This window comes from Lygodium microphyllum, chromosome 17, assembly GCF_053477565.2.
Source record: "Lygodium microphyllum isolate KBCC chromosome 17, Lygodium_microphyllum_v1.1.10, whole genome shotgun sequence".
Lineage (NCBI taxonomy): Eukaryota > Viridiplantae > Streptophyta > Polypodiopsida > Schizaeales > Lygodiaceae > Lygodium > Lygodium microphyllum.
The window spans coordinates 117366138-117510316 of record NC_141151.1 but is presented as its reverse complement, the minus strand read 5'-3'; the positions used below and the strand labels follow the sequence as shown (position 1 = coordinate 117510316).

Below are 144179 nucleotides of genomic sequence, written 5' to 3'. Positions count from 1 at the left end.
GGATTCTCGATCACCCAACTACGTTTTAGAGTCTTCTCCTACATGTGGGCCCATTCTAATTGTTAAGTCTATGTGAGTTCCTTTTTATTACAAATAGTCATCAATTAGACTCACTCGGTGTGTGTGTGTGTGTGTGTGTGTGTGTGTGTGTGTGTGTGTGTGTGTGTGTGTGTGTGTGTGTGTGTGTGTGTGTGTGTGTGTGTGTGTGTGTGTGTGTGTGTGTGTGTGTGTGTGTGTGTGTGTGTGTGTGTGTGTGTGTGTGTGTGTGTGTGTGTGTGTGTGTGTGTGTGTGCTCTCTTCTATGTAGCATGAGAAATCAGGCTTTCAGCTTTTCTTAAGTGCACTTTAAGTGTTAGAAAACAATGTGGATGCGAATACAAGTGATGATTGCAGCTCTCGCACTCTCGCCTACGTACTCAACCTAATGAGGCTCTAAACTCAATTACTGGCTGTTTGCTCTGGTCCCTAGGATCTACGCTACACATCGTTTAGCCTCCTCAGGGTCAAATGGGATTTGTTGGTTAGCCTATGGCTCCAAGTGTATTGAGTATGCTGATATGAGTGTTAGCATTGTGCATGGCCGTTCGGCTGCGATTTCTTGGGTTAAATGCAAGGCTTCTAGTCAATTCTCCTCTTGTGGGTTGTACTCTCTATCATCCTGGACGCGCTAATTTTGTCAATTTTGATGTGTCAAAACCTAGTTTGATTCTGCAATATCGAATCGCAGGAATCAGACGTTTGATTTGACATGTGTCCAATTCTAAGATGTTTGATCATGTATGGTCCAATTATGGGATGTCCGATTCTAGAAATCCAACAGGGTGCATCTAATTGGATAGGTAAGGCTAGTCCGATTTGCGTATGTCTGATTTTAGGAATCGGACAGAGTGGTCTGAGTCTCTAATTTTCCAAAATTAGACAAGGTCACGTCCGAGTGTCTGATCCTCAGGATCAAACGTGTGGCAGTGGTCTGATTGCTAAGGTATCCAATTTTGCTTGGTCCAATCAACCAATCGAATGGTCCGAAGCCGAGTCTAAGTAGTCCAAGCATCCGATTCTACCGGCATGTAAATTGCAAGAATGAAAATCGCTTCGTGCCACCAATTTCTGGCCACGCGCACTAGCAAGATTCATCAGGATCAAAGGTTAGATGCACAGAAAGGTTTCTACACACATGATCCAAGCAATAAACTCATGTGACCTTCAATCAATTCATTGGAAGAACCAAGTCCTCCACAAGCTCTCTCTCTCTCTCTCTCTCTCTCTCTCTCTCTCTCTCTCTCTCTCTCTCTCTCTCTCTCTCTCTCTCTCTCTCTCTCTCTCTCTCTCTCTCTCTCTCTCTCTCTCTCGGGTGACTCAACCTTAATCTACATGATCACTCCTCATGCGATTCTAACACCTCCAAGTATTCTCTCTTCCCATTTTTCTCCCTGTTTGTGCCCTGTTTGGGCTTGTTTAATAGTAGAAACCCTAAAGCTTTTTCCTTTGATTTCTTGGTCTAATCTACTCTAAATGCAACAAAAATCAAAAATAGAAAACCGAAATGCTTCCTCCTACTTGCTTAATCATAAAAAAACCAAAATACTTATTGCAACGATTCCAAACCCAAAACCTCCTACCTATCTTAAGCTCCGATTTGGGGATGAAACCCTCACTTCGTTGCTCAGTTTGAGGCACACGTGCTCAAGCTTGAATCCTTGGTCCCGACAATAGGACCAAAATGTAGTGGCAAGCTCACACTCAACCGCTAAGACCCATGGACCGCTTATTGTTCAATCGTTTCAAGCAAACACCTATGGCTATCTCTCACCTAGCCAACGCACCTTCCATCCTATCGAGGTGTAGCGAGCTTACCTTGATGCCTAAATGAGTTGCTTTCCCCCTCAAGCACACCTGTAGCTCCACAACTTGTGATGCAAGCTCAAGCAACCTCAAGTCTCCACCTTCAAGCTCCATCCTCCACAGCCGCACATAAGAGAAAAAAGAGAAGAGAAAAGAAGAGGAGAGGAGAGGAGAGGAGATGATGGAGAGCTTATTCTTCTTAATCCCTCACTCTCACACACTCGCACTCTCGCACTCCCTCTCTCAAGCACACACAAGCAAACAAGAAGGAGAGAAGAAAAGAAGAAGATAAGTCCAACCTTGCCACACACCAAAGAATGAGCTCCTCATTCACTTTTCAACTTTATATACAAAACCCTAAATCCTTTCTAGTTGGTCATCCCCTTGTCCCCTTTTTTACATGACCTAGGCCCTTTTTCCCATTCTCATCCTATCTTCCTAGCTTCCTTCCTATTGCCCATCTACTTTTACAATTTGCGCAGGAGGGAGCCTGGCGCTCTTTTACAAGAAGTTTTGGGGGCACCTTGCATTTAGAAGTGCGCTTTTGCCTTTGCCTTAGCTTTTGAGACTGCCCTTGCGCTTTCGGCCATTTCCCTTCCTACTTCTTCTATTGTGTCTAATTTCCTTCTAGGCCGTCTCTTTTAGGTCCTGACTTGCGCTTTTTCGACTTTTTCTTGTGCTGTAGTTAACAATATCATAGAAGAGTTCCACTCCATTATCCATGATCTCATCATTATCAAGAGTAGCACAAATATTGCGAGGCAGGCAAGATGCTTGATTGATAGCTTCTTCCTACCCTTGGTATTTGATGTTGGGGTAAAAGGCCCTTGGGCGTGCTCATGTACAATGATCGCCCATATTCTTTATTTATATATGTATAAAAGTACAATAAGGTTGTCATAACATTGTTGACAGTACCTACATTGTGTGTGCTCTTCTCTCCAGTGTCTCCTGCATCCCTTTCAACTGGTATCAAAGCCTCTCCTTCGCGAGCTCTTCCCAGCATCTACATGAGGTATGAGATCTTGTTCTCTCTTATTTATTTCAGTCCACATAGGTATAGTAGGGTTTACAAGTTGGGGCAGTCATTGACGACCTTCCCTCGTGAAGCTTAAAGCTTCCCTCCTTGAACTTGGCTTGTTGAGCCTTGGTTTGGAGGCTTCTATTGGCTTCCTTGAGCCCCATTGTGACTCCCTTGAGCCCCCCCTTCATCAAAAACGTGATCAGCCCCCTCCTTACAGTTTGTGCCAACTTTTGGCACTTGAAAGAAGCTCGTGATACTCTTCCTTTAGCTCCCTTCCTTGTTGCCACTCTTAAAAATGGCTTCATGAGAGCCCCCGACACTTGGCATTTGACTTGGCATTGATTTGTGGGCTGACTTACTTCAAAACAGGACTGTTCACAGATAGTTTACAGCAGTGCCACATTAGCATTTTATGTTTGGGCCACATTGGCATTGACATTGGTTGCCCGATTGGTTTCGAATGCTCCTTGAATGATGTGGGAATGTATGTCTATCATGTGAGATGGTTTTGGAGCTGATCTTGATTAGCCATTGACTACTTTACATAGTCCATAGGTAGCCCAAAACAAGGTATCCCCTTGTAATTACATTTTATGCTCATGCTACATGGTCATTTGATGCCCGATTATGCCCGATTGGTGCCTATATGTCTAAGAATGTATGCCTATGAGTTGGACTTGATTTGAGCTTGGTTTAAGCATTATTTTACTCACTTTTTAACTGTTATTTGCTGCTGGAAACTTCAGGACTAAAGCTTTTTATGCTACAGTTGGGTTATGCCTATTGGTCTCACAGGGTGCTCCCAGCTACTCGGTATGATGTCATGATGTATTTGGACTATGCCACATGTCTTGTTTATGATTTGGAATGCTTTTGAGCTGAGATTAGACCTAAATTTGGGTTTGATTGTCACTTCTTTGCAGCTGGCATTTCATCTATGACATGGTTTATGCCTAGGCTACCCAGTACAGGTTATGATGTCTTGGTGAATGCTTTATGCTTTGGCTGTGGATGGCAGTTGTTTGAGCTCGTCTCGACATTCATTTGAGTATTCCCTTGAGCAGTTGGACATTGACTTGGCTTTTTCTATTACGACCTTCGATGCTATATGGGATTTGATGCTCTGATTATGGATCTTGGCTATTACTTGGATGCACTTACAGGTATTGAGCAGTGAACTACTCCCCTGTTTTGGCAGTTGCCTATTGAGCTGTGATTGCTTATTTGCATTTGATATGTGGGATACTTACTAATTAGTGGACTTGGATAGTGCTTGGGATTTACAGTTATGGTCGTCCTGCTTCTGTGTTGTATGGCATCTATGCTATTTGGGCTACTATTGCCCGTATATGTCAGGGAGCAGACCACTCTTGATAGTGGTATGGTGCATGCAATTACCCATGATGATGCAGCTGAGCCTAGACTCCTAGTATCGTGTTACCCTGCAAATTACTTACTCAGTGATATGGCTTATACCTTTGATTGGCTTTTGGATAGTATGGCATCTTGTCATGTTACTCCGCATAGAGCTTGGTTCTCTTCTTACAGGGAGGTTGACGGATGTATTTCTTTGGGCCTTGAGCAAGATTGCCATGTTATTAGTACAGGGGATATACACTTGGCTTTGCCAAATGGGTCTTCTCTTATGCTTTGTGATGTCTTGCATATACCGATGCTCAGTAAGAGCCTGATCTTTGTTAGTCAGTTGCATGGTGCAAGATATTATGTCTCTGTTGGGGATACTTCATGGAAAATCCGTCGTGGTTGCTTGGTATTGGCCAAAGGTGCTAGATATGGCAGTGATTATGTAGTGCACGTCTCTCATGTGGGGGATTCTATGGTTGCAGTTATGCAGATACCACATGCATTGTTATGGCATTGTCGCCTAGGCCATGTACGACACAGTAAGATGGATGCTTTATGTGATATGGGCTTATTGCCTGCTCTTCCCCATGCTACTTGCACTCATTGTACTCATGGTCCATGCAGAGCCTCTTTGGCTTATGGTGATCATGTGAGGCATGCTCCTCTAGATCTAGTTCATGTTGCAGTATATGGACATATGCCTTCCCAGTCACTTGGTGGAGCATCATATTTTGTGACCTTCATGGATCATGCTACCCACCGTGTTTGGGCTTACCCTTTGGTACGGATTGAGGATGTTGTTACTATGCTTGACATGTTTATGGATTCTGTTGGTAGCAGGCCTAGATGCTTGTAGATGGATTATGAGAATCATGCTATCTCTCCCAGCTTACGGATCTCTTGTCAACAATATGGCATTGATTTATTATGCCCATGGTATTATGGGATTGCTTATGGCATGTGCTTGACTTTACAGGCAAAGGTTGCTTCTATGCTTACCACAACTAGATTGTCTTATGGCTTTTGGGTTGAGGCCCTTATGACGGAAATCTACTTGGTTAATCGGGCGTCGTGTTTCTCTTTGGATATTATTACTCTGCATGAAACATGGAGTGGCATGAGACCCTCCTATGATCACTTGAGGATGTTTGGCTGCCACGCATCTGTCAGTATGCCACATGAGCCTATGTCACGCAGATGCATACTCCTTGGTTATGGAGATGGTGACTTTACAGCTTACAGGTTTTGGGATTTAGATGCCCAGCAGCTTCTACGCAACTGTCATGTTGTCTTTTATGAGATGTAGACACCTCTCAGGCCTCTTGATGCACGTTCAGTGTGCTTTACGGCTGATTCTATAGCCATATGGCTTCTCCATTCTTGCCCACCTTGGTTAGCACACAATCCTATTCAAACCCGTTGTGTTGCCTTTTGGAGAAGGAAGGCTACATAAGGGGAGACTTGCCACATGGTAGGCCCCTTGGCATGTGTAGTTAATGCCATAATGGAACTTAATGCCTATTAAAGCTCGACTACACGTCTCAATCCTCTCGTCCCTTCCTACACACACATCTTCCACCAAAATTGTCCACTTCCATAACCACTACATTTTTAAAAAACCCTCCATGGACACTTAAAGTACATACTCATGTGCCAATAATAATAAGTCATTAGACATCTGTTGTCCATGATCATATTAACTAAATTGTTTCCTTAAATTTAACCTTTGCTTTACATTTAAACTTTTGGAGAAATCTTGGTTGATTTAGCTGCAAAGTTGAAGGAACTTTAAAATCTATTAAGAAAACCAAAACTTACAAAAAAATTAACAGTCATGGATTATATATGTTAAGAACACAACTGAAGAAAATGGAAATTTCCAACCATATAGCATTAACTTGTTTAACATCTTTAAGATCTTGCTTTAACAATTATACCACATTGAACAATTTTCAACACGCATATTGCTTTGCTTGAGCATGCATTACATTGTAACATAAAATTACACTCAATTATGTAGATATCTCCTTAATTTACTCTCTACAACAGATTAATAATGTGGTAAGTATTTCAAGCAAGTCACATTACAAACCAGCTTGTATCAAACTCTATACATGCATGTTGCCCTCGTAACTTGTCTTGTATCCAAACATCATAATCTCCTTGATCACTCCTATATGCACCCTATATATCATTTTCCACCACATAGAGTAACTCCCATGAAAATCCCACCACATGATGTTATTTTGAAAGCTAAGCTCAAAACATATACCTTAAGAAGTATTTCTAATTATCCCATTAAGGCAGTGTAAATGAAGTAAGCTTGGCCCCCTTGTACATGCTCATACCATCTCTCTCTCTCTCTCTCTCTCTCTCTCTCTCTCTCTCTCTCTCTCTCTCTCTCTCTCTCTCTCTCTCTCTCTCTCTCTCTCTCTCTCTCTCTCTCTCTCTCTCTCTCTCTCTCTCTCTCTCTCTCTCTCTCTCTCTCTCTCTCTCTCTCTCTCTCTCTCTCTCTCGTTTGATGACAACATTAGCCATGGCATGAATGCATGCATCTAACATAAGATCACATTTGTTCTTATGTCTAGCTAATATTTGAGATCGATGCCCGCTTCTTGTAAGAATTATAAGCCTAATTTAACATACTCTTTTTCTATTGAGACTTTGCCATCATTCTTGCAATGAGATGACACCATCATTACTTTCTAATTATGCTACCCTCCTGTTGAGACTTTTCAGGTTCCTCCTCCACCTCTAGTACTACTACTTTTTGTAACACCTAGTCATTGAATGATTTGGTTCTAAGACACAATCTTTCTAAGTGCATACCTAAAGAAGTATCAATATTATTTGGAACAATGTAGTGTTTTAAAAGGGCATGCATGCATAAACATGTGATGTGTTCATTTTATGGTTTTTGTGTGATTTATGGTGAATATAGTGCTCTCTACATGTGTGGGAAATTTTGAATGTATCCATAGGCTTGAGTTACATGTATTGGTATGTGGACAATAATTGTGTGTTTCTGATAATTTGACTAATTGCATTGTTAAGAGATCCTATTTGCTAGTATCTAGAAGCATTAACTTGAGTGCATAAGCATTGTGGCACTTCCTTACAATCTCCCTCTATCATGTATTTTATGCTCGTTGTTGCCATTCTCCATCCATCTACCATACATAGAACCACAACCAACACATGCTCTCCTTCCTCACTCAAAATTAGGGCAAGCACTTGCTTCACATGCATGTCACCCAAGGAATTTGCATTGACGATCCTACCAACTAAGGTGTCCATGCTGACTAACCAGTATGCTACGGAGGTTAAATAGACAATCGAATGGCACCCTTGGCCACAAAGCATTGAGCTTATAATGCCACATGTTATTTGGCATCAATGAGGTTAGTGCATCTAATGGAAGAAGCTTGATAAGAGCATCTTCTCCTATAGTGATCCTCGCCATGAGCTTAGAGCTAGAAGTTGTGGCAAAGATTCGAAACTTGAAGGCTGAGTATAATGATCATAATTAAACATTGACACGTGTAGATAACGTCTTTGTCACTCCATGCAATCTAAGGGAAGGGGTGCTATGCAAGGAGAGGAAGGCAGGCGCCAGCTACTACGCATCGACTGTAATCATTATTTCTGGCCACTGAACCGCATTCTATGGATGCAAGGTGACCCATTCCAAGACAATGGCATTTATCATCGATGGAGGCGTCACTTGCAAGGATGGTGATCTGGACGTTGCGCAGAGCAGTAGTTATTGTCTTGATTGTAAGCTTTGATTGTACTACCAGCGCAGCCCTGATGAGGTTGTGCTGCTCAGCTGCAGCCTGTCAATATTGCAAGGTTTGCGGGGCAGGAGCACTCCCTCCATGGATGCCGATCACAGGCCTATACAGGCTACAATTATATGAGAAATACAAGTTGAGCCTTCCGATAATCGGCTCCCTGCCGCTGCTTGCAAGCTCCCTGCCACCATCAAATACTTGGCCACTAAGATGGCACAATTATCAACTATGGACAATAATTGCAAAATGTGTGCGAGAGAGAGAGAACCCTCTTGTAAGGACTTCTTCACCAAAAACATGAGCATCGCGTGGGAGAAGGAAGTAGAAATTTAATGGAGGCTCTCAGGCTTTATTCATGGCTTCCAATTGGCCATTTGCTTGGCGATAGTAGGGGGAGGACTTTTGCTAAATGACTATGAACGTGGACAATAAGTATGCGATCGCTTCATTAATAAAGTGTGTACCATAGTCACAATCTTGAAGGTATAGTCAAATCCAAAGATTACCTACGCCTATAAAAACTTCACAATTGTCCTAGCTTCATTCTTACGACATTATCCTAACCATCTTGGCCTAGTTGGTATAATTGCCTAGTCATTAGCTAACAGGGTTGTGCTTTGAGTGTGCCTTGTTTCAAGAATGGGGAGCTCTTCACGCAACTATGATAGGGGTTCTTTTGTTGGGGGGGGGGAGGAGGTCAGGGCCAATTTATCCAAAAAGTTGGAAACCCCCCAATGTCACATGGAGGGTCTTTAGTTTGGATGGAAAACCCCCAATCCCTTGGAGAAACCATATCTATCAGTTTCTTCACTAGAAACTACATGCCTTTTTTGGACTTTAAAGGAGTCTATCCAACCATCTCTCTCCCAAATTTGGCCTCTTACAAGTGTTGAAAGATCAGCACTATTTACTATGTGCCTCTATTGCTAGTAGTTGAACTCCGTGCTAAAAAATGGAGAGGACTTGCTCTAGCATGCATCCACAACATATATAAATGTAAGAAGCTTCATCTACATAACAAAGTAGAGAGTCCTAGCTCAATGTATTTTTTTGCATTGTTTAGTGCCCCTCTAGTGTTTGATGCACAAATAGCAATTTGCAGAATCATAGAACAAAACAAATGAGTCTAAAATTGAAAACAAAAATCAAGACATCACTACATACTACCAATACACAAGCACAGTTCCTTTTCTATAGCTTTTAGGTTCCCTTTCCCTGTCCACCCTGTTAATGAAATAATATTCTATGTATAACTCATTTAAATGTCATTTGCATTGCATGACTAATTGCAGTTACCATATTGCACTACATGAGCATGAAAGTGGGACTGCATATGAGCCACTTGCAATGCATAAGCATAAGTAATAATGGAAAGAAAAAAAATCCAAAGTAGCTTCTACATGTTGCACCTTCACATACATCTTAGAGGCAGGATGAAGAGTCACTGATGTTATAGAGGAAGGATGGCATTTCATGCTTGTTAGGAATTTATGTTTTCTCCACCTCGTAGACATGTTGTAAATAAACCATACATGAAAAGTGTGCAACCAACAGTTGTATATCATGTTTCTCATTACGTAGTACTCTTAGCTTTTTAGAGCCAACCAAGCATGGCTACATGTGAGATCTAGGTGTGAAGCTAGCCTCTTCCATTTGCTTGTCTATTTCCTGCATGTAGCCTCATATTGACCCAAATCTTTTGTCAACTTGTTCCATAATTCAACTTCAAAAAAAAGGTGATGTGCTAAAGAGTTCCCATCCTTTAGTCACGTAGCCACATTCCCCACTATCCACCAAGAAATGGATCTCTTTCCAATCATGATGTCCTAATCTCGACATATTCTTCTCAAATTATTTCAAAGGGCCCTCATGTCAACTGCTTTCAATTAGACTATGGTACTCCAAGCTTTTAAGCTATACATGAATGTGGCCACATTGAACTTGCAACATATGCCTTGACCTTCGTTGCTAGTAAACATTGTAGCACATAGTTCTTCAACAATATCAAGTCACCATCTTTTTGTGATACTACTATCATGTGTTATTGTTGAGGTCTCACATGTCCTTTGGATATTCATTTTGGAGTGATACTGTTTTTTTGGATATATATATCAATTTTGATTATCTGGAGAAGAGTACATTTCAATAAATGTATGATTGCAAGATCACCATTATAAACTGGTTAGTTCTCCCCCAAAGCATCATAAGAATAGACAATGAAGGCATGCTCTAAATACCTTCATAGGATAGAAAGTTTGCCACCTCTATTCCACAACAGTGATATCAACATTCTAGCTATCTTCCTCCATTCTCAAATTATACATGCTTATAAGAACATTGACCAGAATTCTTGGTGAGGAATATGATTCTGTAAACCATAACTTATCTAGAGAACTTATCCTCATGTCATAATCTAAAAGTTGCCACTAAAACAATTTGTATCCTCATTAACTTTCCATTAATTGTTTTGAGAGGTATACAAATGTATATAGGATATATTTTCAAGGTTGGTCCCAAAGCAATGACTTGGATGGATTAAACAATAATTTCATGCTACCTTCTCAACTCCAACATGACATGAACACTTTCGTATATAGAGGCAGTCCACTGTGTCAAAACATTCAGCAACTAGTATGTGCACAGCATGGTACCATTTCTTTCTCCTCCTTTTTGTGTGAGAACTCCAACTTCAAAACTGCCACCACCGTGGGAGAGGGATTGAATATCCATATCCCCCAACAAACCAACCTTTCAATTCCAAAATATGAGTCCTACTAGTGCCCAGCATTGACAATCAATTCAAGGGACAATGCAGCTTTCTTTCCCATCTTTGCAACACCATGGACCACTGAAGTATCTAAGCAAGGCCTATCGAATCATACACTTCCTCACAATACTAAATCATTAACACCATAGATATGTGTGGATCCTCCAACACCTTTTTCCATAGTTCATAGACCTTCTACAAGGCAGCTCAGGATGCTTGCAAGGCTTTAGATGTCTTGTGAACATACTTCTCCTCGTGCTTTACAAAAATTGGGATAGAACCATAAGATTCCATGCCTCTGGCACAAAATGAGGAGCAACATCCTCACCTTTAATACCACGCCTCAACATTGTAGCACTACAAAAACCCCACCATCTAGTAAGGCTAACATGGAAAACTATCCTCCAATAGATGACTATCAAGCTTCCAACACTTATCCTTGAGATACTCGAGAGACTATGGCCTTGTTGTTGCTGAATTGGACCTAGATAAAAATGATCATGGTAGCCTTCTCCCACACATCAAATATATTGGACACATGTGGAAATACATTGCAAAGCAATGTGCAAAGTCAAATGTCCATAGGACGACTAGGTAATGCAAAGCATGCTAGAATTGAATAAATCGAGTGAAAAACAATTCATAATTATGAGCAATATATCCCACTTGGTCATCCATCTTACTAGCAAATCATGGCATCAAGAGAGAAGGCCAAGAAACAATCAGTTTCATTTGACTTGGTTATCTGTGAGGCCATAAAGAGCCATACAGGTGGCCAACAACGTGTAATCAATCCAAGCGATGACATTCTCAACACTTCTACGAATGCTCTCGTACTCTAAATTAGTTTGATGTGTTTATACATTACCTTATTTTGATTTTTAACAACTACTTGCCAACACATTCTACATAGCAAGAAGATGCAAACATGATTGCTAGTGATGTGTCCCACCCTTTTAAAAAAAGGCAATAATGTCGTGGAGAATTAAGCTCCAACAAGACAACTCTATTACTAATGGCTATCACTTTCTCTCACAAAAGAACCACTCCATAAGATTCATACTGCTTATCACAATTCATCTTCATCTTCATGATACATTATGTAACAATTGTCTACACCCCACCCTTATTGAATATTGTAATTCATGGTACATTCAACTCACCCTCCATGCCAAGCAATCTATCCACGCAATCCACATTGCTGCATTTGTTCCACAATATTTTCTCAACCTATTTTACCTGAGCAGTTGGCTAATGTCAACCCTAGATGATCTATTTTTTTACATGATGAACCTGCATGCTAGCTAACATCATGAGATTAGCAATGACGATCACCTATCCAAGCTATAGGGGGGCTACTTTTTGAAGCTGTAGAAGTGGAACCTGCATCTTCTTCTTCTTGAGCTTGTTACCCTCAATTTCCAAGTTGCCCCCATTGCCTGTTGAGGATGGGTTTTCATGTGTGGTCTTCTTTATCACATGTTAATAATATAGCACTTGTCACTTTGCGAGTTTTCTGTGCTTTTCTTTCACCCTCTTTGTCAAGGAATAGAGGCATGGATATTTATCTTTTCATTGTTGAATATTCCACACATGCATCTTAAACATTTCAAGTCTCCTACAAGATGCCATTCAACTAGGTATTCATAATGCCATTTAACTAGGTATTCACCAAACCCTTTAACCAAGAGCATCTCCCCATATTGCCAACAATCGATGATGTTTGGAATACGTATGTGCACAAAGAAGAGATGGTAGTATCTCAAATATGTCCTTAAGAACTTTAAATTCAGCAAGCCACCATCATGGCTTTCTAATTAAACACTAAAGTTCATTGGGTTGTTCTTGATGAATTGTAAGGTTTTATTCAACAAAGTTACACAAACTCTTTCGAGCTTTATTTCCTTGACAACCTTACTTTCATCCAATTTGAAGACAAAGTGCAATTTACCACTACAAGTATAAAGTGAAAAAGATCAATCAAGAGCTTAAAAGTAGAGCTCTTGAAATAATAAGAGTTTTGTCCAAGTCTATTCCATATAGCTCAATAAAAGTTTTGGTTGAGAAAACAAGGTTGCAAATCAAATATCTGAGGTCAAGTGGAGGAAAAGGATACCGTTAGGAAAAATTGACTTATTTCTGGGCTCTCTAAAAAATGCAAAGTAATTGTCCTATTAAAAAAATGACCCACTGATACCTATATCAATTGTACCTCAAAACTATATCATGTAGCATATCATGGGAAAGATCATAATAATTAGAGGGTTTTAATACAACATTCTCTAGCGAATCTTGAGTTGGTATACTCAAATTAGAGCCTCCCAACTAAAAAGTAACCCTGCAAAGTTCGAACCATCATGGAAGCATGACCCTTGTTCTTATGGGATATTCCTTGGAATCTCAAAGGCTTAAAATGCCCAAAAGTAAGTACAAGTTTTTCTTAATATTCTTCAATAAGACTATTTTTTTGGCTTTAAAATGATATACAAATATAATTTACATGTAGATATTACTCTTCAAATAATAAAGTTGTTGACAAAAGAAAAACAAACATATTGTAGAGATGGATCATGCAAAGAAGTTCAAAGATACTTACGTAATTCTTATTTGGGTAAGGCAAGTGGTATTATTACATGCATATTCCTAATGTAGTTGGATGTCTCATCTTCATGTAATTGGATGTATATGTGCATATTCCTCATGAGTCGTAGCAAATTAGATCCCAATGCTTAAAAATATATGTTTGTGGATTATTCTCTTGGGAGGAAGAGATGTACATGCTACAACCCTATTACGTGTAAGTTAAGAGTCACTAAGGATATTTTTTAATCTTTAAAGAGGTTAACAGTTTGTATGGTAATTTGGAGGATACAATTGTGATCGATATACAAGAGTAAATGGATGTGTGGAAAACATGTCAACACTCATTAACTTGGAGTAGACTGTGAGTGTCTCATAGTCACGAGTCTTTTGATAGACCTTGGAATGGTAGATTATAGTCTTCATCAAGTATATCATAGATGAAGGAAATATATGAAAAAGATTGACAACTCACTCATTAGACTAATATATTCTCCAATTTTTGTCATACTGATACAAATTCAAGTGGCTCTTAGCAAAGCTTTGATAAGGCGTTTGAGATTCCAATCGTTAAGCAACATGGTGTGAGGAAGACACAAGAGGTTACTAAGGCGCTTTGCAATGATGTAGGTCCATGTACAAGTCCCTAAAGACCAACCAACATTAAAAAGACAATGTGGCAAGTGATATATAATCACTATATACTCATGATTATGTATACATGGCTAAGTGATACATGTTATGGATGAAGAAATGGCTTAGCTTTAGGCAAATATGGCACATGGAATTTGATACATTTACGTTAAGGCAAGAAGTTGGCTACACATGAATATTAAAAGAAAAATTGTAAATGTGAGTAGATATATTGAGCTCATGGCACAATTGATTACCAAATGACATGCATAAACTCACAACATTGATTGATATTTCCTTAAGTAGCTAAAATGACTTTTATGAGGTATGTTATGGTAATGGCTACACTTACAAGCCACATTACCCATCATATTGATGTTTAAAAACCTTCTTACATGGGGAGTTACAAGACGAATTTTATTTGGAGCTACCACCTAATTGTGAGATTATGACTAATTCCAATTTTGAAGATAGAGGATGAGTCACACATCCCAAGCAGCAAGGCATGATAGGATTGTGGGACAACCTTGTTAAGGTGTTCATTGTATTATCATATTGTAGACTATTATTTTAATACGAAATGAGAAATAAGAGGCTGATATAAGAAATAAGAAGATTTCATTTCAACCTTACTTCTCTACACGCTAATGTGTTCATTGTATTTGTCCGTGCCCTCATGGTTCCTTCACCTCTCTTTATAGCTAAAATATTCTCTCTTTATAGCTAAAATATTCAAGTATTTTACAATGAAGAATGAGAGGCGTTTTCCAAAAAAGTCGAAATGTGCATGAATTTTCAATAGTTTGACACTTGGTACCTTTACATTAGCGTTTTATCATATTATACTCTCGTCACTTCGCAGAAAGTTTAAGCACAATCGCATAGAATATACATTATCAAAAAATATTCTTGATTCCCCAAGAATTTATAGCTATGAAGATCGCAAGGACTAGTAGCTCACTTTGTGATAATGCAAATTTTTCATCAATGAAGAATGTGAGATATTTTCCAAAAAATTTCAAGCACAATTGTATAGGTTACTCTCAATTTTCAAAAGAATATTCTCAATTTCAAAAGAATTCAAAATTAGGAAGATTGCAAGAAATAATAGCGCACTTCGGAGTGTGAAGATTGCAAGGATAATAGCTCACTTCGGGACAATAGTATGCAAAAAGCCAACATGTTTGCAATAGAATAAGAAATAGCACTCAAATGTTGTTACAGACTAGGGAGATTTTTAGATATCCTATAAACAAACATGAGATAATAAACAGTATAATTAAAAGTCTCTTGGATTGAGGAAAAAGTCGTCTCTTTCCAAAATTTGGAAGCACCTAAAGCATGAGTAACATCAAGAATGCCATCGGGAAGTTTCGGAAAGAAACTTAAGCAGAGATTCAAAACAATGAAGAACCGTGAATGGTGATAAAAAATAGCAATGCGATACAGCTAACCGTGAAGGCGCCAGAAATGAATGCAACAAAGCCACTGCAGCAAAATCATCCATGATTGTATATCTTTCCAGCAGGCTAGCAACTTTCCTGCTATGAATTTCATATAGCCATTTCTGTTCTGTTTAAGTCTCGAAATCGCTGTGCGAACTCCTGAGCAAAACCAAACCCTGGCCTTGCAAGCCACATCCGAGATTTGAAACTTTGAAGGGATCGTTTTTCTGTCACACAGGCAGGTACCAAACAGAATCGACTTGGCTAGCTATATTTTTCACAAACGACATCGTCTCGCTGCTGTGGTTGTAATGGTTAACATTTTGCAGATCAGGTCTGACCCCAGCTTCTGTATAAGAGGAGAAAGGCTTCTATATACTCGACACTCTTTCTGCATGTTCTCACCCAAGCTACACTTATGCGGACCGGTGAATGCCACCTACTCGCCCGACCTCCTTTCAGAATCAAAAACCATCGCCATGGAACCTCATTCAAAGATATTGTACAATGTTCTGGCGTGCCCACCACCCATTTAATATGACCTTCGAACGTTTGACCATCTTCAGCAATTCGCCCGGGCGCTTAGACAGCCAGCGTCGCCCTGCATTTCGGACCAACCATCAGGACGACATGCGCGAGCATGGCATGTATAGAACAAACCCGGCTGCCACAGGGAGGCCTCACCATACAAATGTTGGGAGAGCAGAAAATCATGCTTGCAAACAGAAGCTACGGCATACTACACCAGGCCAGGGCAAATAGCTAGCCGATAGGGCTTGAGCTAAGCCGCAGATAGTTTCGCCATATCTTCGAGCCACAGTCAATCCAAGATGCCCCTTTGCCATGTCGAACATACCACGGTTCTTCCAGTTCAGAACTACCTCCGATGGCTTGCATTCTGGAATCGGTGCACAACTTAGCCCATTTATCCACACTACCTATGCATCAGATTTCAGATGCAGGAGGTAGCATGGGAGACCTTATCTCAATGAAAAGATTTGGACAATATCTCGTTAGTGCCCCAAACTTCGCAAGTTTGCGCCCCAAATCCTCAGGAAACAACTGCAATACGACTTCACTTCTCCTGAACAAGCTTGAACAAGCAAAACACAAGTCGGCAGATGCAAGAGGGAAGATGCGTTTCACCACAAGAGCACATGCACAGCACAAGCATTTTTCCACATGGAGCACATACAGATTTCAAAACCAAGCTCAAGAGTTCAGAGCGGCCCCTTCAGTTCAGGTCTCCAATTATATCTTCCGCATCAACTGTCTTCTCGGAAGAACGAAAGTTTTAATGAACAGTCATCATAAGGGCCGCCACAGCAAACAGGAAACAGACAGGAGTATGTGGCGAGGTTGTTTCACCAGCGGTGCCAAGCTGGAGATACAGAAGGCACAGCCGGCTGATTTACCACGCCATTATAATCTCAGAATTAGTCTAGCCAATGTTCTCATGGCAGCATCGAGAACATGGAATTCCGTTCAATTCTGGCAGGACCTTCTGTTCCTTTCTCTGCGCAGTTGCTCACAACCTGGGAAGAGCTCTTCTACGCGGAGCCCATGTAGAAGCTCGTTTCCCACACCAGACGCTGTAAGTTCTCGAGCTCCTCTTCTGCAATAAGTATTGCATGAAACCCTAGCTTCATCAGACAGCAATAAACCCTAATTTTATCACACAGCCTAAACCCTAGAGTCCCTTCACACCAAATGTTTCTACGTCTTCGCTGGTTAACGCTAAGCCTCTTATCAACTACACTCGTTAAGTTCGATGACTTAAGAGTCATCGGTCGAAAATGTTTCTCATGGGTGCTACCACACGGCAACTTCGCTCAATAATCCATTTCTCATCTTTCTCTTTTCTCTTTTTCCTCTCTCTCTCTCTCTCTCTCTGTGTCTCTCTCTCTCTCTCTCTTCCATTTTTTTCTTCTTCTCTCTCTCTCTCTCTCTCTTCATTCTCTTTTTAAATTTTTTTATTCTCTCTCTCTCCTTTTATTCTCTTTGCATTTTTCTTCTATCTCTCCTCTCTTTTCCTTCTTTCTTTCTCCTCTATTTTATATTATATATATATATATATATATATATATATATATATATATATATATATATCTCCTTGCTCCATCCATCCCGCCCCACCCCCTCTTCTTTCACTTTCTTCCCCCCCCTCTGTCTCTCTTAAAATATGTAAATTTTATCTTTTTCCTATATATGATTCTGTCTTTATGTTATATTCTCTCTCTTCTCCTCTCTCTCTCTCTCTCTCCATCCCCTTTTCTTCTCCCTTTTCTCTTAATTTTCCGTTTTTTCTTCTCTCTCTCTCTCTCTTCCCCCTTCTCTCCTTTTTTCTCCCTTCCTCTCTTTCTCAAAAAATATTTAAATTTTAAAAAGAATTTTCTAGGGTTTTTTTCCCCCATCTCTCTTTCTCTTTTTTCTTCTTATTCTTCTTCTCTCTCTTTGGAGTATGCATTAGAAGAGATTAGAAAAGAAGTGGAGAATCACTAGTACCAAATCAACGTAATTTAACTTAAAATCAAAAATAAAGTAGGGAAGAGTTTAAAACCTATTGTAGTTAGTAGAAATAAGCTATACGTACTATTCAGAATGTAATAGGAATCACCCATCAAGTAGAGGAGACACGCTGTGGAGTGGCAATTATTCATTGCCTTGTAGAACTGCTAAACCCTTGGAGCAAGATTTCAGATTTAAAGACGCAAGTAGTTTTGATCACAATACCCAAATTCGAATCAAAATTTGCATTGCACTCTCTCTCTCTCTCTTTTTTTCTCTTTAAATTTTTCTTTCTTTCTTTTAAATTTTATATTTTCTCTCTCTATAATTCTCTCTGTGTTCGAATTCTCTCTCTTCTTATTTTCTCTCTCATTTTCTTCCCTAGGTCTCTCTCCCCCCTCTCTCCTCTCTTTTTCTCTCTCCCTCTCTCTTAAATTTTATATTTCCTCTCTCTATAATTCTCTTTCTCTATGTTCCCCCTCTCTCTCCCTCCTTCTCCTCTTTTTTCTTTTTTGCTCTTTATATATATATATATACATATATATATATATATATACATATATATATATATATATATATAAGTTTTCTTTTTTTCTTTTTCTTTTTTTCTTTAAATTTTATCTTTTTCTCATTCTTTTAAATTTTATCTTTCCTCTCTATAATTCTCTCTCTGTATTCAAATTGTTTCTCTTCTTTTTTCTCTCTTATTTTCTTCTCTCTAACTCTCTCCCCCCTTCTCTACTCTCTTTTCCTCTCCCTCTTAAATTTATATTTCATCTCTCTATAATTCTCTTTCTTGCTTTTAGATTTTATATTTTCTCTCTCTATAATTCTCTCACTGTGTTCAAATTCTCTTCTTCTTCTTATTTTCTCTCTCTCATTTTCTTCTCTCCCCCCTCTCTCCTCTCTTTTTCTTTTTTCTTTTCCTCTCTCTCTCTCTCTTAAATTTTATATTTCCTCTCTCTATTTCCCCTATCTCTTCCTCTCTCCATATTCTCTTCTTTCTTTGTTGCTCTTTGTGTGTGTGTATATATATATATATATGTATATATCTTAGATTAAACTTTTAAATGTAAACTTTTTGTTTAATTAAAATTAAATTTTATATTTCATCTCTCTATAATTCTCTTTCTTTGTTTTAAATTTTATCTTTCCTCTCTCTACGATTCTCTCACAATGTTCAAATTCTTTCTCTTCTTGTTATTCTCTCTCTCTCTCTCTCTCTCTCTCTCTCTCTCTCTCTCTCTCTCTCTCTCTCGTTTTTTTCTCTTTGTCTCTCTCCCTCCTCTCTCCTCTCTTTTTCTTTTTTCTTTTCCTCTCTCTCTCTTAAAATTTATATTTTCTCTCTCTATAATTCTTTTTCTCTCTGTTCCCCCTCTCTCTCTCTCCCTCCCTCTTCTCTTCTTTCTTTTTTGCTCCTTGTATCTCTCTCTCTCTCTCTCTCTCTCTCTCTCTCTCTCTCTCTCTCTCTCTCTCTCTCTCTCTCACATAAAACTTTTAAATGTAAACTTTTTGTTTAATTAAAATAAGGAGAGAGAGATTAAACTTTTAAGTGTTAACTTTTTGTTTAATTAAAATAAGGAAAGAGAGAGAGAGAGAGAGAGAGAGAGAGAGAACCTAGGCCCTACATATGAGAGAGAGAGGGGAGAGGCGGGAGGAATTTAATTAAAAGTGAAAGAGAGGGGAGGGGGTTTTAATTTAAAAAAGGGAGGTGAGGGGGGAGGGAGAGAGGGGAGGCTTTAATGAAAAAAGGGAGGGGGAAGAGAAAATGAGATATTACACATGAGAAAGAGGGGAGGTGAAGGGGAGGGAGGTTTGGAAAAGGGGGTAGGTTCGGGAAGCCCTCTGGAGGTTCGGGCCTTTCCGAACCTATAGCTAAAATAATATAGTAGTAAGATGTGTATGAACATGTTTAATTATAAGTGATAATAAGTTCTATTGTGAGCTTCATGCACCAAATAATCATACATGGCTTAATGAGCTAACAACATTCTCATAAAAACCTTTCAAATATGTTGAAGTTATGGAGTGGCATTGTATTGAGATCCAAAAACCCTTGATATGTGCTACCTACGTTATAATGTTTTATAGATAAAGATTGTGTCACCTATTAGGTTTTGTAGCAACAAGAGCCAATGATTGGTTGCACAATGAGACAAGGAACAAAAAGCAAGCTAGTGCCATGTATGTAAGAATCATGATCCTTTGCAATATATCATTCAAAACATGTGTAAGAAGGAATATCTAGAAATCCATGTGAAGGTAGGGAAACTAGCCAAAAGCATGAGATGAAAAATGAGTTGCAAGAATACAATTTGCAAACTCCACATAAGGACCATTGTTGGATATATCTCTAAATGCAAGATGATCAAACAAATGGTCCATTTAGAAATATACATGCATTGTTGGATTTTGGCATGGAATACATATTGTGAAGTCCAAACCCCCCCCCCAAAACCAAAACCCCACTTTATGCTACAATCACCCCTCCAACTCCCTGTCATATGCATGTGCCCTCCTCTCCTTAGTGATCTTGTCATATGGAGGCTTATCAATTGCACCATCACTTCCCTTTTTTCTCAATCACCTTCTTGTTCTAGGTTTGATGGTGAGATGTTGTCACATTGATAGAGTATTCAATATGTTTTTGATAGTCCTTTGTGCAATATTGAGGATTTTAATAATTAAAAAAACATGCTGAAAGATCTGCATTGACACCATAAATTGACAATTGCATCATTACCAAGAGAATTTGAACAATTGTCCTAATTACCATAAGTATGGCTATCCATAAACATACACCTTGCATTTTGGAAAACAGTCCTCGTGAGGATTTTTATTAAAGTAATTTCTATCCCGTGATTTTGGAAAATCTATGCTCCAAAGCTAAAGTACCAATGCATCATCAACCTTTTCTTTGTTTTTAATGGCAATTATGTCTTTTGTAAGCTCAATACATTGATTATCATGTTGATTTTGTTTCTTATGTATGCTAAGTTGATGTCAATGAGTTGTTGTATTAATAGGTGAGGGTATAAAGTTAGATATAGTATCAAGCTCTCCTTGCCCATAAAAGCATTCATACTTTTCTTTGATGGAAAAGGATGACATGTTCTTCGCAATGTGAACTAGAAATTGGATGTGAAAACTCCCAAATTCAACTTAGACCTCTTGATATTAAGCTAGTATTATGGCTTGCTAAAAACTACATGAAATATGGACAACTGTGCCTATAGTAATTGGACCTAAGTGTACATCCATTAGATGAGGATGGCACCTCTTAAAATGTTGTACCACGCATCAAGTTATGCCATCCTACCAAATGGATTGTTTAGATCAACTTTAATCCAACTATATGAATGCAATGTTTAGATTGTAGTTTGGCAATTATATGATACTCATGTCAATTAATAGTGGATATAGAAGAAAGGATTGTAGAAGTGAAGAATTCTTACAGTAGCCTAGCTTAGATTTCTCCTAGGCTCCTTCCAATATTGTTCACAAAGTGGATCGAGTGATTCTCCTTTAGTTTGATTATTAGTTGATAGAACCAACCAATTCGGTGTTCTCTTTTCATATTAGATCTGATCATGTTTATTATGTTCACTCAATGTTAACTTAGCACTTGGTTGCTATCACTCAATTTCTTACATGGTTGTTGTGATCACATACATATTCTACCTTGTGTAGGATTTTGCTTGGGGTTATTGCATACATAATGGGTGTATTCCTTATCTTTGCTACATGATCTATGATAATAAAAGCTCCTATGGTGCTTGCGGGCATTGCATACATGTTGGGTGTATTCCTTTTCTTTGCTGCATGATCTATGATAATAAAAGCTCCTATGATGCAATGAAGTCGATTTAAGGAGCCAATTTCTTAGTCATATAGGTCCCTTTGTTTGTGATATTGGTACTAATGTTAGCTAGCCTTTTTGCAACAAAGACTAATGTTGTGTCTTTAATGGGTCTCTTCTTCACGCATTTTATATTTTCAACTAGTTGTTTAACTACTACAGCTTGACCTTCTAGGAAATCCATAATATCCCGAGGTAGACTATGTCTAATGGATGGTATGCCCTCATGCACATTCTCCTTCTCCTTTCTTGCACTTGTGGCCACTTGTTCCTAGGCCTTTTGTTATTTTTCTTTATACCTTTACTCTCCAAGGAGGCTTTTTCTTGTCAACTATAATAAGCTTTGCTAGTGCTTTGTCGCAGATTATTCATGAGGCTTTCAAAGATCCTTAAGCCACATCTCTAATACAAAATGTCTCAGCTTTTGTAAAGAAGTAAAAAAGTACCTCTTCAATGAACTCAAAATAGATAGAAGGGATGAGCTGGTAAGGATACGAATGGAGGATGAACAAAAGAAGAAAGTAACTAAGGCCAAGAAAACAAAGGAACGTAAGAAGAAAGAGCTGTTGGGGTAAAAGGCCATTGAGCCTGTCCATGTATAGTGATCGCCCATATTCTTTATTTATATATATATATATATATATATATGAAAGTGCAATAAGGCTGTCATAACATTGTTGACAGCACCTACATTATGTGTGCTCTTCTCTCCCGCATCTCCTGCATTCCTTTCAACTGGTATCAGAGCCACTCCTTCATGAGCTCTTCTCGGCATCTACACGAGGTATGAGATCTTTTTCTCTCTCATTCTTTAGTCCACACAGGTACAACAAGGTTTACAGGTTGGGGCAGCCATTGATGAGCTTCCCCCTTGAAGCTTGAAGCTTCCCGTCTTGCTTGGCTTGTTGAGGCTTTGTTTGGGCCTTCATTGGCACCTCTTGAGCCCCCCCTTCATCAAAAACGTGATCAGCCCCCTTCATGATAGTTTGCGCCATTTTTTGACAGGCCCTGGACAGCACGTGATCATTCTCCAGCTTCCCCACCCACTTGGCTACTCATTGGCACTTGATCTTGGTCCATTGGACCCCCCGACACTTGGCATTTGACTTGGCATTGATTTGTGGGCTGATTTACTTCAGCCCAGGACTGCTCACAGATAGATTACATCAGTGCTACATTAGCATTTTATGTTTGGGCCACATTGGCATTGACATTGGTCGCCCAGTTGGTCCTGAATGATGTGGGAATGTATGCCTATCATGTGAGATGATTTTGGAGCTGATCTTGCTCAGCCATTGACTGTTTTACATAGTCCAAAGGCAGCCCAAAATAGAGCAACCCCTGTCATTACATTTCATGCTCATGCTACATGGTCATTTGATGCCCGATTATGCCCGGTTGGTGTCTACATGTCTGGGAATGTATGCCTATGAGTTGGCACTTGATTTGAGCTTGGTTTGAGCATTATTTTACTTAGTTTTGGACTGTTATTTATTGTTGGAAACTTCAAGGCTGAAGCTATCTATGCTACTGTTGGGTTATGCCTATTGGTTACAGGGTGCTCCTGGTTACTCGGTATGATGTATTTGGACTATACCACATGTCTTGTTTATGCTCCAGAATGCTTTTGAGCTGAGATTAGAGCTCGATTTGGGTTTGACTGTCACTTCTTTGCAGCTGGTATTTCATCTATGACATGGTTTATGCCTAGGCTACCCAGTACAGGTTATGATGTCTTGGTGAATGTTTTATGCTTTGGCTGTGGATGGCAGTTGTTTGAGCTCATCTCTACATTCATTTGAGTATTCCCTTGAGCAGTTGGACTTGGCTTTTTCCGTTATGACCTTGGATGCTATATGGGATTTGATGCTCTGATTATGGATCTTGGCTATTACTTGGATGCACTTACAGGTATTGAGCAGTGAACTGCTCCCTTGTTTTGGTAGTTGCCTATTGAGCTTTGATTGCTCATTTGCATTTGATATGCGGGATACTTACTGATTAGTGGACTTGGATGGTGCTTGGGATTTACAGTTATGGCCATCCTGCTTCTCTGTTGTATGGCATTTAGCTATTGCTCGTGTATGTTAGGGAGCAGTTGATCTTTATGGCCACCCGTGTATGCACATGGTTTGCTGCTATGTATTTTACAGAGCCTCTTAGCTGGATGCTTTTACATAGATATTTGGGCTTTTATTGGAGCTTGATTCTTGCATGTTTATTTGCCACCTGCCATTGGACATGTATGTCAATATATCGTATGAGTCACTGCAAAGTTATGTATTCTCCTATGTTTCTAGGATGCTTCTATATTTATAGCTCCGAGGCATGCTTATGCTTTTATGCCTACGAGCTACAATGGTTAGATATGTCATGCTTTTGTCTGCTAGGCTTGTTAATGTGTGGGAGTTTTTGCATCCGTGGTTGATGGCTTTGTGTTCTCCCCTTCTAGTTTGGATGAGTCCCCTTTGTAGTATGCTATGACTACTTCTAGCTCTTCTAGTCATGCAAACAGTCCTCTTGATGAGCCTGTTCTGACTTATGAGAGTTCCCCTGATTATTTGAGCTCCTTGGATGTATTGGATAGCCCTACGCATGCTATTACAAAGCAGGATTGCGCCGCACTAGACATGAGAGCAAAGTCAGTGATACAGTAGGTGAGACCACTCTTAATAGTGGTATGGTGCATATAGTTACCCATGATGATGCAGCTGAGCCTAGACTCCTGGCATCGTGTTACCCTATAGATTACTTGCTCAATGATACGGCTTATACCTTTGATTAGCTTTTAGATAGTATGGCATCTTGCTTAGGTTGGGATTCGTAGCCTTTCACCATATGGGGTACCTCCTCAACCTTGTTTTTCCACTAATCTAGGGATTGTGTTCCCCAAGCTATTGGATTTTTCTCTCTTTCAATGAGTCATCTTTCACCAAGCCTTTTTCCCATGGTGATTACCTCAGTTACCGCTTCGTTGGGGATAGTTCGTTGCTCAAACCTGCTGGGTATTGAAAGGTAAAGTCGAAGGGTTGGCGATGATTTTCCCATTGCTCCCACACCGATAGCTCTATATTCTAGTTCATGGGTAAGCAGTCCCTTTCTAGTGGGATGGGCAGTTGTGGAACTACAAGTGGTTGTGCTAAAGCTCGTTTATGTGCCTGATCTAACATTCTGGCCCTCTTCTTTTTTGCTTCTGCCTTCCTTTCCACGGTGACATCTTGTTCTTGGGGAGCCTTAGTTGTGGTGAGGGGGGTGGTGGGATCCACTCCTCATCTTGTTGCTTTCCTTCATGGCTTTTGACCCTACCCCTGCCTCTTAGGGTTGTCGTTCTTGAAGTTCCAGGGTGTCAATCTCCTCTGGTGTCAAGTCTGCTCCTAACCGTTTCCCTTGTTGATCTTGACTGATCGGGTTGAGGCTTGCATCTTGGACCTGGGAGCACAGTCCTTTTTTGATTGCCTTTCGGGCTATTTCTAGTTTCCTTTTAAGCACATCAAGTGCCTCCTCCTCCACAGAGAGTGTGACATCTAATATTGTGCTAACGAAGGTACGTTGTTGGGTTTTGAGGCTAGCTTGAGTGGCGCCTGCCCTGCCTTCTATTAATATTCGGCCTCTCTTTGCAAGGGCCAAGCGGCCCGCTAGATCCTTCACTTGCTTCTCACTCTTGGCTTCCCATTCCCTTGCCTTCTTTTTCATTTCTTCCAGGCCCTCGCTTTGCCTTTGTGATAGTGCCACTATCACCGACTTGCCTTTTCCATTTTAGTATAAGGTCCTTTTTTTCTTCTGTTAGGGGCCCAATCTTCTCCTCTAGTGTTGCTTGTTCTTCACTTTGTCGTTGCGTCCCACGTTCTACTTCTTCTCTCTCTTTTTCCCATTCTTCTTGCTCTCGTGCTCTCTCTGCTTCGAGTGCAGTGAACTCTTCCATGCCCTCTTGAATTTTTATCACCTGTGCTTCGAGCTACGCTTGTTGTAGAACCAGGAGCTTGTATTCCCTTTGCATTGTGACCAACTCCTAGTTCTCTTCCTCTAATCTTTTTCGCCATTCTTCTTCGTTGTCTTTCTTGGCCCCTAGCTTTGCTTTCAGTGCATGGATTTCTTTATGTTGCAAGGCCACTTGGCGGGTCTTTTCTAATTGGGAGGCATTTTCCATTTCCCTTTCCATTTCCAGCATCGCCACTACCTCTCTCTTCTCCTCTTTTCCCCTTTCCAAGTAAGTGTAGAGCTCCCTGACATGCTCATTCTGGTCTGCAGCCTGCAGCTCCGTGGTTATAGCATCTACCTTGGGTCGCTTGGGTCCCTATTGAGATTCAACATCTGCAGTAGCCGATCTTTTCACTCTTGTAGTTGGGGTTTCCGCACTAGAGGTGGGCATTGGGGTATGTGCCTTATTAACTAAGAACTACACCCATGCCATGAGGTTGTTCATTGCTGTTAGTTCTTCATGCATGCACTGTTGTTCAATAGACATGTGTATAGCTTGTGCCAAGTCCTCCTCTTCTTTCCTTCTCAACTCATCTTCTTGTTACGCAGCTCTTTTTGACTCAGTCTTGGCTTTAAGTAGGTCCGTCTCCTCTTTTCTCTTCCTCTCTTCCTTATGCTTCTTCTTCGTTGCCTTCTTTCTAGGCGTCTTCACCTTCCATTTGCTGGATTGAGCTTCTTGCTCTCCCTCTTCTTCACTAATCATCCTCTCACTTGATAGTTCTTTGTCATGACGAGGAGGTGACTTCTCAAGCATTGCACCTCATTCCTCTTCTCTGTCTTGTGCCTCTTTTATAGCCTCTTGGATGAGGGCAGTCAAAACTCCTCCATACCCTATGAATGCGGCCTTGGCTGAGGGCTTCTTCCTGTCAGTTCCCTTTGATGCTGGGGATTCTCCACCCACGAGTCTACTTCCAAGGTCGAGTGTCTTGGATGATTGATCTATGGTTTTCCTAACATAGCTGTTCCAATCCACTTCATGCAGCAAATGAGCCGCCACGCTCTCCAGCACGGGCATGCTGATTCTATACATGAACGAATTGTACCTTAGGTTGGAGAAAAGGGTGTGGATCACTTTTGCTTGCAATTTGATCTCCACATCAGGGATGTTCTGGATGCTTATGCCATCATTTGTTAAGACACCTTCCTTCTTTATCCCCCGCATGGCATAGACGTCTCTTTTGTGCCTCTTTTCCACATTCGGTTCCAATCCCAATGCCTTTTCCACTAAGGTCTTGTTGAACGGGACCTGCACATGCTTGGTTCCTTGCCTACTTGCCAAGGACATTGTCTCACTCTCGTCGGATCATACGTCCTCACAAATTCCACACACCTAGTGTGGTCAATCTGAACTTTTCGATATACGTGGCGAGGTTTCACTAATCCACAATATTCCTAATAGCTTCTTTGTTGGTCACCACCCCTTTGATATTATGGATGCTCCATAACATGAGTTGGTTGTACACTTCATTTTCAAGGGATAGACCGTACTTTGCTCTTTCCTCTTCCGTGAAAGGTAGGCGGTGGGCTCGGTCTTGTTGCGACATCCTCAGCTCTTGTCGTAAGCCATGGTTTGCCATTAGTGCTCCTAAGACATTTTCTTGCTAAAAGATAAACAGGAATTGATCATGCTTTTATGGCAAGAAGAACATGCTTTAAGCAATAAAAAGAATTTTCCCTTGAGCAATTCTATTCATTTCCAAGATCTTATGACACTTTTCCTTGATTTCACATGTCTTCACCTTTACCCCCTCCCCCCTTGAGAATGAGAAGAATCCTTTCTAGGAGTGGACATGGGAGAGGCAAGATATTTGAGCACCGTAGGATGCTATTTACTTGGGCATCAGCCATTTATAGAAATCAGGGTTGTATTCCAATTGGGCATGACGATCGAGATTACGAGGGCTAATGCATACTTGGGTAATGTAAGTCAGGACATCGGTTAGAAAGTCACCCGAGTAGATGCGGCTAGCCACATGTAGCTCTTCTTCCATAAGGATACGATCGATGTAAGGATGGGCCAAGACCTAGTCGTCTAGGTGTTTGGAGCGAGTGGTGGACAAGACCCTAAACGAGGTTGGTGCTATGTAAGTTGGGTCATACTCAGTTGTCATGATGGCACGTCATTGCTCAGCATTAGTCATTATTTGGCAACCCTGCTTTTCCCATTGGAGACTTAGGTTACCTCATTTTTGTAGCAACGAGAAGTTAGAGTCAGCAAGGTGAGTAAGTTCCTCAATCTCAATGGCTGACGCAGGTCTTTGGGACTTGCGGTAGGATGTTATTAATCGTTTGATGAATGCATACTCTTTTGAGATTTCACCATTATCGATAAACTCCTTTGAGACTTTGGGGGATGTTACGGTTAGAAACTCGTATTCTTCCCAAGTGTAGGATAAGGAACGAACCTCAGAGGCAAGGGGTTCATCAAGCAAGTCGAGGTCAAGTCTTTCAGAGCTCCTAAACGAACGTGGTAAAGGTGTTATCCAAGAGCTTGATGCAAGTCACCAAGTCATCTCTCATATTCTCAGCAAGGTCCTTGTTGGCGACCGATAGAAATGAATGTCACTCGTAAGAAGGCCTAAGACTTGTTGGTGGTTGGGGTGGAATTGAGCTAGACAATAATGGTTTGAGGGGTGGCAGACTAGGCAGTGCTGGATCTAAGGATAACTCTGTAGTCTGATCCGTGTGTCCAACGTTGCTTTGGGGTACTAAGGGTGGCTCCAGTGGCATGGACGGTGCATTGCTTCCCTCTTGTACAACTAGATGATTCTAGGATACCAAGATGTTGTTTGGTCTATATATTGGTTGGGGTTTTTTTACGCAACCATCACAGGTTCTGTGGGCTTTGTAGCTCAGGTTTCGTGGGTGCTCCTTGCCTTAGCAGGAGTGGAGCTTTCTGGAGATGGAGTAGTAGTTGATGGTCGTGGTTGGGCAAAGCTTATGGGATCGCTTGTCTTGGGCACCCATATCCACGTGTTGCCTTGGTAGTATCCTTGGGCTTGCAACAGATCTTTGGGAATCCATCGCGGCTTGATTGTGCATCTATGTCAATAGCATTCGATTGGTTGCTCAGGTTTTGAATGATAGCTATTGGCCCTACGGGGCCGTGTTTGCTTTTGCTATGTAGCTGTTTTTTGGTGCCTTGGCACCCATTTGAGCGTGGGCTTTGCAGCCTTGGGGGTGACCTTAGTTGGCTATGGTTTTGTGGTCTGGGTGGGTTGTGATAACTCACGATCCCCCTCCTTAGGCTTGGTCCTAGGTGGCTCTATTAGAGGTATAGTAGGCTTTGGTGGAGCCTTGCTGCCCTTGTTGTGAAAGCTGTCATGATTCGAACGTTACCAATGGAAAGGTGAATCAAATGTAGATTATAGTCCACATTGCAATGTGCTCACTTCTTGAAAGTGCATCCTAATAGTGTTTCTTGACCTGCATCCTTCGTATTTGGCAATACATAGAAGGTGACCGGTAGGCTCTTAGACTCGATAGAGACTATGATCTTGTATTTACCTAGGAGTGCATATGACTTGCCCCCGAATGGGCTAAGTTTAGCGTTGGTGGGTTGTAGCCGTGGCTCACCAATGAGGGTCCAATGAGTGTAGGTCAAGACATTGAAGTCATCTCCCTCGTCAATCAAGACATCAAAAGCATGTGTGTTGTCAGCGATGGCCGTGATGCGTAGGTATGCTGGTGCTACTACCTCTTTATCCTCGTCCTCTAGTTCGCTGATGGTGGCTACACGGACGTTGACAGGGGCTTCCAGCACAGGGAGCTCATGTAGTGGGTGTGTGGGAGGATGTTACTTCTTTCTGCAGAGTTGCCATTGAAGAAGATTATGCCCTTGCCCTCTAGGGTTTCAAGTTCTACATTGCCAATTCGGGTGATGGTTCGAACCTTGAAAGGTCCTAGCCCCCAGAATTTCAGTTTTTGCTTGTGTCCTTTGATTGAATACACCAGTATTGAGTCACCTTGGTCGAAGTTGTGCTGCTTGACATGCGTGTCGAACCAACTTTTGCTTCTTGCCTTCTCGCTTATGAGAGCATGGGTGGTTAGAAGTCGGGTTTCCGTTAAGCATTCGAGTTCAATCAAGCATTTTGTCCATGCCCCCTTCCCATCCCATATTTCTTGGAGGGTGATCCTAAGGCTTGGCACGAAGAATTCCAAGGGAAGGATTGCATATGTGCCATATGTCAACCTAAATGGGGTCTATCCTAGTGCGGTAGGCCCATAAGGTGGCCATCAACTTGTTATCCCAATCATTGCATGAAGCAGAGACGACCTTAGTCAGGATGTTTATTAGGATTTTATTTGTTGATTCGGCTTGACCATTTGCCTATGGGTAATAAGGCGATGATTTTTTATGGATAATTAGGAAGGAGCACAATAGGTGAGCTATCACTTCATTGATGAAGTGGGTGCCTTGGTTGCTAACTAGTTCGATGGGGAAACCAAATCGTGAGATCACTTGCTCCCATAAGAACTTAGCGGTGGTCCGAGCATCATTCTTTCATGTAGCTCCTGCTTCTGCCCATTTTGCCAGATAATCAGTATAGCCACAATAATGCATTTGGCTTGTGAAGACTATGCTGCAGGACTAATGGGTCCGTTGAAGTCAATCCCCCATTTCTTGAAGGGTTGTCGTGTGATAATTGAGGTTAGCTCCATGTGATCCTTACGAATCGGGACTTTGTTCCTTTGGCACTCGTCACAGTGTTTCATGAAGCATGCATCATCTCAAAAAAGGGTAGGCCATCACAGTTGGGACTACAGTTCTTTGCGAGCTGTTGCATCTTCACTGAAATGTCCTCCGACGATTCCACCATGTGCCTCTGTTAGCACATCATGCATTTCATGTTCACACACACATTTGCACAAAGTAACCCTTCTTGTCCCAGCCTATAAAGTTTGCCAGCTATCAATTGATAGGGTTGGATTTTCAGGATAAGACGCCTAAGGCAAGCCTTTTCTATCGATCGTTCCAGTAGTTCGTGTTCAAGCACTTGAACTATATCATTTGCCCAATAAGGTGTCATGTCAACTCTAAACAAATCATTTTTGTGGGACAAGTAAAATAGGTGTATATTTGGCAGTTCATCCACAATGCCTTGCCTAGCCGCTTCTTCCGTAGGGATACGAAACAGACGATCAGCCATGTAATGCTGCTTCCATTTACACACCGCCACAAAGAAGTCAAATTCCAAAAGTAGAAGCAACCATCTAGCAATGCGTCCTATGTATCGCACGGTTTATTAACTAGATATAGCAAGGCTTGATGGTCAACAAAGAAAGTAAAAGGCATAGCCAAAAGATAGTGTTGAAATTTCTTTACAGCAAACACCATGGCCAAGCCCTCTCTCTGTGTTGTCAAGTAATTCATTTTAGTCTCAGTGAGTTGTTTGCTAGAAAGTTCACTGGATAATCGAGGTTGTGCTCACCAGGTTGGCACAATACAGCTCCTACAGTGAATTACGATACATCGATGCGAAGCGGTGGTCAAAGCCGTTTTTAGTTCCTCATATGCGTGTTGGCACTCTGCGGTCCATTTGAATGCACTCAAGAGCTTGTATAGGGGTCTAGCAATCAATGTGTAGTTTAACACAAAGCGTCGATAATACCCGATGTGTCCTAAGAAGCACTGAACACCCTTGTAATCAATTGGGGGTGGAAGATCAACAATGACGTTGATCTTCAAAAAATTTATGGAAATGCCATTCTTTGACACCACGTGTCCTAGGATGTATCCATGCTTCACCCAGAACTGGCATTTCAAGGCATTCAATGAGAGGTGGTATACCCGACATCATTCAAAGACTGCTTCGAGCTTGTCTAAGTGTTCTTGCCAAACAGAGTGAATGCACAAGTTGTCCACAAAGACTTCTAACTCCTTCCTCTGCATGTCTTTGAATATTGTACACATCAATCATTGGAAAGTGGCTGGTGTGTTAGTCAACCCAAAAGGCAAAACTATGTAGGTAAAGACTCCCCATTCAGTGGCGAATGCTGTCTTATGCCTATCGTTAGGATGCACTTGCACCTGATTGTATCCCGAGAAGCCGTCCAGGAAACTGTAGGCCTCTTTGGTAGCCACTCTCTCTAACATGTGCTCGGTGTATGGCATTGGATAATTATCTCTTTCTGTAGCTGCATTTACCTTCTTGTAATTGACACACACTCAAATCTTTCCATTTTTCTTTAGGATGATGACTATAGGCGAGACCTAGTCAGTGTGTTCAATTTCATATGTGAATCCTGCTCTTGTTCGCTTGTCGATTTCTTCCTTGACAACATGGGCATGCTTTGGACTCATGGGATATGGTCGTTGCTTGGCAGTCATTGCATCAGGCGTCATGGGTATGTTGTGACTCACCACACTCGGGTCTACTAGTTTGAGCTCTTCTAGGGACCAAGCAAAGACGTCGATATACTCTCGCAAGAGAGTAACGAGACTTGCTTTATCTTGCTTCGCGCCAAGTCATCTACTATAAAGACAAGTTGTGGGGTCTCCCCTTTCCTAGCTAAATTGACCTTCTTGACCTTGGCGGGTCCCTCGATTGGTTCAATTGCCTGCCCTTCTCGTTTGGCTCCTAGCAAGATCACCACCTTATCTCTCTTTTTGAACTTTGTGAATCATTTTGGCAAGTCTTGCGATTTTTGTTGTTCGTCCGTCCGCATTTCTTGGTTTTGCACATGTCGTTCCTCCTTTAATCATCTGCGTCATAGATGGATGGGTACGTCCCCTTTAGTGCGTCTAGTCTCGGGAGGTCGAGGTATTTCGGGGTCACTATCTAAGCTGACCTCTGATTCAAAATGAAACTCTCCATCATCGCTAGAAGAAGGGCTCTCTCTTGGTGGTTGTAGCTTAGAACATGAGTCCATTTGTAGCAGTGGTGCGTCGCTTGGTTGGGCTAGGCCTACTCGCTCATAGTCGATTACGTCTGTGTGCTCCAACCAAGCTTGATTGCAGTCCTTGCGTCTAACTCCCTCCCCTACTCTAAGTGCACTCTGCTTACGTGGTCTAAGGTTAACTTATATTTTTTCGATCATATGCCCCCCAATGTTGTACTCTAAGGTATCGACTTCCTTTTCACTCTCATTACTGAAGGAACAACAGTCCTCATATTCATCATCGGAGGTGTCTTTGTCCAATTACTCCTAATTCTCCTGGTTCTGACTATTCCCTTCTTGTTGGTCGAGAATTCGAGCTCGTTAACTTGTCGGTCAAGTACCCTAGGATCTCCGAGAGCTCTCGTCTATTGTTCCGGATTTGGAATGCAACATGGTCGATTTTTCGCATAGGCTTCCAATCACCATGCAAACCCGCACCGAAGATGTGTCCTTGAGTTTGTGAGTTTCCTTGATGTCTTGTTCGTACTCTTTCGTATTTGAGAACAGCAGGTCGATGGTAGGTAGAACGTGCATCTAGTCTCGTTCATCCTCACGACATGAGATATACTTGTTAAGAGCTCCATAGGATCCCTCACTCTGTCCATCGCCCTTTAGCATGGTGGAGATGGAGTCTAGGTTGACTGGTGTAGTCTTCCAAGTGTCCATCTCCACTCTCACAGCTTCTGTTCAATTGCCTAAGAAGATAAGACCATTGCCCCACTCTTCTACGACTCTCGCATTGCGCATCCAGGGTCGGCCTAACAGGATATCGTAGTCCACTCCCTTCATGACTTTGAAGTCAACAGAGAATTGGACTCCCTACGATCTTTATCGGGCAATTTTTTAACACTCCGAATGGCTTCACCTTCATTCCATTTGCCAGTGTGATGTTAAATCTAGCAATTTCGACCTGTGGGTTGCCCCAAGTTTGGAGTACCACATGGCTTAGCACACTCACTCCTACCCTTGTGTCCAAGATCCCCTTTTTGGTGATATCCCCTAGTGCTAAGACCAATATGACTGCATGCATTTCTGTGCCTTTCCAAAACGTGTTGATGTGTAGGGATTTGGACATGGAGTACAGCGTTAGACTCGATATTTGAGTTTTTGCATCATGCTCAAGCAAATCTATGGCAACTGGCTCATTTGGTTCCTCAACCCACTATTTCAGATCTAGCCATAGCGTTGGGTGTTGCCTAAGCAGGTCACCTAAGCTTAGAGTTACAGGGGTGTCCACCAGTGTATTGAGAAGGTTGTTAGTCACTCGCCTCTCTCCCAAGTCTACGATTCTTGGCCAATGGCCTTAACTAGCTTGCTGGCTCGGAGCATTTAGACTTTGTCTAGGCTGCCTAGTTTGGGGTGCCATCGCGTCCCTTGATATTGGTAATGGGGGAAAAATTGGCGTACTTATGCTCGAGAGATCATCGATCTCGTCCTTTAATATAGGTTTAGCATCCTTTAAGTGCTCCTAGGCCTCCCTTACCCATTCCTTCACCTTCTTGATGGCTTCGAGTTGGCGCTTTGGGTTGGGATACTCCCAACCTTAGCACTTCCCTTTTTAGCCATTTGATGCGCCGACGTCTCTTTTTTTGCATCACTGACTTTCCCTCCAACCAATAGAGTCGTGACACTTTCGGTTTTGAGGGTGACCTTAGCGTTTGGTCTCTTCTTCCTTCATCTCCGACTCCTTTTTTCCAATTGAGGTTGCATCAATGTTGCTATGCCCTGGTAATGATATGCTAGCCTACTTCGTTTGTGCATGGGTCATGACATGCAACGGGATAGCTGTGGTCTCCTCGTTGAGTGTCTCGACACTAAACAACCCTAATGGAACCAATGGCCCATTTGTTGAACTAGAGGATAGTCTCCGCCTAGGGAAGTCGACAAAGAGATGAGTGATTCCACACACAATGCATCTTAGATCAGGGCTATCTCTATTCGCTTGCTCTCTCTCAGGGCAGCGCGAAGAAATATGTCTTGGGTGCTTGCAAGTCCAACATATAATCGGTTCTTGGGCTTGCCCTCCTAGGCCTCTGCCTCTCCCTCTATCTAATGCCATGAGGATAGCATTGCCCTCCTCGTCGTACAATATGTACGGGTTTACATAAGGCTCATTGTTGCTAGGCTCGTCCACATAGTGGACTGGGGTGCCGCTCATCAATGGATGGATCACATAGAGTCCAAGTGGTCTAGGGATGCTTGTAGGATTTATTTCCATCCTAAGGATGGTCGGTTTAGCATCATTTGGTGCCATAAGAGCCAATGGGTCTCCCCCTTCCAAAGAAGTTCGGTGGCTTGTTCACAAGGTGGGGTTGACCATAGGACTATGGGTATGGGAGCCTCTGAGGTAATCGACAATGCATGGTGTCATGGCCGAACCTACCACAATTAGCACAAAGTCATGACCTAGGGTCCTGGCACTCAGCTGGCAAGTGGTTTCTACCACAATGCACATATTGGATGTGTGGGCGCATTGGCCATCTCATCATTTCCTAGAGCTTGGCTATGTCCATCCTAATCTTAGCTAGCTCTTGTTCTGCCCACTCATTGCTCTTCCCTTTGTCCCGAGTGCTTGAGTATGCTCTCTCACTCAGTGGTAAGGCTCTCTCGGAGCTCCTGGCACTAGACTCTTCTTGATTCAAACCTCTGGAGCTTCTTTCCTTGAGATGGTCATCCACTCTAATAGCTTCTTTAAAGACCCTTATCAGTGCGTCTCACTGCAAGCTTGAGTTGCTAGCCAAGGCTTTGTAGAGCTCCTCACTTCATATTTTGTTGACGAATATAGTGGATACCGCCCTTTGATTGGTCTCTCACCCATGGGATTCTCTTGAAGAGGCTCCTCACGTGGGTCACGTAATCTCGAATATTCTATTTCTCTTTCTACTTGACATTCATAAGTCGCACTAGCACATTATCAGAGTATCCATGTTCGGAAAATATCTTAATGAAGAGATTTTTCAAGCCATTGAAATCGGCACGCTCTGTAGTGTCTAGACTCGTATACTAGGTCCGACCCTTGTTGCCTAATCACAGTTCGAAGGCTTGGGAGCGTTGAGTAGGATGAGTGAGACCGTTGGTCTCGCACACCTACTCGAACTATTCCATGAAGCTGTATGAGTCATCAGTGGCTTTATATTTGTCCAGCTGTTTCGCTACCACAGGGATTTTCGATTGGCTCTTAGAGCCTTGGTTAACTCCTAACCCTATCAATAGCGATGTTGCAGTGCTTCGTTCTGCGGTCGTGTTATCTAATAACCGCTTTGTTAGGAGCTCACTTAGTGTGAGATCTTCTTCTAACACTCTCTCGCTCTCTAACCGATTTCTGTCTGCTAGGGTTGGCACTCTCTAGATCTCTCGTATTTTTAAACTCTGGCATAAGCTCCTAGTTTGCTAATCTTGATTGTATGCGGCTAGGCCTTGTAGAGCCCTACAGGCCAGCTTCCTTTCCTCCTCTAGGTTTGATATGATATCTTTTGCCGGTCTACCACGGTGTTCTAGCCGGATTTGAGCATCGTATTGGTTCACTAACTGTTGAACAACCTCAGGAAAGTGTCCCAAGTTAAGCTCCTCGTCGCTTCTACGGCCTGAGCTGCCCCCTTCCATGTCTAGGACTTCCTGTTCTGCCAAGTTGTCAATCAATTTGATAAGGCTGGATAGATCCACTTCTGTGATATTGCATGCCCTTGTTGCGTTCGGATTTTAGGTTGTGTCCCTTGTATGTCCTTAGGTCTTCTCTTACTCGTGGGTTCCTTCGAGTGTTTAAGTCTGGGTGTGTTCCTTGTTACTTACAACCGGTCCTCAATTTACCCTCACTTGGTGCGTGTATGCGCGTGTGTTCTCTTTTATGTGCACTGTGTGAAATCATGCTTTTATCTTTTCTCCATCGTGCTTTGTGGGCTGGAATTCAAAGTGAGTGAGAAGATAAGTGCCTAAACAACTCTATCACTCTTGTCATGGGTTTAGCCTGATAAGCTTATATGCCGCCGATTTTTGGCCGTCCCTGTTGATTTGCAGGGTTCGTTGCTAGTCTCTCTGCCCAGTCATGATTCAGTAGTGCTATGAGACTCCACTCTATGCTGCTATCAAGCAGAATCACAAGATGGTCGGCTAATATTGCCTCTATGCTCGAGTCTCACTGATCCCCTTGCTCCTTGTGCTAGAAAGGCTTCTCTAGCGTCTGTATGGTCTTCGGATGTCTGGACAGCTGGTGCCTAGGTGGTCTGGTCCAATGTTGATTTTTTTTTAAAAAAATAGACTCGGTCCAACAGGTCCGAGTTGCAGGGACCGAATGCCCGATTCGGCCTATCCGAATGGCCGAGGGCTGAAAGGGCCGAATGCAATTGGTCTGAGTGTCAAATCGACGGATTCAAGCTTAAACCCTAAACCCTAAACGGAACCAAAATGTAGAGGCAAGCACGAGCTCAACCGCCAAGACTCACGGACCGCTTATTATTTCAAGCGTTCTAAGCTAGCACTAATGACTACCTCTCACATAGCTGATGCGCTATCCCTCTCTACGAGTGTAGTGACCTTACCTTGATGCCCAATTAAGTTGCTTCCTCTCTCAAGCACTCCGATAGCTCCACAATTCGTGAAGCGAACTCAAGAATTCTCAAGCCTCCTCCTCCAAGCTCCATTCTCCATAGCCACGCACGAGAGAAAAGAGAAGAGAATAGAAGAAGAAAAGAAAAAGAAGAGAGGAGAAGGTGGAGAGCTTCACCTCCAAGATCCCTCACTCTCACAAGCTCACTCCCTCACTCAAGCACTCACAAGCAAGTAAGAGAAGAGAAGGAGAGAAAAAGAAGAGTCTACTTTGCCACACACCAAATAATGAGCTCTCATTCACTTTTTGAACTTTATATACAAAGCCCTCAATCCCTTTTGGGCGGTCATGCCCTTATCTCCTTTTTTACATGACCCCTAGGTCCTTTTTTTCATTATTCTCCTATCTTCCTAGCTTTTTTCCTACCGGCCATCTATATTCACAATTTGCACAGGTCAAAGCTCGGCACTTTAAAATAAATCACGATGTGTCTTGCTCTCTTTTGCAAAAGTATTGACTTATGCTTTTTTCTTAAGCGCCTCTCCTTGATTTGGGACTTCTTGACACTTCTTGTGTTTCTCAATTTTTCTTGACATGCCTTCATTCTCCATTCCGCTTTTGCCTTGGCTTTATCTTCTGCTTTAGATTTTCTGGGTTTTCCACCTTGTTTGTTTGAGAGTTAACAAACATTTGAGTGGAACACGATTTGTTCTTCCAATACACACACGAGATAGATAGAAAACATAGAGAGCAAATGTTTCGCATAATCTTCCATGATTTTAAGCTAGATAACGATATAGAGTCACTGAAGTCAACAAAGTTGGTAACATGGAGGCTTCTATACAGGTAGGTCACAATATTCATATTTAATAGCATGTTGTGGTGCTATCTTACCAATCCATTCTTCAAACATAACGGTGGCTTTGCAAGCCAAGTTCATGTATGGGAAAATAGAGAGGAGGGCTACACAAACTCTGCCAAGAGAATGTGAGTACTGGGCAGACCTACAGGATGATCAATGCATGTATAAGGATTTCGAGATATAGCAAGAGTGGGATGAGGAGGTACATCGAAGATGCCTTGTTTTCCTCAACTATCCAAAATGTGAATACCCCTCTAATGAGAAGAGTTTGTACAAAAAATACACAAGGAAAAAACAAACACAAGAGACACAAGGATCTAGAGGCATGGTAAGTAAAATGAGTTGCATTCTTAGGAGTATATTGGGCTTCATTGTCTCCTAATAAAGAGGCTATCATGAGTTCACAAGAAACTGATATTAGTAGTGTGGTTGTTGAAAAAAAAAAACAGAAGAGCAAGCACACATCTAATATCATTGAAGAAAGGCCATGCCCTCACCACCAATTAATTTGGTTTCTCCACATCCAAAAGATTTGATGTTTTGAAGTATTGCAAGCAAGGCATCCCTCCCTTATGTCCCTATAGTGAAAATATTTCACTAAATATAAATCGTAACCACCAAATCATATAGGCCCTTTGATTGATACCATTGAAGAGCATATCGCAATCCCAACAATGCACTCAAGCAGATGTAAGACAACTAAAAGTTGCAAGTTTTCCATTTATAGCATGTTCATCCATATTGTTTCAAAGAAATTGTATTGTTCCATCCCTTTACATATTTCCAATGGACACTTTGTAGTGGAAGGCACCACTGAGAAGGTCCGTGTCATTATCACGAATAGAAGGATAGAGCAAGTTTTTCCATATCTTGTGGTGGAAAGTGTTACCTTATACACTGCTACAGAGAGATGCATGACAACGACAAGGAGAGGTGAGGCAATAACCAAGGACATGGCATCACATCAATTTGATACACCTATTATAGAGCACCGAGATGGTAAGCTTACTTGTGAAGACATGTAAATCTTGTTCATTGCCAAAGGAACAACAATAATATTTTTTACTATGCAGAGGGTGGAAGAACTAAAGGTCTTGGATTTGAGGTGACAACGGATGTGGCTCATGTGTAGAGAGGTAAAGAAATGATGCTCATGAATTTCACGCATGTCGCGATTGGATGAGGTTAGAACTTTAAAACATTCTGTGATTATATGATGTTAACAATGATGCATGTCTCTGTGTAGGGAAGGAAAGAATGAAAAAACATGCATTAGTTGTACAAGGGGACGTGGCATCTATTGATAATTTCCACAATACAATGTCAATAAGAATGGTGTGTATTTTTGCAGAGGGGGATATAACTTTTTATTACAAACCTATAATGCTAGAGGATGTGCCAACCACAAAAAGGTGGTGAACTAACGTGCCTCAAGAATACTATCTATAGTAACATTTTGAAGGAAGAATGTGTTGTTAATTGTGAATTCATGATGCAAAGGGACATACTAAAAGTCACGTGGAAGTCCCCTTGCAAGACATCATTTCCCCCACAAAGCTGCAATGGTGCAAGATATGCCAACCACACATAGAGGTAAATAGGCATGTATCGAGAATATTATCTATAATAACATTTAGTAAGAAGAATATGCTGTTAATCAATAGTTAATGTGCAAAGATTCACACTAAAAGCTACATGGAAGACCCCTTGCAAGTTGTTGTCTCCCATGCCGCTACGATGGTAAAGGTGGAGTGGCATACTGTTCTGTGTGACCCATTCGAGACAAGAAACGCATTACAATGTGATTAGCAAAGCAAGGCATTCTCCCAATTGGTAGAGGAATTCGAGGATGTCAACCAACACAGGATGGTCAAGGTTAACAAAGAAACCACAAACACAACATGCAATATCATGGTGGTTAGTCTCCCTAAAGATAGTGTTATGCATGGATTGGGGGATGGAATTCCATCATGGAACTCCCATACTACAAAGGTAGAGTCAATCGATGCCATGCATATGGCTGATCGTATTCTCAAGGACACAAGGATGTTACTTTTCCTTACCACAACACACTCCATGGCAGATCTCGTCAAGCAAGTTGTGGAGGATGGAGACCGATGGATGGAGTCAGAGCATAAGTATTGGGCCTTACATACAACACATGTCATTCATTCTTAGACACATGGTAGATCTCTCTAGCAAGTTGTGGAGGATGGAGACCGACGGATGGAGTCAGAGCAGAAGTATTGGGCCTTACGTATGGCATAGGTCATTCATTGCAAGACACCTATGTGTGTCATTGGAGGTAGAGAGCTAAGAGTTTTAAAGTCATAATATGGTCATACTGACTTCATTCAATGACAAGTGTAATGACTAAAATTAGTATTTCATGCTTTAAATGCAAGTACATATGATATATATTCTAGCATACATACGTTTAGATGTCGCTTACAATGGAATCATCCCTTTGAAGTTCACAAAAGACGACATTACTATGAATGAATGGGTGTGAGATAGATCAAGATCCCCATTGAGAGGTCAATATGAGATCCAATGTTGTTAAACTACTGTAGAGATGTTTTGTAGACATTTAGTGGATTCCTAATCTGTTCTATGAATACCATATACTGAAGGTGGCATACAACGTGGTGAGGCTTTTTGGAGCTCATTCTTGCAAACATACACAAAAGAAGGGGACACCATTTTATATTGCAATGCAGGATGTGGTAACCTTGCATCAGTAGCGCTAAATTTCAATAGACAAATTGCATGTATGTACCACATTGTTGAATATGGAAGATATCTAAGAGCAAAGGTAACGTGTTACATAAACTTGTACAATATTTGATTGTAATGTGGTGCTCTTTTTCGTCATACCGATACATGGGTGCTCACCCCTCCATACGTGCATGTACAGCTACCTCCCACATCTCAAAAATTAATTGTATGTGATATAAATGGGGTGCTTCTACATAGGCATCCAAAATAGAAGGGATCTTTACTGATGAAGACCCTGGAAGTGGGCAGGTATTGGGTGATGGTGCTCTTTTTCGTCATACCAATACATGGGTGCTCAAACTTCCATATGCGCATGTACAGCTACCTCCCACATCTCAAAAATTAATTGTATGTGATATGAATGGGGTGCTTCTATATAGGCATCCAAAGCAGAAGGGATCGTTACTGATGAAGTGGGCAGGTATTAGGTGATTTTGCGGCCAAGGCTCACAAGGTTTTTGAAGGAAATATCTACATTGTTTTGCATTGCCATCTGGAACTCCACGAAGGAAGACAACTTAAGTGAGCTACTCCAATTCGTTAGAAGTGAATATGTGAAGTTGTCAAAGCAAGCACCAACCTTTGTATTTCAATATGGATAAGACAAGTATAGAGCAACTCCCACAACCACTTCTTTTGGAAGGAGTTACACAAAGCCCCTTTTCCTAAAATGTTTTGATGACATTGATTGGCCATACTTCAGCCCAAGAATGACACTATTTGTGGATGATAGCATGGAGAAGATGTAGATGAACCCACCTAATGCCTTTACATGCCCACCACCATTTGAGGGAAACCCCATGGACACAATCCTCCCGGAGCACATGCTTTTCTACTTGACTGAGCTAGCATGCTTCCATGGTTCAGTGCTAGACTTTGTTAGGGATCACCAATTCCAACCTCCAACAATGGAACTCAATTGATACTTGATGTGCATTATGAATATGTACATTCAAATTTATTTGATTGTGTTTATTTACAAGTACAATGTAATGAGGATGATAGGGAAGAGGAGAAAAAGAGAGGAATGTGCAAGTGAAGGAGATTGTGTATAGGTATTCGCTCAAGCGCAATACTACAAGATGTGTAAATAAAGCACATGCAAAATATCTAGGGAAGGGTGGAGTGTAGATACATGCACGCATGTGAATGTGTATGTGCACAATGGATTGAGTAACAACAAGGCAATATTGTTGTCCCAATATTAACTATTCAAACAATGTGAAAAAAAATAGATATCACATGTTATTGCCGTAAGTGTAACAAAATCTTTGATATCTTATCTTGTTGTAGTAATTCCACACAATAATGCTCAATTGAAAGTAGTGAGAACATGTGCGATGTAGTTTCGCTTATATGTGCACAATGGAAATGGTATATCACGATGTAATATCAAATCATGCACACAAAAGTGAGAGGCATGTGAAAGTTTATATGCATGTGGGAGTAACAATGTGATGTTCTTTTCGTCCTGATATTAACAACTAAAAGTGTCTAAGACAATGGACCTCATGCAAACCCTTGAACCTTGAAAAAATAAGAGGGTTGTGAAAAATGGATGGATAACCCTTGCAAAATTAAGAAGGGGAGGAGAGAGAGAAGCTAATTTAGAGAGAGTGTGCATGAGAGAGAGAGAGAGAGAGAGAGTGTGTGTGTGTGTGTGTGTGTAAAAGGGGGAGAAAGAGAGGAGTTACTATTTGAGAGAGAGAGAGAGAGGAGGAAAGGAGAGAAGGAGAGAGTATGTGTGTATATGTATTTGTGAGTGACACAAGAAGAGAGAGAGAGCAAGTGAGAGAGAAGGTGAGTGTAAGAGAGGGAGAAAGTGAGAAGTTGCTAATTGAGAGAGAGAGAGAGAGAGAGAGAGAGAGAGAGAGAGAGAGAGAGAGAGAGAGAGAGAGAGACTTATACTTGAGGTAATTAGCATGGGGGGAGAAACATGGGAGGGGATGATGGTGGTGGAAGCGGTGGAGGTTGTAGTGACAATGGCGATGGAGTCAGCGGTAGAGGTGGTGGTGGTAGTGGGGTGTAGTAGTGGTGCTTGATTTGTGCCCAAGAGAAGAGGAGGAATAAATAGACTATGTAGAACAAGAAATGAAGGTTACCCAAAAAAGCTCGCTTTCGCACGTACTCCAAAGCTAAATGACTGATGATGGAGTGGAACTCATTCAAGTGTGCAGACATGAAAGTCCCTTCCTTCATGCGAAGGTTCATCAACTCTTTCAATCAATACATTTGAAATGCAAGACTCTGCTTGTCATAAAAAAATTTAATCTATGTCTGAAGCTCATATGTAATCTGATCTCTACTTACAACAAGTCCAAAAGTATTCCAAGACATGTATCAAGCATCCCCAAGTGTCAAGCTAACATTCAAGAATTGATAGCAAGCCCCGAAAGTATGAAAGAATAAAAAGATAAGCTATGACTATCAAATGCTTACTGCCCTAAAATATTTCAGCAATGTCAATTTGTGATAAACTGAGCTAAGCACAAGCTCAAATCAGGCCATTAGCATTACAAAACATTATCCAATATCCTAGCATTAGTGTTATTATAGAGGGGCATGGATGAAGACATGTATGAGCTCCAAGTTGTGAAAGAGATTTTATTACAGACCTATAACAACATCTATGCTGTGATATAACAACAAATAGGGATGGAGGGGAACTCAAATCCAATGCCAAATGCCAAGTATTAGTGCCAATGGTGGTCAACACTAATGGGGAGCCTTCAAAGGAGTGTCTGGGAGCTGGGAAGGAGGTTGAGTGGGCTAGGAAGAGGAGGAAGGACAATTGGCACAAACATACTACCTACAACCTCTCTTACTATTTCTTACGCTAATGATAGTGAGGCTTTAGAGACACTCTAAGATGCTCAAGCAGGCCACATGAAACCTTGGAATATGCCACAACAAGCTAGGAAAAGATGGAGCTCAATGCATACCTTAAAGGTTGAATCTATGGCTGCTTCCCATGAGCCCAGAGTGGAAGCATGCGAGCAAAAGCAAGAGCTATGGTGGAAGGAGAGAGAGAGAGAGAGAGAGAGAGAGAGAGAGAGAGAGAGAGAGAGAGAGAGAGAGAGAGAGAGAGAGAGAGAGAGAGAGAGAGAGAGAGAGAGAGAGAGAGAGGAGGTGGGAACAGTCTCACAATGTATGATCAGTCTTCACTTTATTCAAATGTCACTAAAAGAGTAAAGAATAGAGTGACAGTGATGGGCACGCACCACTTGTAGTAGTGTACACATGTGTGGGTATTGTTAGTGTAGTAATACACAAGTGACTAGGTATGAGTGCCTTTACCCCTAACACAAGGCAGCGTACTGCTATCCACAAAGTAAAAGCACTAAAGAGCCCAAGACACCTGTCTATCCAACAGGAAAATGGAAATAGCTCAAAATTGATTAATGACTATGTTGTCCATAAAACTATAATAAATGAGGTGTTAACTGTGGGTAGATGTCTAATATAAAATGCTCCATTGCCAGAAGGGAAGTCCGGATAGGACAACTGGACTAAAGATGCGACTAGAAGTGATGAATAAAGAGCATGCAACTCCAAGTACTAAATAATATCAAAGAACCCAAGTACATAAACTAAGTATGCATAAGAGATCTGCAAGCAATGATGATGTCTACCATGGTGCAACCGACTCACTACTCCTCATAAATAGTAAAGCTCAATACATAACAAAGCATCTATCCATAACTAATAACCCGTCTAACAGGAGGAAGTTCAGATAACCAAATATCAAATAAAGATCATCCCATAGTGATGAATGATTGCAAGGATAATCTTTCCATAAACCAATAAGCATATGAAGAGATCCCATAGTCTCTAAAAGCCAAGCTCTACAATGAAAACTAAAAGTACTCCCATTGGATGCTAACCAGAGTATACAAGACCAAAGCAAGCTCAATGCATGTATATCATAATGTCTAAAAGCTCAATGATAACAAGTAATACATCCAAGAGCATATAAATGACATAAACATCTAAGCTCGTAAATTGTAGATCACTAACCAATATAACCTCTCCCAAAAAAGAATGTAAAAGGGCTTAGAACCAAAGCTCAAAGCTCAAAGAATAGCATATCTAATATAACCAATTGTGATTAGTGTACATATGATCCAAGAGCATTCCTGTGAAGTCTATGCTTTTATGCTAATCACAAACACAATCACCAATATATAATCCTAACCTTAAACCTATTTTAGCATAAAAGCATAGACTTCACCAATATATAATCCTAACCTTAAACCTTCAATGAATAAGCATCAAAGAATCATAAAGATCCAAATGTTTACTGCCCCAAACTTTGAACAACAGGCCTGTCTACAATTATCAATCAATGGTTGATCATTCTTTTCTTGAATAATGCCCAAGATGGAATCCAATATGTTGAAAGAAGTCCCCATTAGTTGGGCAAAGTATGAGAGAAGATGGTTGAGACAAATGCCAAAGGCAGGAGTGGCAAGGTAACTCCTAAAATGCATTGAAATTTATGGGGGTTACTCTTGGGCTTGTCTTTGTGTGGCTGAACTTCAAAGATCACTTGGCAATGGGCTGAAAGCTATATTGGAGTTGAGAAAGAAGACGAACGAGGTGGGAGCTACTACTAGTCTCAAATAGGTGAAGACATGGTAGCCATGAAAGCTCAATCGAAGCTCTCTTTCCAAGGCTGAAATAGAATGGCTAAAGGTCCTTAACTGTTGGCTCTAATACCAACTAAAAGGCTGAGTAGGAGGGAGAGTAAAAGAAGCACGAGTGGAAGCAAGAGCTATGGCTCCAATACCAACTCAAAAGTGATAGAAGCACTTGTACGTGTCAGGATAGAGGTCAAAGGTGAGAGAAACAAGAGCAGAGGAGAGAGAATGAGCGACGAGGATAGAGAAAGACTAGAAGGATAGAAAAAAAGAGAGAGAAGCCATGGAAGTTGTGAACAAGGAGGTGAGGTGAGAGACAATAATTGTATTATTGCGAGATTATTGCCAAAATATATTCAAAATTTACATCTCACACCTTTTATACCTATGTTCATGTGACGAGCTATTATTGAATGCGCAATAGACCCTTATGATTGTTATATGTAGATATTCTCATACATGCCCCTATTCAAGAAAGTTGTATTTACATCCATTTGGATAAGTTCCATATTCTCCTTGGTAACCAACGTAAGCATAATACAAACAATTGTCAAGATCTCGTCAAAGTCAATATGCTCGTGCTACTGAAATGGCTACCAATCTTGCCCTATACTTAGGCAATGCATGTGATGAATACATTTTTAGCTTATAAACTTATTTGCATGGTAATGGATGCTTGCCCTTAGGAAAAGGAATCAACTTGCAAGTTGCATTCTTCACTATAGAGTCCATATTTGAGTGCATAACCTTCTTCTACTCATGACTATTATCCATGTTTATAACATCATCATAGCATAAAGATTCTCTACAAATTATCACCATGACATAATCAAGAGATGTAGTATGTTTCTATTGTGGTCAACATACTCTCATAGATGAATTGAAAACTTGCTCAACCTAAGCATTTTGTTGTCCCAATTGATTATCCTATTGTACGTGAGATTGTCCACTTGCTTGTGATACATTTATATGAACATTACGTAGTTGTCCTAGCCCTACATCACGTGGGGCATGTCATGCATTCTACTCCTATGGTGGTTTTTCATGGTCTTGAAATAGCACTCTCCATATGCTAGCAACCTTTATTGGTTTTTTATGCATCTCCTCCACATTGAAGAGACTACATCAAGGCTACATACGATCTTCCTAGCCTCTAGATCCCATAAAGGATATCCCATCTCTCTTGAATCTCCATATCCAATAAAAAATAAATTCCATGACTTAGGATCAAGCTTAATTCTATTGTCATTGGAGACATGTACATAGGCCTCATAGCTAAATATACGAAAATGATCCTAAGAGGATCTCTTGCCATACAACACCTCTTCATGAATATTGCCATCTAATGGCTTGCTAGGTAATCTACTAGTGAAGTGAGCAATGGTCCTTAACCCAAAGTCCGTAAGTGAGATCTCTATCCATTCCTTGAGGCTTCACACCTTCCAATTTAATGGGCTTAATATGTTTTGTTTACACCAAAGCGTTAAAGGTACGGTCCTTCCTATATGAGAAGTCAATGCCATCCAACTTCTCAACATGATAGGTATGTTCCTTCCAATATGAGAAGTTAGTGCCATCCAACTTCTCAACATAAAAAAGTGCATTTTTCACAGCAAATGCTGAAGTCATAACCACTCTAAATAGATGCAAACCAAAATGCAACCAAGATAATATCAACTACACAAACAAGAAGATTGAAATCTGAGTGCTCATAGCATTAGTAAACTAATCGCAAACACAATGCTAAAACGGGTGAATTTGATGTGCACAATGCATACTAGCTTTTTTATAAAAATTTAACAAAATTTTAGAAAAGTTTGCAAGCAAAAATAGCCTCAAAAAGTTGCATAGAAATGGCCTTTTATGTCTTCCAAAATAATCAATTTTATTCTCTACAATGCGGACACAAAAGCAATGAATCAGTTCACATAAGTAACCAAATTAAGTCCTTCACAATGCGAAACCATTTTTGTAAGTGGCTCATAAAATAAGCATTTCCAATTGTTTGCAAAAGAGTCTTTCTACAAAAGAGGTTCAATTTGAACCAGTTCAAATGCATCCAAATATGAACCAACTTCAAAATGTCCAGCTTGTATATTCTCAGTGTGAAAGGGATCAATTTCAAATCTACTAACGTGAAAGGGTTTGACTTATGCTAGTTTGACTAGACTAGGTCAATAGTATTTGAGTGTGAAAAGGGATAGTTTAGGCTAAGTTATAAGACGTTTCTTTTATGTAGTACAAAAAGAACACAGAACAGTTGCAAACCTTCCCCAACAAAGGTTTCATGGTAGCAAGACATCAGTCAATGTTTTCTCTCCTCCAATTGAATCATTGAATTTTTGGCTCTTCAATGGCTCCCAAAGTCACTTGCATAGGGGATGTGTGTGTACTGTGCAGGGGGGGGGGGGATCAATCAACTTATTGGCCCCCTTACCATGACCCCCAAGTTCAATCACCGATACTATGGACCTTACCGAATCACTCAAGTGCTGAACGAAGTCACCTACAAACTGGACCTACCAGACAGTGTTTGTGTTCATAATGCATTTCATGCTCGTCTTCTGTGCAGGTTCTATCCCGACAACCAATGGGGATGGCACGTACCAATGCTCCATTCCAACGGTTCCTTCGAAGTAGAAGCATTTCTCTGACGTCGGGAATAAAGAGGCTTCCTCGAATACCTCACCATGTGGCGCGGGCGTTTACTCAAGGAGGCCACTTGGATCTCAGAAGCGGAGGCCTGCGAACGCGGAAAGGATGCCTTCGCCCTATGCTCGAGGAGAACCCCTCTACCCCTTCCAATGACCCTTGAGCCTCTCCAGAAAACCCAAAAATAATGCGGTTCTCAATCATAGACCCCGAATGTGCCTCCACTCGTCAAATGTAATCGAGTCGAGGGTGGACCCGCATGGTAACAATCAGCAAATAACTCCAAAAATAAAGGCCCAACTTTCCAGTCTAGATGGGTAGACACTGACCAGCTTGCTAGAATAGGCTATGTTAAGACCCCCACGTCCTAGTGTGGTAGACATTGGCCAGTCTGATAGTATAGACAGTGTTAAGACCCCACGGGTCCCTTAAACTGGTAGACACTGACCACCTTACTAGGAAAAGCTGTGTTAAGACTCCGGATGAGTCAAAATAACAAATGCTACCCTTAGATTGCTGAGGACAGCAATCCAGTAAGCAGGGGTGAGTGTAAGGGCTTTGTAGCTATACCATGCCGTTGCTACCGAATACACCTATACAGGGAGTAGTAGTGACTTAAAGCCCTGCCTTGTTTCCACTTTACGTGTGATTCCCTATACCCAATGGTGAGCCCTCTTATGTGTGGTGTCACGAGGGTGTAGTCCTGGGATGTGTCTATGTTGTCCCGCTTTTTGGATTGAATAATACAAGAGTATACCTTGAGCTTATATATCGTGTTACCTTTCTGTGCCATGTTGAGTGCGTAACGAGTGCAGGTTTATCACAAGGGGGGTCAATCAACTTATTGGCCCCCTTACCCTATACGCACATGAGAAAAAAAAAAAGCTATCTTGGATCCAACAACAAGGATAAGGAATGTTAAATAGATGATTTTTTGGACTGAGCAACGTGAGTCGGAGAAAACTAGACTACCGTGCCCTAACGTCAATACTTACGAAGTGTCTGTGTGACACTGATGATCAACGAGTCGTGTGGATAACTCTGTCTATATAAAGGTCTTTCTGCTGTAACTCTTCGTTGATATCTATACGGCATCTATGGTAGCTCTCAAGGCTCCCTAATTCCCTTGTCCCTTGTCATGTCACCTGCCCTGACTCACAGCTTGCGGGCGTGCTCTGGATCGTGGAACCATTATGGCCTCCTTCTCTGCTATTCGAGCCGACGTGTTAGATCGCGAAGAACGAAGAAGGTATTTCCTGTTGAACTCTTTCTTTTTCAAAGTTAACAAAGAAAGCCCTGTTTTCTGTTTACTCGATAGGTCGAATCGGGTTTCATCATATGCATATCGAAGAAATATTCTTCGGATGCCTTGAAAGAAAATGCACTGCCACAGTGAACTCAGAGTGGTGGTCTTCTCGGGTTTATGAAGCAGGAGATTGTCGTACAATGAATATCAGTTTGCTGCTTATGATATACTGTTCAGTCAATTGGACTATATTTGCCTATGTAGAACCATGAGAAGATGTGGTAGGAGGAAAGTACTCTTGCTGGATATTTCGATGTAGCTGATTTTCAAACGGAAAATGTACAGAAAGTACACATAAGAACCAGCAAAGCCACTTGAGCAGAAGTCTTTGAACAAATCTAAACATTTGATACCACATTAGAAGAGCAATCAATGATAGTGGAATAAGGAAAGAGACAATGCACAAATTATAAACACGAGAGACAAAGTAAACATGAACACAAAACCAAAGAATACAAATGGTTGAGTGCAAGCTCACCTACTTAAGAATTTGCAAGTACAAGACAATGAATGTGGCCATACATGCTTCATTTATAGACAAAAAAGTGGGATGATGTACTAGAAGTAGGTTATTCAAACTTGAGAAAGTAGCCCATGAATTAGTGTTTAGGCATCTTGAATTGATGAAATAACTACTTTCAATACTCTTGTGCTCTATGAGATCCATCATAGGATTATGTTGGATGGATATCAACTTCTTTGCGGTAAGATTCAATGATGTAAGTCCCTTGGAACAATGTTTGGTTGTAGAATCATCTTACGGATGCCACTTGGCTTGAGGTGGAGCCTCCTAGCTCTACATAGCTTTGTGGCTCAGCCATATTAACCACAAACATTCCTCTACTATGTGGAGTTGGTATTGGTGATGCACTTTGTGTTGGTGATTTTATCACCATGGTCCCTAAATAAGTATGTATCTCATGTTTTGCATATCTATTGCTATTTGACTTTGGGACTGGAGCTCATTTTTATTTTCTTGGTCTCTCTAATGTATAGTGCTTGGCATATATCTATGAGCTGCCAGTTGATCCTTCTATATAGTGAGTACATGACCATCCCACACTCCATAGTGATCATTCAATCCAATGGATTGTAGAAGTGGTGCCACCTCTCCTATGAGCTGAAACTAGTGTTTTTTCTCGGATAAGGTGGTAGATGACTTGATTTAACAATAATTGCAGTAGGCAAATGATTCACTAAGCTAAAGTAGATATTTTACCACTTCAAGCTAAGACAGTCGACACCCGAATCAAAAACAGCCTCCTTGAGCCATTTCAACGAGTAGCCGATTTACAGATATCACAATCTTAGCAAAGAACTCCATCAAATGCCTATCAAGTCCATGTTTTGATTCTCAGTATATGCATTTTCATGTTTTGATTCCATATAGGGCTGGGCTATAGTGTTTTTAGGCTGTTCTCTTCATTTCGTAGCTGCCATCTTTGTGATTCTTCATTTATTACCTGTGTTTCGGTTTGTATCCTCTTGTTTTATCTTTCCATGTAGCACTTTTCTTGTTTTCTAATCAATTGGTGTGTGATTCATTGCTCAACTTTAGAGAGGCTTCCTGTGTTGTCATAATGCAATAAAAAAATAATTTGTATCCTTTCAATTATTTTGCATATTCGATTATTTATTGAATTTGTTTCCTTTGTATTTACTTGATATAAAGAAAAGCATGTTAGATGAGGCCATTGATGATCTAGACATTCACATAGACAATTGACAAACAAACACACACACACACACACTCTCTCTCTCTCTCTCTCTCATGAGTGGTCACAAGTTATGGTGGACACATGTAGTAGGTTACAGAAAAGATAGTATACACTTCCACCCATATGATTTGATTGGGCGTTTGTGATCAGAACTCAAGTATATCAAGGTCAAGCTCACATAGAAAATATTAATGCCTTGAAGCTTGGGCTCGATCTGTCAGAATAAACAATTACAATTAGCAAGATGACACGATTATGAATTGTTTGTACAATGTGTATATGTAGGTTGAAAACTTTAGTTGCACATGTCTTTGCATGGAAAGCTTGTATGAAGATTTTAGTATTCTTTTTGTAATGTACTTTTAAAGAATTTTCACATGACGCCTATATTAGAAGGAGAGGGGGTTCCCAAACTTAGGAAGTTTGTAAATTTTAGGAGCCTCATATTGGCCTAAAAATACTAATACTACAAAATAGGGATGACATTCTAAAAATAGTAAGTTTTGTGTTTTGATAGTGCTTACCAAATTTTGATTGTTTCTGTTCTTGACAATATTTAGCCCAAAGAGAGAGACCATAGAGAAGAGACGAGTGTTAGGACACTTATCACACAAGCTTTTAAGTGTCCTACTACTTGTTACATCTCATGACATGTGATTGAATATTGTTAGCAGTATAGTAAGCTCATGTGTGAGTCTAGACATGTGTAGTAGTGGGCCCGACGTTTTAGTGTTATTTAGGTATTTTTTATTTGTCATTGTGGTGATCACTGAGCTGTATTCTTGCGATATCACCAAACGGTTGGTTTCACCAGAACTGGTTACTTGTAGCAATGGGGTCTTAAGGTAACCTGCGGGAACGGACACCTCCTATGAGCCGACGTCCAAGCTGGGCATGGCACTCCCTTTGCGGGAACCCGTCGGGATGGGGCGTTTTACCGGGTGAGAGTTAGGGCAATCCTTTCTCAAGTCTCGGACTACTTGGGCTCCCATATGGGGGTCTTGGTGCCTATCCTCACTAGCCAAGAGGCTGGTCTCCCCGGAGCTATCAACCGAAGGGAGCGGAGGAAAGCGGATGCGTCCGCCGAAGCCGGAGGCGAAAGGGTTTGGCCTTGTGATAGCGCGTGTACTAACATACCATACTCACTTAGTGAGCATGGCATGAAGGTGTACACCCGACTCACAAAACAAAACAAAGGGGAGCCAGTGTTGGTGCCGACGTAGCTAGTGACTTACAATTTTATACAACTGTCTTGTGTTTGGTATATGGATTTGATTTGCTGAGCATATCTTTGAGTTCTCCTTTGCAATGCTTTTATGTTCCTTTTTTCTTTCTCTTTTGTATTTTGTTTAGTAGTTTATTTTAGCATCCTTCTATACTTTCATTGTTGTATCCACTTCTCTGACATAGTATCAAATTTTAGATCTACGCTCTTATTCTTCTTTTCTGATTACTAATTATCTTTGTTTACTGTAGCTGGGCGACCAATTGTTAGGACTTTTCAACTGTAAGATATTTGCATTTTGTTGTTGCGATTCTTCTTTAGCCATTGTTGACTGCATTTAATGCTGTTGCTGTGCGTGCGTTTAGTGCTTTTCTACCTTATTTTAATGTTGGTGACAACATTTAATGCTTCATCAGAACTTGTAGGGGTTGGTTAAACAGATTAGTCAGTTCATGACTGTGTCTGTGCATATGGTACAGCAGGTTGGGCACCAGAGATATTTTAGGCATTTTATTTGCCAACATTTATTGTGATTTGGTATTATTTGCAGCGAGTCGACTAGTCATATTTTATGGCATTTATTTGGCCTATATATTCTCAGGCTCCCTTCTCCACAGTCATTCATTCATCACCTGACAGTTCTTGGGGAGAGGGAGCAGGTGCCAGTGTCCCCATAGCTGGTGACTCACATTACTTCTGTATATGGATTCCATTTCCCGAGCATCTCTTTTCTTTTGAGCTCTCTTGCAGTGTTTCTCTTTTCTCTTTTCTCTCTCTCTTGTGTTCAACTATTATAGCAGTTTCCCATGCTTCCACTGCTGCATCCACTTCTGACATGGTATCAGATTTCAGGTTCTGACATTGATTCAAGTTTTGGATCAAATGTTTTTTGCTGCTGATCTGACCTGATTCTGACTGCTGTGACTGATCTACAGCTTGGGGTGACCATATTCTGGCAGTTTTTGGCCTGTTTTCTGCATTTTTCTTCAGCGTTTGCAGACTGTCATTTTCGTTTTTGCTGTTTTGGGACTGATTTCAAGGCTGGGGACCTTATTTTGATCCTTCTTCATCACAGCGTTTTGGTGGTTGTAGGTTGAGGCAATTTGTTTGTGGGCCAGCTGACTGCATTTAATGCAGTTTCAGTCTGCGATTTTGTCATTGGCCTTTGCGTTTCATTCTTCCGTGTCTGTGCATGGCTGGGCGACAGTATTTTGAGGCTTTTTTTTACAGGTTTTGGCAGTCTTTTTTATCTTGTGATACATTGCTCAGCTTTAGCGAGGGTTCATGTGCATCTAGTTGTTGTGTTCTTTTCACTATACTTTGGTTCCTATTGATTCTTGCTCTATGTGCTTTATCTACTGCTTTTGCACTCGTGGAACTTTTGTGAGTTTGTATTTTGGCAAACCTTCCTTTCTGTTACTCCCTTGCCTTTTTTTCATCTAAAGTCAATCCCTATCTTATTGTGGCATCTCCATATCCTCCTCCTGATACTGAGCATTGTGATTTTATCTACTCATCAACGACTGTTATGTTGGAGCAATGTTGTGTTCAGATTTAGGTTGGAATGAGGATGCTATCTCTTGGTACTCTTGCTGCTCCAGTTTCTAAGAAGGGTGACATTTGGCCCAAGAAGAAGCGTCCTCAGTGCTATTATTGGAAGGACGGTAGGACATTAGCAACTGTTTGGGAGGCGAAGGAGCGACCTGTCGGAGTGCGCAACGGAAGAAGAAACACGAACACAGAGGAAGAGAGAGAAAGCAGAAAATGAAGAAAGAAAATCTGCATTGACTGAGATGAATGCTGAATACAAAGGGGTGGACTGATCAGTCCTTGAACGCAGCCCGGAGCGTCAGTGAGGGCATCAAATCAGGCTGGAAACAATGGCAGCACCAATGCTGGAATGGGAGAGGAGGGAGAGTGTGCTGAAATCTGCATAACAATGTGTGGGACTGATGGGGGGGGCTGCTATATATGGCCCCCCAGTCTCCAAACTGGCCGACGTGGCCCAAAACTGGCCGACTTGGCCTAATCTGGCCAACTGCACCAAAAAAGAGACCTAAAATGGCCAACTGCCACCCGAGAAGGAAATGCACAACAAAAACAGTAACACACAAACTGACAGAGCTCTTATGTCTCCTGCCAGACTCTAACAAGAGCTCACAACGAGGAGATGACAGACTGACAATGAATTAGAGTAGGCTAACACGACCACCTTCAACAGGTGATGCCTCTCTCCGTAGGTCTTTCTCATCTACAGGTTCAGGTATGTGCTCTTGGTACGTAGCTAGATTGATGGTTGTAGGGGCTTCTCTTCCAGCTTGCTAGTGCAGGTGGTGTGGACATCCCTCATGACTTCCTTGTGCCAGGGAGAGAGTGTGAGAGGGTGGTGTAATGGGACAGTCAGACCTCATCTATACTTCTATATAGGTGCACACGATCTAGAGAGGGTTTCCTTGATGCATCGACAAAGTTTGGTGAATACAAATCCTAGAGCTGGGATTGACATCTAGGTTGATGATGAGCTGTTCTTTTCTTGACAGAGAGCCGATGGCTTTCGTCTGGAGCTCACATGAGGAAACACTTCGGTGGTCTAGCCAAAGAAGGGAAATTCATGGTCATTTATGTGTTGCGGCATTGGTGACAGGATGGTTACATGTACTACATTAGAGGCATCGTTGATGAACATGAGAGCTGCTATGATTCTTCTCTATTTTCAGGAGCTGGTACGGTTGACATCAACATCAGGTTCTCTCTGAGACACCTTGGTGGTGGCTTGTGCATCCACTACTTGGGTATCCATGGTTCTACTTTGATGGACATTGCTGTATGTACTATGATGAGACATTATCATTGTATATTGTATTGTTTCAGATCACCCATGATTTGAGAGAGAGTGTTAGCAGATTAGTCAGTTCATGGTTGAGTTTGTGCATGTGGTACAGTTAGCTGGGCATCAGAGATATTTTAGGCATTTTATTTGCCAACATTTATTGTGATTTGGCATTATTTGCAGCCAGTCGGTGAGCATTTAATGCTGGTTGACCAGTCATATTTTATGGCATTTATTTGACTTATATATTCTCAAGCTCCCTAGTAAGTTAGAAGTGGATGCAGTGATGGAAGCGTGGGAAACTGCTGTAATAGACCGCTGAACACAAGAGAAAGGAAAGAGAAAGAGAAACATTGCAAAAGAAAAGAATATTGCACAAAGAACTTAGAAGCAAAGAGATACTTAGGAAATGGAATCTATATACCAAGATATGAGACAGTATAGGGACCAATGTGAGTCATCGGCTATGAAGACACTAGCACGTGCTTCTCCCCCTCCACTAGAACCTATTAGATGATGAATGATAGATGATGCATAATGATAGTGGAGAAGGAGCTTGAATAAATAGACAAAAAATAATGTCATAAATGATGTCAGGTCGACCAACATTAAAAGCTGGTTGGTCAACAATAAATGCCATAAACACCATCAAAATAGCAAATGAAAAATGCCTAAAATATCTAGAACGTGCCCAGCCCTCTTTGGCATGCACATACTCAACCATGAAGTGATATATTTGCTAATAGTATACATTTCTATAGATTCTAGAGAGAGACTTCCTTGATGCATCGACTAAAGTTTGGTAGGTTTTGAAATCCTGTAGCTAGGATTAACTTCTAGTTTCATGATGGGTTGTTACTTAACTGAGGGTAAGATTGACACCTAGTCTAAGCTCATGAGGGGACACTTGGTGATCTTGGCTATGTTCATGTATGCTTAGAGGTATTTTTGATAGGATGATTATATATGCTACTGTGAGGCAGTGTTGACAAACATCGAGAGGTGCTATGATTCTTCTCTATTTTCAAGAGCTGGTATGATCAACATTGATAGTCAGGTTCTCTCCAAGGCATTGTGGTGGTGGGTTGATGATCCATAGCTTGGGTGTCCATGGTCCTATTCAAGTTATGTAGATGGATTGCTGTTCATGAACAGAGAAAGGCTGGTTTTCTCTTTATCTGCTCTCATCTTGTAAAGACATCATTTATTTTTATTGCATTGTAAGTGATGCGTGGTTGGGTGTACATAATTATATGTCCTTGTGAGAGTGAGAATTACTTCTTCTCACTCATAGGTTGATTGTAATTGAGCTCTTTTTGAAAGGACTCAGGTTCAACAGAAATACATTCCTTTGGGGGAGGAGATTTAGTTTTAAGCATTTTTCTCGAAATAAAAAGTCTTGAAAACATAGGATTATTTTAGTTATCAAGCATACTATATTGTTCGGGCAGTTTACAATTGTACCAGAGCTTTGGATTGATCGTAACCCTAACATTGATAGTGCTTACAATCTGTTTTTAACCCTTACATTGAGTGGTCTAGTATATTTTTCTTAAAATTTCAATGGAAGAGTTTAGTGCTATCCTTTAAGCCATTCAAAGCCTTAAAAAGGAGAATTAATATATTTGTGAGTAACTTCTTAAACTAGAAAGAGTGGAGAAGCCCAAAGAATTCAAGGAAAGAAGCCTATTTGCTTTAAGGAGACAAAGTTATATTAATGAAATAAGTTGATTGAGAGACCGAATTACTTCTAGAGGGCATAGTGAAACAAATAAAAGGTCTTATTCTACTTTAAGACAAAGGAAGAGATTGCATTGAAGCGGATCCTTTTCTTCAAAGTTAATGAGTGTATTTTCTGATAGATCCTTCTCAAGTGAAGAGTCACACCCTTCTCGTGGAAGATCCCTTTATTGACAGAGGTATTGATATTCTTTATCTCCATCTTCATCTTCATCCCCATCAACCACTTTATCATCTTTAATCTCAAGATTTGATGATGGACGAAGGCACAAAAAGAAGAAGACTAATTCATTATCTAACTTGAAAAGAAGATCAAATTTAATATATTTTATCGCTTTTGAAATCTTGATCTTTTTCTAAAGTTTATTCGTCAATCTCAAATCCTATATGGTTGTAATAAGTATTTGAAAAAAAAGAAAAGAAAAGGCTAAGTTTGTAGCTCTATATTTGATTGACCTAGCCCATACTTGGTGGACATATTTGGAATATGATCATGCTACTCAAATTCGTGGTGGTTGTTCATTTGCATGGTATAGACCAAGTCCTTGTTCAGTTTAAAAGAGACGTAAATATGGAATGGGATTAGTTTTGATAAAGCAAAAATAAGTGAGTTTGATGATTACACAAAGAAGTTTTGGAAGTTGCTTTTGAAGGTACAACATTTCAAGAAAATTAGCAACTTTGAAAAGCTTAGGGAGTTGTAAGAAGGTTTATATTATAAACTTTATATTGCTCTTAATTGTTGGGATGTAAAGGTCCTCTATTCACCTCCATGTATTTTACACGTGTATTGTTATGTTGTACATGTGAATGCACCACACGGGCCCTAAGTATAAATACATTTTATTCTTTGTGTACCAACACATTGTTGGTACACCCAAAATCAGTTCGTCACTCTTACTCTCACTCTCACTCACCTGTTCACTTCCTCTGCTGTGCAAATCTTCACGCTTCCGCTACCCGCGCGCTCCAACAACTGGTATCAGAGCTGAGGTTAAGGTGCTCGCGCTTCTCGAAGTCCGCATGAGACATCACCAGCTCTTCGCTCGTGAGAAATCAGTAAGTCGTCACTCATACAGGTCAGGTCGTCACTGTTTCCAGGCATGTGTATGTGCTGGACAGTCAGGAGACAGTGTTGCAGGTCACGTTTTGTGCAAGCGACAGCCTGAAAGACATGCGACAGGTCGTTTTTGACCTGGCAGACAGGTGACAGGTCGTTTTTGACCTGGCAGACAGGTAGGCAGGGACAGGTCGTTTTTGATCAGGCGGCAGTCAAACAGGTCACGAGCAGCCAGGCGCAGGCTGCACAGGTCAACGCTGGTCACAAAACTGCAGCAACAGGCTGCGTGGCATCAGGCGCAGGCTGCACAGTCACCCGATGCAGTTTCGTCACGTTTTTTGATCAGGCGACAGCTCACGCAAGGCTGGGTGGCATCTGATGGGCAGCGCAGGTCAACGGCTGCAGTTCGACACATTTTTCCTTCTAGAAAATTTTAAAATTTTTCTAAGGTTTACTGCAAGCAACCCCTTTGCCACTGACGGGAGTTTGCGCGCGCAAGCATAGTTCTTAGATTTGGTCAAATTTGAACCTGGAAATTTGGGGCTTTTCCCAGATTTGATGCTGTTTATGCTTGACAGTGACATCTGTGTCAGAAATTGCAGACATTGTGCGCATTGACCTCAATTAATTTGGGGATTTTTCAAAATTTGTTGGAATTTAGCTCATCCGAGTAAAATTTCTTGGCATTGGACCAAGAAAAATTGGGGCTTTTCATGCATTGATGTAATTTTGCCCAGCTGAGTCAGTTTGGCTGACATTTGCGCACATTTGGACCTGGAAATTTGGGATTTTGTGCAGAATTTGATAAATTTCTGCATTATTTGCCTATGCAGCGGCTGGTTTATGTCAAAACAGCAGAGGATTATTGCTGGTTATGCAAGAACAGCAGTGTATTTGCTGATTTAGCTTGTGCTCTTGCAGTTCAGTGCTTTTACACTTGTACTTGTGAAAAATGGCTGCAACTTCTTCCAGTTCTGACATTAAAAGTTTGATGGAAATCAAGCGATTTGATGGTCAGGGCTTTGATCTTTGGAAAGATCGTATGCAGGGCATACTGTTCCTAAAGGATTGTGAGGATGCTTTGCAAATGGATAAACCCGCACAAATGTCTGAGGCGGATTGGGCCAAAGTCAATAAAAGGGCTGTGGCTTATATAAAGATGGGTGTCACTGATGACATTTTGATAGACATTAAGGGTTTAGACACTGGTTATGCAATATGGGAGAAGTTGAAGACTACCTATGAGATCACCACACCTATTAATCAGGTGCATTTAATGCGCAAGTTGGTGAATATGCGGCTGGATGAGTCCAAGCCTGCAGAGCTGAGCACTTGAGTGCATTTACTGGCATTTTAAATCAGCTCAAGGATGCAAGTTTGGATTTTGATGATAAGTTGAGGGCGATCTTTTTGATCATGACATTGCCCGACTCTTGGGAGACTTTGGTTGTTTCTCTCAGCAATAACCCCAATCTCACATATGATGGTGTGAGGGGTTCGATCTTGAATGAAGAAATTAGACGTAAGTCTAGTGGAGAAGGCAACAACTTAGCTTATAATGTTAGAGGCAGGGCTGAAAAGAAAAATGCAAATGCTGGACAGAGAAGCAGGAGCAAGAGCAAAGGAAAAGAAAAGAGTGATGTTACATGCTATCAGTGTGGTCTGAAGGGCCACAAGAAGCCTGATTGCAGGTATTACAAGAAGGAACAAGAGAGAAAGAAGAATGCAGGAGACAAAAATAAGAAAGAGGAAAAGACAGATGCATCTGAGGCAGGTAAAGGCAAGGAAAAGGCCAATGTGGCCTCTAGTGTTGTCATAGAGGAGCTCTCAGATGCAGAGGCTGATGTATTATGTGTAGTGGATTATGATGCCCTTGTATGTCACATGCAGGATATGCAGATCACTAAGGCTGATGTGATTGATGCACTTTTGTGAGTTGATGATTGTGTCACTCAGACTTGGATTGTAGACTCAGGTGCCTCTTTCCATGTGACTCCATGTTTGGAGTGTTTTGCTACTTTTGATGCAAGCTGTTATGGCAAGGTTTACCTTGGAAATAATCATGCTTGCAGCATTGATGGGATTGGCACCATACACTTGTCTTTGGATAATGGGCAAGAACTTGTGTTGAAAGATGTCAGATATGTGCCTGGCATCAAGAAGAGTTTACTATCTGTTGGACAGCTTGACTTGCATGGTTACACCACACTGTTTGGTGGTGGTTTGTGGAAATTAAAAAGGGGTTCCATGCTGATTGCTAAAGGAACCAAGAAGGGCACTCTGTATTGTCTGCATTGTAAAGCTTTGAATGGCAAGTTTCTTGCAGTTGCTGAAATTGGCTGTCATTTGGAGTTATGGCATAAGAGATTAGGCCATATGAGCCAGAAAGATCTTGATGTCCTTACCTCTTTGAAGAGGGTTGATGGAAAAGGCTCTAAACTTGATTTTTGTAATGACTGTCAGTTTGGAAAGCAAATGAAAAATTCCTTTTACTCTGGTGTCTCCCGTAAGTCAAATGTATTGGACTTAGTGCATTCTGATGTATGTAGCATGCTTTTGAAATCGTTGGGTGGTGCTGCATACTTTGCCTCTTTTATTGATGATTGTTCCAGGAAGATTTGGGTTTATTTGTTGAAAAAGAAAAGTGAAGTGTTTGCTGTTTTAAAAACTTTTCATGCGTTCGTGACTACTCAGACAGGTAGAAAGTTGAAATGCTTGAGAACTGATAATGGGGGTGAGTTCACGTCTAATGAATTTAAGTCCTTTTGTGACTTGCATGGGATCAAGAGGGAGCTTACAGCCCCTCACAGCCCTTCTTCAAATGGTGTGGCTGAAAGATACAATAGGACTCTATGTGAGAGAGTGCGGTGCATGCTGTCCACTGCTAATCTTCCTCATGAATTTTGGGGAGAGGCACTTAAAACCGCGGTTCACATTTGCAACCGCTCTCCAAACAGGTCCCTAAATAATGGCATTCCTGAGGAGGTTTGGTCTGGCAAACCGGTCTCATATGACCATTTACGAATATTTGGTTGTGATGCTTTTGTGCATGTTAGAAATGAGCTGAGGAATAAACTTGACCCGAAATCCACCAAAGGCATTTTCATGGGCTATGGTGATGAGGGTGAATTTGGCTATAGAGTGTGGCTACCTCAGTCCAAGAAAATTGTTCGCAGCCGTAATGTTGTGTTTAATGAGGCAAAGTTGCTGAAAAGTACTTTAGCCTCTGATAAAGACATGAAAAAGGTCAAATTTCAAAATTCACAGCCACCTATTACTTCAAATGATGAGCCTCATGGTGCTGTACCTCAGGCTGAAACTGATGATCAGTCGGTTATCTTTGAGCCAGATGATGATGGACAGCAAATAGAAGCACAGGGAGGTCATGGACAGCAAGATAGACTTGCTGATTATGAAAATGCAGGTGCTGGAAATGAAAATGAAGGTGCTGTACAGCATGAACAGCATGCTGAAAATGGCTTACAGCAGCCAATAAATACTGAAAATAACATGCCTCCAGATGTAGATCCGATTCATGAGAATGTGGATCATTGGGTACGCAGGTCTACACGCCTAAGAAGGCAGCCACATAGGTATGATCCCTCTTTGCATTATGTAATACTTACTGATGAGGGTGAGCCTCTGACATATAAAGAGGCTAAGTCATGCAAATTCAGCAATAAGTGGGAGCTAGCTATGCAGGAAGAGATTTAATCTCTGTATGCTAATGATACTTGGGATCTTGTGTCGTTGCCCAAAGGAAGAAAGCCTCTTCCAAACAAATGGGTTTACAAAGTAAAGACAGTTGATGGGAAACCCAAGTACAAGGCAAGATTGGTTGCCAAAGGGTATGCACAGAAGGAAGGGATTGACTTCCAAGAGGTCTTCTCACCTGTCGTGAAGATGACCACACTACGTGTGCTTTTTGCTCTCACTGCTGTATTGGATTTAGAGCTGTACCAAATGGATGTGAAAACAGCTTTTCTGCATGGTGACATTGATGAGGAGATCTACATGAAACAGCCCGAGGGTTTTGTAGTTTCTGGAAAAGAGCAGTTGGTGTGTAAACTAAAACGCAGCTTATATGGGCTGAAACAAGCACCACGGCAGTGGTACAAAAAGTTTGACACTTTTATGCTCTCTCATGGGTCTACGCGCAGCCATGCAGATCATTGTTTGTATATGAAAAAGGATACAGATGGCAGCCCTATCATACTTGTTTTGTATGTGGATGATATGTTGCTAGCTGGGAAGAGAAAGACTAGCTGGGATTCGTAGGGATAGAACGCAGAAATTGCTGTTCTTATCTCAAGAAAAGTACATTGAAAAGGTACTGGACAGATTTAACATGGTTGAAGCTAAGCCTCTCGGAGTACCCTTACCTCCATACCTTAAGCTTAGTAAAGCCAACAGGCCAAAAGATGACATGGAAGCCAATGCTATGAAGGGAGTCCCTTATGCATCAGCTTGTGGCTCTCTTATGTATGCTATGGTGGCTACTCGTCCAGACATTGCTCATGCAGTGGGAGTTGTCAGCAGGTTTATGTCAAATCCCGGCAAACCACATTGGGAGGCTGTCAAGAGTATTCTTAGATATCTGAAGGATACACAAAGAAAGTGTATTTGCTATGGGCAGGGTGCACTTAATCTGCAGGGTTATTGTGATGCAGACATGGCAGGTGACTTAGATACTCGCAGGTCCACTAGCGGGTATGTCTTTACAGTTGCTGGAGGGGCCGTCTCTTGGTGCTCCAGGTTGCAGAACATCGTCGCACTGAGTACTATTGAAGCTGAATACATATCAGCTACTAAAGCTTCTAAGGAAGCTATATGGTTGAGCAGACTCGCAGAGGATCTCGGCATGTCTATGAGTACTCCAGTGTTGGGATGTGATAGCCAAAGTGCCATGTATCTGGCTAAAAATACCATGTATCATTCACGCACAAAGCATATTGATGTGCGATATCACTTTATCTGACAAATTCTGGAGGATGGTCTAATCACATTGACCAAGATCAAAACACAGGACAACCCTGCAGATGTTCTCACTAAAAGTCTAGGCAAGGCTCAGCAGGAGCATTGCATACGACTAGTGGGAGTTGGTTAAAGGTTCACTCCGGACCTTTAAGTGGGAGGTTGTTGGGATGTAAAGGTTCTTTATTCACCTCCGTGTATTTTACACGTGTATTGTTATGTTGTACATGTGAATGCACCCTTACGGGCCCTAAGTATAAATACATTTTATTCTTTGTGTACCAACACATTGTTGGTACACCCAAAATCAGTTCGTCACTCTTACTCTCACTCTCACTTACCTGTTCACTTCCTCTGCTGCAAATCTTCACGCTTCCGCTACCCACGCGCTCCAACATTAATCATTATAATTGTTTTAGTATCAGGGAACCCATTAACCTTGCTAAGGTTTGGAGGACAAAAATACCAGCAAAAGTAGCCATAAAATCAAATGAAGATGAATGCCTACGGTTCTCTAAATGCTCTTGAATTACATTTCAATCTATATTTGCAAGCCAAGTAACTTTCTGAAGAAGAAAATCAAGGGCTTCATGAAAAAAGGGAAGTATTTTAAATGTTGACAAATAAGCCACATAGTAAAGCAACGTCTAAACAAAGTTTAAAGCAAAGTTTCCAATAATAAATCCAAGTTGCCAGTGACAAACAATGCTATTAGTGATATAACTACAAATACAAATCACACTCCATAAATGTATATATCTCAAACAACATAGTATGCTCAATAATTATAATATTTGTTTGTTTTCAAAACTTTATATTTTAAGAACTGGAGAGAACAAATGTGTAAATTTGAATACCACAATTTATAACCATGGAAATGTGAAAGTAATGGGGACAAGATTGAGGGTTGAAGATAAGTAACTTGTTAAAAGTGGATGCAGCCATAGAAGTATAGAAGATTGTTGAAGTAGACTACATAGCATGAAAGAAAAGAGAAAACGGAAGAAAACAAAAGAATACTACAAGGAGAGAACTTAGAGATATATTTGGGAAATAGAATCCATATACTAAACATGAGATAGTCCTATACAATACTCAGTCGCTAGTTGTACGGGCATTGGCATCGACTTTCTCTCTCTCTTATACGACTTGCATTGGGAATCTACAAGTGATGATGATATTGAGCGTGTAAGAGGAGAATATATATATATATATATATATATATATATATATATATATATATATATAAAATAATGGCAAGAAATAAATAGGTCGGCTAGCAATAAAATTTTCAAATCATTAATGATGAGAAAAAAAAAACCCTAAAATATCTTGCAATGTCGATCCACAAAGAGACATGCCCAGACTGACTCATGACTTGACTAAGTTGCTAAACCTTCCCTTTCTACCCCCCTCGTAGGAATTTATTTTTACTCAACACGAGTTCTTTAGGGAAGAGCTCGGATATAATCAATCGAAGAGTAAGTAGTTTTCACTTTTACAGATCATGAAAAGATGTGCTATGTGCACATACATCACTTACTATTAAATAAAAACAAGATATTTCTATACTAGATGTGAGTAGAATTAAGAAAAATCAGCTTTTTTTCATCATTGATCAACAATACATTGATATGATGTGGCTTTTGTTCTTGAAAATAGAAAAAGAGTTTGAGAAGAAAGAGTTGTAATGGAAAAAGAGTTTGAGGAAAAAGAGCTGTAATGAATTTACAGGTTTACTGTTGTGTAAAACCATAGTGAAAAAAGAAGAAATATGGGGGATATTCAATGGTGGAGGGGTGGAGATAGATAAGATACACCAAAAGTTACTTATGAATTTGAAATCTCTGTCTGAGAAGATTTTGAAATGCATATATGTAATATGAAGATATGTTGAGTAAAAAGTCTTACAATTTTTGAGAATTTTAATATTTTATGACGTGAAATAAAATGTGATTGCTTATTAAATCTATTAATTATGATCCAAATCTAATTATGACCGTGAGGTGCTTTTGGAATATTAGAGGTGAAATCCATTGTGATATATTTCCATGGAGCATTAGACACTAGAAGAGATTGTGGCAATCATGGAGTCTTTTTCCTATTATACTTGGATTTTTGACATGCTAAATAAGACTCTTTATTATGTATATTTCTTCGTAATGTTGGCCAATAAAAAAAGATTCGACTCTACTTAAAGTGGTTGCTTTTTCTCTATGTATTGTATAAGAAGGTTCATGATTTTCTTTATATACTTTTTGTCTAATAGAAAGAGTGACACAAAGGCCATTATTTATGAGAAGGTAACCATCTTTGGATGAGAATCTCCTTGTTGTAAAGTTGCCGAAACTGTTGCAAAATCAACATTTTGATATTAAGTATTCTTCATCACTTGAAAATCTTTATAATGAGTCACTATAATAGTTGCAATGTGAGACATTTTAAAAAGTATATCAGTAACTACACTCTATTTCTTGGAGTGTATAAAATTTGAAATTGAAATTTAGACACGAAGTTTCTAAATCTTACATATTTGTCTTATAAATAATTTTGAGTCTTAAAATACTTTAAGCTTTGATGTGATCAGTTTTCATAAGGAATTCATTGCTTAAAAGATAACGTTTTCATATCTTCAAAGCATGAACCATAACTAAAAGCTCATTTTTATAAATATCATATCTTTATTTCATATCATTCAGGTGATGGCTTTCAAAAGCTATGGCATGGTCTTTTTGATTTAGCGTTGTGCCAATACAATTACCACGAGTATTTTTTTCACCACAAATGACTTTACTAAATCTAGAATGATAAGAATATGTCTAAAAGTGAAGGTTGTTTTCAGCTTTATAAAAGATGTATTTTTTTCTTTCCTCCATTGGAAGGAGCTATTTTTTTGTTGTAAGGTAATGAAGAGAAGAAGCTATATGTATATAATGCTTGATGAAGCAGTGGTAATAGGAGCATAAGTCAAGAAAATATCGCATCTCATATACATTACGAAGATCAAGTCATTCTTGAATTATCTTGAATTTTTAGGATCTATTTGATCTTTTTAGAAGAGATGAATGACATGTCGAAGATAATTTATTTTATGTATGAAAAATCACTCTTTTTATCATTTATCAAAAGTGCATTTTGTTAAAGTAGTTGTGGAATAATCTGTAGGTATTGATGATACTCTTTATTCTTGCTAAAAACAAAAATATTATTAAAGAAAGTATCGATATATTATGGGTGATCTCTAAAAATGTGTTTCATAATTGAATCGAAGGTAACTAGTGCATTAGTTAATCCAAAAGAAACTACCAGGAATTCATAAAGACTAAATGAAGTTTAAAAAGTAGTTTTATGTACATCTTATGGTATTATCTTGATTTGGTAATAATTACTCTTCAGATCAATATAGTTGAAAATCTTTGAGCCTCCTAGATGTTTCAAAATATAGTCAATTTTGAAAATAGGAAATTGATTTTTCGTAGTGATTTTGTTTAGGGTCAATAATCAATTCATATTTTAAATGTGCCGTCATTTTTAAAATGAAAAGAACTAGTGAACAAAATAATAAACTACTTGATGTGATTAGCCTATGATTGAATAGGTCCTCCATTTGCTTTCTGATTTTTTCTTATTGAGGGTGGCTGATATAATATGGTGTATATTTAGAGGAAAGTTGTTGGGAATAATATTAGTAGGGTGGTCTTTTAGACTTTTTGGAGGAAGTTTTAAGGAAGATATTTTGAAGAACAATCTTTATATTTGTCAAAGAGTCTTTTAGCACTCATATTATCTTTTATATCACTGAGATAAAACACACAACATTGAACATCAATTTGCATATGGCTTATCATAGGTATGGTATCTCTAGATACTTCAGTATGAATTTGGTACTTCTTATCTTTGTTGCTGAGTTTTATCTTTTTTTGAGAGAAGATAGCCAAGGCTACCCTTTGATTCCAAGCCATACTAATAATCACATCACAACCATTAAGATATGCGATATGAAAGTTATCTTTATTACTATAGCTTTGGATTTGAAATTTTTGTTGGCATTTAAAATTGGCTAACTTCAAGCGGAGTCTCCATCTCTTCGTTCTTTAATCCAAGCTCTTTAGTTAACTCCAAGGAAATAAAGGTTTTATTGCTCCAAGGTTTATTAGAAATAGTATTTGCTTACCTTGCAATTGTCCCCAAGCTTTAAATAGTGTGCACATCTCTAGAGTGATTTGTATATCATTGATACCATTGATTGTTATTAGTGACTTGGACTTGTCATTAGAAACTTTTAGCTGTGTCCTTTGTTTGGACATTGCTTTGCTATGTGACTTATTTATTCACATTTAAAACACTTCCCTTCTTTCATGAAGCGTTGCTTTTCTTTTTAGAAAGTTGCTTAGCTTGTGGATATAGATTGAAGCGGAATTAAGAAGCATTTAAAGGTATAGGGCTTCATGTTCTTTTGATTTGATGGTTGCTTTTTTTGTTGTTTTTGTCTTTCTTTTGGAGTTGAATACTCCTCATGACTAGCTATTCTCTTATTATCAATCTTTTGAAATGATTTAGTACATTATACTCCATTTTTCATATCTCAGCATGGTCAATGAGTTTTTTGAGACTAGAACAATGATAGTACAAAGTTTAAAATGTAAATCTCCTTGAAACTTTCTAAGCTTTTTGGAGTTTTTGATTTTCTTGAAATGTTGGACTTTTAGGAGGAGCTTTAAAAACCTCTTTGTGTAATCATTAAGTGACTCATTTTTCTTTTGTCAAAGTCAATCCCATTTCATTTTTATATCTCTTTTGAAATAAATAAGAAAAAATTGGCCTTATATCATATACGAAGAAAGGACTACTAAGATTTTGGGATAACATGATCATATTTCAACGCTGTTTACTAAGTGTGGGCTAGGTCGATGAAATGCAGAGCTGCAAACTTAATATTTAAAAAAAAAATACTTTTTATGATCATACAATATTTGAAATTGACGAATAAATATAAGAAGAAGATTAAGATTTCGAAAAGCATTATAGATATTGAATTTAATATTTTTTTCAAGTTGAGACAATGACTTAGTCATTTTTTTTTTGAGGTTGAAGATGATAAAGTGGTTGACATGATTACAGATGGAGATGAGAGTGAAGAATGTTGACGCCTTTGTTGATGATGAGATCTTCTATGAGAAGGGCGTGACTCTTCATCGCTTGATGAGAGTCCATTAGAAACGACATGAGATGACTTTGATAAAGAGGATGGGCTTCGATAGAATTTCTTTCTTTGTCTTGAAGTAAAATGGTTTTTTTTTTGTTTCACTATGTCTTCGGAAAATAGTTGGGCTTTTTGATCAGCTATTTTTATTGGTATAGCTTTGGCATCTTTATTTTCTTGTATTCTTTTGGTTTCTCAACTCTTTTTAGTTTGAGAAGTTGCTCATAAAAATGCTAATTATCCTCTTTAAGGCTTTGAATGGCTTGAAAGATAGCACTCCGATTTTCCATTGGGATTCTAAGAAAGAAAAAAAAACTCAAGCACTGAATAAAAAGGCTAAAAACAAACAAACTTATAATTGTAAGCATTGCCAATGTTTGGATGAGGATGAAGCTAAAGCTCTAATATCCACTGTAAATGTCTTAAACAAAGTAGTATACTCAATAATTATAATATTCATTTGTTTTCAAGGCTTAATATTTTAAGAAATGGAGAGAATAGATGCTTAAAGATGAATACCATAATTTATAGCCATGCAAATGTAAAAGTAAAGACAAGATTGAGAGTTGAAGATGAGCAATTCTCTTTCTTTGAATAAATTTATTTTTGCTTAATCTTGGTCATTTAGGAAAAACTTAGATATAATTAACTAATAGTGAGAAGTAAATTTAACTCACAAGATCATATGCCAATGAAGATGATCTAGTGAAGATTGTAATACCTTACATTAGTAAGCTCAAATTTCAAATCTAAGCTACAGTGAGCAAAATACTTTCTATATTGAAGATTTTAATGGTTGTGATGTGATTCTTGGTATGCCTTAGAATCATAGGGTAGACTTAGTCATTTTCTTTGAAAAACAGACGGTAAAACTCACAAAACAAGGTAAAATGTACGAGATCGAAGTGGGAGTATTTAAAGATACTATACTTATGATAAGCCATATGCAAGTCTGTAGAGTAATTAAGAATTGTTTTTAATGTTGTTTGCTTTATGTTAATGATACGAAAGATAATATAAATGTTAAAAATCATATTAATTTTCCTTAAAAAGACTAGAAGACTATTATATTGATATAAATATGGATAATTAAGCTCCTAATATAGCACCATACCGTGTGAGCTATCCCTAATAAGAAGAAATTAGGAAGCAAGTCAAAGATCTATTCAATTGTGTACTAATTGGATCAAATACCTTATCACTTTGTTTACTAGTTTTTCTTATTCAAAAGAAGGATGATACATTAAGAATATGCATTGATTATCAAGTCCTCAATAAAATCATTGTGAAGAATCGATTTTTGTTTGTAAACTTGATGATATTTTCGATTATTTAAGAGGCTTAAAGATTTTTAGTTGAATTAATTTGAAGAGTAGTAATCATCAAATCAAGGTAATACCATAATATATATATATAATGTTACTTTTTACACTTAATTTAATCTTTATAAATTATTGGTAGTTTCCTTTGAATTAACTAATACACTAGCTATTTTCAATCGAATAATGCGGCATATTTTTAGAGATTATTAACAATATGTCGATAATATGTTGATATTTTCTTTGATGATATTCTTGTTTTTAGCAAAAACGAAGAGGAGCACTATGAATATTTGAAGATTGTTCTTTAACTACTTTGACAAAGTGAACTCTTTTTACTTGCTAAAAATAGTGAATTTTTTATGCATAGAATAAATTAACGCGGCTATGTTATCTCTTTAAAAGGATTTAAATGGATCTTGAAAAGATCAAGATAATGTAAGAATGACATGATTTTCACGATGTATATGAGATATGATCTTTTCTTGGTTTATGCTTCTATTACCATTGCTTCATCAAGTATTTTACATATATGGCTTCTCTTCATGACCTTACAAAGAATAGAAGTTTCTTTCAATGGAGGGAGCAAGAAAGTAGTCTTCATAAAGCTCAAAACAATCCTCACTTTTAGACTTGTTATTTTTATTTAAAAATTGATAAAATTGTTTGAATTAAAAGTAAATGCTTGTGATGATTATATTGCTGTAGTTTTAAATAAAAAAGACCATGTGATAGCCTTTGAAAGCTATCGTCTAAATAATGTAGAGTAAATATAAAATATTTATAAAAATAAACTCTTAGTTATGATTAATGCTTTAAACATATTGAGGCATTATCTTTCAGACAATGAATTTCTTATGAAAACTAATTATATTAAAGCTTGACGTATTTTAAGACTCAAAAGTATTTGTAAGAGAAATATGTAAGATGGACAAAACTTTCTTGTCTATGTTTTATTTTCAAATTTATACATCTCGTACACTTTTTAGAGTGTCTCGCATTGCCACTATTATAGTGGCTCATCCTAAAGATTTTCGAGTGATGATGAATATTCATTATCAAGATGTTGACTTTTCAACAATTTCGGCAAATTTATAGCAAGGATATTCTCATTTAGATTATTTTCTTAAAGATGATAATTTTCTCATGCCCTTTTGTTACCCTTTTTGTTTGATTAAAAGTGTTTAAAGAAAGTCACGAATCTTCTTATGCATGATAATCAAGAAGGGCAAGCTCTCTAAGTGCCAACATTATGAAGAGATATACTTCATTGAGGCTTATTTAGCATGCCAAAGATCCAAGTGTCATAGGAAGAAGACTTCAAGATTATTGCAATCTCATCAGTACATAATGCTCAATGGGAATCTATCACAATGGTTTTCATCTCAGATACTCCAAGAACACCTTAAGGTCATGATATAATTTGGTTCATAATTGAGAGATTTAACAAACAATCACATTTTATTCTATGTAAAACATTGAAATGCTTATAAGTTACAAGACTTTTCATTTAATATATCTTGAGATTACATGGTATGCCTTTTGAAATTATATTCGTAAAAAATTTCAAATTCACAAGTAATTTTTTGTGTGCTTTATTTACTTGAAAACCACTTTAAAGTTGTTATCTTTTTATCTTAAATTCACGGCCAAAACAGAGGACGAGTCTCACTCTTTTGGATATGTTGAAAGTTTTGGATACGTTGAAAGTTTATATCGATGAACATAAGTCACAATGGAAGAAGATCTGTGAAAGTCTCAAAGTAGTTCAAACTTGCTCTTTGATTTAAATCCTTAGCAAGAAGCCTAGCTTGTGCTTGTTCAAGGAACCATTTGCAACGTACTTGTTTTTATAAACCTACTTCACACCTATTATCTTCCACTTTGGGGGACACAGAATTAACTTCCATTTCGATTACGCTCGCTAGAATCGAGCTCCTCCAGCATGGCGTGATATCAAATACCCTATGCAAGAGGGTCCTCAACTATAGTAGACCCACTATCATGAAGAATATGTGACATAAGAGCATAGTTCACATAAAGTGCAATATTTATCTGGGCTTGTAAGTGAGCTGATTTGTGTGGACTTGTAGGACGAGGAGAAGGAAAGTGAGAAATATCTAAATCCTTCACGAGCTGTTGGTACCAACAATGAATTTGAATAGGCTCATCCTGTTGCGAGCAAGAATGAGTAGCCTTCATTATGTATAATGCACTTGTCTGTGGAAGGGACTCCCTCTCACCAAGGGAAGGTAAATCCTCCTCATCTGAAGAAGGCTTTTCCTCCAACAGCTAAGCATCCCTAGAAGACTGAAGGGGAGGCTAAAGGGGTGAAAGTACTCGATGAAGAAGTAAAAGTAGTCGCATCTGTCAAAGATGGCAGGGAAGTCCAGCTAGAGGGTGAAGGAGGAGGGGGAGGAGTTGAAGATAAATAAGGGGTGCTAAGAGGCAATCTGAAAGGGAGAAGAAGAACTATGGGTGAGGAAGGGTTAGTCGATAATGAAGAATCACCAGCAAGAGAAATTAATAGGATTCTTGGAGGCTGTAGCCTCGTCGAAGATCACATCCGTGCTCACCTCAAGCTTTCGTGTTGTTGGGTCATAGATTCAATAGCCCTTTGTAGTAGTGCTATAGCCCACGAAGATGAGCTTCTTGGACTTTTAGTCAAGCTTTGTCTTTCTTTTCTTTTTGTCCACATGGACAAATGCATCACATCCAAAGATACGGAAGTGAGACATGGAAGACTCTCGACCGACGAAAGCCTTGTAAGAATCAGGGCTTATAATGCAGAAGTCAAGGAGTGGTTGCGGATGTGAATTGTAGTATAGTTACCACCTCATTCAATAAGGAAGACCCTGATGCTCGGGCCATGTCTAGCATGGTCTGATTTGCACATTTTACCACACTATTCTCGGAAGGTATGCTTGGATGGGTATACTTGATCTGAATGTCGTGATCCTTGCAAGACTGAGAAAAGAGGTTAGAAGTAAACTCTCCACCATGATTTGCTCATACGCCACAAACTTTGGAAGTGGTATGCGTCTCCACAAACACCTTCCATTTGTAAAAACGAAGGTGTGCCTCACTCTTGTATTTCTTAAAAATAAGGCCACATGCAACGACTAAAGTTGTTTATAATCAACATTAAATACTTGGCCCTCCCAAGGAAGACGGTGTCCATAGGTTTGCAAAGGTAGCTGTGTGAACCAACTCAAGTGGGGTAAAAGCCCTTCTAGTGCTAACTTGTGGATATTGTGGATGTGGTTACTTACGCTGCTTGTCCCTTAAACTACTAGGGCACAAAGTGTAATAGAAGGAAATCGGGAAGTCTCTCCATCTTCTTCCAAGAAGCTTGCCGGATAGTGTCAAGGTTTAGATGACCAAAACAAGCATATCAAAGCAATCCAAGCTTATGAGAATATCTTACAACTACGGTTGTGAACTTGTAAAGCCCACCCTCTTGGGATCTTGTCCAAAGAATGGTGCCTGTAGACTTATCCTCCATTGATACCACATCCTGTGTGAAGACTATGCGGGTATCAAGTTGCGTAAGACCATGAATAGGCAATAGGATAAAACCTAAATTCCGTATATAGAGAACTTTTATAGAAGAAGGTTGCTTGTTTGACAATAAGTGAATAGTTTCCACTCCTTGAACGAGAGCGGTAGAGTTATTACTTATGGTGTAGGGAGCTAATGCTCAACCGCCAAGACCCATAAACCCCTTATTCGTTCAAGCGTTTCAAGCGAGCACCAATGGCTATCTCTCACCTAGCTGATGCGCCTTCGATCCTATCAGGGTGTAGTGAGCTTACCTCGAAGCTCGAATGAGTTGCCTCCTTTCTCAAGTTCATCGGTGTAAAAAAAAAATTACACGGCGTAGCGAACAGAATCTGAGAAAGAGATTGAGAGTACACAACAGATAAGAGGAGAATCAGTAAATTCTTTAGCTCCAAACAACTGATACAAAGATGGCTCTGTCCACCCGTGCGCTTCCACTGTGTGAAGCTTAGATGGCGATCTAGATAGAAGATAGGTGAAGAGCTTAAGGCTAGCTGGAACAACTCTGACTGGGTGAAAGATGAATGATGGATGGCTGTGAAGGGGTTTAGCTTTTATAGCCCGCGAAGGCCGTTAGGTTGGCCTGACCGACCTATCATATAAGCCTCCACTAGTCGGCCAAGGAATATTCTAGGGAATATTCCCTTTACCATCGGGTTGGGGACGCTGCTCTCAGATCCCCGCCAGGGGGGCCGTTGGCCCCCCTGGGACCCCCCCAGCCAGGGGCCACTTCCGCGGCCCCCGGACCCCAAAATAGGGGCCCCTTTTGACTCCCTTACCCCTCAGTTCGATGCAATGCGCCTCCAGTTGCTACCAGCTTAACCACTCCATCTAACCCAAAGATTAGACCCACAATGGTCACCTTTTTGCCATCTGGTCACGTAGACCTCATCTGATATACAAGTCAGGACTCAACCAATGTCCGGGCTCAACCAATGTCAGGACTCAACCAATATCCGGACTCACATCTGGCTTCTCCACATAATGGGGGCCTTACAACTTTGAGCACCATGGATCATTGGTGGCACCTAATGAGGGTGGGGCATTGACCATATCTAACATCCCCCCTCAATGTCCACCCAAATGTGAACTATCTTCTCGGCCCAATGCTGAGTCTCTGAAGATGAACTTGAAGCAGATCCTTCGTAAGTGCTTTGGTGAAGATATCTGCTCCATTTTCCTCTGTTGGACAGTAGACCAGTTCCACTATCCCATTCTCCATCAAATCACGCACATAGTGATACTGGATCTCTATATATTTGGTGCGTGCATGAAACACTGGATTTTTGGCAATGGCGATGCAACTCTGATTGTCACATCTCAGCATAGTTGGTTCTTCATCCTGCACTCCCATATGCCATAGAATCCTTCTCAACCATACTGCTTCACATGCAGCAAAACAAGCTGCCTTGTACTCTGCTTCGGTAGAAGACAATGCCACTGTTGGCTGCTTCTTACTAATCCAAGAGAAAATTCTTGAACCCAAAGAGAAACAATAACCAGAAACTGACTTCCTGGAATCACTGTCTCCTACCCAATCTGAGTCACAGTTCCCCACAAGAGAAGTTCCGAAACTGTATGTGATACCATAGTCAAGAGTTTCCTTCAAGTATCTGAGCACCCGCATCCCAACCTTCCAATGACTCTCATGAGGTTTGTTTGAGAATTTGCTCAAAACACCAATAGCAAAACTGATATCTGGTCTGGTGTTACACAAGTAGATCAGACTGCCAACCAACTTCCTATATCTCCCAATGTCTGCTAGTGCTGATGTATCCTCGACGGATAACTTTGCATTCACCTCCATAGGTGTAGCTATCTCCTTGCACTCGGTCATGCCAAATGCCTTCAAGATCTCCCATGCATACTTTTCTGAGAGATGAAGGTCTTTCTTGGCTCTTGCCAGACTTCAATCCCTAAACAATAGTGCAGCAAGCCCAAGTTTGTCATTTCAAACTCAAAACTCAAAGCCTTTCGAGTTTGGTTGATCATATCTTCATAGTCACCTATAATAAGAAGGTCGTCCACATATAGGACAATCACTACAGACTTTTTACCATCCCTGTAAACATACAAGTTAGCATCTGAGGCACATCTTTTGAAGTTTAGGTTTAAAAAGAACTTATCTATCCGTTGGTACCATGCTCTGGGGGCTTGTTTCAGCCCATACAATGCCTTCTTCAGCTTACACACTTTGTTCTCAGAATGGGGCGCCTCAAACCCTGGTGGCTGAGCCACGTATACCTCCTCCTTGAGGTCACCATTTAAGAATGCTGACTTAACATCCATTTGGTACACTGGCCACTTCTTGTTGGCAGCCACTGCAAGTACCGTGCGAATGGTGGTCATTCTGGCAGTTGGGGCAAATGACTCTTGAAAATCAAACCCTTCAACTTGTGAAAATCCTTGGGCAACCAGTCTAGCTTTGTACTTCTCTAAGGTACCATCAGCCTTGTACTTTACCTTCCAGATCCACTTGGTGCCAATAACCTTCCGCTTTGCTGGTTGATCCACTAGCTCCCAAGTGTCATTCTTCATTATGCTGTCATACTCCGCTTGCATAGCAGTCTTCCATGATGGATCTGCAAGTGCTTCTTCTAAGTCAGTTGGCTCCTTTACTTCTCTCATAATCTCAACCATCAAGGCCATATTGACTATGTGAGCAGAAGCCCTCCTTTGCACCTCTATTCTCTGAGACCTCCTTGGTCCGTCTATCTTCTCCTCAACAAATGCAGGCATAGGATTATTGTGGTCATAGAGCTGCTTCACCGAGCGCGGCAATGGCTTTTCCGGTGGGGTGATGTCAGGTTGGTGAACTTTTTCCTCATCATCTGAAGATGATACTTCCTCCTCCTTAAGGATAGGGACAGCTCTCGGGATAGGTTCATAGTGGACTACTTCTTCGCTTGATGATAAAGTGGAAGAACTTGCCTTCTCCTCCTCCATTGTATGCGGCTCCTCCTTGAACACCACATCACGGCTCGCGATGATTTTCTTTGCCTCTTGGTCATATAATTTGTAAGCCTTCTGCTCATCACTATAACCCAAGAAGATACATTTTCTGCTTTTTGGTTTTAACTTGTTTCTCTTCTCATCTGGAACATGTGCATAACATTCACATCCAAAAATTTTGAAATGTGAGACAGATGGTTTCTTACCAGTGTAAGCCTCATGAGGTGTTTTTCCCTTGAGAGCCTTTGTGTAGCTCCGATTTAGAATGTAGACTGAAGCATTAACAACTTCAGCCCAAAAATGGTTAGGCAATCCCTTTCCCTTTAGCATGTATCTTGCCATCTCCACAATGGTGCGATTTCTGCGTTTCACAACACCGTTCTGCTGAGATGTGTGAGGCGTCGTCAATTGATGCTTGATCCCTTTGCTCTTGCAAAAGTCTTCAAACTCCTTTGAGTTGAACTCATAACCACCATCTGTTCTAAATTTCTTCACACTTTTCCCTGTTTCATTCTCAACAAGTTTTAGTCATTCTTTAAACTTACCAAAAGCTTGAGCCTTATCACGAAGGAAGTACACCCACATCTTCCTACTGTAGTCATCGACAATCAACATAAAATAAGAAGATCCCCTCAAGGCCTGTGTAGGCATCTTGCCACACAAGTCAGTATGCACCAACTCTAGAGGAGCATGTGCTTTATTCTTGCTTTCTTGTGGAAATGCCTGTCTCTGTTGCTTGCCCATCATACAAGCTTCGCATGGTTTCTTCAATTCAGTTATTGTAGGTAGGTGAGCAACCATACCTTGCTTTTGCATCTCCTTCAACACTGCAAATTCGATGTGTTCAAACCTTTCATGCCAAAGCTTACTTGTGCCCACTCCAGTGGTGGTTGGAAGAGCACTTAGCTTATATAGGTTGTTCCTTCTTTTTCCTTTGCCAACAATTGTGCCAGCACTATCAAGAATTTCTGCACCTGTCTTCTTGAACCTCACTTCATGACCAAGATCAGTTATGGCAGCAACTGATAACAGATTTCTCCTGATTTTGGAAACATACAACACATTTGAAAGCTTTTTGACTTTACCATTTGCAGCAACAAAAGAAATAGTACCTGTGTCCGCAGCAGGGCATTTAGCATCATTTCCAACCGTCACAGTGATGGATTCTTGTAGAGACTGCATAGAACTGTATAGACCTTTCTTGTTGGTCATGTGACGAGAGGCCCCACTATCCAACACCCATGAGTCAGTGGTAGATTTTCTTGCGCCAAGGAGTACACTTCCTCAATGGTCGCCATGAATAATTTCAACTCTGCTTCAGCCGTATTGGCTGTCTCTTTCCCTTTACTTTTAAGGGTACCATTCTTTTCATCTGCCTTCTTGACACGACAATCTGCAACTGCATGTTCTTTCTTCTTGCAGTAGAAGCACTCTCCTTAAAACTTCTTCTTGCCGCCCTTTTTCTTTTTGTCACCATCATTTTTGGTGGAGGAACCACCTTTTCCTTCTGCATTGGCAGAGAATGCAACATCTCCATTGTTGCTTCCTTCTCGGGCTTTCAGCCTCAACTCCTCCTTCATCAGTAATGCACAAAACTCCTCAAAAGTCAAAGCTTGAGGTCTCATCTAAGTATTAAGGGTAGTTACTAGTCCATCAAACTTTTGTGGATAAATCCGAAGATAACTCCGAGCTAGCTCTTCTCTAGTCTTTTGTATCCTAGCACCAACCATCTGGTCGCGCAGATTCTTAATTCGAGTGATGAATGCTTTAACCGTCTCTCCTTCAACAAACTTCTCCGCTGCTAGTTGATTCTCCAAGTTTTGAATCCCTGTTTGGTTTTGTGTTTCATACTGACTCCTTAGTACATTCCAAGCCTCTGACGCTTTGGTTGTATGCTGAATCAAAGTCAGAACACTGTCAGAACAGCTTGTAACTAAGGCACACAATGCATCTGTATTTCTTCGTTTCCAAGCTCCTAGAAGATGTGCATTTGGAGGAATCATCACACTAGAATTTGATGGGTCGGGGGTAGGCTGTGGTTCTGCGTCAGTCCCCAGCACAGTCTCCAAAAGCTCATAAGAATCAAGGATAGTTGTAATTTTGAACTTCCACAAGGTGTAGTTTGTACCATCTAACTTGCCGTCGCTGAAGGTTGGTGGACGAATCCTCAGTGTTTGAATAGCCAGTATAGCAACACCATCTCCTGCACCGCTTCCTGATGCGCCAGAACCGCTTCCGGAAGTCGACATAGTTTCTCTTTGCTGTTGAAGCCTTTGCCTCTTGCACACTCTCCGATCTCTAGAGCCCCCTGGGCTCTGATACCATGTTAAAAAAAAAAACACGGTGCAGCGAACAGAATTTGAGAAAGAGATTGAGAGTACACAACAGATTAGAGGAGAATCAGTAAATTCTTTAGCTCCAAACAACTGATACAAAGATGGCTCTATCTACCTGTGTGCTTCCACTGTGTGAAGCTTAGATGGCGATCTAGACAAAAGATAGATGAAGAGCTTAAGGCTAGCTAGAACAACTCTGATTGGGTGAAAGATGAATGATGGATGGCTGTGAAGGGGTTTAGCTTTTATAGCCCGCGAAGGCCGTTAGGTCGGTCTGACCGACCTACCATATAAGCCTCCACTAATTGGCCAGGGAATATTCCAAGGAATATTCCCTTTACCATCGGGCCGGGGACGCTGCCCCCAGACCCCCAAAATAGGGGCCCCTTTTAACTTCCTTACCCCGCAACGCAATACAATGTGCCTTGAGTTGCTACCAACTTAACCACTCTGTCTAACCCAAAGATTAGACCCACAATGGTCACCTTTTTGCCATCCGGTCACATAGACCTCATCTGATATACAAGTCAGGACTCAACCAATGTCCGGGCTCAACCAATCTTAGGACTCAACCAATGTCCGGGCTCACATTTGGCTTCTCCTCATAATGGGGGCCTTACAACTTTGAGCACCATGGATCATTGGTGGCACCTAATGAGGGTGGGGCATTGACCATATCTAACGGTAGCTCCACAATTCTTAATGCAAGCTCAAGCATCCTCAAGCCTCCACCTCCAAGCTCCATCCTCCATAGCCGCGCATGAGACAGGAGAATGGAAGAGAAGAAGAAGAGAGGAGATGGTGGAGAGCTTCACCTTCTTGATCCCTCACCCTCACACACTCACTTCCACACACTCTAACACTCCCTCTCTCAAGCACACACAAGCAAGCAAGAGAAGAGAAGAAGAGTCTCTTGTTGCCACACACCAAAGAATGAGCTTTCATTCACTTTTTGAACTTTATATACATGCCCTAAAATCCCATGGGCACCCATCCCCTTTTTTACATAACCGACCATTGTGGCAAGGTCCTTTTTCCCCTTTCCTTGTACTTGACCTGTTTCTTTAGCTTATGTCCGTCTATCCTTTTATAATTTGCACAGGAGGGAGCTTGGCGCTCTTTTATAAAAATTTTGGGGCGCCATTGACTTAAAAATGCGCTTTTACATTTAACTTGATTTTAGAGGCCATCCTTGTGCTCTTACTTGTTCTCCGCTCTGCTTCTTCTATTGTCTCTGTATTATGCTTCTTTTTCTTTTGTCTTGAGTTGGGGTTAACATTACCCTCCTCCTAGTTTAGTGCCAGTCCCATGGCACTGATGTGGAGTGGTTGGTAGTATCTCCAAAGCTGCCAATTCCTTAACAAGTCTATTAAGCCTTCTTCTTCGCCTCACTTTGATGACGAAGACTAGCTTCAGTTATAACTATGTAACAAAAAAAGAACAAAAAAAAGGAACAAAGAAAATGGAAATGAGAAAAGATATCACACAAGACACCGTGAGTTGCACATTGACCACAGTCACTTCACTTAGAGGTTCTCAAGTTAGGCGCGTTCAGTGGCCTCAGTCGGTCAGCTTTGTGTCTAATACCCTAGCTCCTTTTTTGATCCCCCATTACACACACTTAGAGCACCTCAAGGGCAAGACATACCCAGTGAGGTAACACTCGCCTATGGTTAGACTTGTCACCCTAAGCTACCCGCACCGCACTCCCTTATGCGCACACTGGGTCCTCGAGTGGGAGACAACACTCAGGCTTGCTTGTGGTTCGTAGTTCCACTAGCACAAGCACAATGCACCACACGGCAGAGCAGACATCCCTAGGTAGTGCACCTTTTCTTTTTAGGTATAAACAAAGGCCTCAACCACCAGTTTCGGAGACCCCATTATCCATGCAATACGCCCTTGGCCTCCACCACCTTAAAACCAAGTGATCCGTTTCTTCCCAAGCCCATCAACATCCACTCACATGTCCGCCCTTTCTCATCGAACCTTCACGAGCTCAAAAACGCAATTGTCCTGGAACCAGCACCCGCTTTAGAACGGAGATACTCATGCGGCGATGTTTCCATGCAAGCAAAACAGAACAGAGACATACCGAGGCAACCTCAGTCAAAAAGTGAATGAAGTAGCTCATTTGGAACAGTGTAGGAGAAGGCAACCGCGAAGGACGAAAAGATGGATCCGCTCATTAGCCTCTCTCCACACAGAGATGCCCCTCAAAAGATGGATATTTAATTTCAAAGGACAATTCCCCTCAACACTAGCAACAAAGAGAGACTATTGCAACGGGTGAAGCGGGTATCATTCATGTTCTCTAGAAGAGCTTAGGAAAACGAGGGTAGTAGAGCAGCTCGCATCATTAGTCGAGCCATCGCGCAACTATCTATAGCATTAGGATCAAAATGGAGGATTGGGAGGTCGCACTCTTTGGGAGTGGGGTCCTGCCTAAGGAGTATCCTAAGCAATCTAAGTAATTACAGGTGGTAATAAAGGTGGGATCAGGGCATGAAGAGAATTCGTTGATGAGGTGGATTAGGGTATCATACAAATTTTTCTGATGTGAAAACGAGGGCATCTTCATATGTAGTACAATGGGGATTATAAATTATTGGAAAGTCATAGCGGCCATGGACACTGGAGTCAAAATCCACTTCCACCCTTCGAGGGTATGGCATGAAAGTTGGGTCGTTCCGCTCGAAGGGTTGAGTGTTGCAAAAGGCCATCCAAGTGTCCATGTTGGCGTCATAGATCCTTGTTTTCCATGTAGGTTGGCATTCATAACCAGGCACAAACCTTGGCACCTCAAAAATTTTGTTTTGCCAAAATTCTGCATCTTCAGCGTCCCATAGTGTAGGGTTCTGCTCTCTCTCCTTCAGCCACTTCTTCTCGAGTCTGCCTTCGATATTAATCACCTTCTCCACTACCTTCGTGGGCAAAACCCTACATAGGGTGGTGGGGAATTGGAAATTAAAGTCGAAGGGATTCTTGGCTGTTTCTTGCTTTTCCGAGATTATAAGGTAGACATGGGAGCTTGCTGGGGAATCGTTCTCACATGGTGGGATAGGTGCCAAGGGCGTCCTTATTTCTTTGGCATTCTATTTTCTTCTTGTTTCCTCCACCATTTGTTTTCTTCTTTCTCTCAGCGCCGCCTTTCTTTCTACAGATGTATCTCCATGTCGTTGCTCGTCAAGCCGTGGAGAAGGAGGCGGTGGGACAAGCTTTTCCTCATGCGGTCCCATTTTAAAGTTCATGTCCACCTCCTCCTCCTGCCTTGACTCCTGCTGTTCTTCTTTAGTGAATCCAAGTGTATCCACTTCTTGTGGGTTTAGGCTTGCCAACAAGAGATAGTGACGTTGCTCTTCGAGGCTAAGGCCAAATCCCACAGGTTGTGGCGGTATCTGCAGGCCTGCTCTCAAGGCCTTGCGTACCATCCCTAGCTTTTTCTTGACAGCTTCTATGGATTCTCCCTCCTCTGCTTGTGTGACATCCAACAAGGTATCCAGGAAGGCGCGTTGCTGCATTTGGAAGGCCACCTGGGTATCCTTTGCTCTGCTTTTAGCGACTACCTTATCTTTCTTGACCTGATCTAGACGATGTGCTAGGGTTTTCTCTCTCTTCATTGCAGGTTGCCCACTCTTCTGCTCTCTTCATCATCTCCTCGGAGCTCTCCCCCTGCCTTTGTATTAAGGCTGTTATGATCGACTCTTGTTCTTTCCCCTTGTGAGTGAGCCCCTCTTTTTCCAAGTGTGCTCGATTTCTCTCTCTAGCCTCTCCCGCTCATTTGTTTCCAGGAACACCTTGATCACTAGGTCTTTGACCTCTCAGTGATTTTCTATGTTGTTTTTTTCTTAGGCGTCTTTGCTTTGCTTCTGTTGGATTGAGCTTCTTGCTCTCCCTCCTCTTTACTAACCGTCCTCTCACTTGATTGTTGTTTGTCATGACGAGGAGGTGACCTATCAGGTGTTTCATCCGCTCCCTTTTCTCCGTCCTGTGCCTCTTTTATCGCCTCTTGGGATAAGGGCGGTCAAGATTCCTCCATACGCAATAAACGAGGCTTTGGGGGAGGGCTTCTTCCTTTGGGTTCCTTTCGAGGTTGAGGACTCTTCACCTGCTGTTTTGCTTCCAAGGGCTAGTGCTTTAGTGGATTAGTCTATGGTCTTCCGTACGTAGCCATTCCAATCCACCTCATCCAACGAGTGAGCCGCCGCTGATCCTAAGCATGAGCGAGTTGTACCTTTGACTGGAGAAGAGGGAGTGGATCACCTTGGCCTGCAATTTGACTTCCGCGTCGGGACGTCCTGGATGCTTATGCCATTTTTCGTCAAGACGCTCTCTTTTTTCATCCTCAGCATGGCATAAATGTCTCTTTTTTGCCTCTTTTCCACTTTCGGTTCCAATCCCAATACCTTCTCCACCAAGGCCTTACTGAGTGGGGCCTGCACTTGCTTGATTCCCTCTATGCTTCCCACGGTTATTGTCCCATACTCCTTGTCGGGGTTATATGTCCTCAAGAATTCCATACACTTAGTGTGGTCAAGCTCTTGTCCACTGGCTTTTGTCCGAACTTTTCGATATACTCGGCAAGGTTACACTGGTTTACAATCCTCCCGACAGCTTCCTCACTAGTCACCACCTCTTCGATGATGTGAATGCTCTTGAATTTGAGCTGGCTGTGTGCTCGGTTTTTAAGGGATAGACTGTAGTTTGCTCTTTCCTGTGTTGTGAAGGGAAGGCGATGGGCTCGGCCTTGCTGCGACATCTTGAGCTTCTATCATAAGCCATGTTTTGTGATTAGTGCTTTTCAATACAGTCACTTGGTGGAAGAAAAAACTGCATGCTTACTGAGTTGAAATGTTTTTAATGTAGAAATAGACTTCCCTTTCAAACTTTATTTCAAAGTTTATGACATTTTTCTCAATCTCTATTTAATGTTTTCCTTCCTTTTCTGTTCTTAGATGTGGATTGAGGCTTTTAAGATGTGTTTTTCCTTTTTTTGTTTCCTTAGGTGTTTGATTTGATTTTGATTCACCTTACCCCCTCCCCCTTCTGGAATGAGAAGAATCCTTCCTAGGGTTAAAGGGTTAGAGGGTGAAGGGCCTCTAGCACATAGTCTTAGTGTTTTACTTTTGCATGAGCCAAGTATAGAAATTCGGGTTATATTCTAAATTAGCATAGTTGTCCATGTCCAAAGTGCGAATGCCTACATGCGTAATGTAAGTGAGGACATCAAGCAAGAGGTCGCCGGAGTCCACTCGGCTGGCAATGTGTAGCTCCTTCTCGGTGAGGATGCAATCGAAATAAGGATGTCCCTTAATATGTTATTCCGGGGGTCGATTACGGATGGTAGTCAACACCCTATAGGGAGTTGGAGCTACATAGGTTGGGTCGTATTTCGATGCCTTGATTACGTGTCGCTGCTCAGCGTTGGTCATAATTTGGCATCCCTCTAGCTCCCATTGCAATCGAAGAGTGTACCATTTTTGCAAGAAAGAGGAGTTGTTGTTAGCAAGCTGTTTCAACTTCTCGATTTCTTGGTCTGTAGCCATGATCGTGTTTTTGTTATACGATGTAATGAGACGCTGTTTGATTGCCTGTTCTCTGGATATCTCAGTTGAAATTAATTCTCAATTGCTTCAGAAGCCTTAATGAATACAAATTCCGACTCCTCCCAAGAGCAAGGGAGTGTTCATATGTCCATTGCTATAGGTTTTTCTAAGAGACCTAAGTCTAGTCGATCGTAGCTTTTAGCAAGGGTCATGAAAGAAATGTCTAAGCGTCTTAGGCAGGCAACCAAGTGATCCCCCGTATTTTCAGCTAAGGGCGCGGCCAAGGTCAGAATTAATCGCCACTCATAAGAGGGTCTAAGGCCGGTAGGTGGTTGGGGTTTGACTGGACTAGAGAGTTTAGTAGTTGATTGTTGCGGCTTGAGGTGCTTCTGAGGTTGTGGCTTGGCCCGTTGTTCAATAGGTTGGGCTGCGACTGCTGCTAAGGGTGCTTCCGAGGCTTGAGAGATACTAGTAGGCATAGGTTAAGGCAGGTTGTTAGTAGCGGGCTGCGGTTTTGGCCTATAGATTGTTTTAGATTTTGTGGGCTTAGACCTTGGAGGTTTTATGGATCTAGCAGCTTGAGTTTCTTGGGGTTTGAGTGCTTTTGGCTTGATGTTTCCTGTGGTCAAGCTTGAGGGTGGCGTTCGAGTAGGGCCTTTGGTTGTTTTGGCTTTAGGTAGCCAAATCCAGGTGTTACCCACATAGTAGCCTTGCGCTTGCAATAAGGTCTTGGGAACCCATCACAACTTGATCGCGTGTCGGTGTTTGTAGTTGCGTCTTGGTCTCTTGGGGGGCGTGGCGGGGTTTTTAGCCTTGCGGGGCTATGGGTGTCTTCTCCTAGGCAATGGTCCTTGTAGTTTAGGTATGCATTGAAGCTTTGGCTCATGGGCCTTGGCTTTCACTTTAATGATTTGGTGGTCTTGAAGCTTGGTGGATTGTGATGAAGTACTATCCCCCTTCTTAAACTTGGTGGCAGGTTTTTCTATCGGTGGCCTTGTGGACTCGGAAGGAGTCACGCAGCCCTTGTTGAAGGCTGTAACTATGCGGATGCTGCCTATGGCTAGGTGGATACGCTGCGACTTGTAGTCCACATAACAACCAGCTTGCTTCTTAAAGATTCATTCTAATAGCGACTCTGTGCTTGCCTCTTTAGGGTTGGGCAACATATAGAAAATCATCAGTATGCTTTTAGACTTGATAGAAACTACAATTTTGCATTTTTCCAAAAGTGCGTATGACCGGACTACGTACGGGCTGAGTTTGCTATTAGTGGGCTGTAACTGCGGTTTGCCAATTTGGGTCCAATGATTATAAGTTAAGATATTAAAGTTAGCTTCCTCATCGATCAATGCATTGAAGGTGCATGTATACCTGGCAATGACGGTTATGTATAGATAAGCTAGTTCTACAGCATCTTCATTCTTATTGTCAATCTCAGTGATGGTGCTACTGTTACGTTGACAGGGAAAGCTAGCATTGGAGGCTCATGCAGTGGGTGCATGGGAGGGAAGTACTTCTTTATGCGGCTGCCATTGAAGAAGCCTATGCCCTCACTCTCGAGCGTTTCGAGCTCCACGTTGTGAGTTCGGCTGGTGGCCCGAACTCTGAAAGGACCTAATCCCCTAAACTTCATTTTCTGTTTATGTTCCTTGACTGAGTACAGTAGTACTAAGTCGCCCTGTTCAAAGTCTTGCTGCTTGACATGCTTGTCAAACAAGCTTTTGCGTCTTGCCTTTTTGCATATTAGCGTATGGGTGGCTAGAAGCCAGGTTTTGGATAAGCGTTCGAGCTCAATCAGGGGCTCTGTCTATGCCTCCTTCCCATTCCATCTCTCTTGAAGGGCTATCCGCAAGTTAGAAACAAAGAATTTTAAGTGTAGAATTGCCTCCGTTCCATAGGTCAACCTAAAGGAAGTCTGACCTACAGCCGTTTTGTAAGCCGTGTGGTAGGCCCACAAGGCCGCCATCAACTTATTCCTGTCACTGTGCGAAACAGAGACTACCTTGGTCAAGACGTTCACCAATATTTTATTTGTGGATTTAGCTTGGCCGTTTGCTTGAGGGTAATAAGGCAGAGATTTTCGATGGATGATTAGGAAGGTGGATAGGAGATGAGCTATCACTTCATTGATAAAGTGTGTGTCTTGGTCACTAACAAGTTCAATGGGGTAGTCGAATCGTAAGATCACTTGCTCCCATAAGAACTTGGCAGTGGTCCTAGCGTCATTTTTTCTTGTAGCTCGTACTTTTGTCCATTTCGTCAGATAATCGGTGGCGACAGTGATGTACTTAGCTTGTGAATACTCTCCCATTTCTCGAAGGGGGGTCGTGCAATGATTGGGCTTAGCTCCATGTGATCCTTATAGAGACCTTAGTCTGTTGGCACTCATCACAGCACTTTACGAACCGTGTTGCATCTCGAAAAAGAGCGAGTCACCACTATTGGGACTATAGCACTTTGCGGGCTGTTGTGTCTCCAATGAAGTGTCCTCTAGTGATTCCACTGTGTGCCTTTGTGAGTACATCATGCATTTTATACTTACACACGCATATGCACAGCAATCCGTCTTGCCCCAACCTGTAGAGTTGGCCTACTATCAACTGATAGGGTTGGATCTTCAGGATGAGCTGCCGCTCTAAACAAGTCCCTTTCGTTGGATAAGCTGAATAGATGTGCATCTGGCAGTTCGTCTACAATGCCGTGTCCAACGGCTTCTCCTGTGGGGATGCGAGACATATGGTTAGCCATGTAGTGCTGCTTTTTCTTTATGTACCACCACGGAGAAGTTAAATTCTAAAAGCAAAAGTAGTCATCGAGCAATGCGTCTTGTAGCACAAGGTTTATTAACAAGATATAACAAGTCTTGATGGTTAACAAAGAAGGTAAAAGGTGTAGCCAAAAGATAATACCGATATTTCTTTATAGCAAACACCATGGCCAAGCCCTCTCTCTCCCTTGTTGAGTAATTTATTTCGGTCTCAGTGAGTTGTCTGATAGTAAAACTCACTAGGTGATCTAGGTTGTGTTCACCAGGTTGGCACAACATAGCTCCTATGATGAATTTCGAAGCGTCAATGTGCGTATGGAACGTGAGTGTCCGATCTGGGGCTCGTAGAATTGGTGCTGTGGTCAGAACCTTTTTAAGCTCCTCATACACGCGCTAGCATTTGTCTGTCCATTCGAATATGATCACCACCTTGTATAGAGGTCTAGCAATGAATGCATAGTTCAACACAAACCGTCGATAATACCCTGTATGGCCTAAGAAGCACCGAACGCCCTTGTAATCAGTTGGGGATAGAAGATCGACAATGACCTTGACCTTCAAGAAGTCTATGGCAATGCCGTTCTTCGATAAACGTACCCTAAAGATGCATCCGTGCTTTACCCAAAATTGGTACTTCAAGGGGTTCAATGAGAGATGATATGGTCGACATCATTCAAAGACCTGTCTGTCTAAGTGTTCCCTCCAAGTAGAGTGAACACACAAGTCGTCCATAAAGACCTCTAATTCCTTTCTAAGCATATCTTTGAATATAGTGCACATCAGTCGTTGAAAGGTAGCTAACGCGTTAGTTTATCCGAAAGGCATGACTATGTAGGTAAAGACGTCCCATTCGGTGGCGAATGTGGTTTTATGCCTATCATTAGGATGCACTGGCACTTGATTGTATCTAGAGAAGCCGTCCAGAAAACTGTAGGCCTCTTTGCCAGCCACTCTCTCGAGTATGTGCTCGGTGTACACCAATTGTACACCGATGGATAGTTCTCTCTCTTTGTAGCTGTGTTTTCCTTCTTGTAATTGACGCGCACACTAATCTTTCCATTCTTCTTCAATACGATGACTATGGGAAAAATTCAGTCCGTGTGTTTAATTTCGTAGATGAATCCTGCTCTCATTAGCTTTTCAATTTCTTCCTTGACAGCGTGGGCGTGCTTGGGATTCATGGGATACGGTGGCTGCTTGATCGGAGTTGCGTCTGGTGATGGATATGTTGTGAGTCACTACCCTCGGATCTATCCCTTTGAGCTCTTCTAAGGACCAAACAAGGACGTCTATATATTCTCGTAAGAGAGCAGTGAGGCTTGCTTCCTCTTACTTGGTCAAGTCATCGGCTATAAAGATAGGTGGGGTTGTCTCCCCTTCTCTGGCTAAATTGACCTCCTTAATCTTGGCGGGTTCTTCGATTGGTTCACTTGCTTGCCCCTGTCGTTTGGCTCCCAGCAAGATCACTACCCTATCTCCTTTTTTGAATTCCGTGAATCGCTTTGGTAGGTCTTGTGGTTTTCGCTTCTCTTTTGCGTGCGTGTCCTTAGGCAGCTTCTGTTACTCCTTCCTTAACTGTCGGTGCCTTAAGTGGATGGGTAGGTCTCCCTTGGTGCGCCTAGTCTTGGGAGGTCGAGGTATCTCAAGATCACTCTCTGAGGTGACTTCCGAGTTAGAATCAAACTCTCCACCCTCGCTAGAAGAGGGAGTCTTTCCTGGTGGTCATAGCGTGAAAGGTGAGTCCGTTCTTAGTAGTGGCTGTCACTTGGTTGGGCTAGGCTTGCTTGCTCGTTGTCAATTGTGCTTATGTGCTCCAACCAAGTTCGATCACAATCCATGCGCATGACTCCTTTCTCTATCCTAAAGGCTTTCTACTTGTGTGGTCTGGAGTCAACTCATATTTCTTCGATTACACGCCTCTTAGTGTCATATTCTATAGTGTCTACTTCCCTTTCGCTCTCATCAGTGAAGGAACATCAGTCTTTATATTTGTCGTCAGAGCTATCTTTGTCCGATTGCTCATCATTCTCCAAGTTTTGATACGTCTTTTCTTGTTGGTTGGGGACTAAAGCCCAATTGTACATTAAGTTTAAATCGTGTACCTTGGACTATCACAATTCAGACTGTTGCACAATAGGTTGCTGCTTATTTTCAGCATCGAAAGGGATAGAACTTTCAGGTAATGGCTGGATGTTCATGCTGAAATTTGACCTTCTTTTTGTCAAGATCAGCATGTATAGCAATTTTCAGCAACTTTGCCTCATTAAATACTACGTCTCAGCTGCGTACTATATTACTGCCCTGAGGAAGGCAAACTCTATAACCCATCTCTCCCTCATCTCCATATCCCATGAAGATGCCCTTGATGGATTTCATGTCTAGTTTGGTCCTCTGTTCTACAGGTACATGCACAAAGGCATCAAAACTAAAGACATGCAAATGGTCATATGAAGCATGTTTGCAAGACCACACCTCTTCAGGAATGCCATTTTCCAATGCACCATTGGGAGAGCAATTGCATACATGAACTGTAGTTTTAAGAGCCTCTCCCCAAAATTGTTGTGGGAGATTAGCTGTGGATAGCATGCATCTGACTCTCTCACAAAGTGTGCGATTAAATCTTTCAGCCACGCCATTTGATGCAAGATTATAAGGGGCTGTCAACTCCCTCTTAATGCCACGCATCTCATAAAACTTGTTAAATTCATTTGAGACATATTCACCCCCATTATTTGTTTTTATGGCTTTCAACTTAAGCCCTTTTTGTGTGGTAACAAAAGCATGAAACTTTCTAAAAACATCCAACACTTTCTTTTTGCTCTTAAGTACATATACCTATGACTTTCTACTGAAATCATCAATGAAAGTAACAAAGTAGCGGGCACCCCCATATGAATTAATAGTCATAGTGCACACATCAGAGTACTAAGTCAAGAGCATTAGACTTCTTAACGACACTAGAGTAATAAGAAGACTTCACTTGTTTTCCATATAAGCAATCATTACAAAATTCAAGACTAGAGCCTTTTACATGAAATCTCCCTAAAGAGGAGAGAACTTGAAGGCCTTTCTGGCTCATATGACCAAGTCTTTTGTGCCAAAGCTCCATCTGTGAATGGACTTCAACCACAACCAAGAACTTGCTAGGTAATGCTTTACAATGCAAGTAATATAAAGTCCCCCTTTTGCTGCCTTTAACAATCAGCATAGAGCCCTTATGGACCTTCCAAGATCCATCACCAAAGGTAGTAAAATACCCTTTAGCATCAAGCTGTCCAACTGATAGTAGACTTTTCTTTATGCCATGTACAAATTTGACATCTTGCAAAATCAACTCTTGACCATTTTCAAGAGCCTCTATCTCACATGCATAGTTATTACCCAAGTAAACCTTGCCTAGGCAACTTGCAATGTATTCAAAAAATGACTTCAAAGAGGGGGTAACATGAAAAGAGGCACCGTTGCCCACTATCCATGATTGTGACAGCCCATCATGAGCTGAAAGTAATGCATCAATTACCTCCTTTTTGGTGATGTACATATCACCTGTTGCTGCCATAATGTCTGCATCATTACTTGAGGCTACAACAAGTATCTCTTCAGTGTCAAGAAGCTCTTCAATGACCACACTAGATGCAACATTTGCCTTTGCAACTTCTTTTGAGGAAGAGCGGTCATCATCCTTTTTATCATCTTTCTTTTCCTTACTCTGTTGTTTCTTTCTTTCTTGCTCTTTCTTGAAGTACTGGCAATCGTGCTTTTTATGCCCTTTACGGCCACACTGATAGCATGTGACATCCTGCTGTTTGCCCTTGCTTTTGCTTTTGCTTTTGCCTTTACTGGCTGCATTACCCCTCTTTGCAAACCTCTCTCTTACATGCTAAGCTGAGCCACTACTTTTACCACTATACTTTCTTCTGATTTCTTCATTAAGGATTGAACCTCTAACACCATCAAAAGTCAAAGTGGGGTTGTTGCTAAGTGACACAACCAAAGATTTCTAGTTGTCAGGCAAAGTACTCAATAAGAAAATAGCTTTCAATTTGTCATCCAAAGCTACCAAACCAGAGTCCTGCAACTGACTCAAAACCGTTGTGGAAGCACTCAAATGGTAAGTGTTAGAGATCATTGCCTGGTCGGACTGCAAAGTTGAGTCGGACTGCCACGTGGCAGTCCGACTTGCTGTAGTACAGTCGGCTGCATTTAATGCAGCCGACCTGCATTTTCTGGCGCCCAAATTTTTGGCTATTTATAGCCGAGTTTTCAGTCTTCTGCACACATTCTTCTGCTCGAAGATTACAGGCTGGTGGCTCGCGCAGATTCCGTCTCTGTTCGCAGATTTTAGACAGGAGACAGTGCAGACTGTAGCGGACTTCGAGGTGAACAGCAGGTTGCATCGTCGAGGTGGAGACACGCAGTCCAGCGCACTGCGCCCGTGTATATATCTGCATATCTTTGTATACAGCACACTTTATACAGCAGATCTTCATCTTCCACTGTCTCTTTCTCTCTCCTCTCTCTCTCTCTCTGCGTTCTCTCTCTTAGTCCTACGCTTCCGTACCGTTGCACTCTGACATGGTATCAGAGCAGCGTTGAAGGGCTGACTGAGTGCAGAACCAACCTGAAGAGGAGTTTCTATCGCGACACAAGGCTGCGTTTTCAGCGTTTGAGGGCAGGCAGGAGGGTTGCGCCTCGGAACAAGGCTGAAGCGAGCGTGGGCGCGCCGGAAAGGAGTCCAGGTGGTGGATTTGCTGCTGTTTACTGCTGTTTGACGAGGAGGAAGTTTGAGTTTTCAGCTTTCAAGTGCAGGTTTTGCTTTTTTTTTTTTCATCGCCTTTGGCGGGTGAAGAAGTTTTGGGGCGCAGAAGAGCCCTAGCAGGCTGAGTTTTCACAGTCAGAGGGGGCTGCTTTTGCGTTTGTGAAGGCATTACAGGTGAAGATGTCTACAGAGATTGACTTGGAGTTCCAGATGATTATGGACCGGAAGATGCCTGTCTTACCGGCTCTTCCTGCAGATCAGAAGCTCGATGGCGACAACTACCGCATCTGGCGTGTGATGATGTTGGCCATCCTTGAGTCCTACGATTTGGCGGAGCTTGTACAGGAGGAGATCGACCGGCCCTCGGTGAGAGATGAGTCCAAACTCTCTTCCGATGCTCGTGCGGAGTTGGCCAAGGCACAGTCTCACTGGGACAAACTGAATGCAAGGATTCGTTCCTTTCTTTTTCTGTCTTGTACTACAGCCGTGATAGCTCACATCGAGCACTTGATGGTGGCTCGAGAGATATGGTTGGAGCTTGATCAGATGTATAACCGGATGACCCTTATGAAGTGGGTTTCTTTGGAGGTTCAAATGCGGACCTTGTCCGTGAACAAGTCTTCTTCATTGCGGGAGCATATCAACAAGCTTAGACAGCTTCAGATGCAGGTTCAGAATGCGGGGAAGCCGATTTTCTCCGAAGACATGGCGATCACACTCTTGTCCCAGTTGCCGCCACGATTCGGTGCTTTCTACTCCGCCCTTATTGCTTCGGGGCGGGAGTCCACTCTTCGATGGGAAGAGTTGGTTCCTATGATCTTGGACCAAGAGGAACAACTAAAGGGACAGAATGCTTCCAAGTCGGAGGCACTGACAGGTCAAGCCTCTCAGAAGAAGGGGAAGGACCAAAAGAAGAAGAAGGGGGATAACAAGTCAAAGAAGGACAAGGATAAGGACAAAGAATCCGCATGCCATATTTGTGGAAAGACTGGCCATTGGAAGTAGGATTGCCCTTACAAAGACAAGGACACCAACAAGAAGGACACGAAGGATTCTGGAGCGGTGGTTGCATCCTCATCAGCTGCATTTTTTCATCTAGCTGTCATTGAGGACTCTACACCGACTGCTTCTGATGCTGCGATGATAGCTCCCCAGGCTCGAGAGTGGATCGTTGACAGTGGTGCCTCCCGGCACATGACTCCATCAGATGGTGTTGCCTAGTTGCGACCTTCGCGTGGGCAGATTCTCATTGGAGATAGCTCTTCAATGTCTATTGCCGGACGGGGTGAGATGCAGCTTATTCCAGATGGACGTGGTGGTACCCATACCTCAGAGGTCTTGCATGTACCAGGTTTAGGGTATCATCTACTGTCAGTTCATAAGATTTGTTCCCTTGGACTTTTGGTGGAGTTTGACAGTGATTCGGTGCGAGTCCTTGATCGTGGGTCAAGGAAGGTTCTCTCATCCGGATATGAGGAGAATGGCATCTATAAATTGAAGTCTTCCACCGCCCTCTCTACTCTTCTTCTTACCTCTCAGACACAGTCAGAGCTATGGCATGCTCGGTTTGGTCACCTCAACTATGATTATCTTCGGAGGGCATCACGTGGACAGCTTGTTCGAGGGTTGCCGGATATAGTGGTGAGCCAGCAGCCATGTATCTCCTGCATTCGTGGGAAGCAGCATAGGGATACCATTCCCCACAAAGCTTCGCGGCGGTCTACTTCACCGATGGAGCTTGTATCTACGGATCTTTGTGGCCCTATGAGGAACGAGTCCTGCGCGGGAGCTTGTACTTCATGTTGATCGTAGATGACTACAACAGGATGACTTGGGCCTATTTTTTGGCATTGAAGTTAGAAGCTTTCTCCCACTTCAAGGATTGGCTTCTCTTTGAGGAGAACCGATCAGGCCGGAGATTGAAGACCTTGCGATCCGACAAGGGTGGTGAATTTGTTTCTAATGAGTTTGCTCGTTTTTGTGCAGATAAAGGTATTCACCAGGAGTTTGCTAATACCAACACTCCTCAAGAAAATGGCATTCTTGAACGGAAGAACCGAAGTGTGATCGAGATGGCGTGCACCATGATAGAGCACCGACAGATACCTCAGTTTCTGTGGGCCGAGGCTATGGCTACTGCAGTCCACATCCTTAATGGATCCCGCACTTCGGCCATTGATGGGATGACACATTTTGAGGCTTACTTTGGGACTAAGCCCGATGTTTCTTATTTTAGGGTCTTTGGGTGTGATGCCTATGTTCACATTCCCAAGGCTCATCGTGATAACTTTGAAGCAGCTTCCCGAAGACAGGTATTTGTTGGCTACAGCTCCCAGTCCTAAGGCTATCGTTTGTATGATCCCGTCAAGCGGGATGTGTACACCAGTCGAGATGTTCGGTTTGTGGAGGTTCCGGCCATACCAGCGGGTGAGGAGCATCCCATTCTTGGAGATCTGGGGGAAAGTTGGGCTCCTGCTACAGTTCCTTTGGAGCCCGCGCCTTTTGATTCTGATTTTGTTTCTGACACAGAGTCTACTGTTCCACCGGGCACCCCCGAGGAGTTACCACCGGTGGATATCCCAGAGTCTTCCGTTGATGGAGAGAGACGAGGGGAGGTCCGGCCTCCTCCTCGTTGGGCCCGTGACACACTTCGTGATTCAGGGATCGAGGGGGTCCCTGAGGAGTGGGGACCGCCGGATGGTCCGCGGCGGCCACGGAGGCACCAGGCACATTCTACGGAGCTTCTTTGCTCTAACTATTGTTTGATGACCCGTGTTATGCAGGATCGAGAGCCCACCTCCGTGAAGGAGGCTTTACAGTCCGCACCATGGAAGAAAGCTATGGAAGTCGAATTGGAGGCTATTGAGAGGAATGGCACTTGGTCACTCGTGCCACGCCCCCGGAATAAGAAGGTGATTGGCGTCAAATGGGTCTTCAAGACCAAGTACCTTAGCGATGGTTCTTTGGACAAGCACAAGGCTCGCCTTGTTGCTAAAGGTTTTGCACAGCGCCCAGGGATTGATTGTCATGATACTTTTGCCCCCATTGCTCGTATGGCGACTATTCGAGCTGTTCTTGCCTTGGCTGGCCATAGGAGATGGCCTGTCTACCAGTTGGATGTGAAGTCGGCCTTCCTCAATGGTGATTTGAAGAAGGAGATCTATGTCGAGCAGCCTCCTGGCTTTGGATCTTCAGATGGGCAAGTCTACAGGTTGAGGAAGGTCTTGTATGGCCTCAAGCAGGCTCCGCGTGCATGGAACGAGAAGATTGATTCGTTCCTTCAGTCACAGTTGGGATATCGGCGTTCTAAGGCCGATCCGTAGCTTTATGTACACACTTCTGAGGCTGGTTGTGTGCTTTTTGTGTTGTATGTTGATGATTTGATTGTCACAGGTGATCATGCACAGAAGGTCCAAGAGACGAAGGCAGCTTTACATCGGACGTTTGAGATGACGGACTTGGGTCTACTCCATTTCTTTTTGGGCCATGAGATTTATCAGTCTCAGAGGGGGATCTTCATCTCTCAGCAGAGATATGTACAGGAGCTCTTGGTTTCTTTTGCGATGGAGGATTGTCGGACCCTTTCTACTCCTATGGATCCGAACTGGAAGGCCACTTCCCATTCAGCTTCTCCCATGGCGGATTCTTCCCGCTATCGTTAGTTGATTGGATCATTGATTTGGCTCCTCAACACTTGTGTTGATCTTTGTTTTGCTGTTGGGCTCTTGGCAGGGTTTATGAGTGCACCTCAGACGGTGCATTGGCAGGCTGCTCAGAGAATACTTCGGTATTTGAGGGGGACGTCTGATTTAGGGATTCATTACCCCGCCGGCACAGGTGGTTCAGATCTTGTTCTTGCAGGTTGGAGCGACTCGGATTGGGCTGGTGATGTGGACCACAGGCGGTCTACTACAGGTTACTGTTTTACCTTGGGTGCAGGTGCTATCTCATGGAGTAGCAAGAAGCAGCCCACGGTAGCCCTTTCGTCTACTGAGGGGGAGTATCAGGCCGCGTCTTCCACCACATGTGAGGCTGTGTGGCTTCGGAGATTGTTGGAGGAGCTTGGCAGCCCCCAGACTCGCCCTACTTTGCTGCAATGCGACAATGAGAGTTGCATTGCCTTGGCACGGAATCCTGTTTTTCATGCCCGGACAAAGCACATAGAGGTCCAATACCACTTCATCAGAGAGAAGCTTCTGGATGGGACCATCACCGTGGAGTACTGGAAGACAGAGGACAATCTTGCAGATTTGTTTACGAAGGCACTTCCCCAGGCTCTACTTCGGAGACATTCCAGATCCCTTAGGTTGCTGCCCTGCCCAGGCTCTGAGAGGGGGTGTTAGAGATCATTGCCTGGTTGGACTGCACAGTCCATTCGGACTGCCACGTGGCAGTCGACTTGCTGCAGTACAGTCGGCTACATTTAATGCAGCCGACCTGCATTTTCTGGCGCCCATATTTTTGGCTATTTACAGCCGAGTTTTCAGTCTTTTGCACACATTCTTCTGCTCGCAGATTACAGGCTGGTGGCTCGCGCAGATTCCGTCTTTGTTCGCAGATTTCAGACATGAGACAGTGCAGACTCCAGCGGACTTCGAGGTGAACAGCAGGCTGCATCGTCGAGGTGGAGACACGTAGTCCAGCGCACTGCGCCCGTGTATATATCTGCATATCTTTGTATATAGCACACTTTATACAGCAGATCTTCATCTTCCACTGTCTCTTTCTCTCTCTTTTCTCTCTCTGCGTTCTCTCTCTCTCAGTCCTACGCTTCTGCACCGCTGCACTCTGACAGTAAGATGTTGGCTTAGACTCATCCAACTCCATGTTCACAAGTTTACGCATAAGATGCACTTGATTCACATGAGTTGTATTTTCATAAGTGTCCTTAAACTTTTTCCATATAACATAACTTGTATCAAGATGGTTGATGTCTGTAAGTACATCATCAGACACTGCCATCTTAATGTATGCAATGGCCTTCTTATTAAGTCTAGCCCAATTCACATCTGTCATAGTTGCAGTCTTAGTCTCCAAGAGAGCATCTTCACTGTCCTTGAGAAACAAAATGCCTTGCATCCTATCCTTCCACAAGTCAAAGCCAGTGCCATCAAATCTCTTGATTTCAAAGAGGGATTTAGTATCACTACAGCTAGAAGCATTTGCAGCCATTTTTCAGCAATAAACCAGAAATTCAATGCTGCAATTTATGACAGCACAAATGAGCTGAATATTCAGCTGATTTCAGTCCAAATTTTCAGCAAATAATAGCAAGATTCAGTCCAAGTACATGTACAACAGTAGAACGAATGACTTTCAGCAGTATGACTGCAATTTCGGCAAACATTAAATGCATACATCACTGCCAAGTAACTTCCACTTCAGCAATATCACCAAAAATACATTTGCTATAATCCCAGATCTGCGAATGATCACTAAGACTGCTGCAACATGAATAATCAGCAATACATCAACTCAATGGGAGCTGTCCAACATGTGTACTGCATACGTGTGTGCTTGTATCAACTTCTGATACCCAAAACACCAAGAAATCTCTGCAATTTCTCCAAAATCGCACAAGCAAGAGATAAAAATGCTCAAATCACTCTGCTCATAACCAGAAGATTGCTTCAGCAATATTCCCAAAGTGCATTTAATGCATTAATTTTGCCAAAATCCACGGATTTCAGCAAAAAGCCCCAAAATTTCACTGATTGATCTGCCTCGATTGCATTATTACATGTTCCCGAAAGCATTAAACGGGCAAAACTAGCAAAATTTCATAAAATTTTGCAAAAGCCCCAAATTTCTCGGGTCCAATTGTGCACCAATTTTAGCCAATCTGACTCAACTAAACAAAATTTCACCAATACAGCACAAGCCCCAAATTTTATGGGTCCAATGTTGAGAAATTTCACTCAAATGAGCAAAATTTCAGTAAGTTTGGCGAAATCCCCAATTCTAACACGCACAATAATACAATTTCTGATGCATATGCCTCAATTTTGCATGAGCAGCACTCAATCTGAAAAACCCCAGATTTATAGGCATAAATATGCACAAATTTGAATTTTGTGCTTATGCACGTGAACCCCTCAGCCCAAAGGGAAAATTCAAGGAGAATTTTGAAGAGAAAAAAAAAAACGAATTTGTGGTCCTTTGAAAAGTGACATGACGAGATCCACTGACCTGCAAGTCACGTCTTGTCCTTTGGCCCGTCAGTCATGCACGTTGCAGGTTGCGCCTGTTAGCAGTCGCAGGTTGTGCACGTCGGTCTATAGTTGCAGGTTACACCCGTTAATTATACAGGTTGCGCAGGTTGGCCCGTCAATCACGTGTTGCTTGTTGCCGTCCAGTCGCCTATCGACCCTTGCAAAGTTATTGACTAGCAGTCTTGTCCAGTCACGTCTAGTCCTTTGCCTGGGCTGGTTGTCAGCTGCACACTCGACCTAGAGCACCTCAGCGCCCATCAGCTGCTCACTCGACCTGGACTTCGTCGCATGCAGTTCCTGTGCATTGGTCAGTTACACCTGGTGTGCGTTAGTTAGTAGTCCCATCGATTGCCTGCCCCACGTTTGCCTTTGACCTCGGGAAGCATGCACTTTGTGTTGTGATACCAGTTTGAAGGGAAGGGAGCGCGCAATGGAGTGCAAGATCAAGGCGTGCTGAAGAGTAGAGCTAAGACTTAGAGAGAGTGAACGCAGAGATAGGTGTACCGTTTGTGATGGTACACAAAAAATAAAGGAATGTATTTATATGTTAGGGAACATTCAGGTTGTGTTCACATCCATAAGTCTATTTACAAGGAGACGAAGGGACTTTACACCCAACACTTTGAGAGAACCTTGCTAGAATATTCGGTGGTTTCCCATGTTTTTTCTGAGCTTGCCTTCTCCTCCACTTTTCCTGCCTGGGCAGAATGAACTTCTTCATTCACTTTTTGACTTGGGATTCCTTGGTCTTCCTCTGCTTCTTTTTGGTTGCATGGTCCGTGTCTGTGACATGTCTTGTAACAAGGGGATACTCCACTCTTGATCATATCCTTACACTCCTAGCCATCATTAAGGAGAGCTTGGCATAGGGAAGGTGGGTATATTGTTACTTTATGGATTTCTGTAAGCCCTTTGATACAATACCATGTTCTAGGCTCATGCAAAGACTATAGGAGCTAGAGGTCCCATGGAGATAAGATGGGGGCTAATAGCATTGTTTGAGTCTATTATAGGATGAGTGCGGGAGGGTTGTTAGATTAGATCACCAGTACCATTGGCGTGAAACAAGGATGTCCACTCTCACCTACCCTATTTGGTTTTTTTATTGATGAGATATCGGATTACATTGATAGACTTGGAGGGGAGGAGCTGGCTTGGTGGGGCATTGATACCCATATCATTGTATGGAAATGACGCAGTCCTCATCTCCAGCACATTGGAGGGATTGAAGTGCCACTTAGATGCACTACAAGCCTTTTGTCAAGATAGAGATCTCACAGTGAACCTTGGGAAACCAAGGTTATGGTGTTTGATACTTCCACCCAATGGATTCAGCGATTGATACCCTATCTCACATATGGGGAGGAGATAGTGGAGGTGGTCCAGATATAAGTTTACTTGGGGATTACATTTTCTGGGTTGAGATTCACTTTGAGGAGGGTAGTAGAGGATAGATTGACATTAGGCTATGTGGCTCTAGGATCGATGGAGAGCCAGTGTGCATGTATACAGTTTCAGGAGCCTTAGACGAAGCTCTAGCTCTTTGACACTTTGGTCACACCAACACTTTTGTATAAGGCCCCTATATGGGGATCAAGCCTCTACCACACGAGGAGAGTCACACAAGATCAGCCACTACTCAAGGGGGAGGATATATATAAGGGGTGGGAGCAGATGAAGAGACCCCTAGTACTGATGATTTCGCCGATGATTGGGAGTAAGCCCTCTGTACTACATGAGATTATCAGAGTAGAGATAGGAGCACCACGCATAGTGGTAGAGGCCCTCTCTCAGATAGTGACTTTCCTGCATAGGCTTTGAACCTTGCTGAGACAAAGGCATTACAAGGGGATATTGAGTGTTGGTATGCTCAGACAAAGGCGTGGTTATGACTACTTTCTTGCATAGGCTTTGGACCTTGTTGAGAGAGAGACTCCCGACTCGCACTAGAGTTGTCTAGACAGCTAGCATTACAAGGGGATGTTGAGTGTTGGTATGCTCAGACAGAGGCATGGTTACGACTACATGAATTTCAAATGGATCACCTCCCACCACTATAGTATAGCTTGGATTGCCCTCCCTTGGAGCTCAACCGAAAGGAGCTGAACCACATCATCAAGATGGACATCATTCATACCCACAGAGCCAGGACATGGATGACACCTATTGAGGATCTGGGGATGAAGGTGGCTTTCTACCAAAAGCATCTTCTGCATATATCCCCTGATGGCTTTGTTATCCACCCGAGACACATGGATGCACACTTGTCTCATGGGATACGATGCACCATTGGACAGCTCCGTACATCCTCACAGCAACTACGGATTGAGATAGGTAGATATGACGCGGATCCCCCCCACTTGTCTCATGGGATACGATGCACCATTGGACAGCTCCGCACATCCTCACAGCAGCTACGGATTGAGATAGGTAGATATGATGCGGATCCCCCCCACCCCCCCACCCCCCCACCCCCCCCCCCCCCCCCGGCCCCAGAGGATATGATTTGCTAGCTCTGTCAGATTCAGCCAGAGACAGAGGAGCACTACTTATGCAGATGTTTTAGTATGCTATGAGATCAGAGGGTGCTTCCATTGCTTGTTTAGATAGGGGTTTGGGCCAGTATGTAGGGTGATGGATTTCCTAGTTCAGAGATGTCTTGGCCTTTTCTTACTGGAGCTTGCTGGCATAGAGAGCACCTCTTATGGACCCAGGAGAAGAGACAGGGAGCCGCACACCAGCATACACTCACAGAGTTCTATATAGCATTGACTACTCCCTCCACTACAGAGCCCTCATTGGACTGACTGGGGGCCCCTCCGCAGGGGATCACCCCAGATGCAGCCATAGAGAGATGCAGAGCTTGTTGTCCACGCCCAGCCAGTCCATGCCCCGCAAAGAGCCATCATTTGTAGATATAGAGGATACTACATCGTCATCAGGGGACCATACCCTGCTGCTTCAGCTTCTCTATGTTAGGTAGACCCATGAGAGAGATCTTGGGATGAGAGTGCCTCCCGAGTAGTTCCACATTATATCTAGCTTAGACATCTTTTTATACTCATCAGCTATGCATTGTTTGTTGTTTATTTTCCATTTCGTTAGTCATAGTGTAGGATGACAGCTATTTTGGGACTTGGAAAAATTCCTTGACTTTTCAGATGTAACACTTTGGTCTCATAGGTTGATTTGGCCTTTTGTAGATGTCAATATAACTTTCTTCTCTCTTTCTCTCTCTCTCTCTCCCCATGTTCGTGGTTCTCTTCCATTGGGCACTCTCACAGATGAGGCATCAGTTCAGATTGGCTAGGCTGTGGGCAGGTTGCAAGCTGAAAATGCAAACACTGATGGGCAACAGCTGGTTGTGGGGCAGCAGTCAACTGATGGTAGCAGCTGTGATGAACTCCACTTATGATGATGTCCTCCAAGCGGGCAGCAGCAGGTGGGAGCGTGATAATGATTAGGGATAAGGGATGCACTAAACAATTGACTTTATTTTTATAGGATTTTGGTGCATTTGTACTAGTGTTGAAAAATAAAATTGTTTAGTTCTGGTATTTCAGTATGAAATGCCTTTTGGGGCTGTTCTAAGGAGATTGAACTAGGGATTAAAGAATTGTAGTCAAGTAATAGTGCAAATCCTAATATTTGGAGGAAAGCTGGTGTTTATGTTGGTTACAAGACTCGCCCACACACAAGATAGGGGATGTGTCTTGAATATCTAGTGTTTAGTAGGATAGTGCACACTTAAGTCTGGGCTATTGAGTTATTGGCAGCAGCGAACCTCAGTAGCATATGGAAATTGCATGGGAACAAGGCAACTAGTTAAACCTGCCCTTGTTGGCAAACATTAGGAAAAGACTACATGCATGCTTATCCATCAAATTTGCTGAAATTTGGGCACCTTGCTATGAAGTGTGTAGTGTTCCCTTAGTTGGTCAAGGGGCTGAAAAGAACCACTGGAGGTCCCACACACAAACCTTAAATGTTTGTCTGGGAGGATGCTTGTGCAAGTATATATTGTAGTGTAGTGCTCACATTGAGATTCTACTGGGGTGATTCTGCTGCGATTCAAAGGTTGTTGGTGGCAGGCTTTGATTGATTGCATGTTCTCTCTGTACCAATTTGATTTAGTTGAAAGATGGTCTAGCACTTGTTATAACTCTTTGCAAATGTAGTATATTCTGACTACAGCTGCATGACCTTCCAGGCATTATGCAGCACATTTGATGGGGCTCAATGCACATGATCGACACAAGAAATTTATGCAAGATTATGGTGGGTATTGTATTTCTGCAAACTTGTTGATATGTTTTGATGTGATTTAGATTTCAGTGGTTACCCAGATTATCCCCTTTTTCTGTCATCAAAGATCCATTTGCATGACTTCTGGTTGTTTTTGTATAATTGGTTCATTTGGCAGCATTTCATGTGTATAGGGCACTTATGTTGTCCATATACATCAGACTATGTGTGAATCTGACACCTTCAGAATTGTCATCCAACACTATAGAGATGTTTGTTGTGGCTGTGGATCAAATGATTAGTCAATATGATACCTTCAGAGCTGTAAGTCTAACAGTAATTAGATACTTCTTATAATTGTGTATGAATGTGCTATGTGAAGGAGCATATATTTCTGTATGAAGTTCAAATGCAAGAGTGGTTATTTTAGGATTTTTATGGTGTGAATTTGATGTGTTCACCAAAGTGCCTTTTCTATGCTTGTGCATTGATTTACTCACCAAAGTGCTTCATGGGCCTTAGGATACAGACAAGATATTAGTCTTTTATGTATTTTGAATGCATCGTTCGTATACTGGATGAAGTTTTTGACATGTCAACTAATCTCATTCAAGAGAGTCAAACGACTCTTAAGATGCTCTTAGTTACATCAAGATTGCACATCAGGTTTGGTCTAATGAACTCATCAAACAAAAGATGAAGTCTCTCCATGCTAATGTGGCAAGTATTGCCAAATTGATAAGGAATTTTCCCATGCTTTACCCGTGAGTTTAGGATTTTGTCTAAATGAGGCCAATGTGAAGTTATGCTAGGGTTTGCATTGAGGAAACACAGCATGCATGACCCAGACTAAAACACAAAGACTTAGACAAAGACATGCAAAAACTCAAACTCTAAAAACAAAATGCAAAATGCAAAAAGTCAAAACTCAAGCACAGAAACACACATAGAGAGAAGAAACTTTGAAGTGAATGAATGCTACAAATGAATGTAAGAGTGTACAGAATGCCCAAGGGTAGAGCAATGCAATGTCGTAGAGTTCGGATCCCAAGTGTTGTGATCACCAATCGGAGTGTGGAGTGCGGTAAACACCAAACACTGATCACTTGAGTGTTAGGCAATTGAGGCGATTGCAGAGGATGATGCTTGATGATGAGGGCAGCAGCAGAAGGCTGCAAATGCAGCAATAGAAGGGTCACCTGGAGGAGGAAGAAGGTTACAAGGGTGGATAAGGGTAGCTAGGTGTAAATGAACTAGAGGACAGGGGAGTAGGGGGAAATCCTAACCTTTACTTCTCCAGAGGCTATATAAAACGCCTAAAGGTCACTCTCACTGTTGAGGAGAGTGTACTAGTTGTACTTGTGAACAACTCACTAAGCAAGATCTTCTTCTTGTACTTGAGCTCTTTCTCTCCCTCTTGTGCACACTCTCATACTTCCACTCTGATATTTCAACATGGTATCAGAGCTAACTTTGATCCAACAAGCTTCCTTCAGCTATATCCTAACCTAAGTGCACATGAAGATCTTTTGCCTTCTCATTTACCTTCTTCTCCACCATAGCCAGCTTGACCTCCTGACCTTGGAGGTGTTGGTGTGTGCAAGGGAGGCAATATTAGCTCCTGATTTCTTGTGGAGACTTCATTCCCAGCTCAGGGCGCTCCAACACGGTGCATCAAATGCAGACATTGGGCGACGAGGAGGGCAGCATTGCCGAGTTCTCAAATGAGGGTGCAGTCTGGGCAGCGTGACGCTTCAGGGCGTGGCGCAATCAGCAGGCGATGCAATGTGGGCAGCTACCATGGGGCTTTCTTAGCCCCCTTAGTGGGCCATCTCCGTCTAAGAGGGTTTGAACTAATTCCTCTCCTTCTGTCTGCTGTGACCAAAACCCTAATTGTGGGGCTAGAAAGCTTCATGTCAGAGTGCAGCGATGCGAAAGCGTAGGACAAAGATTGAGAGAGAGTGAACAGAGAGAGAGAGAGAGAGAGAGAGAGAGAGAGAGAGAGAGAGAGGAGACAGTGTAAACGCAGAAAATCTGCGGTGTAGTATGCTTTATAAGAGTGCAAAAATACACAAGGGGGCAGAGGAAATATCTGTGTATGTCTCTGACTTGATGACTTGGATCTCCATCAGCTTGAGCACAGTTTGTCTCAGCCAACAGATCTCAAGATCAGAATCTGAATTCACTGAATAATGTACCAACAATGTGCTGGAGGACTGCTATATAAAGCATAAATAAAAGGCATAAAATAAACAGGACGGCAATAAAATAATGTCAAAAAAGCTGTCCGACTGCACTGCAGGCTGCCACGTGGCACGTGCGCAGTTTGCTGACGTGGCATTGTACTCTGTTTGCTGCTGATGTGGCTCTATAACCTGTCTGCTGTACCAAACCCTAACTGTGCAGAAACCTAACACAGCCTGTCCAGGGGATGACTCAAATGCTAACACCCCCTCTCAGATCCTGGACGAGGCATCAGACTGAGGGATCTGGAATGCTGCCGAAGAAGAGCTTGGGGAAGCACCTTCGTAAACAAATCTGCAAGATTATCCTCCGTCTTGCAATACTCCATATCAATGGTCCCATCCAGAAGCTTCTCCTGAATGAAGTGATACTGGATCTCAATGTGCTTCATCCGGGCATGGAATACTAGATTTCGTACCAAGGCAATGCAACTCTCATTGTTGCACCACAGAAGAGTACGACGAGTCTGGGGGCAGGCAAGCTCCTCCAACAATCTCTGAAGCCACACAACCTCACATGTGGTGGAAGGTGCAGCCCGATACTCTGCCTCAGTAGAAGAAAGGGTTACCGTGGGCTGCTTCTTGCTACTCCAAGAGATAACACCTGTACCCAAGATAAAACAGTAGCCTGTAGTAGACCATGGGTGGTCCACATCGCCAGTTCAATCCGAGTGATTGCAACCTGCAAGAACCAGATCTGAAGCATCTGTGCTTGCGGGATAAGAAATCCCTCAGTCAGAGGTCCCTCTCAAATACCGAAGAATCCTCAAGGAAGCCCGCCAATGCATCTGTTTGGGTTCCATCTTGAACCTTGCCAAAAGACCCACAGCAAAACAAAGATCAACACGAGTGTTGAGAAGCCAAATCAAGGATGCAATCAATTGATGGTAGCGTGAAGCATCCATCACAGGAGAATCTGAGTGTGAAGTGGCCTTCCAATTTGGATCCATAGGAGTAGTAATGGGCTGACAAGTCTCCATCTTAAAAGTCACCAAGAGCTCTTGAATGTACCTCTATTGAGAGATGAAAATCCCCCTCTGAGACTAATAAATCTCGTGACCCAAGAAGAAATGAAGAAGCCCCAAATCCGTCATCTCGAATACGTGATATAAAGCTATCTTGGTCTCTCGGACCTTCTATGCATGATCCCTGTCAAAATCAAATCATCAACATATAACACGAACAACACACAACCAACCTCAGAAGTGTGCACATAAAGCTGCGGATCGGCCTTGGAGCGCCGATATCCCAACTTCGACTGAAGAAACGAGTCAATCTTCTTGTTCCATGCACGCAGAGCCTGCTTGAGGCCATGCAAGGCCTTCTTCAACCTGTAAACTTTCCCATCCGAGGATCCAAAGCCAGGAGGCTGCTCAACATAGATCTCCTCCTGCAAGTCACCATTCAGAAATGCCGACTTCACATCCAACTGATAAACATGCCATCTTCTATGGCCAGCTAAGGCAAAACCTTTAGCAACAAGGCGAGCCTTGTGCTTGTCCAAAGAACCATTACTAAGGTACTTGGTCTTGAAGATCTACTTGACACCAATCACCTTCTTGTGAGAGGGACGAGGCATAAGAGACCAAGTGCCATTCCTCTCAATAGCCTCCAATTCGGCTTCCATGGCCTTTCGCCAATGATCAGACTGCAAAGCCTCCTTCACTGAGGTGGGCTCTCGATCCTACATAACACGGGTCAGTAAACAATAGTTGGAGCAAACAAGCTCCGAAGAATGTGCCTGGTTTCTCCGTGACCTCTGCGGTGCATCCTGTGGTTCCCACTCCTCAAGGATCCCCTCGATCCCTCAATCTCGGAGGAGGACGAACCTCTCCCCGTTGCTCTCCATATGCGGAAGGCTCCGGAACATTCACCGGCGGAAGCTCCTCGGGGGTGGCCAGTGGAAGAGAAGACTCTGAATCCGAAGAAGAATTTCCATCAAGAGGCTTTAGTCCCAAAGAAACTGTCTCGGTAGCCCAACTCTCCTCTGGATCTCCAAGGACGGAGTGCTCCTTACCCCCCTCTGTGGCCGGTACTTCCACGAACCGCACATCTCGGCTCGTGTAGACATCCCGCTTAAGGGAATCAAACAAACGATAACCTTGGGATTGGGAGCTATAGTTAATAAAAACCTGTCGTCGGGAAGATGTCTCGAACTTATCACGTTGCGTCTTCGGAATGTGCACATAAGTGTCACACCCAAAGATCTTGACATAAGAGACATTAGACTTAGTCCTGAAGTAAGCCTCAAAAGGTGTCATCTTGTCAACGGCCGAAGTGGGAGATCGATTAAGGATGTGAACTGCGGTAGCCATTGCCTCGGCCCACAGAAATTGAGGTGTCTATCGGTGCTTCATCATTGTGCGTGCCATCTCGATCACACTTCGGTTCTTCCGCTTCAAAATGCCATTCTCTTGGGGAGTGTTGGTGTTAGCAAACTCCTGGTGAATGCCCCTATCTGCAGAAAAATGAGCAAACTCATTAGACATAAATTCACCTCTCGTCTGAACGCAAGGTCTTCAGTCGCCGGCCAGAACGGTTCTCCTCAAAGAGAAGCCAATCCTTGAAATCAGAGAATGCCTCCGACTTCAAAGTCAAAAAATAGGCCTAAGTCATCCGGCTGTAGTCATCTATGATCAACATGAAGTACAAGCTCCCCTTTAGGGACTCGGTTCTCACCGGGCTACAAAGATCCGTAGATACAAGCTCCATGGGTGAAGTAGACCTCCTAGAAGCTTTATTGGGAATCGCATCCCGATGTAGTTCCCCACGAATGCAGGAGACACATGGCTGATGGCTCACCACTATGTCCGACAAGCCTCGAACAAACGATCCTCGCAACGCCTTCTGAAGGTACTCGTAGTTCAGGTGGCCAAGTCGAGCATACCATAGCTCGGACTGTGTCTGAGAAGTAAGAAAAAGAGAAGTAAGAGCTGAAGAAAACTTCAATTTGTAGACTCCATTCTCGTCATATCCTACAAAGAGAACCTTCCTTAATCCACGATCAAGGACTTGAACAATATCACTGCCAAATTCCACCAAAAGGCCAAGAGCACAAATCTTATGAACTGAAAGTAAATGATACCCCAATCTGGGCACATGCAACACGTCAGAGGGGTAGATACTACCATGTCCATCTGGAATAAGCTGCATCTCACTCCGTGCAGCAATAGTCACAGAAGAGCTGTCTTCAATGAGAATCTGCCCACTGGAAGGTCGCAAATGGGCAACACCAACGGAAGGAGTCATGTGCTGTGAGGTACCACTGTCCACAATCCACTCTCCAGCCTGGGGAGCTGTCATCACAGCATCAGAAGTTGTCGGTGTAGAGTCCTCAATGACTGCTAAGTGTAGAAAAACAGCTAATGAGGGTGCATCCACCGCTCCAGAGTTCTTCATGTCCTTCTTCTTGGTATCCTTCTTGTCTTTGTCGGGGCAATCCTTCTTCTAGTGACCGGTCTTTTCACAAATATGGCAAGTTGATTCCTTCTCCTTGTCCTTCTTGGATTTGTTGTCCTCCTTTTTCTTCGTTTGGTCCTTCCGCTTCTTCTGAGAGGCTTGACCAACCAATGCCTTCGATTTGGAAGCATTCTGTCCCTTCAATTGTTCTCCTGGTCCAAGACCATAGGAACCAACTCTTCTCACCGAAGTATCGACTCCTGCCTTGAAGCAATAAGAGCGAAATAAAAAGTACTGAATCGTGGCGGCAACTGGGATAGTAAAGTGATCGCCATGTCTTTGGAGGAAATAGGCTTTCCCGCATTTTGAACCTGCATCTGAAGCTGTCGAAGCTTCTTGATGTGTTTCCGAAGCGAAGAAGACTTATTCACAGACAAAGTTCGCATCTGCACCTCCAAAGAAGCCCTCTTCATCAGGGTCATCCGGTTGTACATCTGGTCGAGCTCCAGCCATATCTCACGAGCCACCGTCAAGTGCTCGATGTGAGCTATCACGGCTGTGGTGCAAGACAAAAACAGAAAAGATCGAACCGTGGCATTCAGTTTGTCCCAATGAGATTGGGCCTTGCATTGGTCAACTCCGCACGAGCATTGGAAGAGAGTTTGGACTCCTCCCTCACCGAGGGCCTGTTAAACTCCTCCATCACCAGTTCCGCCAAATCATAAGACTCTAAAATAGCCAACATCATCACTCGCCAGATGCGGTGATTATCACCATCAAGCTTTTGATCCATTGCAAGAGTCGGTAGGATAGGCACCTTCCTGTCCATGATCGCCTGGAACTCCAAATCAGTCTCTGTAGACATGTTAACTTGCAATACCTGCACAAACGCAAAAGCAACCCCCTTTGACTGTGAGAACGCAGCCTTCTAGGACTGATTCCTCCGCTGCCCAAACCTTCTTCACCCGTCGGAGGCGATGAAAATGTAAAATCTGCAATGGAAGGCCTCAAACACAGCCTTCCTCCCCTTCGAACAGCAATAACCTGCAGCAAATTCACTGATTAGACTCCTTTCCCACACGCCCACGCTCACTTCAGCCTGGATCCGATGTGCAGCCCTCCCGCTCGCCCTCAAATCCTGGAAACGCAGCCTTGTGTTGCGCTGAAATCTCCTCTTCAGATAGGTTCAGCCCTCAATCAGTCCATCTTTACTGCTCTGATACCATGTCAGAGTGAAGCGATTCGGAAGCGTAGGACAAAGACTGAGAGAGAGTGAATACCGAGAGAAGAGAGAGAGAGAGAGAAAAGGAGACAATGTAAATGCAGAAAATCTGCGGTGTAGTATGCTGTATAAGAGTGCAGAAATACACAAGCGGGCAGAGGAAATATCTTTGTATGTCTTCGACTTGATGACCTCGATCTCCGTCAGCCCGAGCACAGTCTGTCTCAGCCAACAGATCTCAAGATCAGAATCTGAAATCACTGAATAATGTACCAACAATGTGTTGGAGGACTGCTATATAAAGCAGAAATAAAATGCATAAAATAAATAGGTCGGCTGCATTAAATGCACCCGATTGCAATAAAATAATGCCAAAAAAACTGTCCGACTGAACTGCAGGCTGCCATGTGGGACCTGCACAATCTGCTGACGTGGCTGGCTGCTGACGTGGCACTGTACTCTATCTGCTGCTGACGTGGCTTTGTAATCTGTCTGCTGTACCAAACCCTAACTGTGCAGAAACCCTAACACAGCCTGTCTAGGGGATGACTCAAATACTAACACTTCAAGCTTCCTATTTTCACTTTTTTTTCAATCTGGGAATTATTAATAGTGATTCTAATTACTGAAGCATATGCTATGAAGTGTGTTCCTGATCTGTGAGCAGCTCCAACACTCGGGGGATATCTTAAGCTCACTGAGAAGCTGACTCTCAATATTGGTCCTCAGTCAAGTATTTCCTAAGCTTGACAAGGTAAAAACCTAAACATCTCAAGTGGTCTTAATCTTGAGATGAGTGCTTTTTAGCACTGAAAAGGCATTTAGTTACATTAGTTGCTACTGCTTTATGATGAAAAATGAACATGAATACAATTGAAATCTCCTTGGACTCTTCACCAAGGGTCGAAGTTATTGATCGACCGTGCGCAACCAAGTATTCATTCACTAAACCACAAGGTGGGGAGGAGCCAGAGCTCCAATCAAAATTCATCTCATTGAAGCCCACGAAGACAACAAAACCTAAATCAAGTGTTGTCCGAAGGAAAGGACCGCAAAATCTTACCTTGAGGTGCTACATTTGTATGATTTCCAATATTTTTCATCCTTACAATTTTAAAGTTGGTTATCATTTGTAAGGCTATCATTTCTGTCAATTGGTTCGCACTTGGCCATTTGTAAAGGACTAGACACTGCGATTGCTTAGGGCAATTAGTAAGACCTTCCTATTATGGCCATGGCTTATGCAGATGTAAGGCCTCAAATCCCTAAGTTTAATGGAAAAGATTTCCATACGTGGCAAGTCCTAGTGAAATATAAAATGGAATAGGGCTACTGGCCCTTCATAAAAGGGACCAAGGTTATTGATCCATCAAATCCACTTGATGTAGAAGATGATGAAAGAGCTAAAGCCATCATCATACTTCATTTGGACGAGTCTCTAATTCATCATATTGACTAACTCTCCACTGCCAAGGAGAAATAGGATTAGCTTGAAAAGCTCTATGGTGCTACAGGGAAGATGCTACAGGCAAGAACTCCAAGATTTTTCTAAAGATCGAATTTTTTAGCTTGGAGTATAAACGAGGAAAAGACCTAGGTAAGTTTATTTCACATATGAAGGGACTTATGGCATAGCTAGCCTCCGTTCAAGCACCAATTCATGATGAAGATGCCATTGCCATCCTTCTGAAGGTTGTAAAGGTCTTCCAACCCTTGTTACTACCCTTACCAATATCCCTAATCCAACTTTGGCAAGGACCATCCAATCCTGCTTAGATGAGGAGAAGAGGAGTCAAGGATCTACTTGAACAACCCATGAGTAACTCCTGGTGCATACTGTCTCCGCCAAATGCTCCTTTTGCAATAAGAAGGGACATCTTGTTAGTAATTGTTGGAAAAAATACCCCAACAAAATGAAGTGTAACAAGTGTAAGAAGACATGTCATATTACCAGTAAATGCCCTACCACTCCTGAAGTGCCCAAAGAATTGGAGGCCAACTTTGTCTCCAAAACATCTGAAGATAGACAGTTCTGAGTCCTCTACTTATAAGCACTCTTCTAGCCTGATTTATAAAGGCATCCCATTTTATTTGGGGGAGGGGGGAGGGGTCTTAAGCATGCCTTATAGTCCATTGCCACTCTGACATTGAGGGGGGGTGTTGAAAGATAGGCATGTGAACCCTATGTATTCAAGGGTAGATAAGGGTAGCTAGGTGTAAATGAACTGGAGGACAGGGGAGCAGGGAGAAACCCTAACCCTAACTTCTCCAGAGGCTATATAAACTCCCTAAAGGTCACTCTCACAGTCGAGGAGAGTGTACTAGTTGTACTTGTGAACCACTCACTAAGCAAGATCTTCTTCTTGTACTTGAGCTCTCTCTCTCTCTCTCTCTCTCTCTCTCTCTCTCTCTCTTTCCCTCTTGTGCACACTCTCATGCTTCCACTTTGATAGTTCAACAATTGCCAATCGTCGCTTTGTGGAGGAGTGTCCAAACGCAAGCTGGAGGAGATAGATTGTGTGCTGGTGATGGCAAAAAAGTCTAAACGTAGGAGGGAAAAGGGTGCTAGATAGTGGGCGATGGCCAGGGAGGAAGGCGCTAGGCACTCCTAGGGCTGATGGAGGAGTATCAAAAGTCGTGTAGGGTAGACGGTCACGTGGGTGAAGGCTGATGGTTGAAATTTGCACTGAAAGAATGAGAAACTTGAAAAAAGGGATAAGGCTAAATGGTGGGCAGCCCGTCTATTTATAGATGTTGAAGGGTGCCCCAAAAAATTAGGGTTATGGGGGACCATTGAAACTCTCTCAAAGTGTGCACCAAATTTGTGTTTTTCATTAATTAAGCATGTTTTGGGGTTGTTTAATAATGATAATCAGTTGTAAAGTGTGTTTTAGCTCAACAGCCAAGGCATACTTGGTTGTTTCCCAAATCTTGCATGTGGTGACTTCTGGAGCAGACTTGTAGGATCTGTGTAGAAACGAGGACACTCTTGTTCTTTATATTAGAAAAAAGAAAGACTTGAATCTGACCCATACTCAAAAAGAATATTTATACATGTTAGGAATAGATTCTCTATCATGTTCTTATGAGCCGGACTCCATCTTGGGCATGCGAAGCTTGGTACTTATATTTAAGCAAAGAAAAGGTCCTGTATTAGTTTTTTTAATGGAGTTCTGATTAAAAGACTAATTGTCATTATAACGGATACACATGTAATTGGTCTATTGAATCCTTTTTTAAAGACACACTTGTCTAAGGACTCAAAGGCTACCGTTTTTTTTTATTGAGCTAGTTTTCTAGATGCTTTGACCAAAGGCAGGTCGAAAGCCTTTGATCCTGCCAACTCACTGCATCTAAAATTAATGAAATGTCTTGGAACAGTCCTTGATACTGAGTGTTATCTAGAGGGCTACACATGATTGTACATTCTGAGTTTATCTGGTCACCGGATATGCTGTTTAGAACAACTTATGAGATTGATTATGACTAAATTTGTTGTTTACTGCAGTACTTCACTACAATAAATCAACAAAACTAGAGAGAGGTGTGAAACCCATCAAGACAGATCAAGATACACTGCGTGAAACATACAGGTCTTTGAAATACACACATTTTCCAATGATGAACTGAACCGTTCAGTCAATGTTTAGCCTATCTCAGTTCTTTCAAAAGTTTGCATCCTTGGATGTACAGACTATCTCAGATCTTTCAAATGCTTGCATCTTTGGATGTTCAGGCTATATACTTAAAGTCTTCCATGTAGTGAATCTTCCTCTGCTTACAGGGGATCTCTTTCTGATTAATTATTTTTGGGCTTCATGTGGTTTCTTTCCAAGGTTTATCCGTTCTGAAGAAGATAATACAGAAGGCACATGGGAACAAAGATTAGCGAAACGCTACTATGACAAATTGTTCAAAGAGTATCCTAATAGCCTGCAGCACTTTAAGCAATGGCATGCTACTTTGTGATAATATATACTCTGACTGAACTGGTGTAAAGTTAGCCAGGCTTGTGGAAAGTAGAGGTCAAATTCAAGATGCATTTGGTGGTAGCTTACTTAATAAGAAGGGTCAATAGCAGTTCTCTTAACTTTGGCAATAGGATCAGTGTGGAAATAAACGTAGTCCTATGGCAAGTTGCAGATACTTAGTATATTCAAGTTGATCCTGTTTTATTCTGTGTCGTGGAATGCGAGAGCAAGTCTGACATGACTTTTTCGAAAAAAAATTGTGATTGACCTGGTATTTGAATGATATAATTTACTTATATAACGAATTTACATCAGAAGCAGTTTACCAGCTGTTCATTCAATCATAGTGTCATCAGTTTGTTACTGGGGCTTCACAAGAAGCTGCACTGAGAGTGATATTTTTGCCGCATTCTTTAGTTAGACATGTGACTGGCTGAGAAGTTCTGTAGAAATATCTGCTTTTCCATTTTTTGGTTTCTATCCATTGACTTATTAACCCAGAAAACGCCATTGTCAATTGCAATAAAGCTATGCGAGCAGATAATAAAGCGCTGTTTGATGAGCCTATGTAGTATTAGGTAGTTTGTTGGGTAAGGGCCAACCAAGCCAACGAGGCCTAGCTGATCTTTCTTTTCTCAAATTTACAATTGAGATCCTTCCAAGAGTAAGTGTGATTGTTTGATGTGAATCTAATTTCTCATGAATGCCACATGCTGCTGTGTTGATGTTGTGTTCCGATGCTAAGTTTAAGCTGTGAGGGCACACAGGAAATTTACATGAATCTATAGTTCCATGTAGCTTCAAGGTCAAACACAGGAAATTTGCATGAATCTATAGTTCCATGTAGCTTCAATGTCAACTTTGGGTAATCCAAATGGATCTGTAGTTTCAAATGTTAGTGAGTATGTTGGAAAGCTATGTCACATATTGTGTTTTTAAACGTTGTTTGGAGAATAGGGATGACACTGCTGATAGGACTCGTTGTGAAGAAAGTAACATTACATAGGTTGACATCTAATAATGCTCTCTTAACCATATAACGATTGTTCTCTTAACCTGTCTCAGATATTGCATTGCAGACATGGCTCATTATAAAGAAGGAAAGGTATTACCATTCTTCTTGTGCTTTATACCTGCATAGTATTTGTGCATCAGTCAAAATATATTAATTGGTGGTTCTTCAGAAACTGGGAAGCAGCTAAAAGGCCCAGGGCTTGGACTCACAGAAGGACCCTCTTTGTAGGCAATCTAGATTTAAATGCTGAAGCTACAGCTAAAGTTTTCCATGATCATTCTCCTTCCTTGTGGACTATTAGATTCTGCTTTGTCAAGTGCTCATCGTAGTCGCTCTTTCTCACAGTTCGTATCATTGCTTCAAATTGTACCATTGGTACATTGCATGTGGCATTTTGGAATTATCTTGCATGAATATATATTGTATGAGTTTTCATGAAATGCTAATTCAATGATTCTCATGTGCTAGAGACTCTTCATAAAATCTTTTTTTGATACTGATATTTACAGCAAGCATTCCCTACTTGTAGCTCATCAATCTCCTTGCACTGCACTTCTTTTCCTCCTTGGCCTAGTTCTGTCTGTCTCATTCTTATTCGGTGTCAGAGAGCACACAGATCTTAACAAGGTCGTCTAATAATGACACGCATGAATGCAAACATACTGGTGCAAAACTCAGAGCCAGATGTTGAAATGCTAGTTGAATGTCTGGAATCAAGCAGTGGAATATGCAGTTCAGAAGAGGTTAGTTCATCAGGTGTAATATAGTCTATGAAACCAAGTGTCTTTTTGGAGGAGGCCAGAGCATAGAGACACCAAATACCTGGTTTTTTCCTTGCCTTGAAAAGATAATCTACCAAGATCCAGAGTATGTAGGAGGATTTTTGACATGTGATTTCTGGGTTATTGGCTTGGGTGCTGGAGACTTGGGAGCTTACAGAGAAGATCAATATTGCTATTGGTAGAAAGCAAATATGCTTGCACTCAGCTACATTATTTGATTTGTAAACTGGTAAGAATATGCTGTAAATTGACAGATTTGGAGCACGTTTAAGTTTCAACCACAAAATCTGTATCCAAATCAACACTCAAAGGGAGATTGCAAGGTAACAATAAAGTGTTCAAGCACAAAGAAATAAGGAGCCGCCCCTAAAACAGTTTGTGAAAATCTGCATGTACACATGGTGAATGCAAGATGAGAAGAGAGATGGAAGGGTGAAGACAAAGTGGGAAGGTCCCATAAAAATGCTTGACATTGTAGCCATTTTGCAGTTGTAACAAACAGGTTTCCAATAGGTGGAAGGCTGTTGGCCAGCAATAGCAGTGGACCTACAAATGGCCCAATTTGTGGCTTCACAAAATTTGTTTAAGTAGCGAGTTTCCAATTGTTGGGAGACCGTTGGTCAGAAATGGCAGTGGACTTCACATGATTTGTCTTGCAAATATGAAGTGGGTCAATTGGCAGCAATTGTTCCATCAAGACACAGACTGCATCATGACCGAGGCTATCTGAGGCAATTCATGGATATATGAAGCCATCAGTAGTCTATAAGGGATGTAAGAGGCCTGCATAACTGTGCCATTCAGCTTCGTGAGGCTAACACAATTGGGCACTTGGGCACATTTGCATTTGCAAAGGATGCCTTGTATGGCCAACACACAACAAAAGAATCGATGCAAAAGTTTTAAACAGAATATTTGTAGATTTTTGGAGCTGTAATGAAGACATAAAGTTGGAGAGCTTAGGCTTGTCCATGTCTTGTTTGAATCTGCGTGATTGGGGACTTAATGTGTACATTTTTTGTAGTAAATGATGGCTTACATGCCTATTTTATGTTTCATATTTTTAAACCTTAGCACTTGCGATGCTTCGCCGCATTGAAACTGTTGTTTCGTTGCACATGCCTCATGGTGGATCTTTTTATCTTGCTAAAGAGAATTCACCTGTCTTTGGAAGTCAATATAACTTATCTAGAATAAGGTGGCTAGTGTAGCTTGAGTTATTAAACAGTTACTTTGGTCTTTGTTTCCTTTTTTGTTTTCTTTTTTTGACCTTATGAATTGCATACAGGTTGGACTGCGGTGGCGAACAGAGAAAGAGGTTATTTCTGGCAAAGGTGCTTCAGCTTTTTAAAAGCACTCATGAGCACGTCAGTTGTGATTTTGTTTATCACTTTAAAGTGCACTTCTGAGTATATGGATTTGATGTAATTCTTCTTTGCACTCTTTTCCCTAAAGAAAGGAAGTTAAGGACTTGAATCTGGAGTCATCATCATGTTTATGCTGTGCCAGCCTGATAGGCCTAGAGCTAATTATTTCTACTTAGGAAAAAGAAGCGATTGACTTGATTGGAATGCATAGTTTGTATTGGTACAACAAAGAATGTGCTATGTTTGTAATTTTTCAAGTGACGTACACTCGTCAAATTAAATTAGATACCTCTTTTGTTAAGATGAAGTGAAAAAAGCATGTAAATGTGCATATATTTTGACGGAGAGTACTGTTATGACCAATCCTGAAAGCTAAACGTTCTAAATAAGGAAGTTCCTTTACGTTATATAGCAGCACCCTAAGGTAGTGAAGCTAGCAATTGGGCTGTTGGATTTCACTGGTGGTACCCAAATCAAGGAGGTAAATTGAGGTGAAGATGAGGGGTTAGAACTGAAGGACCTTAAGATGAGGAGGTTAAAGAAGGCTAAAAGGATCCTTTGAGTCAGTTATAGGGAGGACTCTTCACTCTAGGGCTCCACGGATGTGATAGCTTGGCACGTACATGTGAGGGGTCTCTTCATTCTTGGGCTCCAATGCTGTGATAGCTCAGCATGGGCATGTGAGGGTGTGGCCTGGTGGTATGGGATGTAAATTCTTGAGGCATGGAATCTGAAGTTGGGTCATCATTGCTATCACGAAGCTTGAAAGTGAGCCAGAGTGGCTATATGTTTGAGAGCTAAGTCAGATGCTAATCCTTTGCTAGGATTGACAGAATGTGACAAATAGGGTCAAGAAGAGGGGAGAATCCATCAGGTTGCTTATGATACTCACTTATAGCCTCATTCTGTAATAAGACTGATCTGCCGCCTTGAGGTATGCAGCATACTGATCATAGAAAGGCATTAGCTCTGGGATCATGCAGAAGGCCATTTTGGAGTGGTGGTATTACATAAAGGGGAATACAGGGGCTTCACAATCAATAAATCATTTGTTATCCCAATATTCTACATCTCACACTCGTTGCAAAGGAAGCTTCAAGAATCTCAGTGGCTCCTTGACCTTTTGAACATTTCTGTCACATCAATAGATAGGTAAAGTGCTGAATTTACATTTAAATTATATGCACTAGTAATCAGTTGTAAATCAGGGTTTCACCACCCTTCTCCGATAAGGAAGGTTGGTCTCATCATCTTCTTGGAAAAGTCTGGTAGGGATGAGAGAGAATAACATTTATCCTCACAATAATGCTATGGGTGTTGCCCAGCTCGGTCATAGGCCCTGTGGCTCTACATAGCTTGGTACCACTATCTATAGTCACTGCATGACTGGGTTGGGCCAGCACCAGTTGCTGAGTCTATGTGATGGGGGTATGATGTTCAAGAAGTTTGCTGCTGCTCTGTCTCTTCCCGCACAGCCACCACTACTGCTGCTTTGTGCCAGTTCTGAGGTCACTGAATCTTGATGTTTGCAAATCTCCAAAAGGTAAAGAGGACGAAGTACCTCTGTTGTCCCTCCGTGCCTCTTCAGAGTATATGTATCTGAACTTGGATTTGTCGTGAGGGGGTCTGCATCTGGCCTATGACGAAAAGTCTAAAATGTTTTAGCAACCCTAAAGTCAGTAGATTGCGTGATGTGCATGTAATGTGAAGTCAACTTGTCAATGAAGCAAGTAGATTTAGTTATTTTTGAAACCATATTTTTCAGGATACCTCCCTGGTTTAGGCAGTTCCTTGATGTCTCTGTGCTCAAGAAAGGGTCATCAGAATGCTGGATTTCATAAGCATGAGAGATGACTACGTTTTTTGGTAGCTAAAATTGGGGAGAAAATTGAATACAGATGCTTGCTTCAAATAGAGAGGAGTCTAAAAGATTATAAGTGTCGTCAAAAGAAAATGACTTAATTTCCCTCTTGAAGTCCTTTGTTTTGTTTTAGAATGTAACTGATTAATGATCTTTTGATGGCACTCATGACATCACAGTGTCTTTTGGTGGCTGAATGTGTAGAGAAATTTGAATAAAGCTGCTTACTTCAGACAGAAAAGAGTCAAGAGATTTTAAGTGCCTCAAAGAAAATAATTTATTTTCCTCTTTAAGTCCTCTACTTTGTTTTAGTATGTAACTGATTAATGTTATTTTCAGGACAGTTTGTGTGTGGAAACAAGAAATGTGATGCTAACGAGGATCTCTCAAGCTACGAGGCACGTCTTGGTGAGCTTTAGGTGTTTCTAAGAGCAGTATTTGTTGACTCGTTGACTACTGCATCAGTATAGAAAATGTGTGTAGGCCAGATAAAGCAATAAAATTATCAGATTCTCTAGTTTCTGTAAACAGTCATCAGTTGATGAGAGAGATATAGGCCGCTTGCTCTTTGAGTTAATGCAACTGCTTTTGGATGTCTTTGGGGCAGGTCAATTTTGCTTACAGTGAGGCTGGGCAAAGCAAGCAGGCACTGGTTAAATTGAGAATTTGTCCTGGGTAAATTTTTAATTCAAAAAGTATTTTATTCTTGTACACTATTATATCTTTGTTTCTGTCTTTTGTGACCAAACGATTGCAACAGAGAATAGTACCTAAGGGTTTAAGTAGGCTCTCCCTCCTGAGAAAGGCTGGACTCTTCCATGCATCCCTTGTGCCTACTACAAACAACAATGCCTTCCAGTCCTGCTGTGCCATTGGAATGCCCTGAAAGTTAGAACCCCTTTCCTTCTGGTACTCGAGAATCTATATTACTAAAATCTTTCTGGAAAACCTCTTGAGTCCACCTGCTGGAGGCCTATGGCTGAACAGCAAGTCTACTAATCCAGGAATCTTGAATATCTAGGTGAAACCATCAAGCTAACAACTACTGGATTAAGTACTGGAAAACCAAGCATGAAACTTTGCAACCCTTGTAGCTTTTGTCCTGCTCAACCATCGGCTTCTTTGGACTGTGTGAGACTATTGATGTTTCAGGATGCTTTGAGCTTGAAACTACTGGAAAACCAAGCATGAAACTACTGGATTTGCTATGCATGCTGATGCTTTGAGGAGCTAACAACTTATCTATATTTGCTGTAGATGTGCAGATAAACTTAACTATCAAAGAAACAAAAGCCGGAAGAGATCATCTTCATTAGAAGACAAAGAAAAGAGAGGTGATGGAAGGTAAGGTGTTATATTTTTACTGTCCACAAAAGCTTAGGCACCATTGTTAGTTTTCAGTGCTAATTGAACAAAGGAATGCTGGACCTGACATAAAGCTTACTGACTGCTGGATGAAACTATAGTCCTAGGTCTGAATCAGGAAAGCGTGCTGTCAAGGAAATGAGATATGATGCCATTGAGGAGTGCCATGGTGAGTGTAAACCTTTGCGCTGTACTGTGCCAATTAAATGGGCAAAAGTATGTAGGAGGAAACTAAATTGAAGGTTGCATTATGGGTTATTTCACTGGTCCGCAGGCAAGGACAACTCTTCACCTGTATCCAAACAGAAACTCAAGGTCTCCCCAGAAACAGGAAACGAAGAAGACTATTTTAAAGGGATGTTCCTATGATTGTCTTTGGGAGGAAAATATGAAGACATGTAACGTTACTGTGTGATGGATCTGCAACAGTTCAGTATTTAAATTGTGTCTGTGTATTGTGAGTGGTCTAGTGTTGCATTTTGTTTTTTAACTTGACCACAGAAGTCAATGAAAGACTAGTTCCCAAATTTGTGTTTTGACATGATAAGCTTGAGTTCCTTGTCTTACTTTATTTTGAAAATAGTGATTGATTTTGATAGTTCTTTGGAGAATCAATGAACTTCAAAAGCTAAAGTAGTTTCATGGAATTGATCCGTTGCCTCCACAATGGCCTAACTTCAGCAATATGACGATCCTCTAGTAAAGCAAAGACCCCAGTGGGACTGTCTAGAAGCAAAACAAATTGGAATAATTGGGGATTTTTTGGTTGTATTTTTCTTCAATGGTTTGAGGTGGTGACGAGTTTAGTAGGGGATTCTTTTGCTCCACTGGAGTTTTGTTTTTTCTTAAATGGTCAGCCCAATTATTGCCAATATTGCAAAACCCACAAAGTGGCTGTATATATCAAGCCCTAACCATGTACAATACAATACCTCTTTGGATGCTTTGCTTATATTTTAACATATGATATCCTTGCAATATGTCCATGACCTCCTATTTAAAAGGAGTAGTTTCATACATGCAGTACATCACAATGTAGAGATTACATAGCTGATCAAATTGACACAGCAAATCCATCACCATATTTCTCAAATTTCAATTCAAGAGATAATGTCTTGTTTTTTACATTCTGGTCATAAATGTATTGTTAGCATCATGTGGAGTTAAGAAGAGTTGGTGGGCATAGAGTGCTTGTGAGGGTATGGGCATAGTATCTTGTGTGTGGGCACAATTTATGAAGAGGAGCGCAAAGCATATGTCATGGAGCAAGTAGGGTGTTCATGAGTTCAGGGTTATGGGTCTTCTAAGGGCATTGCTGAATGCTTAAGGGTATCCAAATTGTTGGGGCAATTTTTATGGTTGTGCAAGATGCCTTTGCACAATGTGAAACCATCTAGGAAAATAGTGGCTCATTCGAACTCCATGAAAAACATGAAAAAGAAGAAGGTTTTTAGCAATTATATCTTGAAGATGAGTAATTAGTTTGTAAATTATAAGAATAATCTTGTGAGAGTATTGTTTGTGCGTGTATTAAGTGAGATGTTTGTGCATGGTGGTGGAGCACCCATGTTAGGAAACATTTAGATTTTTTTGTAAATCTCAAGAGATGTGAAGAGTACAGATTCCACAAACTAGTCTTGTTTGGTTGCTTGTTGAATTTTATAGTATTCAATTTCTAACTAGTCTTCTTTTCATGTTTATGTTGAGTTTCTACCCTTGAATTGTTCAACTTCTCGAAAATCCTTTAGTTTGGAAGTAATCTTAGTGTGAAAATGAAATCGTGGTATTCTTTTAGGCATATCATTGATGGGTACTTTTGATGTATGTTGCAAAGTTATCCTAGTAAAGGTACTTAGTGATCTCTAGCGATCTTTATGGAACCACATTTGCACATATTTGCTAAAAACATTATTCACTAATTTTCTTGCTTTATAGTTTTCTTATGTACAACAATGTCGGGTTTCTTAAGAATGAATATTCAACTCTATTGATAAAAAGGCTTTTGTTCATTAAGTATTAGTTTGAATGGAAAATTTATTATGTTAATTGCCTTTTGGATGGTTAGGTTATTGATAATAGTAAACTTGAGATAAACCAGCACATGTGTAGTCATCTACATTAGTACCTCATGAAAAGTATGGTGGAGAGGTGGCAAAGATCTCTCCTATTTTGAGAAAAGGATGAGGGTCAAGCTCTCTCTCATTGTCTAGTCTAGGTCTTTGTATAGACCATGCTTCAATAAACAAATTGCTGTCCAAATGGGCATGTCCTTTTGTAAGTAACTTGCTTCAACAAATAGTACTTTATCATGAGCTTGAAGATGTCGAATGTGCATGCCATTGTAAACAACATGCTTCACCTAATAGAACTACTCATGTGATTGAAGATGTATAATGTACATGCCATTGTAAGGAACATGCCTCAACAGACAATACTCCACCATGAGCTTGAAGATGTTGATGCAATGTATAGTTTAGTCTAATGGCCCAATAGAAAATGCAAGAAGATGTCGATATGCTTGTCACATCTTCTTGAAGATGTTGATTCTCTAGCTCGCACATTGGTGGGGGTTTAGATAGTGCATAGATTGATTGTACTTTAGTGAACATGTAGATTGTTGAGAGGCCACACATACATTGATGGTTGAGATGCTAGTAAGGACATACATGCTTTTGTAGATAGTTTTTCTATGACTGACACTAGTTGAGACACCATTTGCAAAATCATAAGGAGCTTAGGTGTGCAAAACAACACCAAGGATTTGGAGGTTGGTGAATGGCATAGGTGGTCGTTACTGGTGGTTGATATGTTGCTATGCTAGTAGCCCACGGAGCACACGATAATAGACCATTCAACCTTGATGCTTTGCAAATGGCATAGGTTGGCATTACCAGTGGTTGACATGTGTTGTGCTAGTAGCCTACAAAGCACACTTAATAGAATATTCAACTTTGCAAGTTATTTTCCCTACAATTTTGTAGATGTGGCTTCAATCATATTAAGATAAATTGAGCTTGATCATTGTAATTGATACTTTGTCTAAAATGGTATTATAATCAATATTGATTTTTATATAGAGGCTTAGCATAAATGTGTAGAATGAATACTTAATAGTTAGTGTTATTAAAGAAAAGGCCTAAGGATTGTCAAAAAGGCTAGGTTCTATTCAAAAGTCTAGCCATAACTTTGGTAATCTATCACATAGTACATTACATCTTTATTTATGTATGCATGTTAGAATATTGGACTTTTAGTTTGCCCTAGCTAAGCATACAAGTAGCATGTTTAATGCTTCAAGAATCATATAGGTGTCTAAATGGAGTTTTGAAAGCTTGTCAACTCATGATATGTGTATGATTTACTCAATTTTTAGAGTAGTAGCTTGGTAGTAATAATGTACTAACATGTAAGATATTAAACCATATATTGAGTATCTTTGTTCTATTTGGGTGTTTTGGTTTGTCTAGTCTTCACAATTCTCTATTGCATGGGTGAGGATCTACCTCATGTGCATGTCTAGTTTCGGCACATAATGCAAAGTAGTAGAATATGCTTCAAGATGGCATTGCTCACATGTTTCTCCACTCATTGCATACAACACTTTAGCAAAAGGTCATTATTAGCACTTTGATGTGTATATTTGTTGTTTGGGGTTCGAAAGGGATTTCCTTTGTGTGTTGTCTATGTGGAGGTTTATTTGGTGGCGTATTTTTTGAGACATCATTTTGTAGCTCTTAGGTCAAGGATGTAATTCCCACTAGATTATTCATGCATACTAATTGTATATTAACATCCATATGCATGCTTAATTCATAACATGTTAAGATTTGTTTCCTTAAGTTGACCATAATTAAAGTGAAGCATAAGGCTTCTATACAACATTTGTATTATAGCTAATAGCATGAGGTACATCCATTTCTTGTTATCTTCATAAAGATGCTTAGTATCTTCAAGGGGTTTACTTTATATGGTAGCACACTTGATTGGAGAGACCTTAAGTTTTGACTCTATCCTTGTTTGTTGGTTTACGATATCTTTTAAGCACATAGTTACATGTTAGAAATAACTTTCTATTAAGAAACAAGTCAAATTTTTGATGATGTGAAATGAATAAGTTTTTTAAAGGAAATGTCACCTAGGAAAGAGGATAGAAGGATAGAGAAAGATTATACTTCCAAAGAATTGAGGATATATACATTCAATGGTTTGAAGATACTTGAGCTTATGTTTGGTAGATAAGATAAGATAAAAGTGCATATTTAATGACTCCTATAAAAAGTAAGTCTAGGGATAAGCCAAAAATGTCAAACACTATTAGAGATCTTAAATGTAAGAGTCTAGCTAAATACAAAACTAGAAATAATAAACCTAATCCATAGCTTTGTTTTTAATCCTAAAGCTCTTGTGAATGCTTTATTGGCATGCCTATTCCTACAAGGTTGTTAAGCCTAAATCATAAAAAATTGGATTCAAGTATACTTAGGCACAATTTTCTTAGCAAGTTTACTATTTTCAAATGCTCTAAGTTCTAAAAGAGAATATAGAAATCTAAAGATCCTAGTTAAGATAGAAGTGCATATTGATCTTAGAAAGATTTCACATTAGGAGAGATTTGGACTCAAATTTGGGCCTTTTAATTTTAGAGACAGAAAGCCTCTCAATCAATAGAAGGACAGCTATCGTTATGGTATTCCAATTTTGAAGAATTTTATCTCATTTTAAAAATACGACATTTTAAGGTATTTTGGGACACAAATTCGTGGAGGCATAGAGAACAGTGGTATGCATACAATTTAAGGTATTGGATAGAGACATTTATTATTAATTAAGCATACTCTTGTAATTTCTTGATTGTTTTCTTGAAATTATCCACCATAGTATCCTTTTTTTTTGAAAATCTTAAATAGTTGAAAAAAGTGCATTTTCTTTCTCCATTTTACACATGATTTGCTATTCTCTCTTTTCATTTAGTATCTTGTTTTGCTTTATTTTCTATTTCAATCAAAGCTTCGTGTCTTCCCTGTCCTTCCTCTTCTACCAGAGCAATCACATTATACAACAATTTTGATCTTGACAATCAAAAGTTGATTCCTATCACCATCTCTATTGATACTTGGGTTATGTTGTAGACAAAGAAGAGGAGAAGACATATAAATAAATTCATTGACACTTAAACAAGGGGCGAGTAAAATATTTCAAGGAGGCACTTACATAACGTGCATATATGCACTCAAAATTGGCCTAGTAATATGCCATGCCATAGACCAAATTGTAAGTTCAAGATATATCAACACGCTTCAAATTAGATTATATGTTTTTGGAATTTGCTAAAGTTTGTGTATGTACCCATCAAACCTTAAAGATTGCAAACCCATCAAAAGCATAGTTGGAATCTTTGATGCATTTCATGGTTCTCTTGGTGAGCAATTGTACAAAGCTATATCAAATTGGTCATTGGTTGAGGACAACGTTTTCTTTTATGACAACTTTTACAATGCACCATTAAGCATGACAAGGTATGGATTTATTCAGGTGCTTCCACTCCTAGCTCTAGATAGCACAGAATGGCCAATCCTAAACAAGTGAACTTTTAGATTAAGGATTTATACAAATATTCAAAGATATTTGCAATCTAATGTAGCCGGTCGACATGTTAAGATCACATTCTTCATGCCATTACATATCTTTGTGGACTTCTTTTATGATGAGGATGTTTGGACAATGTTATTGATGTAATCAGAGCAATGCTTGGACTTTCTAGGTCAAACTTAGGATATGAAAGAAGTATCTGGGATTATGTCCAAAGTGCAACGGAAATCCATCTTCAATAAATATATAATTGTATCACAAAATTTTATTATGCATTTCTATTACATGAGCTAACATTATGTGGATGGAAATATTGTGGCGAGTGATTAAGACTTACAAGGATGACACTAATAATCGTATAATAATTTTAGAGGTTGGTATTGATGATGAGCTCTTAATGATGCTTAGTTTAAGGGCAAATGTCTCTTTACATCAAGTCTGAATGGGCCTAGCAAATGAGTATCTAAATATCCCTACTATGTGTTCAAGTGCAATGGTTGCAACGTAAATAAAACATGTAATTCAAAACTATGTTAGTTTAATTAAGATGTATGTGCTTTTTAAAATTAATGTCAATTAAGGTGAACCTTCTATGCAGGTGCCTCGAAGAAAAGAGGTAAATGCTTCATGTAGAGATATTCTCATAAAATAAGTTTTCCTCATGTCTCAATCTACTTGAAAGAAATATAGATGCAACAATTGTAGAAATGATGTAGAGTAATACAAAGACATTGAATTTCATTACAAAGATGACTTTGCAATTTGATTATAAAGATAATATCTATATACAATAGGGAAATTTGTGATTTAAATACAAACTTTTGTGGCTATACCACATATGTGGTTGGGCCTATCTATAGTCTTTGCATTCTATCTGTATCCAAAGTTGGTGCACATAGACTTTCGAAGTCATTTGTGATATCATCAGACCATCTAAATCTATAGCATTAGGATAGGCAATTGTGGGTGCTGCGGGCCTAGATGGTGGGTGTGGTATGGGAGGCATGTAAGTCGGTAATATCGAAGTGTTTTGTGAGATGCACAATTGATGAGATTCTCCACCGTCTTGGCTCTAAACATAAGAAGGTTATTGCCTGTATAATTTGCCAAGTAATCACCCTATATAAAATCATGTAATGCTTATGCTGGGGTAATGTAAGAAAAATTAAACTTACGTTGCTTGTCTTTAACTCAAGTAGATGCTTTATGAGTAGTTTGACATTGTAGCAAACTCTCCAATTGCATGCCATCACTATGCTCTGACACTTTATAAGTGATAATTCTAGTATTGTCTAACATCTTGTGGTCTTGCATGATAGCCTCAAAGCCATTGATAAGGTTTCTAATATATTTGTTTGGGTAAATTAAAAAAATGTTAGTCCTCTCTCTCTCCCCCCCTTCTCATAAGCTTAAGTAACTTATGGCCTCACATTGTCATGGTACCCTTCTATTGAATTGCCAAGAAAGCATTTTCTTGTTGTAATATTGTACAATATCATGCTCTAATGAGATCTACATGATGGCAAGGATTATATTAAATTTACACGAAAATAGACTTGAGATAACTTAAAAAGAAACATATCAAAGAGTTACTTAATTTTCATTATAATCCATCATGAGATAGTGTACAAGATCTAGATTGACATTCGTGTACTAAGGGCAGAAGAGATGTTGATCTAGCTAATAACAAATAATCTATCATGAGATAGTGTACAAGATCTAGCTAATAATCCATCATGAGATAGTGTACAAGATCTAGCTAATAACAAATAATCTAGTATAAACACCTTGCCTTGTTGATCAAATGGAAGGTTTACAATAATTAAGTTTGAAAAGAAAATAAACAATTTATATCAAGCTATCCACTTACAATGAAAAACATGCAAAAATTTTGAAGTATTAAGATTTAACCATACCTTAATATAGTCTTCATTACATGATCATTGACCTTCTTATGATGAAGGCCTACAAGTATTAAAATGTCTTTCTGGCTAAAGTGAAAAGCACTTAGCTGTATTGATGTGGCCTTCTTAGAGATAGACCCACATCAAAATGTGGGCATAGCATTTATAGGGCTTCATGGTTTTACTTATGTAGGCTATTGTGTCTCTCTTGGAGATTGTTGCTCTTTGTCTCACTCATATTTTGTTCTTCTTTTCTTATCGTATGTGCATTTAGCCTTGCATTGTGAGAATTAGGTGACCCCTCTATCATCTCTATCAACTTTACCTTCCTAGTCCTTTTCAAGAGAGGAATCTCCAAAATCCCCTTCATTTTCTTATTAGTTATCCCACTGCACTCAACAATTTGTCATATCCAAATGTCAAAAGAATAAGGAATGTGAAGTCCCTCAACATGACAAACTCATGTAGGCAATCCAAGGTCAAAGGGTACCAACGAAAGTCCATATTATTTTGCTCACAAATTGGCCACCTTGGTGAATTGTAGCTTTGGGTTGGTTGCCTTAGCATGGTTAATGATTGTCCTTAGCTCCTTTAGGAGGGAAATATGTTGTTGGTACCATTTTTGTAGAGCTCTAGCATGCAAAATAGGCATACTCTTTCAAAACACTGATCCCTTTTGCATCATGTGAGGTTCTCTCATCTCGAGAGTAGTCGGTGATCCCTTTGTCCAAACCATCTGTACAAGAAAATAGAAGATATACCATATAAGAACTCTAAATAAAAAAATGGGTGAAAAAGGGAAAAAAGGGGCAAAAGAGGTAGGATTTGCACAATGCAAGGGGGGTTTAGTGCAAAATCATGAGGCAACACCCTTGTGTTGTGTTGGTCCTCCACGACCCCTATAATCTGAGGGAAAGGTCTTTGGATTTTGCAATGGCCTCCCCTTGCATTGTGTTAGTCTAAGATCCATATAATGCAAGGGTTGGGGCTTGAGATTATACACTAGCGCCCCCCCCCCCCCCCCCCATATGGTGCTGATCTAGGTCCCACGCAATGTGAGGTTGAGGCCTTCAAAGTTTGCAACATCTTCCACTTGCATTATGCTGATCCAAGACCTACATAATGAAAGGGTGGGCCCTTGATATTTTAAACCGGTCCGCTCTCCATTGTGCCAATCTATGTTTCATACAAGGTGAGGTCAAGGCCTTCATAAAATGTAAATCTCCCCTCTGTTTTGCCATACTACAATGTGAGGGCGAGGCCTCAAGATTTTGCATCGCCTCCCTCATGTTGTGGTAGTCCAGATCCTACATAATGCGAGGAAGGGGGTTTCAAAATGTTGAAGCCTCACCCTCACATTGTGCTAGGTTGGTGGATCAAAGACTTACCATTTTAACATCCTTTGAGAACATGTGGGCTAAGAAGGCTATGGAGCTCCAAGGGACATACATGTGAAATACAAATTTCTTTCAGATTTGGGCTATATAAGATGGTTGTATATGTTGAACTCACTTAGTACCATATAATTACTCATTATCACACATGATGTCCCACGTGGCAAAATTTATTATGGACATTCATGCCACATGTGCAATCCTTGAGGATATAAAGGCTTTCGTTATTATCAAATCGACCCCCCGTTTTCATGATCTTTCTCTCTCTCTCTCTCTCTCTCACTCTCTCACTCACACACTCTCTCTTGCACTCGTGTTGCATAAGAGGATTGAAGCTCCCTCTATCCTAAGATGTGGCCCTAATTTAGTTATTTACCCCCCCTTCCATATCTTTGGTCGGGTCAGCACGATGTGAGGGTGGGGCTTCAATGGTCTTTGAGTCCTCCCCTCTCCCTATGTTGTGTTGGTCCTAGATCCTGAGGATCCACACAATGCAAAAGGGTGTGCGGGGGGGGGGGGGGGGGGGGAAGGAGGCTTTGGGGACCTGCCCAGCTTACACATTGTGTGGGTCTAGCATGTGCATAACACAATGAAGGGTCCTCTGAAAATCTACAGGCCTCCCCCCTAACATTGTGTGGGTTATAATGTGAGGGGAATTCTTTAAAGGTCTCTAGGCGAGGGCCTTCCCATTGTGTGGGTGCTAGGGATCCATGATCCGCACAATGTGACAAAACTTCTCTAGAATTCTTGAGGGCACCCCTTGGGTTGTGTTGGCCCTGCACACCCTCCCCTCAAATTGTGTGGGTTGAGAACTTGTAGAATGTGAAGGGGGGGGGGGGGACTCAAAAAATATCCAAGCCCTCCCTTGGTCTACAATTCGCACAATGTGCCAGAGGGGGTCCTCCAAAACACCCACCTTCTGTAAGGGTATGGGCTTTGTAGCTATACCATGGTGTTGGATCCAAAAACACCTATACAGCGAGTAGTAGTGACTATGAGCCCTGCTTTTTTTCCACTCTACAAGTGATTCCCTATACCCAGTGGTGAACCCTCTTATGTGCGGCATCAGAAGGGTGTAGTCTTGAGATGTGCCTATGTTGTATTGTTTCTTTCATTGAATAATACAAGAGTGTACCTTGCTCTCACATATTGTCTTATCTTTCTATGCTATGTTGAGTGAGTGAAAAAGTGTAGGTGCACTCCCCCCCCCCCCCCCCCCCCCCCCCCCCTTAAAAAAAAAAAGAGGAGCCTAAGTGATTGCAGAGTCTAACACACTTATGTGTTTGTTGATGGATTCTATTGAGGTGTAGAATAGAGAGAAGGCTCAACAGCCTAGTAGGAATGAAGGCACTCTTAAGAATATGCTTCAAGATTTTCTTACTTGAGTGGGACAAAAGATCTACAACAATAGGTGTCCCAAGTATATTTTGTCACCACCTTTGTGGAGGAATGGGTGAGAGCTTCAAGAGCTACCTTGAGGAGAAAGATGTCACTTTCTTAGAGCACAAATTTGTTGGAGTAGTTCACATAAAGGGTGTCTAGTATATGCATATCAATGATATGTTCACCATAAAACCCCTAAGGAAGAAGTTCAATTGGGCATTGTTGAGGGTTCCAGAAAGCGTGAAGAAGGGAGACTTCTAGTACCTTGAACACAATCGAAGGCTTCATGTTTTGGAGTATTTTCAAGGGATGGTTTACTTATTGTATGTGTCACTAGGGGATGAAGGGAAAGAGCATGCCTAGGACATAGAATATACACAATAGGCTATTGAAGCAGACATCAATGAGGTGTGCGAGATCTCCCACCGGACCATTAGATGTGGCAAGTGAGAGAGAGAAAAGTGCTCAGATAGATGGTGAGGCTTTGAGAAGGGAGAAGATAGAGGTGGATTGACTGATGGGGAAGTAGCTAAGGTGGATGATGGTGAAGTTCCTATAGCCCTTCTCTCCACCTTCCTTATTGGTGAAAGGCAATACGTCCTCCTCATTGACATACAACCCTTTTTGACATTACATGAGGAATATTGCCTAGCTATTATAGCATAGAATGTTGAAGAAGATTCTAAAGTTTTTGTTCTAAATTGGAATAAGTACATGCTAGTGGATTTGAATGTTAAGGATATAGAATACTACTCTCCATTAAAGACTTTAACCATGATCTACAAAGATGTGCTTTGATGTGAGGCATTGCTTCCTTTGGAGGAACACTTTGAAGCAACATAAAAAACTGAATGTATCTCTTGAGAAGATCAAACAAGGACTTGACTCTCAAATCATTGCAAATTGATCGTTGATTTTTATAAGAAATCTACTATAGGATATTAAGTATATTGCCATTTTTTCATCTTGTTTTATACAATGATGGGTTCATTGGTTGTGTAGCTAGCACATGGAAGGGAGGTTTAGGCAAGGAATTTGCATTGGGACATTACATAAAAAATCTTACATTTTCAAGTTTGTTGTTTTCCATCACTGGTTCTCAAGGGATAATGTGGAGTTCCCTCTTTTTACATTTAAGACCGTATAAAGGTATATTGGAGGGTATCTCATTAGATGGAATGTAGAGAAGATAGTGTCGCCAAGAAGCAAGAAGCTTTGTGGATATTGATTAAGGCCCTAGTTTCCACGCATGATGTGATGGATACCATTTAGCATATTTTGGTTTAATGTGTGAGATCAGGGATCCAAATTTACTTGTAGATAATGGAAAAATATACTTAATGAAATCTAGATCAATACCTTATCGATCAACATTCTTAAGAAGAACTAGAGTAATAATCAATACAACAACTACATGATGAATCTGGGCCAATTTCAAAGAGGCCACAAGTAGAGGAGTGAGTTTTGACCATTGTATTGTCACTTTACTAAGGAAAAATATTTTTCAAAACAATGGCATATATTTTTTGTAAGAACCTTCACAAAAATTGGTGAATATTCTATTGTATCAAGTTTTCTACAAGACTTGTGGAGTATTTCATTATGGATGGGCTTGTGAGGAGATGCTAGTTGTGGGTGTCCAAGCCTTTCCTTGTCTTTGTTTGGTTTATCACCACATAGTACATTTTATCATTGAATAAAATGTTACCAAGTTTCCCTTATTCTTTATCTCTTCAAATGTTGCATTGCTTTATTAATTTCAAAAATTTTAAGTGCCTTTTTCATGTTATCTCTATGGACCAGCTTTTTGTAGACCTAGTGGTATAATTCTTCTAAATTGTTAGCTTTATTTGTCTCTCCACTATAACTTGTATGGATGGAAGCATGGATATTATACAAGGTGGATTCAACACTAAATGAGAGTGGTAGTAAGTATATGGCTAAGCCATAGGAGTATGCTCATATTAGACCAATTATTCTATGCTATTATTATCTATGGTTCAATTGCATCACATTTTGTGTAAAGCTATGTTATGAAAGAGCACAAATAGGAGAATTAGAAAGCTAGGAACTTGTGAATTCTTATGGGACAATAACCATGGATAAATGCAATATGGACACTTGAATTTTTACCCAATCACATTAGGGGAGATTTGAACTAAAAAAAAGGCATTCTAAGGAATTTCCATGTCATAATATTCCCTACAAAGGGGGGACATGGTAAAATTTGTACAAACAAGCTCCGAATTTGTCACAATTTGAGGATTTAGATTCTACTCATCAAGATCTTTCTAATGATATATGGGTTGATAGGGTTTGGAAGTGGGGCAATGAAGTTATACCAAAGAGAGATTATTACCATTATTATAACATGGCATTCCTTAGAAGGCCCATTTTTGAGTTCAAAATCTCCCCTAATGGCAGTGTCACAAGACATAGTAGTGTAAGGCACTAGACATCCTGCCAACCAGAAAAGGTAAGCCTCATAATATAAGAAGGTCAAATGTGGCTCAATAAGAGAAAAGAGTTAGGTAATGTGTGTGTGTGTGTGTGTGCGCGTGCGCGCGCACTCCACATGCATTCCCATGAGTGTGTCTTTACATTTGTTCATTTGTAGTTTTTAGAGGCATTGAGAAAACTAACTTTTGAGAGAGGCATTCTCATGTTTTCTAGATAGTCTAGATTTAGAACAAACCATGTGATAAATATGCAATGTCTTAAGCAAATATGGGTGTAATGTAGTTTAAATATACAAGTGCGATCAAATATGTAGCGTACCCCCAATATGTGGAAGATGTGAATCCAAATGCACCTTATATGGTTATAGAGTTTAGGAAGGTTCAAGATAGAATTAATAAGGGCTCCCATAACATATTTTTCCAAATTGCACATCCTGGTTTCATGAATCCAAGAACAAGCAAAGAATAGAGGCTACTGACTTTGGCACCTCTATTAAAAATGAGGTTTCCAAAAGTGATTTTCTATGCAAAATCACCAAAAGAAACATGATAACTAGCACTACCCAATTGTCTATAGTAGAGATAATGTTGTTTGTCAAAGTTGAAACATGACATACATTGTGTAGAACAAAATCAGTACTAGTAAAAAACTAGAAATGCAGATTAATGATGCTAACGATATCACATGCATGATCATCTCTAGGCATACTGAATGAAAAATGATAGGGTAAAAGTATAGAATCAACTACCATGTAGGGTCATATAACAGCAAGCCCCCAAATCAAGTAACCAACATTGAGAGAATGAAGACTCAACTACATGGTACCAAGTGAAGAAGTTACCAAGATATAATCAACTAAACTATAATACAATGCATTAATCTGCTCAATCTTGATAGTGGACTTAGTGATACATTGAATGACTTAGCATTATCTTGAACTTTCCCTTTGTTTTTGTCACACCTATCTTGGTACATCTTATGACATTATGGTCATATATGTCCCTGATGCTTGCAAACAACAATCCCATATATAAGAGAAGACTTAAGATAGTGGGATTTAGTGCAACCATGCCCATGAGCTCTAGACTTAGATCTATTTTTCCGTGGGTCTCTTCCATGGTGGTCACGTTATCATCAAAGATTATCTTCTACCATGTAACCTAGCTGCAAATAGAGTGAAACTCATTCAAATGAGTAGATATAGGAGTGCCTTCCTTCATACTAAGGTCCACAAGCTTATTGAGCTACTACAATTGTGAAGCAATAGTTTGCTTTTCATAAAGATTGCATATTTTCTCCCATTATTTCCATGCTTTACCAATAGTCTCAAATAACATTAAAGTATACTTGCTTAGACAAATACAAAATGATATTGGACTTGCATGTCTCTTCGAGCTCCTCCCAAATATCAATATCCATATCTTCTGCCTTTATAACTTTTCATTTCAATGGCTTTGGCCTACTTCTTTTGAAGAAAAACTTGTCAAATCTAGGTATATCAATAGTTAAAGTTATTTCCATCCACCTTTTCACTATTCCCAAAAGCATTAGAAGCATATGCTGTTATGAGTGCAAAATTAAGAGAGAATGGGCTACTATAATTTTGGTAAAACTGCCCCAAAATTGAGACAAAATATGTGTAATAGGAGGAGAATAAATCAATATATTGATTGAAAGGTGAGAAGGATCGAAGCTTGCACGCGAGCTATGGCGGGAGAGCAAGAGGAAGAAAGAGAGAGACAAGAAATGGGAACTCCAACAGTCACAATGTGTGACCGGGCCTTCCTTTATTCAAACTATCACTAAAAGAATAAAGAATAAAGTGACATGACGGGCGCCCGCCACCTGCAGTGTGCAGTGGCGGGTACTGTCAGTGTAGTAATACACGGGGCGGCACGGCAGAGGCGCCTTTACCCCCAACAACCTCCCACTTAAAGGGAATCTGCCCTAGTGAGAGAGAAAAGAAAAAAGAAAAGACAGTACAAATGTACATAGGTACAAGGGATGAGGAAAGGCGACATCTCATCCAACGCCCATCAACCTCCTGAGGAAGGCAAAGCGCTCAGTAGTGAGGCTCTTCGTGAGCAGATCTGCAGGATTCTTGTCAGTGGAGATCTTGACAAGGTCAACAGACCTGTCCTCCATGACACCACGTATGAAGTGATACCTCACCTCAATGTGTTTCATCTTCGTATGGAAGACCGGATTCTTAGCCAATTGAATGGCACTCATAGAATCCGAATGCAGTGTAGGTGTAGCATCAATCCCAAGGTCAGCAACTAGACGGCCTAACCATATGGCCTCCTTGCAAGCCTCAGTGGCTGCAACATACTCGGCCTCAGTGGTAGACAAAGCCGTACACTTCTGAACCCTAGACATCCAAGAGACAGCCCCTCCAGCATAGGTGAATACATAGCCAGAAGTGGACTTCCTACTATCTGCATGTCCTGCATAATCGGAGTCAGTGTACCCCACGACCCCTGTATCCTAGCTGCCATAGCAAATACACATATCTGCTGTGCCCTTCAGGTACCTCATGATACCCTTCACGGCATCCCAATGTCTGCTGCCAGGTGTAGCCATATAGCGTACCACAACATCAACTGCATGCGTAATATCTGGACGAGTGGCTATCATGGCATACATCAAACTGCCCACGGCTGAAGCATAAGGGATCTTGGCCATCTCGGCCCTTTGCTCATCTGTCTGCGGACAATCGGCCTGTGATACCTTCACATAAGAAGGTAATGGACAGCCAATAGGCTTTACGTCCTGCATGCGGAAGCGCTCAAGGACTTTATGAATGTACTCCCGCTGTGAGAGATACAAAAGCCCCTGATGCCTATCGCGCTTAATGCGCATCCCAAGTATATGTGAGGCCTGTCCCAAATCCTTCATCTCAAAGCTCTTCTTCAGCTGAGATTTAAGAGCATCTAGCTCATCATGAGCTTTCCCTGCTATCAGCATATCATCAACATAGAGTACCAAGATAAGCAAATTGCCATCACGGGCTTTCTTCGTGTAAAGACACGGATCCATAGCACTCCTGCTATAGCCCTGTGACTGCATAAAGGCATCAAACTTATGATACCATTCCCTAGGTGCCTGCTTCAAGCCATACAATCTCTTCTTCAACTTGCACACTAGGTGCTCCCTGCCAGGTTTTGCAAAGCCCTTAGGCTGATCCATATAGATCTCATCATGCAAGTCCCCATGTAGAAAAGCCATCTTGACATCCATCTGATATAGATCTAAGTCAAGCTGTGCAACCAAAGCCAAGACTAAGCGCAGGGTGGTCATCTTAACCACAGGAGAGAAGACCTCATCAAAGTCCACACCATGTTCCTGCTTAAAACCCTTTGCTACCAATCTAGCCTTGTATGCCGGCTTGGGGTGTCCAGGGGTACTTTTCAGCTTGTACACCCACTTGCATGGCAAAGCCTTCTTGCCCTTAGGCAAGGCAACCAAATCCCAAGTCTCATTCTTATGCAGGGAGTCTATCTCAGACTGCATAGCCCTCTCCCAGGAGTGGCTGTCACCCCTACGCATAGCCTCATCATAAGTGAAAGGCTCTCCTGCATCTGTAACCAAAACATAATGCATAGAGGGCTGAAATCTGTCAGGTGGGCGTCTGTCTCTAGCAGACCGTCTCACCGCAGGCTCTGCTGCCTGTCTAACTGCCTGTCCAACACCCTGGCCCTGTGGAGGAACTGCTGCAGGCTGTACTATTGGTTGTGCTAGAGCTCTAGGCTCCTCCTGAAAGATCACTCTGCGGATCTCAACCACCTTCTTAGGCTGCCTGTGCATCTTGTCTTCATGGAAGACGACATCATGGCTGCGTACTAGTTTCCACGCCTGCGGATCCCATAGGCGATAGCCCATCTCTCCTGACTCACCATAGCCAAGGAATATGCATTTAATGCTCTTTGGATCCAATTTACTCCTCTTGTCCTTGGGCACATGGCAGAATGCCTCACATCCAAAGACACGGAGATGCGCATAAGAGGGTGGCTTACCAGCCCAAACTTCGTCTGCAACCTGGAAATCCAATCTACTGGAAGACGATCGGTTTATGACATGCACTGCCGTACTAACTGCCTCAGCCCAAAAGCTCTGTGGTAGCCCTGCATGGCTAAGCATAGAGCGGACACGCTCCTGAATAGTCCTGTTCATGCGTTCAGCCAAACCATTCTGGGCGGGGGTGTAAGGGGCGGTCAACTGAAGCTTAATACCCCTGTTATCACAAAACTGCTCAAAAGCACGTGAGACATATTCTCCCCCATTGTTAGTCCTAAGGCATTTCAGCCTATACCCAGTCTGGTTCTCAACAAGAGCAAGCCAACGCTGAAAGACTGCCAAGACATCAGACTTTTGCTTTATGGGATAAGCCCACACTTTCCTAGAAAAATCATCAATGAAGGTAACAAAGTACTTCGCGCCACCCATAGACATGCAAGGCATAGGCCCACAAACATCGGAATGCACCAATGCCAAGGGCTCACTCATGCGTGGCCTACCCAATTTCTTATGCGTAGACCTATTCTGCTTACCATAAAGACAATGATCACACGAGTCAAAATGTGCATAGTCCAAAGGCGGAAGATACTGCAAACCAGATAACATTTTCATTCCCTTCAAAGACATATGCCCCAAACGGGCATGCCAAAGTGATACATGTGGGATAGAGCCCACTGCCAAAACATGGTCTATAGAAGACCCAAATACAACAAGAGGATAGAGGCTGCCAGCCTTGGCGCCTCTAGCAAGCACAAGTCTGCCTTTGGTAATTTTCCAGGCAGAATCCCCAAAACAGACATGAAACCCTGCATCATCCAACTGTCCTACAGACATAAGACTGCGCGTAAGCACAGGTACATGACGTACATCCCTGAGCAAAAAGGAACTGCCAGTAGAAAACTGCAACTGAATATCTCCACAGCCCACAATATCAAGAGACCTGTCATTTCCAAGTCTGACTGATCCAGATACAGTACGGTAAGAGTGAAACCACTCACGGTAAGGCGTCACATGGAAGGACGCACCTGAATCCAATAACCAGCACTGTGCATACATACTAGATGTCTCAGTCAAGTGTGAAGCATCAGAAGAACTAGCTGCAAGTATAAACTCATCACCACCATCGGACTCCTCAGTCTGCGTGACATTAATTTCCTCAATCTTGACGCTGGACTTCGCAGGTACTATGCTGCGATCAGAGGACTTCTCCTGCACTTTATCTTTCCCCTTGTCCTTGCGCTTCTCATTGCGCAACTCATGACACTGTGGTCTAATATGGCCCTTTTTCCCACAATGATGACAAGTGACATTTGCATTGCGCCCACACGACTTACTACGCGACTTGCCACGAGATTTAGACCGACCCTTCTGCGAGTCACGACCACGGTTATTACCACGATCATTCCTGTCATTCCTGCCTCTAACTGTCAAAGCATGACTACCACGAGAGGCATCCAAGTTTTTGCGATTCACCTCTTCCTGAAGAAGAGCACTCTCAACATCTGCCAATTTTAGAGTAGCACTAGAGGCACAAAGAGCAGTGCGGAATACATCCCATGACTCATTCAGAGTCCCAAGCAAGTAAAGAGGAGTTACTTCCTCTCCAAAGGTGATATCCTGCGAAGTCAGGTTCTTCAGTATAGCATGGAACTGGCTCAAGTGAGCAGACATAGTCGCATTATCCTTCATGCGCAGATCCATAAGCTGCTTCAACTAGTACATTTGACTCGCCAGACTTTTCTTATCATAAAGATTCTTGATCTTATTCGATAGATCCCATGCACTCTATGCTTCCTCAAATACATTATAATGTACCTGTTCAGTGAGAGACAATACAATCGTGGACTTGCATAGCTCATCAAGTTCAAGCCAGTCGTCATTGTCCATAGTTTCAGGCTGCTCCCCACTCAACCGAAGTGGCTTAATCTGAGATTTCTGCACCAAAACCTGCCATATTTGACTCTTCCAGTAAGAGTAGTTGGTACCATCCAACTTTGTAATGTTAAAGATGGCATTATCATGCGAAGATGACGCCATTATGCAGGCTGCAAATGCCCAAACAGTCCAAAATTGCTTGCTGTTTTACTGCAGAAACTGCCCAAAAATGACCAAAACGGGGTCCAAAGGGCGAGCAAAGTGTGCCAAAAGTGGCTGCCCACTTAGTACTAGGTGCGGTACACCAAATCAGGATATTTCAGCATGAAAAGTACACCTCAGTCCACCAATAACTGCTTGCTGTAATAAATTGCAGGTATGCATTCTAGAGAGCAAACTGTCCCAAAATAGGATCCAATGTCAAGCAAACAATGCTAGGTCCAAAGCCCGCATGAAACGGACATAAGCAAGGCCAATGACAGTGAAAAGAACATGAGCTCAACACCGAAGCATGTCAAAATAACATCTGCCAGTGAAAGGCACACCCCCAGACACTCTAGGCAAAGTGTTCCTGTAACTGCCAAAACCTGACACAAATAGGTGTCTGCTCAAAGAGAAAGATCCAAATATGAGACTTAGCTCATAAGCATCATGTGAACCAAGAGTACATCAATGCATATCCATAAAGATCGAAGTATGATCCCAAAGTGTCAATGTGTATGTAGCTGCTCAAGACATAAACTGCTCCAAATATATGTAAGTGCTCCAATAGCATGCAACTGTCAAAGGTCAAGCAAGCATGTAAAATGCTCCCACTGGCACAAAAGGCGTACAAAGCGAGCTCAGAAGCTCAAACAACCCAAGAGAAAGCACCAGTGATAAGTGACCCTGTCAATGCATCAAGCGCATCCAAGAGAGCATGACATACATGAAGCACCGGTCGTATTAACCATGAAGCAATACATAAGCCCAAATAAGCTCTCGGTCAACTCAATGACATCCAAATAGCAACCAAGATCAGTGATCAAGTAAGCCGAGAATGCTCAAATACATCCAAATCCAAGCTCCAAATGTCGGTATGGCATACACGAACCAAATAGCATATGTCACGAACCAAAGCATGTAATGCAAAAGCCTAACTGTCAAGCAGAGACATGAGGCATAGGCGGTCCACGAGCATGCCAAGTCGGTCCAAATGCCAGTGAATACGGAGCTAATGCGAAGCTCAAAAGCATCCATAATCTCATACATATGCTCCAAGTCGTCCCCAAATGTCAGAGACATCATGCCAAAGCTCAAAGCATACATCCGGTATCAGTAGGTAAGTGCCAAAGCATGTAAAGTACCTTCAGCCCACTGTTATTCCAGCATGTATTTATTGTTCTAAACAGTAGATTTCAGCCCCGAATTCAAGCCAAAATCATGGTCAACCCAAATGCATACATCCCCAATACATCCGGGTAGGAAGTAGACCGCATACGGGCATCAAACAAGGTAATCGGAGTAGAGTATAAGCATCAAATGCCAATGCCAAGTGTGGCTGCCCTGTTTCTAGCACTGTATAACAGTAAATAACAGTCCCAAATCAGCCAATATTTTAGGCCAAAATCATGGCATAATCATGTGCATACATTCCCAAGGCACTAGGCATCATGTAGACCGCATACGGGCATCAAATAGCACAACCGGAATGGAGTATAAGCAACAAATGCTAATGCCAATGGTGCTGCCCTGTTTTCAGCTTGTTATGACAGTTTATGACAGTCCCAAATCTGAAGAAATCAGCCCCGAATGATCAAGACCAATGCCCAAAGCTTGAATGACACCAAACATGAAGTCTATAGCCCTCTTGATCAAGGTAGAGAGCAAGAAGCAATGGCCAAGTGTGGAGCTGAAGTAGATGAGTGCTCACAGCCTGAAAAAAATGATGCAATCTGCCCTGTTGGTGCTGAACTTGCTGCTGCTCCACATGGGCTGAAAAGGGGGTAATGGGGGGCTCAAGAAGGGCCTATCAAAGGCCTATGACAAGCCTCTTTGAGCCTTGATAGGTGTAAGGCACAATATGAGGGGAATAAGCTTCAAGAGTTTGAAGCCATGGCTGCCCTTGCTGTTTGCAACCTGTAGACTGAAATAAAACCTTGAAAGAATGATCAAATACCTCAGTATCAATGCCTTGAAGGTGCCTCAATAGGCTGGGAAGGTGCTCAGGAAGCTGGGGAGTGACGGGAGCTCGGGGAGATCGGATATGGCTGCCGGGATGGAGATCCAATGCGTGAAGCGAGTCGATGCGAAGGTCGGGAAGCACCGAGTCGAGCTCGAGCAAGAGAATGCCAAGCTCTGATACCAGTTGAAAGGTGAGAAGGATCGAAGCTTGCACACGAGCTATGGCGGGAGAGCAAGAGCAAGAAAGAGAGAGACAAGAAATGGGAACTCCAACAGTCACAATGTGTGACCGGGCCTTCCTTTATTCAAACTATCACTAAAAGAATAAAGAATAAAGTGACGTGACGGGTGCCCGCCACCTGCAGTGTGCAGTGGCGGGTACTGTCAATGTAGTAATACACGGGGCGGCACGGCGGGGGCGCCTTTACCCCCAACATTGATGTCCAAAAGCAGAAGCATTGGAATGCCTAAAACAAGTGTTTGCTCTTAGTAAAATAGCTCATACCTAAAATTCAACAATGTTGTCCATAAAATTGTAGTAAATGATAAGGAAATTGTAGGAAATCGCTCAAGATAAGATGCTCTCACTACTAGGAAAGTGGGGATAGCAACATGACTTACAATGCAACTAGCAATGTCTAAGGGAGGATATGCAACTCCAAGTATTGTCAAAGAATCTAAGAGTGTCAAATACAAATATGTATCCCAGCCATGAGATGACCAAGTACATAAGCTAATTGTGCATAAGAGATATCCAAGAAATGATGAGATCTACCAAGCTGCAACCAACTCACTACTCATAAATAATGAAGCTCAGTACATAATGAAGCATGTATCCATGACTAACAACCCATATGATAGGAGGAAGTATTGGATAACCAAATTATCACATAAAGATCAGTCCATAGTGATGATCAATACTATAAGACTAGTATCTCATAAATCAATGAGCATATATAGAGATACCATGGGCTCCAAAGGCCAAGCTTTGCAATAAAAAACTAAAATTACTTCCATTGGAAGCAAACCAAAATATCCAGCAAAGCAAGCTCAGTGCACTTACATCATAGCATGAGAAGCCCAACGACATCAAGTAATACATGTGAGAGTATATAAATGACATAAATATCCAAGGTTGTAAAAGTAGTAGAGCACTATCCAATGCAACCTCTACCAAATAGGAATGCAAAGGAGCTTAAAATGAAATCTCAAAGCTCAAAGAAGAGCATATCCAATGTGACTAGCAATGGTAAGCCTGCATATGATCCATGAGCATTCTCAAGGTGGCATAAAAGCATATATCTCATCGATATTCAATACATATGCTTGATGTCTACGAAAACTAAGCTCTAATCGATTTGTAGAGCATCCCCAAGCATTAGTACATCATCCCAACATTAAACCTTTGGTAAAGAATAAGTATTACAAAATCATAAACATTTAAATGTTTGCTATCCCAAATTGTGAATAGCATGTTTTTCCACAATTATTATTAGTAGTTGATCATGTCTACCCTAGATAGTGCCCAAGATGAAGTACAATATACGAGAAACAATGCTCAATAGTTGATCAAGGAGCAAATAGGAGTAGTAGAAGCAAGAAGACAATGAAGTGAATGCAAAAAAGTCCCCTTAAATTGTGCTTCGGTTTTTGAGCTACTATCTTAGGGCCTACCCTATTGTGTCTCACTTTAAAGGTTACTTGGCAATGGTCAAAGTGATCTCCTAAAGCTAGGGAAGAAGAAGGTGGGGAGTTGATGTGTATCTCAAATGAATGAAGACTTGGCTACCATGAAAGCTTGGTTGAAGCTCTCTTTCCAAGTTGATGCAAAATGACTGAAGCTCTTTGAATGCCCACTTTGATATTAGTTGAAAGGGTGATCATGAATGAGAGTGAGAAGAGCACAAGCAAAAGCAAGAGCTATGGCTTTTGAGGGTTGAACTCAAGAGAGCAAGACTGGTATGTGGGAACTCCAACAGTCACAATGTGTAACCTACCTTCCCATTATTATTTTATCATATAAAGAATAAAGAATAAAGATGACAATGATGGATGGCCACCACCTATAGTGTATAGATATGCAAGCACTACTGAATACAAGAGGCAACTAGGCACATGTGGCCTTTAACCCCCGACAAGGGAAAATTGTGAACCTCTTGGTGGCAAGCTTAGCTTGGTAGGGGATCTTTTTCATTATCAAACTTGTAGGAAGGCATGGCCCTTGAGATCCTTTTGACTCTCCTCTTCCAAGTATAGGCCTTTGCCATTGGACACTCCTTTTTTCACTTCATTTGTAGATTCAAAAAGATAGCCAAAGAAGGAGCCCACACATTTTGGGTTGCAATATAGTAGCCAAGATAGTTCCTTTCAGAGTGGCTAAGATCCTTTAGGATAGATTCATCTTTCCTAATAAGTATCGAGGTTGGCCATTCTTCCTTCCTTTTGCTATAATAGAGAAGCAAACCACTTATTTTCGTGCTTAGTCAGAAATGATTGGCTATCCAATCCATGGGATACCATTGAGATTTGAGATCATTCCAAATATCATTCTAGACTACAATACCTCTCTCATGCAATTTCCTATCCATCCTAACATCGCTATGAACAAGGGCTGAAGGGGGATCAAAGGAAAAGGGAGAAAGCCATATACTCCTATTGTGAGCTATGTCAACTTATCTAGAACCTCTAGACTTCCAATGAAAACTAATAAGAATCCTATTCTAGTTAGAGACAATTGTTTAGGCAATATCAAATTGTGTGATCCTGATTTTCAGATAAGGGCATGAAATCAAATCTTGCCACAATAGGTTGCTCCACAAAACACTTGTGATCCAAGCAGTAGTGAACCGATGTTGAAGGAGAATGGTCCAAGGCAGAAAATCATGCATTCTTTTCAACAAAGACAAGCTCAAAGTCTGTGACTTGGATTCAAGACTCTCAATCCTTGCTCGTCCATTTCTTCTATCCTCAATGAAGACATTCCAAGCGATGTAGGCTTGCATTTTCCTACCTTGATATGTCCATAAGAATGCCCTTAAGATTTTTTAAATCTTAGCCCAAGTAGCTTGGATAAAAGGGAGGAGAGTACCAACATAGACTAATATAGAGGTATGGGCATGTTGTTTCAATTTATCTACAAGGGAGAAAGGGGCCTCATCTCACCCCTTCATTTTTTCTTGAAATCCCTTTAGAATTGAGCTACTGGTTTAGAGTTACTCCCACACTTATGGGAACTCCTGGGAGAACTCCTAGTCCAACTCTCCTAGTTTGACTACTTTAAAGCCTAGTGGAAGGATCCACTATTCATGTTCATTCCATGATAGAAAGAACAATCAATTTTACCTCGATTCATTCTAGAGGCAAAGAGTTTAGAGAACTGAGAGTAAACCTCCAAAAGTATATGGATAGAATCCTCATCTTTCAATGAGCCCTTGGGGAGGGAAAGTCCTTTGGTAGTCCTATTTTGAATACAATGGTCAATTCTAGGCTGCACAACATATCTATAATTAGAGTGAAGAGCAAGGGGGTCAACGAGCACCCCTATCTTATTGACCACCTTAAAGAAAAGGGCAAAGAATATGTATCATTAATATTTATTACAACATATGCATCGCTAAAAGAGTAGCAATCATGTTACCAAAGATGGGACCAAATCTCATGGCAAAGAATCCCCCTAGTGCAAAGGACTAGCTAACTCTATCATATGCTTTGTCCCAATCCATATTTATGGGGACAAAATCCTTCTCCAAGCTAAGTGCATGATCCATATAAAAAACCAGGTTCAAGACTACATCATAGATTATATCCATACAGTCTCCTATGGATGACCTTAGCCAAATAGGTGCATAACTCACATTGCTTGCTAAAGCCTTAGTATATAAGAACTTTATAGGAAAAGCTGAGCATTGTGAGGGGCCACTAGCTAGACACTTTATTGTGGTCTTGAGACTTTGGAACTAGCTTAATGACACCATGGTTCATAACAAAAGGCATAAAACTTTATCTATTGATGTAATTCAGCAGGTCAACAAGATCATTACCACACTTGAACCAAAGCTTCTAAAATAACTCCACTGGTAGTCCATCTGGGCGCCTGAGAATTTCCTAGCCTTCATGGTAAATGGAACCTCTTTGAGTTCTTCCTGTGTAAATAGCCTAATCAATCCTGATGGGCATGAGAGAGTCGCTTAAAAACGCCATCATCTCAGAGTTGCCAAACCTGCTGACGAGAGAGAGAGAGAGAGAGAGAGAGAGAGAGAGAGAG

At 41.4% G+C, this 144179-nt stretch overlaps 1 protein-coding gene, 1 long non-coding RNA gene and 1 other non-coding gene across 7 annotated transcripts; 1 reads left to right on the top strand and 2 right to left on the bottom strand.

Moving 5' to 3' along the window:
* Positions 1-15188: 15188 nt before the first annotated feature.
* On the bottom strand, positions 15189-17181 carry LOC148022282 (uncharacterized). The gene is made up of 2 exons (XR_015694476.1): positions 16135-17181; positions 15189-16051 (listed from the first exon to the last, which is right to left on the bottom strand). It is a non-coding gene; the product is annotated as an uncharacterized LOC148022282 (long non-coding RNA).
* Positions 16679-16769, bottom strand: LOC148022283 (small nucleolar RNA Z159/U59). The gene has a single exon (XR_015694503.1). It is a non-coding gene; the product is annotated as a small nucleolar RNA Z159/U59 (small nucleolar RNA).
* A 31899-nt stretch (positions 17182-49080) lies between the features above and the next one.
* LOC148022281 (folate-sensitive fragile site protein) lies at positions 49081-119657 on the top strand. 5 transcript variants are annotated; one of them, XM_087697908.1, is made up of 12 exons: positions 49081-49207; positions 49314-49401; positions 101871-101938; positions 112278-112362; positions 112606-112689; positions 113806-113845; positions 115826-115871; positions 118105-118163; positions 118373-118440; positions 119023-119109; positions 119232-119299; positions 119405-119657. In XM_087697908.1, exons 2-12 carry the CDS (start codon positions 49346-49348, stop codon positions 119497-119499), a joined length of 756 nt encoding a protein of 251 aa, XP_087554034.1. In that variant the 5' UTR covers positions 49081-49207; positions 49314-49345; the 3' UTR covers positions 119500-119657. The 5 variants fall into 5 exon arrangements, 4 of the variants coding, with proteins under 4 accessions (XP_087554034.1, XP_087554037.1, XP_087554036.1 ...); XM_087697907.1 differs by lacking the exons at positions 49081-49207; positions 49314-49401 and adding an exon at positions 100306-101102; XR_015694475.1 differs by lacking the exons at positions 49081-49207; positions 49314-49401; positions 119405-119657 and adding an exon at positions 100252-101102 and having other exon boundaries at positions 119031-119109; positions 119232-119291.
* The last annotated feature ends 24522 nt before the right edge of the window (positions 119658-144179 follow it).

What these genes read in the sequence shown, in the direction of transcription:
- LOC148022281 (XM_087697907.1), top strand. Translation starts at nt 100,909, where the DNA reads ATGTTCGTGGTTCTCTTCCATTGGGCACTCTCACAGATGAGGCATCAG. An exon ending in AGAGGTTATTTCTGGCAAAG is followed by an intron (nt 115,872 to 118,104) that starts GTGCTTCAGCTT and finishes TGTTATTTTCAG; the next exon opens with GACAGTTTGTGTGTGGAAAC. An exon ending in GAAAAGAGAGGTGATGGAAG is followed by an intron (nt 119,110 to 119,231) that starts GTAAGGTGTTAT and finishes ATGAAACTATAG; the next exon opens with TCCTAGGTCTGAATCAGGAA.